Raw genomic sequence first — 133,211 nt, 5'->3', positions numbered from 1 at the left:
AAACTCAAGTTTAACATATTCCCACCAATCAGAGACTGTTTGGAAGCTACCCTTGTAGGACTGCCACATTGCGTAGGCTGCTCTCAGCTCCTCCACGACTTCATCCTGAGCCAGCAGAGCACAATTCAGCTTCCAGGAGCCGGGGCCGGACGGAAAACCGTCGCCGAGGACACCTTGTAAGTGAATGGCTCTGTGGTCGGAGAAGAAGCAGGGGACCATCGAGTGCCTACTCTGCCTGACTGCCCGAGAGGTGAACACAAAGTCAATCCTGGAGCGGAGTGAGCCATCGGGTCGGCTCCACGAATAGTTCGTGGAGCCTCTCCCCATGGAGCCCACCACGTCCTGAAGAGAGGCCTCGGTTACCATCTCGATGAGCAGCTTGGACGTGATGTCCAACTTGGCAGATGTGCCAGAACTACGACCATCCTCCTCGATGGGGCAGTTGAAATCCCCGGCCATCACTAAGGTCCTGGTGGTGGCAAGCTGAAGCCGCAGGGTCTGGAAAAGCTCCAAACGCTCATTCTTCAGTGGGGACGCATACATGTTGATGAACCTGACAGGTTCTCCCGCCCAGTTGCCATCTACAACAAGAGCCCTGCCGCAGATGAGCTCCTGGACGGACTCAAGCGTGAATGCGCCCCCCCTGATCAGAATTGCGACCCCCGCAGACTTGCAGTCACCCCCACCGGACCAGTAGGATGGACCGTGGGACCACTCCCTGGCCAGATGTTTGAAGGACCTAGAGGAGGGAAGGGAACATTCCTGCAACATATAAACATCACACAACTGGGAAGTAAGGAAGGCATAAATAGTCTGACGTCTGAACTTGTCCTTGATGCTCCTGACATTAATGGAAAATAAGTTAATATTAGCCATCATGTAGGGAAAAAAGAAAAAGTTAGCGCAGGCAATACACCTTAGTTAGCACTCCGGTCGGGTGGTCCCTCGTCGGTGTTGACTGCTGGTGGCGGGATCACCAGCAGGCCCTCTTCCTCCATCTGGTCAAGCAGCGCGGCCTCGATCTCGGCGACCACCAGTTCCTCCTCTTCTGGCTCGGCCACCAGGATCTCAACCATGTGCTCCATCTCTTCTGGCTCAGGGAGGGTATCCTCCTTTTCGCCTACGAAATCCAGAATCTTCTTTTTGGAGGATTCAGTAGCAGGGCTGTCCTCCACCTTCCTCTTTCCCCGGGTTGGAACTGGGGAGACAAGAAGGGGAAAATCCTCCTCGGAATAGATAGCGGCCGGTGGAGGAAAGGTTAATTCCACCGCTACCATGGTCTGGGGAGGTAGACTGGCTGCCGGGGCAGGGGAAAGGACACCTGCTGAGGAGTAGGGGAAGGAGGAAGAGGAAGTGGAATCCTCAGCAGGGGTGGCCGGGGTGGGGGGGGATTGGACGGGGGTGGCAAGGGGAGGGATCGAGAGAGGGGTGACAGAACTCTTACCCTCCTTTGACTTTTTCTTCTGCTTCGGAGCTGCTGGGACCATTGCTGGGGCTTTGGCCACCGACTCCTTGACCGCTTTGGCCTTGGTCGTCTCGGCCTTGGCCGCTGGGGCCTTGGTCGTCGCGCCCTTGACCTTCACAGGCCTGGTCGTCGGGGCCTTGTCCTCCGGAGCTGGGGTCGTCGCAACCACCGTTGCCCAGGATCTCTCACGCTTGGGACAATCCTTGTACAGATGAGCCGCCAGCCCACACAGGTTGCAGGACGTCTTCTTCGGGCAGTCCTTCGAGCTGTGTCCCGTCACTCGACAAATCCTGCAGGCATCCTCCTTGCAGTCCTTCATCTCGTGGCCGTTCTTGCCGCATCTCCTGCAGTTCCGTGGCATGTCCGGGTAATAGATGAGGCCATAGGAGTTGCCCAGGGAGAATGTCGGGGGCAGGTGCCGAAGTCCGTCTGAGTACGCCAGGTCCCTGTGAAGTCTAACGGTCACCGACCACTTACCTGTCCAGAAGCCGAGTCCATTCAGGATGTGAGAGGGTTACTTCACAACCAAACAGAAGCATCTCAGGAAGGTACAGATGTCTTGGCCTGGGGTGTGCGGGTTGCGCATGGAGACCGTGATCCTCCTTTCGTCCCTCTGGATAGGGCAGCTACCTGTAAAGGCAGAGAAAGAATTATCCGGTCCTTTTGCGCTTACCATTTCCCAGAACCTCGTGCAGGTGTTCACAGTGGCGAAGGTGACGAAGAAGATCCCCGTCAAGAAGGTCTGGATGCTGAGGGTGTCCGACCTGGAGAAGCCTCGATCCAGCAGCATCTTCTGGCAGAACACGTCCGAGGACATGTCCGGCACCCTCCCATCCACTTCCTTCAGCTTCAGGGCCACCGTCTGCCGCATCCAGGGCTCCAGGGCTGGAGCTTCGTGGCAGGGCTTCTGGGGTCCCTTCTGCTGGCCAGTCGTGGAGGCAGAGTCCTTGGGGTCAGAATCGGCTCCTGGCTGGGCCCTCCTGGCTGTCCCCTGCTCCAGGCTCTTCTTTTCGGCCTTCCTCGCAGCGCTTGCCATGGCTTTCCTCCTGCAGTTACTTCTTGGAGCTGGATCTGGAACTCTTCCCAGAATGGGTGGAGCTATGCAGATTCTTCTCCCGTCGTGTTCTGGACAAATTCCCCGAAAGGTCTTTGTCTCGATGATTTTCTTCCTCGAAGATTCCACAGGACAGCCCGATTCTTCTCCGAGTCTTCGTCTTCTTCTGGATTCTTTAGAGCTTCTTCCTCCCACCGATATCCGCCTTCCTTCTCCGATGTCAGCTGGGCTCCGAAGCTCTTCTCCTTCCGAGTTCGATCGCTCTCGTCAAGTGTAGATCGTAGCTCTTGTGTTCTTAAAAGAACAGATACTACACTTGATCTTAGCCAAAAGGCCGAGAAGCGATAACCAGAATTGGTTTCGGACTACGGTGCCACCCAAGGATCCTGAAAAGTCCATTTGTGGAGATGGGCTCCTGGACTCCCGTTAAGAAGACATGTTGTCAACCTCTAGATCCCTTACATGCCTGCACTTTTCGGCTTGCTGCTGCTGCAATCCACGCGTTTTAGATCTGCATAACTCCACCTCTTTAAACACAGCACCCTCACCCCCTGCTGTTCCCACCCGCCTCAACACCGTTGGAAGGGAGGAGAACCAATTAAGGCGGGGTGGGGTGGAACGAGCAGCTGTCTACCCTTAGCAGGAGGGCTGCTGATTACTTACCTTTCCTGCTGCTGCTGGCTGTCCAGCAGCAGACTGAAGGTGGCTGCTGCTGTGCGCAGGTATATAAAGGCTCAGAGCCTATTATGACACGCGCAGCCAGCGTTCCATTGCCACATTCCATCTACTGCAGGCAGGATACCTGGCTGGCTGAATGTCACTGAGAAGCTCACAGAGACCGCCATAAGCAACAGTTTAAAAGAATGCCACAGACTAATCAACCAAACTTTTTGGGTTGGGTTCTCTTTTATAGTCTGCAGGCATTAAATGAAAGAAGTCAGTGTTCCAGCAGAGGGAGACAACGTTTCAGAAAAGGCATTGTAGCAAACCAAAAAAGAAATTTTAAGCGCAGCAGAGTAACCAGCGCACATACCTGTTAGATCAGGTGAGTTTAAAAGGCTGCTGTTGATAACAAGGGCATTTGCTAAATAGATGGTGTGTGTGCAACAATATACTGAAAGGTCAATTATATTGTGCAGCTTATCTCACCACCTGTAGTTATTTAGGTGAAAGCTCCAAAATGCTTGCCTAATATGTCTGTTTATCCAAAAGGAAGTAAAGAGGGAGAGCTAGATAGATAGCATTGCATTACATTACATGGCAATGCAATGCACAGTTGCTGAAGTTGAACCAAAATGAGCTTGTCATCTGGCTTCTGCAACTTTGAACATGAAAAATCCAATGAGGAGAAGAAAAGCAAAGCCAAAGAGTCCATCCCAAAATCCGACAAACAAGCAAAATGAACAAAAAACATTGAATTCAATTCTTTCTGAATTTAGAAACTGCATTAAAGAAGGGGTGCACCGGTCCTGGAGATACTGCAATACCAGGTCAATGCGTGGAGTGGACAGAGCAAGCTCTTTTTCCATCTCCCTGTTCTAAAAATCCATTTAATATATGGTCCCCAGATAGGGGACGTATCAGATATTAAACTGATAAGAACTGATTTTTTTTTTTTTTTTCTTTTTTTACCAAATCAGATAGGCCGGAGCATAAGCTCAATCAAATCGACTTACAAAAGCCTTTCATTGACACTTAGCCTTTCATCACACTTGGTATATAATCAAAATTAAAACCAAACCTTATCATCAGGTACATTATACACTACTAATTAAACTTTACCAGAAACCTTCACTTTTTAAACTTCCAGATCCCTTCAGCATCTATAATACTTCCACGTTCCTGATCCCAGAGGTATATTACATACATACGTGACAGAATCAATCTCAAACATTCATTAACTGACATTTTCTTCCTTTTAAAAACTAACAAATTCCTTGCATCCCACAAACTTTCAATTACACACACCACCAACAACCATAAAATCCTATCCTTAATTCTACTACATGCACCCATTCCAAACATAGCAAGTTTCCAATTAACATACTTTACACCCACCAATTCCTTACAAAGTCCCCCTATACCCTTCCATACATCATATGCAAAATCACAATCCCATACCATATGTCTAACATGCTCTCTCAAACCACATCCATACCTCGGGCATACCTCAGATTTAACTAAATCCCTCTTCTTTTGCACATCCCTAACAGGCAAAATGTCATGCAATATCATCCAAGCGATATCTCTCTGTCTGTTAGTCACACCATCTATACTTAATTTTCTCCACATCTCGGTTACTTCCTCCCCTCTCAACCCGTTGATATTACATACCACCTCACGCTCACGCACCATCCTAATGACTTTCTTCTTTTGCCTAAAATCACTCATGTTAACGGACAACAAATCATACTTCCTTACAAATTTCTCAACACAACCATACCATACAGGACACCTAAAAGCAACAGGCACTCTAGCATCCATTTTGGCCCACCTTAAGCCATAAAGCATCCATCCAGCCAAATACTTCATCATATAAGCACACTTATTACTTTTCCCTAGAACCACCACCACCATTTTCACGTAACTAATCCCTAAAAAGAAATCAATATTTGGAAAATCCAAACCACCATTTACACATAACTTATAGACATATTCCCGTTTCAATTTCTCCATGCGACTTCCCCAAAGAAAATTAAAGATGAATTTCTCAGTTTTCCTAATTTTCTTAAAAGCAGCTGGATATACATTCGCAACAAACAACAAAATAGGCAAAATAACCGCCTTAATAATCAGAACTTTCCCAGTCAGAGTTAATTCTCTCATTCGCCAAAAATTCAACTTGCGCACCACTCTCACCCCGCAATCTTCCCAACTCTCATTTCCTTTCAAATCATCATTAAACTTAATCCCAAGCACCTTTATTGCACCATCCTCACACCTCACACCATCCATCCGTACATTCCTCTCACCAAAACATTTAAAGGAACTCTTAGTCCAATTGACCTTAAAAGCTGAGACACTACAAAACAAACTTAATATCAACCTTGCCCTACTCATCGCAGCCATATTCCCACTCACAATCACTACATCATCCATGTAACCTAGAATTCTCACATCCTTTCCATTACTCCCAGGAATCATCACACCTCTCATAACCTTATCCTTCCTAACCATACACATCAACACTTCAATCACACTAATAAACAAAAAAGGGGACATAGGGCACCCCTGACGCACTCCTGATTTAATTCTCACTTTCTCACTCAACCACCCATTCACCAAAAATTCACTTGAAACATTACAATACAAACTCCTAACACAGTTTTCAAAATTCCTGGAATAACCCATCTTAGACAAAACCTTAAACATAAAGCTATGTGACACACGGTCAAAAGCTTTTTCAAAATCAACCGAAAACAACAAACATTTCTGCTTACGACTCATACAATCCCCAATCACATCACGCAACAACACCAAATTTTCAGTCATACTTCTCCCAGGCACTGCACACACTTGATCTTCATCCACCACACCGCCAATCACTTCCCGCATCCGGCTAGCCAACAATTTACTAAACACCTTATAGTCTGCATTCAAAAGGGTGATTGGCCTCCAATTCCCCAAATCCTTTTTATCACCTTTCTTATGAACCAAAACCACCACCCCATCTCTCATAGATTCACTCAACATATTCTCCGTGAACATATACTGGCACACCTCCAATAAGTCCTTTCCCATCGTGTCCCATTCCTTAACATATAACTCCACAGGCAGTCCATCCTTCCCAGGTGTTTTATTCTTACTCGCAGACATCACCACTTTTTTAACTTCATCCAACACAATTACATCATCCAATATTTCACGTTCATCCTCACCCAAACAACCTTCTAAACACCCCAAAGCATCAGTCAACATCCTATCATCAACCCATTTTTCCCCATACAACTCCTTATAAAATAACACCACCTCCTGCATCACATCCTTCCCACTCACACACACCCCATCACCATTCACCACCTCATCCATATCCACTTTCTTCCCAAAAACTTTTTTGAAAAAAAACCTTGTGCATTTCTCATTTTTCTCCAAATGTTCAATCTTAGAACGGTAAATAATTTCTTTCCCTTTACCCTCAATATATTTCTTAATCTCTTCTTTCACTTGACACATCAAAACATCCACATCCACTCCAATCATCCTTAACTTCCTCAGCCACTCCAGTCTAGAGCTTAAATCATTAAATTTTGCTCTATTCATTGCTGCTTTCCTCCTGCCCCTTTTTCTAAAGAAAAAAACCAATCTCACTCTTCATCCAGTCCCACCACTCAAGCACATTCCTGAAATCACTTTTTTTATCCCTCCACCTAACATACATTCGCCTAAAATCACGCATGATCCTATTATCTTCCAGCAAACGCACATTAAGTTTCCACACGCCACCACCATATACAAAGGAAATCTTACCTTCTAGACGTGCCCTCAAACACACATGGTCAGAGAAGGGAACATCTTCCTGCTGGAAATTCCTACAAATAACATTTTGTGAAGAAAAGAAGATACGGTCTATTCTAGACTCTATGCCTCCCCTGTCGGCCTTATAGGTCGCAGGAGGTGGATTACCTAAAAAAACTTCCGCAGCATCCTGTAAGGAAAAATCCGCCACAAGACTCTCGAGTCTTTTACCTGTAACATCCATCTTATCCCCCTCCGTCACACAATTGAAATCTCCAACAAAAATTATTGGCATTTTGCCAGATAAAAAAAAACATAATTTCTCAAAAATTTCCAGCCTCTCCCCTTTATCTATTGGTGCATACATATTTACCACCCTAACCCTCCACCCCCTACAATTTAACTCACATATTACACACCTCCCCGCCTCCACCACCATGTAACTTTCTATCTTAACACTATAACCCTTCACCAAAACACCTACCCCACAATTTTTATTACATACAGAACCAGACCACACACTTTGACCTAAAGGCCATGCATTTTCACTTAAGGGATCGGATATCCCACACTCCTGGACACAGTATACGTCCGCATCCAAGTTGCTCAAGTAGTCCAAAATTGCCACTCTTCTCGACTCAGATTTAATCAGCCGAACATTTAGCGACAAGATGCTGAGAGCAACTTGGGCACCCATCTATTAATTTGATGTGGCAGGTCACGACAACATGCCCACCTGTACATCATCCTAACCCTTCTGGGGGTAGGACGCTGGACGTGCAGATATCGTAGTTTGTGCCTTCCCCCAAAAAAGACACATCTTGGGGATCGGATGCAGTAGGGTACACCTGGGCTGGACTCACACTGCAGTCACTTAAAGGGGAAAATAATGGTTCAGTTTTCTTCTTTTTCTTCACTGAAGCGCCTCCATCTTCATCTGAACTATAATCCCGCCGCTGGGGGTCAAAGTCTCCCTGACCTCCCTCCTCCTCAAGGTCAGAAACGACATCTCTCCAGGCCACATGCGGTGTTCTGGTCAGATCAGACTCCTCTTCCCCTTGCAATGTAACCATCATGTCTGGAATTTCAGCCTCCAGATCCTCCACCGGGGCCACTTCCATGCCTATACGATCATCAGTTATCGTCTCAGACTCACTGACATCTGAAGCCACAGACGCAGCCCTCTGCACCGGTGGCTCAGGTGCCAGCTCCATATTTCCTCTTACATTCACACGAACCAGTTCTGGAAAAGCAACCCGAGCCTCCTCCTCATCCAGGAAAGCCAGAGTAGATATCGGAGCAGTCGGAGTTGCAGCAGTCGGAGTTGTAGCTGTGGGTGCAGGAGATTCATTTCTTCTCCTTCCCCTTCCCGCTGCCCCCGCATATGAACCAGGATGGAATATACAGTCTCTGAAGGCATGCCCCTTCTCTCCGCAGAGGTTACAGACTATTTCATTTTTGCAATTATTGGAAGAATGACCCACCTCATTGCACTTCCTGCAAATAATCTGTCTGATGTCGCATGCTTCCTGAGTATGGCCATACCTCCTACAATGACGACAAAACCTGGGCGCATTGGGGAAGAACAGGTAACCCCGCTCACTCCCAATGGAAAAATTTGATGGAGGATAATGTATACCCCCTGGTTCATCAGGACTTTCCCGGAACTTGACCATGAAACGATATTTACCGGTCCATAGTTCCTCCTCATTCATGACTTTTACTGCCACCTTGGTAATATAGCAGTGCCTATTTAGAAAGGCATAAATCAAAGCCAAGTCCACATGTGGGTTGTACATGAAAGCAGTCAGAGGTACCTCTTTGGAGCAATACAAGATGACAAAAGTCAGCCCATCCAAATATTGATTGTCCAGATTCTTTTTCAAACAATCATAGAAATTGTTGCAAACAGCCATAGAAGTAAATACAAGATTATACTTGCTTTTGAATTGCTGGAGGCACAAGATTTCTTCCTTCTTCACTTCAAGGAGTCCAAACAAAATCTCCTTCACCACGAAGCTGAGGGTAAAGATTCCTTCTTTGCCTTCTTCCACATCAATCTGGATTCCAAACTTCAATGGAGCCTCACCGGGCCCAGCGTATCGAATGCGTCCCATTATCGCTAGTCGTGTCTACTGGCCAACTCCTTATAGCAGCAAGTGGCTTAAGCCATAAAATGGCGATGCCACAGGGCCAAGAGTTAACGCACAGACAGCCAAATGACTAGACCCATTACAGATCTGAGCCAAAAGGCCGAGAAGCGATAACCAGAATTGGTTTCGGACTACGGTGCCACCCAAGGATCCTGAAAAGTCCATTTGTGGAGATGGACTCCTGGACTCCCGTTAAGAAGACATGTTGTCAACCTCTAGATCCCTTACATGCCTGCACTTTTCGGCTTGCTGCTTCTGCAATCCACGCGTTTTAGATCTGCATAACTCCACCTCTTTAAACACAGCACCCTCACCCCCTGCTGTTCCCACCCGCCTCAACACCGTTGGAAGGGAGGAGAACCAATTAAGGCGGGGGGGGTGGAACGAGCAGCTGTCTACCCTTAGCAAGAGGGCTGCTGATTACTTACCTTTCCTGCTGCTGCTGGCTGTCCAGCAGCAGACTGAAGGTGGCTGCTGCTGTGCGCAGGTATATAAAGGCTCAGAGCCTATTATGACACGCGCAGCCAGCGTTCCATTGCCACATTCCATCTACTGCAGGCAGGATACCTGGCTGGCTGAATGTCACTGAGAAGCTCACAGAGACCGCCAAAAGCAACAGTTTAAAAGAATGCCACAGACTAATCAACCAAACTTTTTGGGTTGGGTTCTCTTTTATAGTCTGCAGGCATTAAATGAAAGAAGTCAGTGTTCCAGCAGAGGGAGACAACATTTCAGAAAGGGCATTGTAGCAAACCAAAAAAGAAATTTTAAGCGCAGCAGAGTAACCAGCGCACATACCTGTTAGCTCAGGTGAGTTTAAAAGGCTGCTGTTGATAACAAGGGCATTTGCTAAATAGATGGTGTGTGTGCAACAATATACTGAAAGGTCAATTATATTGTGCAGCTTATCTCACCACCTGTAGTTATTTAGGTGAAAGCTCCAAAATGCTTGCCTAATATGTCTGTTTATCCAAAAGGAAGTAAAGAGGGAGAGCTAGATAGATAGCATTGCATTACATTACATGGCAATGCAATGCACAGTTGCTGAAGTTGAACCAAAATGAGCTTGTCATCTGGCTTCTGCAACTTTGAACATGAAAAATCCAATGAGGAGAAGAAAAGCAAAGCCAAAGAGTCCATCCCAAAATCCGACAAACAAGCAAAATGAACAAAAAACATTGAATTCAATTCTTTCTGATTTTAGAAACTGCATTAAAGAAGGGGTGCACCGGTCCTGGAGATACTGCAATACCAGGTCAATGCGTGGAGTGGACAGAGCAAGCTCTTTTTCCATCTCCCTGTTCTAAAAATCCATTTAATATATGGTCCCCAGATAGGGGACGTATCAGATATTAAACTGATAAGAACAGATCAGGTTTCAACATATTTTATTAAGTGCGTAAAAGATGGTTTACAATCAAAAACAACAACACAAACAGTACATTATTAAAACACAGAATTCCACCCATAAAAACCCCATATACGATTAGCATCCCTCCTCCCAATACATTTGACATCCCTCAAGTAATAAATATACATCTGGCTAAAAGCAATTTTAAGACAATCCTTCACAGAAATAGCATCACGTTTAAAAAGTAAAATATTGCGTGCCTTCCAAAGGGCGTCTTTAAAACAGTTAATCATACACCAACATATACAATACTGTTGAGGGGTCGGACATTTAAAAAGGCCATATAAAACATATTCATGGTTAAAATCTCTTAAACCGCAAGTCCATTTTAAAAGAATCCCAACTTTGTGCCAAAGTTCCTGTGCAAATGGGCAATTCCACATAAGGTGCAAGGTGGTTTCGTCATTAACACATGAGTCTCTGGGGCATTTGGCTCTGGCCACCAGGCCTCTCCTGTGTTGAAACTCTCTGGTGGGGAGGCACTGGTGGACCACCATCCATGCGATGTCCTTATGTCCATTTGCTAAGAATTTCCCGAAGACATTCTTCCAAACTTGCTTCGATCTCTCTTCTGAGAAATTTACTATGGGGGTCACATCTTCATTCCTCCTCAGAAAAGATAAAAGCTTCTTGCGGTCTTTAAAAATGTCCATATTAAAATCACCAAGGCTATAAAATCGAACAGTCTTTTCTAAGATTGCTTGGTGTTTGGGGGGGCATAGTAAAACAGGGGAATTCAACGACAACTTAAACCATCTTTTAAAAATCATCCCACAAGTATATTTTAAAAAATAACTTAGCGCACTATTACCATTAAAATGTTTGAAACAAAAGCAGAAATAATTTAAATACAAATAAATATGTAAGTCGGGGACATCCCTTCCGCCGTTCATTTTATTCTTCCTCATTATTTCTCGCCTTAATTTTTCCATTTTGGAGTTCCATAAAAACATAAAGATCATCCTAGTCATTTTTTTAATTAAAACATCAGAGGGGGGGTACACCATAGCTATATACAGTATGAGGGGTAACAACACTGATTTTATAATTAAAATTTTCCCCTCCATTATTAGGGACCTCAAACCCCAAAACGATATTTTCTTTGACATTTTTTCTATGACATTCTCCCAGCTTTGAGTTCCCACATTCTCCTTGTTAAAAACAACTCCAAGAATTTTTACATTGTCTCGTTTTATAGTGAGCTGCGGGAGTTGGGCGGTGTCCCAGGATCCCAAAGTCAGACATTCTGATTTATTTAAATTAAGTTTAAAACCGGATGCCTGGGAAAAAAAATCAATGCGCAACACCGCCCTCCGGAGGGAAGCAGGGTCCACGCACACAACCGTCACGTCATCCATGTAGCCAAAGACTCTCACATCACTGCCACCTCCGCCAGGAACAGGAACCCCTCTAATCACTTTGTCTTTCCTTATTGCGCTCAGCAGGGGCTCCATGGCGCAGATGAACAGGATGGGCGACAAGGGGCATCCCTGCTTCACTCCGGACTCAAGGGGAACTCCATCTGTTAAAAAGCCATTAAGAGAAATTTGACTAAAACAATTTTTATATAAAATCTTAATACAATTTAAAAGCATATTAGGGATACCCATTCTTTTTAAAACTCTAAAAAGAAATCTATGAGAGACTATCGAAAGCTTTTTCAAAATCTAGGGCTAAAAGAGCTACATTTTGACCCCGGTCTCTGGAATACCAAATTACATCCCTTAATACGTTTAAAACCTCTGAAATACTTCTGCCTGGTACACTACACACCTGCTCAGGCCGGATCAATTTGGCAATGACACTCCTGAGCCGGTCTGCAACCACCTTAGCAAGTACCTTGTAATCAACATTTAGGAGAGTTATGGGTCTCCAATTCGCTAGAGCACTGCGGTCACCTTTTTTATATATCAAAGACACCACTCCTCTCCTCCACGAAAATGGCAACTGTTCACAAATAAAAACTTCTTTAAAAAGCATAAAAAGGTCCTCTTTTAAAATGTCCCAAAAAGTAAGGTAAAATTCTACAGGTAGTCCGTCACACCCAGGTGCTTTACCCTTAGAGAAACTTTTAAAAACATAAAATAATTCCTCTAAAACAATATCGCGTTCTAAAAACTCCTGGTCTGTAAAATTTAACTTAAAATCGAGATCATTAAGAGCATCAGATAAAAAGGACTCATCTATACACTTTTTACTAAAAAGATGCTTATAAAAGTTAAAAGTAGCATTCAACATACCCTGCATAGATGTTTCACCCTCTAGATTTGTGATCACTTCTCTTTTATCCATGACTTTTTTGAAGAAGAAGCGAGAGCACTTCTCCCCCTCCTCCAAGTGCTGCACTCTAGAGTTAAAAATAATCTCTTTCCCCTTTGTGTCTATGCAGTTCTGGATTTCAGTTTTTAGTCCAGCAATATCATCTCCCACCTCCAACCCTAGCTCTTTGAATTTAAAAAGTGTTTGTAGTTTGGTGTTAAGATCACTAAAACATCTTTTTTTCTCTCTAGCTTTACGTCTCCCTGCTTTTATAAAAAACATTCTGACTTTTTTTTTCAAATTTTCCCACCAGGTTACCATAGGGGCATCAGAAGGTTTTTGTCGCCGCCAGGCTTGATAGGCTTTACCAAAGTCTTGTGGAATCAGAGGGTCCTCCAGCAGGTAAGTACTTAGACGCCAGAGGCCCCTGTTGACCCTCTGTTCATCCCGGTATTCTAGGTGCACCTCCAAGCCCTTATGGTCAGAAAATATATTTGATGTTAAAACACATTTTACAGGGTTAAAATCATCTGATAGGAAAATAAAATCGATCCTGGAAGACACCCCTCTTCCGGACCACGTATAACCAGGGTCCGTCGGCAGAAGTGACCTCCACGCATCGCATAATTTAAAATCAGTTATAAAATCTTTCAATAGATGACATGACTTATCCAATTTGCGTAAAGGGTCACCCGCCGCTCGTTGTTCACTAGCACAAAGACAATTAAAATCACCCCCTACGATCAGGGGAGATGACCCAGTACAGTACAATGGCAATATCCCAAATAAATTAATTCTCTCTTGCTTATCAGGGGAAGCATAAACATTCATTACACGTAGGGTAAAACCATTAAATTTAAAATGCACTAAAACCACTCTGCCTGGTACTATTTCTGTGACAGTATTTATAGTAATATTTCTCCCACGACAAAGGAAGCCCACCCCCGCTGACTTGTTGTCATTGGAGCCAGACCAGATGGAGGGCCCCAGTCTCCAATCTGTCTTGATGTCATTATAATTTAGTGCATGTTGTATCCCGCATTCCTGTAATAAACATATGTCAAAGTCAGTGGTTTCTAAGTACTTAAATAGAGCAGCCCTACGAACTGGGCTCTTCAATGACCTCACATTCAGTGAGACAAGTCTTAATGTGGGCATTCATAGGTCAGGGTGGTGGATCTTCCATGAGGACACCTGACTCAAAGCCCTGTATGTCAAATTGCTCCAGGACATCCGGGCTAGAGGACCCAAACGACTCGATATTCTGTGAGCCGGCGGTTGCCCCCTCGTAGGTCACGGTTCCCAGCCACATTCCAGGAGACGCTGGGGCTTCGACATTCCGTCTCTTTTTCGGGGCAGACTCCACTAGGTCACTGGTGCAGTCCTCCTCTTCCTCCACCTCCTCCAGGGGGAGAGACTGGTCCATCAGGATAAGATCACCAACACAGATTCCCTGATGTTCGCCACCTAGAAGCAAAGCCCCCTCATCTGGCTGGCTAATCGCCCTGGAAGATCCTGAGGCCATCGCTGCGTGGTCCCCTGTAGCCAACCGCACAGGGGCACCACCCTCCAGCCCAACAGGATCGGTATCGGGAACCATCGACACGGAGGATACCCTCCCAGAAGGAGGACCCCTCCGCTCCGGTCCATGCGAGGTCCGCCCATCGTTAAGGGACTTCGATGCAGGGGCCGCCCCAGAGGGGCCTCCGGCTCCCTGCTCCATCCCAGCCTTCTCGCCCTTCGAACCGCTCTCCGACGCCGGCCCGCCAGTGAAGACCGGCGGGCGCATCGGCTCAGCTGCAGAAGATGCATCTTCTGCGTAGGTCCTGGTCCTGGTCCTGTTGGGGAATCCTCGGAACATGTGCCCCGCCTCACCACAAAGATTGCATTTCCTCCCAGCGGGACAGTCCTTCATTAAATGTCCGTAACAGCTGCAATTATTGCAGCGGTCTACTTTCCTGCCCGTGCAGGACGTTTGGGTATGACCCATTTGTCCACAGTTCCTGCAACATACCGGCATTCCAGGGTAAAATAAGTAGCCTCTGCTCTTACCGATCACAAATGTTGAGGGAGGGTGTAGCATTCCTCCCACTCCCCTTGGGTCCCTCTTTAGACGGGCCATGTACCTCCTCTTGCCGCACCAGAAGCCTACCGCGTTCTTCACAGTGCCCAGGTATCTCAGATCGTCACAATAACGGATAAGGTAGGTCGAGATGTCTGCAGCTTCCACAAAGGGGTTCGGGAAATGCACCACGATAGGGATCTCGTCATAGGCATACAAGAGACAAAAGGTTAGTCCATCCAATTCATCTAAGTAGTTTTTCTCATTTACCTTTTGTACGAGTTGGTGACAGCATCCCTGTCTCTTGAAGGTGATGGTGTAAGTCCCCTTGTACTCATTGTCCTGGAAGCAGAATATGTCTTCCCGCCGAAACTCCAGAACTCCAAGCAGAATCCTATGGCAGATGTAGTCCAAATTCTTCTCCGTCCTCGATCCTGCTCCAACTTCAATCCTCACGGTGTTCCGCATCCGGGCATCACCCGATGAATATGTGAGCGTTGCCGGCATCCTTCACTCAGGAACGTACCGACTCTTCTCTCTGAAAGGCGCAAGCCTTCATGGGATCCCTTCCCGCTGCTCCCGGACTAATCCTTCCTCCCAATAGCAGCAGGGGGGTTAAGTCCCTCCGAAGAGGAACGATCCCCCCAGGCCGAGAGAAAGGGTACCAAGAGCACCTCACAGGCAAGACCACACAGGTAAACCTGATAGATCGTGCCAAAAGGCCGAGAAGCGATAACCAGAATTGGTTTCGGACTACGGTGCCACCCAAGGATCCTGAAAAGTCCATTTGTGGAGATGGGCTCCTGGACTCCCGTTAAGAAGACATGTTGTCAACCTCTAGATCCCTTACATGCCTGCACTTTTCGGCTTGCTGCTGCTGCAATCCACGCGTTTTAGATCTGCATAACTCCACCTCTTTAAACACAGCACCCTCACCCCCTGCTGTTCCCACCCGCCTCAACACCGTTGGAAGGGAGGAGAACCAATTAAGGCGGGGGGGGTGGAACGAGCAGCTGTCTACCCTTAGCAGGAGGGCTGCTGATTACTTACCTTTCCTGCTGCTGCTGGCTGTCCAGCAGCAGACTGAAGGTGGCTGCTGCTGTGCGCAGGTATATAAAGGCTCAGAGCCTATTATGACACGCGCAGCCAGCGTTCCATTGCCACATTCCATCTACTGCAGGCAGGATACCTGGCTGGCTGAATGTCACTGAGAAGCTCACAGAGACCGCCATAAGCAACAGTTTAAAAGAATGCCACAGACTAATCAACCAAACTTTTTGGGTTGGGTTCTCTTTTACAGTCTGCAGGCATTAAATGAAAGAAGTCAGTGTTCCAGCAGAGGGAGACAACGTTTCAGAAAAGGCATTGTAGCAAACCAAAAAAGAAATTTTAAGCGCAGCAGAGTAACCAGCGCACATACCTGTTAGCTCAGGTGAGTTTAAAAGGCTGCTGTTGATAACAAGGGCATTTGCTAAATAGATGGTGTGTGTGCAACAATATACTGAAAGGTCAATTATATTGTGCAGCTTATCTCACCACCTGTAGTTATTTAGGTGAAAGCTCCAAAATGCTTGCCTAATATGTCTGTTTATCCAAAAGGAAGTAAAGAGGGAGAGCTAGATAGATAGCATTGCATTACATTACATGGCAATGCAATGCACAGTTGCTGAAGTTGAACCAAAATGAGCTTGTCATCTGGCTTCTGCAACTTTGAACATGAAAAATCCAATGAGGAGAAGAAAAGCAAAGCCAAAGAGTCCATCCCAAAATCCGACAAACAAGCAAAATGAACAAAAAACATTGAATTCAATTCTTTCTGATTTTAGAAACTGCATTAAAGAAGGGGTGCACCGGTCCTGGAGATACTGCAATACCAGGTCAATGCGTGGAGTGGACAGAGCAAGCTCTTTTTCCATCTCCCTGTTCTAAAAATCCATTTAATATATGGTCCCCAGATAGGGGACGTATCAGATATTAAACTGATAAGAACAGATACTACACTTGATCTTAGCCAAAAGGCCGAGAAGCGATAACCAGAATTGGTTTCGGACTACGGTGCCACCCAAGGATCCTGAAAAGTCCATTTATGGAGATGGGCTCCTGGACTCCCGTTAAGAAGACATGTTGTCAACTTCTAGATCCCTTACATGCCTGCACTTTTCGGCTTGCTGCTGCTGCAATCCACGCATTTTAGATCTGCATAACTCCACCTCTTTAAACACAGCACCCTCACCCCCTGCTGTTCCCACCCGCCTCAACACCGTTGGAAGGGAGGAGAACCAAGTAAGGCGGGGGGGGTGGAACGAGCAGCTGTCTACCCTTAGCAGGAGGGCTGCTGATTACTTACCTTTCCTGCTGCTGCTGGCTGTCCAGCAGCAGACTGAAGGTGGCTGCTGCTGTGCGCAGGTATATAAAGGCTCAGAGCCTATTATGACACGCGCAGCCAGCGTTCCATTGCCACATTCCATCTACTGCAGGCAGGATACCTGGCTGGCTGAATGTCACTGAGAAGCTCACAGAGACCGCCATAAGCAACAGTTTAAAAGAATGCCACAGACTAATCAACCAAACTTTTTGGGTTGGGTTCTCTTTTATAGTCTGCAGGCATTAAATGAAAGAAGTCAGTGTTCCAGCAGAGGGAGACAACGTTTCAGAAAAGGCATTGTAGCAAACCAAAAAAGAAATTTTAAGCGCAGCAGAGTAACCAGCGCACATACCTGTTAGCTCAGGTGAGTTTAAAAGGTTGCTGTTGATAACAAGGGCATTTGCTAAATAGATGGTGTGTGTGCAACAATATACTGAAAGGTCAATTATATTGTGCAGCTTATCTTACCACCTGTAGTTATTTAGGTGAAAGCTCCAAAATGCTTGCCTAATATGTCTGTTTATCCAAAAGGAAGTAAAGAGGGAGAGCTAGATAGATAGCATTGCATTACATTACATGGCAATGCAATGCACAGTTGCTGAAGTTGAACCAAAATGAGCTTGTCATCTGGCTTCTGCAACTTTGAACATGAAAAATCCAATGAGGAGAAGAAAAGCAAAGCCAAAGAGTCCATCCCAAAATCCGACAAACAAGCAAAATGAACAAAAAACATTGAATTCAATTCTTTCTGATTTTAGAAACTGCATTAAAGAAGGGGTGCACCGGTCCTGGAGATACTGCAATACCAGGTCAATGCGTGGAGTGGACAGAGCAAGCTCTTTTTCCATCTCCCTGTTCTAAAAATCCATTTAATATATGGTCCCCAGATAGGGGACGTATCAGATATTAAACTGATAAGAACAGATACTACACTTGATCTTAGCCAAAAGGCCGAGAAGCGATAACCAGAATTGGTTTCGGACTACGGTGCCACCCAAGGATCCTGAAAAGTCCATTTGTGGAGATGGGCTCCTGGACTCCCGTTAAGAAGACATGTTGTCAACCTCTAGATCCCTTACATGCCTGCACTTTTCGGCTTGCTGCTGCTGCAATCCACGCGTTTTAGATCTGCATAACTCCACCTCTTTAAACACAGCACCCTCACCCCCTGCTGTTCCCACCCGCCTCAACACCATTGGAAGGGAGGAGAACCAACTAAGGCGGGGGCGGGGGGGGGGTGGAACGAGCAGCTGTCTACCCTTAGCAGGAGGGTTGCTGAGTACTTACCTTTCCTGCTGCTGTTGCTGGCTGTCCAGCAGCAGACTGAAGGTGGCTGCTGCTGTGCGCAGGTATATAAAGGCTCAGAGCCTATTATGACACGCGCAGCCAGCGTTCCATTGCCACATTCCATCTACTGCAGGCAGGATACCTGGATGGCTGAATGTCACTGAGAAGCTCACAGAGACCGCCATAAGCAACAGTTTAAAAGAATGCCACAGACTAATCAACCAAACTTTTTGGGTTGGGTTCTCTTTTATAGTCTGCAGGCATTAAATGAAAGAAGTCAATGTTCCAGCAGAGGGAGACAATGTTTCAGAAAAGGCATTGTAGCAAACCAAAAAAGAAATTTTAAGCGCAGCAGAGTAACCAGCGCACATACCTGTTAGCTCAGGTGAGTTTAAAAGGCTGCTGTTGATAACAAGGGCATTTGCTAAATAGATGGTGTGTGTGCAACAATATACTGAAAGGTCAATTATATTGTGCAGCTTATCTCACCACCTGTAGTTATTTAGGTGAAAGCTCCAAAATGCTTGCCTAATATGTCTGTTTATCCAAAAGGAAGTAAAGAGGGAGAGCTAGATATATAGCATTGCATTACATTACATGGCAATGCAATGCACAGTTGCTGAAGTTGAACCAAAATGAGCTTGTCATCTGGCTTCTGCAACTTTGAACATGAAAAATCCAATGAGGAGAAGAAAAGCAAAGCCAAAGAGTCCATCCCAAACTCCGACAAACAAGCAAAATGAACAAAAAACATTGAATTCAATACTTTCTGATTTTAGAAACTGCATTAAAGAAGGGGTGCACCGGTCCTGGAGATACTGCAATACCAGGTCAATGCGTGGAGTGGACAGAGCAAGCTCTTTTTCCATCTCCCTGTTCTAAAAATCCATTTAATATATGGTCCCCAGATAGGGGACGTATCAGATATTAAACTGATAAGAACAGATTTTTAATTTGGCTATCCCCCACATGGGGAGAAAAACCGTTTATTTAAAATTTAACAAATTACAGAAATAAAACCATTACATCCACATTACACTTTCGGGACTTCTAAGAAAAATAAAAATTCCATCACAGCAAATTTTACAAGACTTCAAATATTCCATAGGTTAAAAAGCCATTTGCCTGCCAACGTTACATTCTTTTTCCTGTCCAATAAATAGTATATGTACATTTCACTTTTACAAAAGGCTAAAACATCATCTACTGGTAACATTTCATGTTTAAAAACAGCAATATTTCTAGCATTCCAGAGCGCTATCTTGGCACATTTCACTATCTTCCACGCCATTATTTTTTGGTCCATTGTTGGGCATTCCAGAAGACCATATAACACTGATGCAAAATTAAAGTCCTTGAGGTCCACCATTTTCTCCAGCAGGGGGATTAGTCTTCTCCAGAACTCTTTAGCAAAAGCACAAGTCCATAAAAGATGCTTCACTGTCTCTTCTTCTTGACAACCTTCTCTTGGGCAGATGGCAGACCTCACAAAACCTCTTCTGTACTGGAATGCCCGGCAAGGAAGACAGTGGTGTGCGCAGCTCCAAGACATGTCTTTCTGTACATTAAAAAGATAAGGGGCGTTAATCATTTTCCATATGTGTACAGTTTTGTCATCATCATAACGTTCAATATCACACAACGTCACATCAGTACTAATTTGTTTGAGTAGTGTCTTGCTGTTACATAGATCCCCTGTCTGTTTCTTATTCAAATTAAAATCAAGAATAATTTTCTTTAAAATCTCATAATGTGCAGGTAGGTTAAAAGCATAAGGAGAGGATAAAACTGTTTCAAACCAACCAAACCTTCTCATGAGAAAACCAGTGTTAAAACGCATAAAATAGGAAAGGTAATTATCTTTAAAAAGGGTTTTAAAACAGAAACAGAAAAAATGTATTAAAAGAAACTTATCTAAAACAGGGAAATCTTTCCCACCTTTAACCTTTGGCTTTGTCACAATTTCTCTTTTGAGTTTCTCCATTTTTGAGCCCCAAAAAAAGGTAAAACATACTTTTGTAATTCGTTTCAACAAATTTGTAGGAGGGGGGAACACCAAACTAAGATATAACAGGATAGGTAATATCACCATTTTTACAATCAGAACTTTACCTTCCATTGACAGCTTTCTCATATTCCACATGCAGATTTTCTGATTAATTTTCTGTGCTGCCGCATCCCAGCTATTAAAACCATTATTAGATTCATTAAAAGAAACACCTAAAATAGTAATGGAATCTGTAACTGCAATTGGTACATCATGTAAACTCATCCCCCCGACATTAAAATATTACATTTAGTAAGATTAATTTTAAAACCGGAAACTGTACAAAAAGACTGAATTTGGCTTATCGTTTTTTGTATTGAAGGTACATCACATCCAAACACTGCTACATCATCCGTATAGCTTACAACTTTAACTTGTAGACCGTTCCCTCCGGGTAAGGGTTCTCCACATATTTGCTTATCCCGGCGTATTGTACATAAAAGGGGTTCTATAGCACATATAAAAAGCAGGGGGGACAAAGGGCAACCCTGCTTCACCCCTGATTTTAAAACTACCTCTTTTGTTTTAAAACCATTAACTAAAATCTTACTCGTACAATCATTATAAAAAGCTTTAAGAGACAATAAAAACCCACCCGGAATGCCCATTTTTTCTAAAACTTTAAAAAGATAAAAATGAGACACGCGGTCAAAAGCTTTCTCAAAATCCACCGCTAGGATTGACATCTTTGTCTTTCTGGTTTTTACATCTTCAATACAATCTTTCACCAGGTTTAAATTGTCCCAGATACTACGCCCAGGTACCCCGCATACCTGATTTGCATGAATTACTTTATGTATCACCTTGTTCAACCGATTTGCACAGATCTTAGCCATAATTTTGTAATCACTATTTAAAAGAGTTATCGGCCTCCAGTTTTTAAGATCCGTTTTGTCACCTTTTTTGTATAGTAGTGATACCTCACCTTTCTTCCATGAGTTGAGTAAAACCTTATTATTAAAAACTTCGGAAAACAAATTAAACAAATCATCTTTTAAAATATCATAAAAACTTATATAAAACTCTATGGGGATACCATCAGGGCCGGGCACTTTACCATTTTTAAAACTCTTCATGGTTTCTAAAATCTCTTCCTCACATAGAGGTTGGGATAAAAAACTTTGGGCATCAGCATCTAGGGTGGACTTGATCTCCCCCAGGAAAGTGTGTATTAAATCATGGTCTACAGTTTTTACATTAAAAAGATCATTAAAATAGACATTTACCTTATCCAATATAACGTTGATATTATTATCTCCATCTATGTTATCAATTATTGTTTTCGCCTGTTTGTTTTTCTTAAAAAAATACCTGGAACAAGTCTCATCCTCTTCTACGTGTTTTACCTTTGAACGAAAAATCAGTTCTTTTCCTTTTTGTTCCAACCACTTTGAAATTTCTCCTTTAAGACTCAATATATCATTACCTACATCCAGACCATTGTCTTTGAATTTGTACAATGTCTGTAACCTGATATTAAGAAAATTATAGATCTCAAACTTTTCTTTACCTTTTTGTATGCTTTTCTTAATAAAGAAATCTTTAATGCTTATTTTCATTCTATCCCACCAGGAGCTAAAAGAAATATTGGGGTTTTTCCTTTTTCTACACTTTACATAAAACTCAATAAAATCCGATAAAATTTGTGGATCTTTTAAAAGGGACACATTCAATTTCCAAGATTTCTTACCACATTTCTTCTTTCCATTAATCCTCACTCTAAAAGATAAAACCTTGTGATCTGAGAGAATATTAGTTAAAACTTCACATTTCACTGGCAGTATTTTTTCTGAACCTAAAACAAAATCTATCCTGGAGCTACATGTAGAATTGCTCCAGGTGAAACCAGCGTCTATAGGGCTATCCTTGTTACATTCTTTATACACATCAGTTAATTTACAATCATTTATAATATTGCTTAACATTCCAGACGTTTTGTCATAATTTCTACTCACGGAACCGGAGCGTCGGCTTTCGCCTTTTAAAATACAATTAAAATCACCTGCCAGGATAAAAGGTTCAGAAATGTTAATAAATAAAGGTAAAATTTCCAGCATATCAGCCCTTTCATTTTTATCAGGTGACCCATAAAAATTTAAAAACTGCCATCTTGTCCCATCAATAAAAGCCTTAACTAAAAGAATACGACCCGGTAAAATATCTTGGATAAAATCAATAGACACATTTCCCTTAAAAAGTATAGCTACCCCGGCTGATCCGATTGCATTTGATCCAGACCAGACCGATGGACCATGTTTCCACTCTTCCTTATATTTTTTGTAAGAAATCTTATGAGGGATATGACATTCTTGTAAAAAGAAAACAGAAGCTGTAAAACAGGTTAAAAAATGTAAAACAGTAGCTCTTCTGGTCTTGGATCCTATGCCTCTCACATTGAGGGAAACACCACTAATGTCAGCCATCATAACAAATGGTTAGGAAGAAACAAAAACTGGACTTTACCTATCCGATGGACGGATCAGACCACTTGGACTTTCACCAACGCCCTCTTCTGAATCCACCGTTATCAAAGAGTCTTCATCATCGGAGAAGGAACATTCACTTAAATTAAGACCCAACGCTACTGGGGTGTAGCTCGGAAGGATATTGAGAGAAAGGTTACACTGGGTCTCCATAGGCTGACCATTTAGGTCCTCGTCAGGTGGGTCTCCGAGAGGCTCCGCACTCCCCTGCTGACCCGCAGAGGGTCGTAACACAGGGGCAGGCTGCGCACATGGTGGAGCCTCAGAGTCCCCGGAGGCAGCCAGGTTCGGGGCCCCACCTGGGGCAGCAGAGCCCCGGGACCTCGGGATTCCAGAGTCTACACCCCCGTGAGGGGATGTATCCATCTCCTCCCTATTAGCCACCTCCACGGAACCATTCTTTTTCTTATTATGAGACCTCACCAAATGCCACGTACCGCCCTCGCTCTCGTGAGACCCAGTGGGAATTTTGGGCTCGGTGTCAGCCTTTTGGCGCTCTTTTTTGGCCTTACCGACCGCCCCTTTATGATCTTTCTCAGCCTTCGTTTTAGCCTCCTTATGGTCTTTCAGCCAGCTCCTGGGCTCCTGTGAGTTACCTGTCATTGACTCGGAGGGATTGTTACTAGTCGAAGCGCCCTTATCACCTCCCGAGGCTCCAGGTTGCTGTTCCTCCTCCTGAGGGGTGGTCTGATTGGCCCGTCCATTCCCGGATGTCTTGGACTTCTCCTTTTGTTTTTGTTCATCCTCTCTGAACCTGTGAGGGCAAGAAAAATAGAAATGACCAGGTGTCCGACAAAAAGAGCATTTTTTTTCATTTGGGCACTCCTTTGTGTCATGTTCAGTACTGGCACAATTTCTACAAGTGGCACCACAACTATCCTTAGAGTGCCCATAGAGACCACAATACCTACAGAAAAGTGGCATTCCTGAGAAAAAAAAATCCCCATTAGTTTGCCCTATTTTAAATCGAGCTGGAGGAAGTCTCACACCTCCAGGGAATTTAGGGTCTCTTTCACATTTTACTAAAAACTTTCATTTTGAGGTCCAGATGTTAAACTCATTCAACACTTTCCCAATCAATTTCACACTTTTAAAATAAACTGACAAAAAGGAAATAACCTCTGGTGCCGTTATGAAGGGTGAGAAGATTTTCACAACCACCATCTTTACCTCATCCAGGACGTGCTCGATGATCTGAATCCCTTTTAGACCAGGGCTATTTTCTACCGACTTAACTCTGGACAAAACATCTTTGAAAATACCTTCGCCAGTAAAGGTTACATCATAGTCTCCACGTCGAGGATAATCCTGGATAGAAAGGATTTCGTTGGTTCTGACGTGGAGCAGTTTCTCAAGCACGTCCTGAACTACATATCCCAGATTCCGCATATCGGAACCACCAGCCGTAAAGCGGACCCTTATGGTGTTCTTGAGCCTCGCATATAGAGGCACGAGGTTGGGGTCAACCTCCATTGTATGGCGCAACAAAATGCAAATTGCAACCGCCTGCAATCTGCGCCTTCAGAGCTTTGTGATAAAGCACCTGAAGGCTGGGGGATCGCTGCCCGTTACCCTAGGACTAATCCCTCTCCCTAATAGCAGCAGGCAGGTGAAGCCCACCGAAGTGGACGATCCTGCCAGGCCAAGGAGAGGGGTACCTGAGTGCCCTTCAACTGAAACCTCCTGCTGTGAAGCACTTGGTCTCAGCCAAAAGGCCGAGAAGCGATAACCAGAATTGGTTTCGGACTACGGTGCCACCCAAGGATCCTGAAAAGTCCATTTGTGGAGATGGGCTCCTGGACTCCCGTTAAGAAGACATGTTGTCAACCTCTAGATCCCTTACATGGCTGCACTTTTCGGCTTGCTGCTGCTGCAATCCACGCGTTTTAGATCTGCATAACTCCACCTCTTTAAACACAGCACCCTCACCCCCTGCTGTTCCCACCTGCCTCAACACCGTTGGAAGGGAGGAGAACCAATTAAGGCGGGGGGGGTGGAACGAGCAGCTGTCTACCCTTAGCAGGAGGGCTGCTGATTACTTACCTTTCCTGCTGCTGCTGGCTGTCCAGCAGCAGACTGAAGGTGGCTGCTGCTGTGCGCAGGTATATAAAGGCTCAGAGCCTATTATGACTAGTGTTGAGCCACCCCCGTAGTGTTCGAGTTCGGTTCGGTTCGTCGAACACCCGTGTGTTCGCCGAACTGTTCGTCGAACTGTTCGTCGAACACCTTCGAACACCGTTAAAACCAATGGCAGGCAAACAAAAACACATAGAAACACATAGAAAACACCTTCAAAGGTGTCCAAAAGCTGACAAACTGCTCAGAAGACATAACTAACACATGGAAAAGTGACAAGTACATATAGTCATGCGAAAATAAAAGAGGTGGAGGAGTAAAAGGAGGGGGAGACACAGATATAGGCATGTCATGCCCTTCTAAAATCCAAAAAGTGAGAAGCCGACACGGCCAGTCTGCTCCTGCCCGTGCCACCTCCGTGTCGCCGGGTTTGTGCCAGAGCCGCGGTGAACCCTGATGGCCAGCCCCCCTCTCCCAATACTGGTGCCTGTCCACTGGTGGGTCGAGCGAGCCCCCCTGTGGTGGAGGCAGCTCTAAGCTTTTTAATTTAAATTGTCTCTCTAATTTGAATGAATACACTTTAAATCCATTTACAAGGATCTATTGGAGGGCAAGTCTCATGCCAGCAGCCGCGTAATTCCAGCTCCAGTAGCGTCCACTAAAGCTGCTGCAGTTAAAAAGCTTTTATAAGGATCGAGCTTGGCTGTCCACCGCAAGGCATCCTACTGCCAGTCCCAGCCCCTATGCATTGGGGTGCCTCCTGATGCTCTTCACTGAGTATCCCGTGGTCCCGAAGCATTTCCTTTGAAAAAATGAAGTGTCCAAACTACAGGTGGTGTAGCTTGCTTAACAGCCGGGATAATCCGCTGACTAGCAGACCCTGCTACTAGGCACAAAGTATTTCCTGGGCTAGATGCAGTTAAAAATTTGTAATTAGATACTCTCGTTGGATGCTGAGAAAGCATTCCATAGAGTCTCCTGGCACGCCATATATGATTCTCTTAAAAAGCTTGGGGTAGGGGTCTAGGGGACCCTTTTATAGCCAAAATCACGGCCCTGTATCGCAATACGTCACCTAGGCTGAAGATAAATGGAACTGTAGCACCCTGAGGGCTCGGTTGCTACAGAGGTATTGCACCTCACCCAGAGGTGTGATATCTCACTCTCAGGTAAGGATGTAGTGTGGATCAGGACCCGACACCTGCATGCATTACACCACATTGCCGTGGGGCAGGGCGACCAATATGCCCCTGAGATGGGCACGACAGTCCCTGTCCCTGGCTGGAGTGGGGGGAGGGAACACTGAGGAAGGGGAACCCTGTAGTGCAGGAGCAGGGAGGAAGCAGTTCCTGGGTGCATTGAGAAGGGAGTATAAAAGGTGGGCACCATCTTAGTTCAGTGCAGAGAAGTCTGAGCAGAAGTGGCAGGGAGCAGGGGCTCTGCATGAGCTCTGCTCCGGAGGCGGGCCTAGTAACAGAGGCCCAGGCCTGGAAGAGGGAGAAGGAAGGAAGAGGAGCGGAGAAGGCTCCAGGAACGAGGAACGAAGGGATCTCAGGGGTGCGGACGGGCGAGTCGCCACCGCACGCCAGAATCCACCTGCGTGGAGGGGTCAGGCCAAAGTGGGAGACCGGTCCCCGAAACTAGTGGAGGCAGGAAATGACCCTCAGCTAGAAACAGGAGGCTGTGACATTTTATGTGGCGCAGCCCCTCGCTACACCCGCTAGGAAGGCACCACATAGGGTCAGGGAAACTGGCGCCAAGTTTACCAAGAGGAGGCCCGAGGCAGCCGGACAGAAGGGTTGGTAAGAAAGGCCAGACAAAGGACACACAAAGGGGGTCCTGTGAAGCGCTCCAAAGTTATCTGGGATTTGTCTGAGCCCCTCACCTGGTGAGCACAGTACGACGTGGGCAGCCGTTACCTGCAGACGTGGTCTGGATAATAAGAACTGTGAGTAAAGGCCCTGGACTGCATCACTGACTCCGTGTCATTACTGCTGCTGCCCTGCACCATCACCCCCATCCTCCGCATACACTGCCCTGAGGCTATACTCCTCCCGTGGGGAGTTATGCTACGCTCTGCTGCACCCACAACACCAGCCTCAGCGGTCTGCCCTGGAGCGGCGGTTCACTCTGACCGCAATCCACGGGTGGCGTAGTCGGACATTTAAACATCAAAACCACATAAATAGTTCCGCCACTGGTTTGACCGCCCTGAGCCACGGAACCGGGTTGCCGCCACGGAGACTACAACCACCAGCATCCACCAAAAAGGGTCCGGCACCGGGTGTCCCAAGGCCCAGGGGGCGCGTCAGAACATTTTCATCACCTTTCACAATCACCAATGGGACAAGGCAGGGATGTTCTCTGTCCCCTCTCTTATACATCCTAGTGACGGAGCACCTGCTCTCATCAATTCGCCATAACCCCAATATTAGGTGGATTGAGGTGGGAGGCACCGAGTACAAGTGCTCTCTATTTGCTGATGATGTCCTAGTATATATCACTCAATCACATATATCCATCCATGCTGTTATGGCTGAAATAGATCACTTTGTTACATGGTCAAATTTTAAAATCACTGCAGCGAAGTCTGAGGCCCTCGATGTCTCCCTCCCCAAATCCATATAGGATTCCATCCAGTCCAACTTTCCCTTTGCCTGGCCCTCACAGGGTATCAAATACTTAGGAATTCCTATTCATAGAGACCTCTCCCATCTATGTTATCTTAATTTTGGGCCCTTTATTGAACAACTCCATACAGACCACGGTTGGCAAGTTAGAACTTTAAGATTCACTACGTGAACCGCTGGTGTTTTGTGGAAAAGCACATGTACACTGTGTTCCAAATTATTATGCAAAAAGTGTTTAGGAGTGATAAGGGAAGAATTTGTTTGTTTGTCAGTTAAACTCATTGATGGTGATGTGTGTCAGTGCTCTTTATATCACTGTAAGCAATTGCAGACACCAGTGCTAATTAGTTTGGCAGGTGTGTCCAAAGAAAGGCAAGACTACTTAAGAAGGCTCTCTCACATTATTCAGCAGCCTACATTTTCTGCCAAAATGGGAAAGAAAAAGGATGTGTCGGCTGCTGAGAAGCAACAAATTGTGGAGTGTTTAGGTCAAGGCATGACTACAATCAACATTGTGCGATGATCAGGATGAAGTGTCTTGGCAATCAAGAAGTATGTAGCTGATTCACAGTACACACGTGTGCGTGCTGATAAGGGCAAATTGAGGACTCTTTCCTACAGGCAATTACGTCAGGTTGAAAGAGCAGCGGCAAAAAAGCCTTGTCATAGCAGCAGACAAGTTTTTGAAGCTGCTTGTGCCTCCAACGTCCCCCGAACAACAAGATGCAGGGTCCTTCAGAGGTTTGCAGCTGTGCATACGCCATCCTGTCGACCTCCTCTATCCACTTCACACAAGCAGAAACGGCTCCAGTGGGCCAAACATTACATGAAGACTGATTTCAAAACTGTTTCGTTCACGGATGAGTGCCGTGCAGCGCTCGATGGTCCAGATGGATGGAGTGGAGGATGGCTGGTTGATGGACACCCCACGCAAACACGGCTACAGCGCCAACAAGGAGGAGGTGGAGTAATGTTTTGGGCTGGAATCATGGGGAGAGAGATTGTCGGCCCCTTTAGGATCCCTGAAGGCGCTAAAGATGAACTCCATAATGTATGTGGATTTTCTCAAACAGCACTTCCTGCCATGGTTCAAGAAGAAGAACCGTGTATTTCACAGCAAGATCATTTTTCTGCATGATAATGCACCATCTCATGCTGCACATAAAACATCTGCATCTCTGGCTGATATGGGCATAAAAGGGGACAAACTTATGGTGTGACCCCCATGCTCCCCTGACCTCTACCCCATTCAGAACCTTTGGAGCATCATTAAAAGGAGTGTCTATGATGGCGGGAGGCAGTTCACATCTAAGCAACAGCTCTGGGAGGGTATTCTGTCCTCATGCAAAACAATTGAAGCAGAAACCATCCAAAACCTGACAAATTCAATGGACGAGAGAGTTCAGAAGCTCCTTTCGAACAAGGGGTCCTATGTGAAAATGTAACATCACCTAGAATAAAGTTTTGAGTTGAAAACTGATTGATTTCAGTTTCTAACAACCTGCTAATGCTTATAATTTCAAAAATGACCATTTTTTTGGTCTTTATTAAAATGAAAAGGTTGATCGAAAAGTTTGGGGGATCTAAGAGTGTGGCAACCCAGTAGTCATGATTACTTCGAATTCTGACAATATGAGGGTCATGCTGCAGGTAGTGCAGCAAGAAGGCACTTATGTGTCTTGCGCATCTCGGAGCCCCAAAATTATTTTCCGGGCTAGATGCAGCTAAAAATTATTTTTAATTTTAAATCTGGTGGAGCTTATTATAGATGGCCTAATAGGATCAGTGCTGCACACTGCTACAAAGCCCAAATTATTTTCCAGTCAAGATACAGATAAACATGATTAGTAATTTGAAAGCTTAAAACGGTTGGTAGGGTGATTTTAAACAATCATCAAGCTTTTACTCTCCCCAGGATGACACAGGGGTAGAAAAGTCGTTTCGGATCCATGATTTGTTCATCTTTATGAACGTGAGTCTGTCTACATTATCAGTGGAGAGCCGCGTGCGCTTATCTGTCAGCACACCACCAGCAGCGCTGAACACACGTTCAGACAGAACGCTGGCTGCGGGGCATGACAAGATCTCCAAGGCGTAAGTGGCTAGCTCCGGCCATTTATCCAGATTGGAAGCCCAAAAAGAGCAAGGGTCCAGTGACACAGTCGTGGCTTCAATGTTTACTTGGAGATACTCCTGTACCATCGTCTCTAGGCGTTGACTATGTGTCAGACTTCTTGTCTCCTGTGGCCTTGCAAAGGATGGGCTAAAAAAGTGGTGAAATGATTCCGCAAAATTGATGTTACCACCAGATACTGTGGTTCTGTTACGGTTTGAGTGCTGAACACTTGACGGTCCCACGGTTGGCAAGTTGGAACTGTGAGATTCACTACGTGCACCACTGGTATTTTGTGGAAAAGCACATGTAAGATTCTGCAACAGTCTCTGCTGATACTCCTGCATGCGTGCATCCCTTTCTATGGCAGGAATAATTTCTGCAAATTTACTTTTGTACCGGGGATCTAACAGTGTGGCAACCCAGTAGTCAGGATTATTTCTAATTCTCACAATTCGAGGGTCATGTTGCAGGTAGTGCAGCAAGAAGGCACTCATGTGTGTTGCGCATCCAGGAGCACCAAGTCCCTGTTGTGTTGGTGGCGAGGTAACAATCATGCTTCCTTCCTCTGTCCTCTCCCCCCAACCTCGCACAACAGAAATGTGATCAAGGTCTCCCTCATCTGATGAGTCTTCCATCAGTTCGTCCTCCACTTCTTCCTGGGCTCCTGCACCTTCCTCACTAGTTTGGCTGCTACCATGCGCCCTGGTAAAACCATCTCCCCCACCCTCACATGCCTGCCGCCTTGGTGCTGCCGACCGTCTGGACCTTGCAGATGTTAGCCCTTCCGCATACAACTCCTCCTCCTCTACTTCCTCCACCTCCTCTTGTGCCACCACCTGACTCCGAATTCTGTTTAACATGTGCTCCAGCATGTAAATCACCGGAATAGTCATGCTGATAATGGCATCGTCAGCACTAAACATCTTCGTCGCCATTTCAAAACTGTGCAGAAGGGTGCATAGGTCCCTGATCTGAGACCACTCCTCCAGCGTGATTTGCCCCACCTCTGAATCTCGTTGGCCAAGGCTATACGTCAGAACGTATTGCACCAGGGCTTGTCGGTGCTGCCACAGTCGCTGCAACATGTGCAGAGTTGAATTCCACCGGGTAGGCGCATCGCATTTTAGCCGGTGAAGTGGCAGGCCCAACGACTTCTGTAGAGATGTAAGTCGCTGAGCTGCGGGATGCGAACGGCGGAAGTGAGCACACAGCGACCGTGCCCTCTGCAGAAGGCCATCTAGTCTGGGATAGTGGGCTAAAAATTGCTGGACAACCAGGTTCAACACGTGAGCCATACAAGGCACGTGTGTGACATTGCCCCGGTGAAGGGCCGCACCCAGGTTTGCAGTATTGTCGCACACGGCCTTCCCTGGTTTCAGGTCCAGTGGAGACAACCATTCATGAAATTGATTCTCCAGAGCTGACCACAACTCCTCAGCTGTGTGACTCACATTTCCCAGACATTTCAATGTAAAAACCGCCTGATGACGTTGAGCCCTACTGCCAGCATAGTAAGGAGGTGTGCAGGATCCCTTCTGCGCAGTTAGAAAGCTTGTGGCATGACCAGACAGGCTTTGGGTGCAGGTGGAAGACCGAGAAGAGGTTGAGGAGGCAGAAGCAGTGGAGGAACTTTGACATAAAGAGGATTGACGCACAACTCGTGGGGACGGCAAGACTTGGACAGCAGCCCCTTGTCCTGCTGTCACCATAGTTACCCAGTGCCCAGTCAGCGACATGTAACGCCCCTGTCCATGCCTACTCGTCCAAGTGTCTGTGGTGAAATGCACCCTGTCACACACAGAGTTTCTCAAAGAAGCGGTGATGTTGTGTGCGACATGCTGGTGGAGCGCAGGCACACCTTTCTTTGAGAAGTAGTGCCGACTGGGCATCTGGTACTGGGGCACTGCGACGGACATAAGGTCTCGAAAATCTTCTGTGTCCACCAGGCGGAAAGGCAGCATTTCTGTAGCCAAGAGCTTGCAGATGGTGAAATTCAACCTCTTAGCTTTCTCATGGCTAGGAGGAAATGGTCTTTTACTTGTCCACATCTGAGGGACCGAGGGCTGGCTATTGTGCTTAGACGGGGTTGATAAGGGTGTCCCCGGCAAACTGCCGGTCTGTGAGGAAGATGCAGGCGGACATGTTAGGTTGCCTTGATCCAAAGGTGGTGCTATCGATGTCGGACAGCGCTCAACACCAGCTGCTGTTACCACCTCCAAAGAAAATGATGACCTGCCAATCACGCTGACTGTTGCGGGTAAAGAGGTGGCAGGTCTGCGCCCCAAAACAGGTGTGACTGCTGTCCCCCCAGTCACAGAGGATGAAGAGGCCGCGGATGCACAAGATATGGCAGACGGTGGTTGGCCCGGCCGGCTAGGCCGCATTGTAGCACACTGAGCTTCCCACTGCAACTTATGCTTCATGTCCATGTGCCGGTTCATGCATGAAGTACTGAAACTATGTATTTTTTGGCCTCTACTTTGCTTTTGCTGACAAATGTTACAGATAACACGAGTTGGGTCATCTTTATCGATCTGAAAAAATGCCCAGGCTATGCAAGGCTTAGCACCCATGCGACCTGAAGAGCCACCACGACTTGTGGTGAGAGGCAGAGTTGTGTTTGAGGATGCAGTTGTTGACGTGCTTCCAGTACTACGTCTCTGTCCAGGAAGGCGCAACCTGACCTCGTCGTCACTAGCATCTTCCTCCACCTCCTCTGCTGACCTCATCTCTTGGCTGACTGTGGGTTGACAGTAAGTGGGATCTCCAACCTCATCATCATCACCCTGTGTGTTATCACACCCGTCGTCCTCAGAGCCAACCTGTTCCTGCCCTGACAAAAAACTAAAGTTGTCGCTCCAATCAGGTATTTGAGTCTTATCATCGTCTTCCTCATTGTCTCCACCAACAGGAGTTACAGTTTGGGAATGAGGGTCTACATTATGGTCAGAACCTTCTGCGTCTGGTCCTGGATCCGACTCATAAAGATTCTGGGCATCAGTGCAGATCATTTCCTCGTCTGGATTCACAGAAGCGCTGTAGTCGACCTCTGATTCCCAGGCTATAGTATGAGTAAACAGCTCTGCAGACTCAACCATCTGTTCTACCTCATACTCAGACGGGCAGCTGGAGATTTGGGAGCTCTGAGGAAGCAAGTGCGATTTGGGTGACACCTTTGAGGACTGGAGTATTTGTGATGTTGAAGTTGATGTGGAGGAGAGCCCACTTAAAGGAGCACTTGATATCCGTTGAAGCACCTGCTGTTTTTGTGCCTCATCTGGAATTTGTAGCGATTGGCGTGGCCGTAAGAAAGGGATCTTATCACATTGTCCGCTAAAAGAAGTAGACATTTTAGTTTGGCTGGAAGATGGTCTTTCTTCTGCAGATGTTACTGTTGCTTTAACACCTACCCCACGGACACAACCTTTTTTCCCCTTCCCAACATGCCTATTCCCCTTTCCACCAGCAGCAGGCCTTTTTCCACTCATTTTGGTGGTTAACTAATTCACAACTCTGGAGTTGTTTGCACAAAAAAACAATGGATGGTAACCGAGCAGAGCTGAGTGGCCAAACTGTGGTATTAGGCCAAAACTATTGGCTGGGTTAGATGCGGAAAAAAATATATTCAGTTTGCAACCTGATGGAGGTCAGTATAGATGGACTAATAGAGAAAGTCCGGCACACTGCTACAAGGCCAAATATTTTTTCAGAGGTAGATGCAGAAAAAAATTATATTCAGTTTGCAACCTGATGGAGGTCTGTATAGATGGATTAATAGAACAAGACCCACTCACAGCTAGAAGCCCAATATTTTTTCAGAGGTAGATGCAGAAAAAAATATATTCAGTTTGCAACCTGATGGAGGTCAGTATAGATGGACTAATACAACAAGTCCCACACACAGCTAGAAGCCCAATATTTTTTCAGAGGTAGATGCAGAAAAAAATATATTCAGTTTGCAACCTGATGGAGGTCAGTATAGATGGACTAATACAACAAGTCCCACACACAGCTAGAAGCCCAAATATTTTTTCAGAGGTACTGTAGATGCAGATAAAAATTATTTTTAATTTGCAACCTGATGGAGGTCAGTATAGATGGACTAATACAACAAGTCCCACACACAGCTAGAAGCCCAAATATTTTTTCAGAGGTACTGTAGATGCAGATAAAAATTATTTTTAATTTGCAACCTGATGGAGGTCAGTATAGATGGACTAATAGAGAAAGTCCGACACACTGCTACAAGGCCAAATATTTTTTCAGAGGTAGATGCAGAAAAAAATTATATTCAGTTTGCAACCTGATGGAGGTCTGTATAGATGGATTAATAGAACAAGACCCACACACAGCTAGAAGCCCAATATTTTTTCAGAGGTAGATACAGAAAAAAATATATTCAGTTTGCAACCTGATGGAGGTCAGTATAGATGGACTAATACAACAAGTCCCACACACAGCTAGAAGCCCAATATTTTTTCAGAGGTAGATGCAGAAAAAAATATATTCAGTTTGCAACCTGATGGAGGTCAGTATAGATGGACTAATACAACAAGTCCCACACACAGCTAGAAGCCCAAATATTTTTTCAGAGGTACTGTAGATGCAGATAAAAATTATTTTTAATTTGCAACCTGATGGAGGTCAGTATAGATGGACTAATAGAGAAAGTACGACACACTGCTAGAAGGCCAAATATTTTTTCAGAGCTAGATGCAGAAAAAAATTATATTCAGTTTGCAACCTGATGGAGGTCAGTATAGATGGATTAATAGAACAAGACCCACACACAGCTAGAAGCCCAATATTTTTTCAGAGGTAGATACAGAAAAAAATATATTTAGTTTGCAACCTGATGGAGGTCAGTATAGATGGACTAATACAACAAGTCCCGCACACAGCTAGAAGCCCAAATATTTTTTCAGAGGTAGATGCAGAAAAAAATATATTCAGTTTGCAACCTGATGGAGGTCAGTATAGATGGACTAATACAACAAGTCCCACACACAGCTAGAAGCCCAAATATTTTTTCAGAGGTACTGTAGATGCAGATACAAATTATTTTTAATTTGCAACCTGATGGAGGTCAGTATAGATGGACTAATACAACAAGTCCCACACACAGCTAGAAGCCCAAATATTTTTTCAGAGGTACTGTAGTTGCAGATAAAAATTATTTTTAATTTGCAACCTGATGGAGGTCAGTATAGATGGACTAATAGAGAAAGTCCGACACACTGCTAGAAGGCCAAATATTTTTTCAGAGCTAGATGCAGAAAAAAATTATATTCAGTTTGCAACCTGATGGAGGTCAGTATAGATGGATTAATAGAACAAGACCCACACACAGCTAGAAGCCCAATATTTTTTCAGAGGTAGATGCAGAAAAAAATATATTCAGTTTGCAACCTGATGGAGGTCAGTATAGATGGACTAATACAACAAGTCCCACACACAGCTAGAAGCCCAAATATTTTTTCAGAGGTACTGTAGATGCAGATACAAATTATTTTTAATTTGCAACCTGATGGAGGTCAGTATAGATGGACTAATACAACAAGTCCCACACACAGCTAGAAGCCCAAATATTTTTTCAGAGGTAGATGCAGAAAAAAATATATTCAGTTTGCAACCTGATGGAGGTCAGTATAGATGGACTAATACAACAAGTCCCACACACAGCTAGAAGCCCAAATATTTTTTCAGAGGTACTGTAGATGCAGATAAAAATTATTTTTAATTTGCAACCTGATGGAGGTCAGTATAGATGGACTAATACAACAAGTCCCACACACAGCTAGAAGCCCAAATATTTTTTCAGAGGTACTGTAGATGCAGATACAAATTATTTTTAATTTGCAACCTGATGGAGGTCAGTATAGATAGACTATTAGAGAAAGTCCGACACACTGCTAGAAGGCCAAATATTTTTTCAGAGCTAGATGCAGAAAAAAATTATATTCAGTTTGCAACCTGATGGAGGTCAGTATAGATGGATTAATAGAACAAGACCCACACACAGCTAGAAGCCCAAATATTTTTTCAGAGGTAGATGCAGAAAAAAATATATTCAGTTTGCAACCTGATGGAGGTCAGTATAGATGGACTAATACAACAAGTCCCACACACAGCTAGAAGCCCAAATATTTTTTCAGAGGTACTGTAGATGCAGATAAAAATTAGTTTTAATTTGCAACCTGATGGAGGTCAATATAGATGGTCTAATAGAATGATGCTATGCCCAAAAGATTTTACTTCACTAGGTGCAGTAAAATAATTGGTATTCTATACACAGGTGGTATATCTTGCAGCACAGATAGGCTACTCCACTGACTAACACACTCTGCAATAGGCCAAAAAGGATTAGCTTTGCTAGATTCAGCCAAATGCTGTGAAAAAAACTTGCACAGCACTGGCACAGACCTGCCTGGCAAAAACTGATAGGAACTGATGTAACCTAGTCCTGAAAAGGACTCCAATTACAATTAGTCTTTACTCCCACAACCTATCTATTTAAGAGCACAGACCTCCCTGATAAAAGTCGTAGGAAATGCTGTAACCTAGTCCTTAAAAGGACTGCAATCACAACTATTCCCTACTCCCAAGCTATCTGTATATTTGTGCGAAAATTGGCTTGAAATTAACAAGGTATAGCGCACACAGCAACAGCGGTGCCGTCTAACACGCAGCTGCAGCAGTGAGAAAATGGTGGCGACGGGGAAAATGGCTTGGTCTTATAGGGCAAGGACATGTGACATACACTGCCAATGACACATGCCCTTGCTTGTGTGAAAAAAAGCACTTCGCTCCGTGTGTGCGCTGCTGATAGGCTGACAGATTGCACCTCCCCACTGCAAATGCGGGAAAGAGAAAAAAAAATGGAGATCTTCATTGTTCCTGCAGAGATCCATCCCCTGCCCCTCCCCCCACCCCGCTGTACACTCAAACTGCGTATTAACATTAATTTTCATCATTACTGAGAAAAAATCCAGTTATGATTTTGGTTCACGAACAGTTATCGAACATAACCTCGAACAGCCGAATTTTTATCAAATTGTTCGTGTTGCCGAACGGCTCGAACACCGCCCAAAAGAGCTCGAATTTGAGATTGGCGAACAGTTCGAGTAGAACAACGCTTATCTCTAATTATGACACGCGCAGCCAGCGTTCCATTGCCACATTCCATCTACTGCAGGCAGGATACCTGGCTGGCTGAATGTCACTGAGAAGCTCACAGAGACCGCCATAAGCAACAGTTTAAAAGAATGCCACAGACTAATCAACCAAACTTTTTGGGTTGGGTTCTCTTTTATAGTCTGCAGGCATTAAATGAAAGAAGTCAGTGTTCCAGCAGAGGGAGACAACGTTTCAGAAAAGGCATTGTAGCAAACCAAAAAAGAAATTTTAAGCGCAGCAGAGTAACCAGCGCACATACCTGTTAGCTCAGGTGAGTTTAAAAGGCTGCTGTTGATAACAAGGGCATTTGCTAAATAGATGGTGTGTGTGCAACAATATACTGAAAGGTCAATTATATTGTGCAGCTTATCTCACCACCTGTAGTTATTTAGGTGAAAGCTCCAAAATGCTTGCCTAATATGTCTGTTTATCCAAAAGGAAGTAAAGAGGGAGAGCTAGATAGATAGCATTGCATTACATTACATGGCAATGCAATGCACAGTTGCTGAAGTTGAACCAAAATGAGCTTGTCATCTGGCTTCTGCAACTTTGAACATGAAAAATCCAATGAGAAGAAGAAAAGCAAAGCCAAAGAGTCCATCCCAAAATCCGACAAACAAGCAAAATGAACAAAAAACATTGAATTCAATTCTTTCTGATTTTAGAAACTGCATTAAAGAAGGGGTGCACCGGTCTTGGAGATACTGCAATACCAGGTCAATGCGTGGAGTGGACAGAGCAAGCTCTTTTTCCATCTCCCTGTTCTAAAAATCCATTTAATATATGGTCCCCAGATAGGGGACGTATCAGATATTAAACTGATAAGAACAGATTTTTTTTAATTTGGCTATCCCCCACATGGGGATAAAAAACGTTTATTTAAAATTTAACAAATTACAGAAATAAAACCATTACATCCACATTACACTTTCGGGACTTCAAAGAAAAATAAAAATTCCATCACAGCAAATTTTACAAGACTTCAAATATTCCATAGGTTAAAAAGCCATTTGCCTGCCAACGTTACATTCTTTTTCCTGTCCAATAAATAGTATATGTACATTTCACTTTTACAAAAGGTTAAAACATCATCTACTGGTAACATTTCATGTTTAAAAACAGCAATATTTCTAGCATTCCAGAGCGCTATCTTGGCACAATTCACTATCTTCCACGCCATTATTTTTTGGTCCATTGTTGGGCATTCCAGAAGACCATATAACACTGATGCAAAATTAAAGTCCTTGAGGTCCACCATTTTCTCCAGCAGGGGGATTAGTCTTCTCCAGAACTCTTTAGCAAAAGCACAAGTCCATAAAAGATGCTTCACTGTCTCTTCTTCTTGACAACTTTCTCTTGGGCAGATGGCAGACCTCACAAAACCTCTTCTGTACTGGAATGCCCGGCAAGGAAGACAGTGGTGTGCGCAGCTCCAAGACATGTCTTTCTGTACATTAAAAAGATAAGGGGCGTTAATCATTTTCCATATGTGTACAGTTTTGTCATCATCATAACGTTCAATATCACACAACGTCACATCAGTACTAATTTGTTTGAGTAGTGTCTTGCTGTTACATAGATCCCCTGTCTGTTTTTTATTCAAATTAAAATCAAGAATAATTTTCTTTAAAATCTCATAATGTGCAGGTAGGTTAAAAGCATAAGGAAAAGATAAAACTGTTTCAAACCAACCAAACCTTCTCATGAGAAAACCAGTGTTAAAACGCATAAAATAGGAAAGGTAATTATCTTTAAAAAGGGTTTTAAAACAGAAACAGAAAAAATGTATTAAAAGAAACTTATCTAAAACAGGGAAATCTTTCCCACCTTTAACCTTTGGCTTTGTCACAATTTCTCTTTTGAGTTTCTCCATTTTTGAGCCCCAAAAAAAGGTAAAACATACTTTTGTAATTCGTTTCAACAAATTTGTAGGAGGGGGGAACACCAAACTAAGATATAACAGGATAGGTAATATCACCATTTTTACAATCAGAACTTTACCTTCCATTGACAGCTTTCTCATATTCCACATGCAGATTTTCTGATTAATTTTCTGTGCTGCCGCATCCCAGCTATTAAAACCATTATTAGATTCATTAAAAGAAACACCTAAAATAGTAATGGAATCTGTAACTGCAATTGATACATCATGTAAACTCACCCCCCCGACATTTAAAATATTACATTTAGTAAGATTAATTTTAAAACCGGAAACTGTACAAAAAGACTGAATTTGGCTTATCGTTTTTTGTATTGAAGGTACATCACATCCAAACACTGCTACATCATCCATATAGCTTACAACTTTAACTTGTAGACCGTTCCCTCCGGGTAAGGGTACTCCACATATTTGCTTATCCCGGCGTATTGTACATAAAAGGGGTTCTATAGCACATATAAAAAGCAGGGGGGACAAAGGGCAACCCTGCTTCACCCCTGATTTTAAAACTACCTCTTTTGTTTTAAAACCATTAACTAAAATCTTACTCGTACAATCATTATAAAAAGCTTTAAGAGACAATAAAAACTCACCCGGAATGCCCCTTTTTTCTAAAACTTTAAAAAGATAAAAGTGAGACACGCGGTCAAAAGCTTTCTCAAAATTCACCGCTAGGATTGACATCTTTGTCTTTCTGGTTTTTACATCTTCAATACAATCTTTCACCAGGTTTAAATTGTCCCAGATACTACGCCCAGGTACCCCGCATACCTGATTTGCATGAATTACTTTATGTATCACCTTTTTCAACTGATTTGCACAGATCTTAGCCATAATTTTGTAATCACTATTTAAAAGAGTTATCGGCCTCCAGTTTTTAAGATCCGTTTTGTCACCTTTTTTGTATAGTAGTGATACCTCACCTTTCTTCCATGAGTTGAGTAAAACCTTATTTTTAAAAACTTCGGAAAACAAATTAAACAAATCATCTTTTAAAATATCATAAAAACTTATATAAAACTCTATGGGGATACCATCAGGGCCGGGCACTTTACCATTTTTAAAACTCTTCATGGTTTCTAAAATCTCTTCCTCACATAGAGGTTGGGATAAAAAACTTTGGGCATCAGCATCTAGGGTGGACTTGATCTCCCCCAGGAAAGTGTGTATTAAATCATGGTCTACAGTTTTTACATTAAAAAGATCATTAAAATAGACATTTACCTTATCCAATATAACGTTGATATTATTATCTCCATCTATGTTATCAATTATTGTTTTCGCCTGTTTGTTTTTCTTAAAAAAATACCTGGAACAAGTCTCATCCTCTTCTACGTGTTTTACCTTTGAACGAAAAATCAGTTCTTTTCCTTTTTGTTCCAACCACTTTGAAATTTCTCCTTTAAGACTCAATATATCATTACCAACATCCAGACCATTGTCTTTGAATTTGTACAATGTCTGTAACCTGCTATTAAGAAAATTATAGATCTCAAACTTTTCTTTAGCTTTTTGTATGCTTTTCTTAATAAAGAAATCTTTAATGCCTATTTTCATTCTATCCCACCAGGAGCTAAAAGAAATATTGGGGTTTTTCCTTTTTCTACACTTTACATAAAACTCAATAAAATCCGATAAAATTTGTGGATATTTTAAAAGGGACACATTCAATTTCCAAGATTTCTTACCACATTTCTTCTTTCCATTAATCCTCACTCTAAAAGATAAAACCTTGTGATCTGAGAGAATATTAGTTAAAACTTCACATTTCACTAGCAGTATTTTTTCTGAACCTAAAACAAAATCTATCCTGGAGCTACATGTAGAATTGCTCCAGGTGAAACCAGCGTCTATAGGGCTATCCTTGTTACATTCTTTATACACATCAGTTAATTTACAATCATTTATAATATTGCTTAACATTCCAGACGTTTTGTCATAATTTCTACTCACGGAACCGGAGCGTCGGCTTTCGCCTTTTAAAATACAATTAAAATCACCTGCCAGGATAAAAGGTTCAGAAATGTTAATAAATAAAGGTAAAATTTCCAGCATATCAGCCCTTTCATTTTTATCAGGTGACCCATAAAAATTTAAAAACTGCCATCTTGTCCCATCAATAAAAGCCTTAACTAAAAGAATACGACCCGGTAAAATATCTTGGATAAAATCAATAGACACATTTCCCTTAAAAAGTATAGCTACCCCGGCTGATCCGGTTGCATTTGATCCAGACCAGACCGATGGACCATGTTTCCACTCTTCCTTATATTTTTTGTAAGAAATCTTATGAGGGATATGACATTCTTGTAAAAAGAAAACAGAAGCTGTAAAACAGGTTAAAAAATGTAAAACAGTAGCTCTTCTGGTCTTGGATCCTATGCCTCTCACATTGAGGGAAACACCACTAATGTCAGCCATCATAACAAATGGTTAGGAAGAAACAAAAACTGGACTTTACCTATCCGATGGACGGATCAGACCACTTGGACTTTCACCAACGCCCTCTTCTGAGTCCACCGTTATCAAAGAGTCTTCATCATCGGAGAAGGAACATTCACTTAAATTAAGACCCAACGCTACTGGGGTGTAGCTCGGAAGGATATTGAGAGAAAGGTTACACTGGGTCTCCATAGGCTGACCATTTAGGTCCTCGTCAGGTGGGTCTCCGAGAGGCTCCGCACTCCCCTGCTGACCCGCAGAGGGTCATAACACAGGGGCAGGCTGCGCACATGGCAGAGCCTCAGAGTCCCCGGAGGCAGCCAGGTTCGGGGCCCCACCTGGGGCAGCAGAGCCCCGGGACCTCGGGATTCCAGAGTCTACACCCCCGTGAGGGGATGTATCCATCTCCTCCCTATTAGCCACCTCCACGGAACCATTCTTTTTCTTATTATGAGACCTCACCAAATGCCACGTACCGCCCTCGCTCTCGTGAGACCCAGTGGGAATTTTGGGCTCGGTGTCAGCCTTTTGGCGCTCTTTTTTGGCCTTACCGACCGCCCCTTTATGATCTTTCTCGGCCTTCCTTTTAGCCTCCTTATGGTCTTTCAGCCAGCTCCTGGGCTCCTGTGAGTTACCTGTCATTGACTCGGAGGGATTGTTACTAGTCGAAGCGCCCTTATCACCTCCCGAGGCTCCAGGTTGCTGTTCCTCCTCCTGAGGGGTGGTCTGATTGGCCCGTCCATTCCCGGATGTCTTGGACTTCTCCTTTTGTTTTTGTTCCAAAACAGATGTAAAACCGTCTCATCACTTCCACACGAGTCTCTTGGACATTTTGCCCGCGCTACCAGGCCTCTCCTGTGCTGAAAGTCTCTAGTTGGGAGGCACTGGTGGACGGACATCCAGGCAAGGTCTTTATGAATATTTGCGAGAAACTTTCCAAACACATTCCTCCAGACTCGCTTGGATCTGCTCCAGGAAAAGTTGATTACTTCAGATACTCTTTCTTCCCTTCTCAGATGAGTTATCAATTTCCTTCGGTCTTGAAGAATATCAGTATCCAAGTCTCTTAATTTATAATTTCTACATACTTTCTCTAAGATGATAAGATGTTTTGGGGGACATAATAAAACAGGCGAAGATAAGGATGGCCGTAGCCATCTCTTAAAAACATAACCACAAGTATATTTTAAAAACAGACTAAAAACACTGTTAGAATTAAGAAGCTTAAAACAGAAACAGAAGAAATTTATATACAAAAACATGCTCAAATCCGGGACATCCTTTCCACCATTTTGATGCCTTTTATACATTTCTGTGCGTTTTACTTTTTCCATCTTCGAGCCCCAAATAAATATAAACATGCAGCGAGTCAGCTTTTTGAGCATTAAGTCGGAGGGAGGGTACACAATTGCAACATATAACATCATTGGCAATAATACAGACTTAATAATTAGAACTTTCCCTTCGATTGACAAACTACGCAAATTCCAAAAGGATAGTTTCTTCACCATTTTCTCCTGGACCTCCCCCCAACTCACAACCCCGTCATTTTCTTTATTAAAAGTAATGCCCAAAATTTTAACTTTATCACACTTCATTTTGACTGCTGGTAGGTCCACTGTATCCCAGGAACCAATTGTCAAACACTCAGTTTTATTAAAATTCAACTTAAAACCTGAAGCCTGACTAAAAAAACTGGTACACCTCATGACCCTCCGGAGGGAAGCAGGATCCGTGCAGATGGCAGTAACATTGTACATATACCCGAAGACTTTAATTTGGGCCCCCCCTCCACCCGGAACAGGGACCCCACGGATCACTTTATCTTTCCTAATTTGGCATAATAAAGGCTCCATAGCACAAATAAACAGGATCGGGGACAAAGGGCAGCCCTGCTTCACTCCGGATTCCAGCAGTATTTCACCTGTTAAGAAGCCATTAACAGAGATTTGACAATATGAATCTTTATACAAAATCTTAATTAGAGACATGATAAAATCCGGAATCGCCATCTTCTTTAAAACACTAAAAAGATACTTGTGCGATACCCTGTCGAACGCCTTCTCAAAGTCCAGCGCCAACAGGGCTAAATTCTGACCACGATCCCTAGTATACCATATTGCATCTCTTATGACATTTAACACCTCCGCAATACTCCTTCCCGGTACACCACAAACTTGTTCTGGTTGTATCAACTTATCAATTATCATTTTAAGCCGGCATGCAATAAATTTGGCTAATACTTTATAATCCATATTGAGGAGGGTGATAGGCCTCCAATTTGCAAGGTCCTCAAGAGCCCCTTTCTTTTTAAAGATCAAGGACACTATTCCCCTCCTCCATCCCTTGGGCAACCGTTTACACTTAAAAACCTCCTTAAAAAGTGCTAAAAGATCATCCTTTAAAATATCCCAGAAAGTCAGATAAAATTCGACGGGGAGACCGTCTGCTCCCGGAGGCTTGCCCTTTGAAAAACTTTTAAAAATGTTAAAAAGTTCCTCTAAGCTAAAATCCCGTATTAAAAACTCCTGATCTGACTGATTCAACTTAAAATCTAGGACATTAAGAGCATCTTGTAAAAAGGAATCATCCACACTTTTCTCACTAAAAAGGAGTCGGTAAAAATCAAAAGCCACGTTCCTCATTCCCTGTATAGTGGATTCTTCACCTAAACAAGTAATCGCATCTTTCCTCTCCATTGCTTTTTTAAAAAAGAAGCGTGTACATTTTTCATCTTCTACTAACTGCTTTACCTTTGAATTAAAAATAACCTCTCTCCCCTTCTGCTCCAAAAGTGTATGTATTTCTGCTTTTAGGCTGACAATGTCTTCCTCCACCTCCAACCCAATCTCTTTAAATTTATAAAGTGTCTGCAGCCTAGTATTTAGATTTGAGAAAAATTGTTTTTTCTGTCTTGATTTCTTCCTCCCTGCCGTGATAAAAAAAAGCCTAATTTTATTTTTAATCTTTTCCCACCAAGACAACATTTTTATATAAGGAGGCCTATGTTGTCTCCATTCCTGGTAGGCTGTACAAAAATCCGACCTTATCTGAGGATCCTCCAGCAGATGTGTCCCCAAACGCCACAGTCCTTTGTTTATTCTCTGCTCTCCTTGGTATTCTAACTGTAATTTTAACATTTTGTGATCGGAAAATAAATTAGACATTAGATCAAACATCACCGGCTTAAAATCCACAGATAAAAACATAAAATCGATCCTAGAGGCCACTCCCCGACCGGACCATGTAAATCCAGGGTCCGTCGGTGAAAGAGACCTCCAGGCATCGCATAGCTTAAAATCAGTTTGAAAATTTTTTAGCAGAAAACATGACTTATCCAACTTATGGAGAGGGTCCCCTCCTACTCGTTGTTCGCCGACACTAAGGCAGTTGAAATCCCCACCTATCAGGAGGGGAGAAGACCCAACACAAAATACAGGCAAAATTTCAAACAATTGGATGCGCTCTTGCTTGTCGGGAGGAGCATGCACATTAATTATGCGAAAACTAAAATTATTAATATGCAAATGTACTAACATTGCCCTGCCTGGTGTAATCTCTGTAACAGAGGAAAACACGATGTTATTACCACGACAGAGCAAACCCACTCCAGCAGACCTATTCACATTTGAGCCGGACCACACTGACGGTCCCGACTTCCAATCCTTTTTAATTAATTGAGTGTTGTAGTCCACATTCCTGCAATAAACACACGTCAAAGTCTAAAGTCTCTAAATATTGAAAAAGAGCAGCCCTGCGAACAGGGCTCTTTAAAGATCTCACATTCAGTGAGAGGCATTTTATGGACGGCATTTAAGTCAAGGTGGGAGGGAGTCATCCAGAATCATCTTGACCTGTTCAGGACTATGATCCAACAGTGCCTCCAAGATCCCTGACTCCGGGGAAAAGGAAATGTTCATTGGATCCGAGGCAGTGACCGGATATCCAGCTCCTGCTCCCTGCAGCCACAAATCACCGACACCCAAGGAAACATCCGGTGAATCTGGACAGACATCCGCACGCATCTTTTTCCCGCTGGGTTCAGGTAGGTCACTAGTGCAATCTTCTCCCACTACTGCCTCATGGTCTCTCTTCTCGAGGTCGTCACCTAGGGAAAAACACACTGCGTCCTGCTGGCTCGACACTTGAATAGCATCTGGGGCCTTCGCAGCAGGGCCCACCAGTGCCAACATACTGGGGGCACCCTGCTCCAGCACACCAGAAACACACACATCTTCAGGGGCCATCGACACAGAGACACCCTCCCGAACAGAAGAGCGTCCCTGCTCCGGTCCCTGGACGGACCGCCCATAGTCCCCTTTTTGCGGGGGCTTCTTCTTTGCCACCTCCACTACAGAGGGGCCAGTAGAGCTTAGCTCAGTCCTGTCAAGGGGATCCTCCCCGACGGACACTGAGGGGCGAGCTAGAGATTGTCTTCGCCAGGGTCCCCCAGTTGCCTCTGCATATGTCCGTACCTTGGTTCTCTGGGGGCAACTCCGGAATACATGTCCATCCTCCCCGCACAGATTACACTGTTTCTTGTGAGGACAGTCTTTCGTCAAGTGTCCATACTGGCTGCAATTATTACAACGGGCAGCCCTCCTCTCCTGGAAAGTGTCTTGGGTATGCCCCATTGTGCCACAATTCCTACAATACAAGGGCATACCTTGATAGAAGAGGTATCCTCGGCTCTTCCCGATTGTGAAGGTGGAGGGAGGGTGCTGTGTTCCTCCGACTCCCGTTGGATCCTTCTTTAATTGTGCCAGGAACCTCCGCTTCCCACACCAAAAATTAACTGCATTTTTAATGTTTCCTAAAAAGGACACGTCATCGCAATAGCGACGCAAGAAAATCAAAATATCCAGCACTTCCACAAAAGGGTTAGGGAAGTGAACCACAATCTGGAATTCTTCATAAGCAAATAATAAGGAAAAAATCAAACCTTCCATTTCGTCCATGTGGCTATTTTCGTTCACTTTCTGGACCAGTTGCTGGCAGCACCCTTGACTCCTAAAAGTGATGGTGTAGGTACCTTTCGATTCGTTGTCCTGGAAGCAGAAGATGTCCTCTCTACTAAATCCCAGAAGTCCAAGCAGGATGATGTTGCAAACATACTGGATGTTTTTCTCACAGCGAAACTTCTCCAAAACGTCAATTCGCACTGTATTTCTCATCCGGGGTTCACCCGATGCATATGACAGCACAGCCGGCATCTCTTCCAAAAAAGGTACGCCAACTACGGAAAGAAAAAAAAAGGCATATGCCTTTTTAGGGGATCACTTCCCGTTGCTCCCGGACTAAGCCTCTCTCCCTATAGCAGCAGGGGGGTGAAGTCCCTCCGAAAAGGAACGATCCCCCCAGGCCGAGAGAGAGGGTACCGGAAGCACCCAGATAGACAACAACCAAACAGACAAGCTGTAAGATCGAAGCCAAAAGGCCGAGAAGCGATAACCAGAATTGGTTTCGGGCTACGGTGCCACCCAAGGATCCTGAAAAGTCCATTTGTGGAGATGGGCTCCTGGACTCCCGTTAAGAAGACATGTTGTCAACCTCTAGATCCCTTACATGCCTGCACTTTTCGGCTTGCTGCTGCTGCAATCCACGCGTTTTAGATCTGCATAACTCCACCTCTTTAAACACAGCACCCTCACCCCCTGCTGTTCCCACCCGCCTCAACACCGTTGGAAGGGAGGAGAACCAATTAAGGCGGGGGGGGTGGAACGAGCAGCTGTCTACCCTTAGCAGGAGGGCTGCTGATTACTTACCTTTCCTGCTGCTGCTGGCTGTCCAGCAGCAGACTGAAGGTGGCTGCTGCTGTGCGCAGGTATATAAAGGCTCAGAGCCTATTATGACACGCAGAGCCAGCGTTCCATTGCCACATTCCATCTACTGCAGGCAGGATACCTAGCTGGCTGAATGTCACTGAGAAGCTCACAGAGACCGCCATAAGCAACAGTTTAAAAGAATGCCACAGACTAATCAACCAAACTTTTTGGGTTGGGTTCTCTTTTATAGTCTGCAGGCATTAAATGAAAGAAGTCAGTGTTCCAGCAGAGGGAGACAACGTTTCAGAAAAGGCATTGTAGCAAACCAAAAAAGAAATTTTAAGCGCAGCAGAGTAACCAGCGCACATACCTGTTAGCTCAGGTGAGTTTAAAAGGCTGCTGTTGATAACAAGGGCATTTGCTAAATAGATGGTGTGTGTGCAACAATATACTGAAAGGTCAATTATATTGTGCAGCTTATCTCACCACCTGTAGTTATTTAGGTGAAAGCTCCAAAATGCTTGCCTAATATGTCTGTTTATCCAAAAGGAAGTAAAGAGGGAGAGCTAGATAGATAGCATTGCATTACATTACATGGCAATGCAATGCACAGTTGCTGAAGTTGAACCAAAATGAGCTTGTCATCTGGCTTCTGCAACTTTGAACATGAAAAATCCAATGAGGAGAAGAAAAGCAAAGCCAAAGAGTCCATCCCAAAATCCGACAAACAAGCAAAATGAACAAAAAACATTGAATTCAATTCTTTCTGATTTTAGAAACTGCATTAAAGAAGGGGTGCACCGGTCCTGGAGATACTGCAATACCAGGTCAATGCGTGGAGTGGACAGAGCAAGCTCTTTTTCCATCTCCCTGTTCTAAAAATCCATTTAATATATGGTCCCCAGATAGGGGACGTATCAGATATTAAACTGATAAGAACAGATTTTTTTTTTTTTTTTTTTTTTCTCCTCAGACGAGGAAATTCCACAGTCTATGGAAACCAGACAAAGGAAAATTCCATCAAAACAGCTGCGTCAAATCCAATACGCAATTTGCTGTCCCCATCATCATCGGAAATATTTATTTCATATTTCAAAACAACAATAACAAAAATCAAGAAGTACTAACAATATATCTCCACTTTTTAACTTTCCATATTCCCTCTGCATCCACTTCCCCTCTCCTCTTTTTGTCCCATAGGAAACACACATACATCTTCCCCAAAATCACCTTCACACTATCCTTTACAGCAATTTCCTTCCTTTTAAACACATACACATTCCTCACATCCCATAACACTTCCTTTATACATGCAAGCATCAACCACAAGACTCTTTCCTTCGTCCCATCACATATTCCCAAACCAAACATAAACAACTCAAAAGACAACAAATTCACACCACACAATTCTTTACACAAAGGCCCCATTCTCCCAATCACATCTCTAGCATACTGGCAATTCCAAAAAACATGCAACACACTTTCCCTTCCACCACAGCCATTTCTTGGACACATTTCACTTCTCACCAAACCTCTATTCCTCTGAAACTCTCTCACAGGTAATACTCCATGTAAAGACTGCCACACAACTTCACTCTGTTTGTTGGTCATACCACTCATCCGCACTTTCTTCCAAACCTTCTGCACATCACCACCCCTAACCATATTTATTCCACATTCTACCTCTCTACATTCAATCATCCTATACACAGCCTTCTTATTCTCCAGCAATCTCACATCTGCATCACACAGTTCATACCTCACCAAATACTTATAAACCCACACATACCATACAGGCACCTCAAAAGCAATCGGACATCGCAAATCCCTTTCTCGCCACTTTAAACGAAACAAATACGCTCCAAATAAATACCTACACATAGATGAAAACTTTCCATCCGCCCTAATCACTTTCAAAACAAACACAACGATATTCACACCAAAAAACACGTCCAAATTCGGAAAACCCAAACCACCTTTTTCCACTCTTTTAACCAAAATTTCTCTCCTAGCTCTCTCCATTTTCGAGTTCCACAAAAAAACAAATAAAATTCTATTCAAGCTTCTCATACACATATATCCTGGTGGAAATACTACCGCAATATATAAAAATATTGGCAACACCACACTCTTAACAATTAAAATCTTCCCAAAAAAGGATAAACTCCTCAATTTCCAAAAATTCAACTTCTGCTCAACTTTTCCTTTCGCATCATCCCAACTTTCTTTCCCATCCAAACTCTCTGAAAACTTCACACCCAACACTTTAATAGGTCCATTCACTACATTCACACCTACATCCCTACTTAAACTTCCGCCTCCAAAACCCTTACACTCACTCTTTTCCCAATTCACTTTAAACGCAGATGCACCACAAAAAATAGACACTAACAACTTCACCCGCCTCACCGAACATTCAGAATCACATAATACACACACGTCATCCATATAACCACTCACCTTCCATTCTTTTCCTCCACCTCCCGGCACTTGCACACCACGAATTACCTTATCTTTCCTCAGCATACACAACAATGGCTCAATTGCACAAATAAATGCTACAGGGGACAAAGGACACCCCTGTCGCACACCCGAAAGCACATTCACTTTCCTACCCACATACCCATTCATTAAAACACAGCTATAAACACCCGCATACAAACTTCTCACTCGCCCAATAAAATCAGCCGGAAAACCCATTTTTAACAACACTCTGAACAAAAAACCATGCGACAACCTATCATACGCCTTTTCAAAATTAAAACTTAACAAAAATACACTCTTCTTACGACCCATGCAATCCCATAGACAATCTCTTAACATACACACACACTCATGAATCCGCCTCCCAGGTACCGTACAACACTGCTCATCCCCAATCACACTCTCTATAACATCACGCATCCTATTAGCCATAAGTTTTGCATAGATTTTATAATCACAATTAAGTAAAGTTATTGGCCTCCAATTCCTCAGACTTTTCAAATCCCCTTTCTTAGGAATCAACACAACCATACCTGCGCGCATACTCTCAGTCACCTCCATGTTTCCCCACATATACTTACATACATCCACAAAGTCCTTACCAATCACACCCCACATCACACGATAAAATTCTACTGGGAGGCCATCCTCCCCCGGCGTCTTATTCAAAGCCATACTACACATAACCTTCCATACCTCATCACCAGTCACCTCACCCATCACTCTCTCTCTTTCTGCTTCACTCAACTTACTCTCTAACACACTCAAAACATCATTCTCCAAACATTCATCCCTCTGTTTCATACAGATCCTCATAAAACTTTGCCACCTCTTCACACATATCCTCTCCACTCACCTCACTTCCATCTGCTCCATACACCACGCTCATACTCTGTTTCTTTCCAAAAACTTTTTTAAAGAAAAACCGAGAACATTTCTCATCCTGCTCCATCTTATCAATCTTTGCCCTAAACACTATGCTTCTCCCTCTCTCCAACAAAAACTCACTAATCTCCTTTTTTACCTCTAAAATATCCTCCTCCACCTCAACTCCTCCTTCCCTTAACTTATACCGCGCGTTCAGTTTACCAAAACTCTCTCTTTTAATTGCTGCATACTTGTATCCTAAATTTTTAAAGAACATTTTTGTTTGTTTCTTCACCCAGCCCCACCACTCACAAACATTCCCGAACTCATTTTTATGCTTACACCATTCTTCATACCGCCTTTCATACTCCTTTCTCACATCTTCATTCTCTAACAGTTTAACATTTAACTTCCACAATCCTCTCCCAAACACTCCATCAACTTTTATATCCAACTCACACAACATACACACATGATCTGAAAAAAGAACGTTTTCCTGCCTATAATTAACAGAAACCATATTTTTAGAAATAAAATAATAATCCAATCTGGATTGTACCCTACCACTCTCAGAAAAGAAAGTGTTCAACAAAGGATTCATGTTACACACCCGCTGCATATCACACAACCCAAAATCATTCACTAACTCCAATAATGCTTTCCCAGACACATCCACATTCACTCTCCCCACATCACAGTTCATATCACCCACAATTACCACAGGTATTCTTCCTGGAACAAAAAGCTTAATTTTTTCAAATAAATTTTTGCGCTCATTTTTTTCAACTGGCGCATAAACATTAATAACACAAAATTTTACATTCTTGTATACAAAATTAGCAAGGATACATCTCCCCACCTCAATAACCAAATAATCACTCAAAACAACCTCCCTTCCTTTAACCAAAATACCCACACCATCATTCTTATTACATGCACTCCCCGACCACACAGACGCTCCATAAGACCATTCATCCCCTTTCACACCATCCACTACCCCACATTCTTGTAAACAAAAAATAGATGCATTTTGCATAGCTAAAAACTCAAAAATAGCAGCTCTTCTTACTTTACTTTTAAACACTCTTACGTTTTGGGACACTATGGTAAATCCCATAATACTTCTACTCCTTCACCAATTACACAAAGAAATAGCCTTTGGCCTAAACCAAAGCTCACAAGAGGACAAAAAGAAAAAACATTTACAATATTATATGGTGACACTATCCAGCACCACCACTATCCTCCTCCGCCATCAGAACAGAACAGCTGGTTTCCGACCCGCTGGCTTCACCAGCCACACTCCTCATTCTGGCAGTTCTGATCTTCCTCTGAGGCTCACTAAAATCTGCATCATCACTGCCCCCACCATCCTCCCTACGACTCTTCTTTGCACCCCTATCATCCTCCGAAGAAAAATCTTCAATGTTTTCAGGACCCGAAGGGTGTTCAGGACCGTCGGGTTCCGAGATTTGCACTTCACATCCTGTTGCGTCCATTGCCTCTCCAAAAGTCATCATCTCAGGCAGCTCTGCCTCCACCACTTTCCTAGATATTCTCGCAGACACTGCCTTTTTCTCCACCTTTGCCACTTCCCTCCAGAACTCCTTTTCTTCCCTCCGCTTCTTCCTCATTTCTTCAGCAGAAGAAGAACATGGTCTCAGGGACACCTCCTCTGGCGCCGTAGAGGGAGAGGCTCTACCAGTTTCCCGCCTCCTTCCCTCTCTCTCCTCCCTCTCCAATCTTTCCAGCACTTTCAGTGCTCTTGCCATCTGCCTCCTCTCCAGCTCCTCCTCCTTCTGTTCTTTATCAGAACGTCTAGGTGCACTCCTAGGACAGTCCATATACATGTGATCACTACTCCCACAGACATCACAGGACTTGGCCTCTGGACACTGGTTGGCCATATGCCCCTCCTTTCTTCAATTTCGGCAACACTGCCCTTTAAGGCATGTTACCATGGTATGTCCGAAAGAAAAGCATCTACGGCAAAACATGGGCTGGCCTGGGTAAAAGAGGAAACCTCTATGGCCTGCAACGGAAAAATTTGATGGAGGGTGTCTAAAGCCCCCCACACTGTCAGGATCCCTTTTCAATTTCACACGGAATTTATACTGACAGTTAAAGATTCCTAGACAATTGACTTGCTTCACTCCCTTCCGCACATATTCACAGTAGCGAGAGAGGAAGCACTCCAGCAGCTCAGGGTCTGTAAAAGGGTTATAGACAGTCACAGTCACCTCCTTTTCTTGCAGACCAAACAAAGGTTCCCATCTAACTCCTTCCAAGCAGGGGTCACTAGAGTGACCACGGAGCCATTCAAAGACATTAAGGCAAACATCCTGGTCCATAAAGGTAACATCATAATTACCTTGACGTGAAAATTCGTTGACACTGAAGAACTCAGAACGTCTTGCTCCAGCTTTGCCTTCAACGATGTCTTGGACAATGAAAACCACGTTGTTCTTGTTCTGGTCCGATGGATCCACGGACAAACGGATGGTGTTCTTCACAAAAGACATCTTGGATTCTGTCGGTATGAAATACCACAGGAAAAAGCAGAAAATCCTCCACAAAAGGGTCCGGATTCCTCCAGGACACTCGCACCAATCAAGGTACAGTCATACGATCGCAGCCAAAAGGCCGAGAAGCGATAACCAGAATTGGTTTCGAACTACGGTGCCACCCAAGGATCCTGAAAAGTCCATTTGTGGAGATGGGCTCCTGGACTCCCGTTAAGAAGACATGTTGTCAACCTCTAGATCCCTTACATGCCTGCACTTTTCGGCTTGCTGCTGCTGCAATCCACGCGTTTTAGATCTGCATAACTCCACCTCTTTAAACACAGCACCCTCACCCCCTGCTGTTCCCACCCGCCTCAACACCGTTGGAAGGGAGGAGAACCAATTAAGGCGGGGGGGGTGGAACGAGCAGCTGTCTACCCTTAGCAGGAGGGCTGCTGATTACTTACATTTCCTGCTGCTGCTGGCTGTCCAGCAGCAGACTGAAGGTGGCTGCTGCTGTGCGCAGGTATATAAAGGCTCAGAGCCTATTATGACACGCGCAGCCAGCGTTCCATTGCCACATTCCATCTACTGCAGTCAGGATACCTGGCTGGCTGAATGTCACTGAGAAGCTCACAGAGACCGCCATAAGCAACAGTTTAACAGAATGCCACAGACTAATCAACCAAACTTTTTGGGTTGGGTTCTCTTTTATAGTCTGCAGGCATTAAATGAAAGAAGTCAGTGTTCCAGCAGAGGGAGACAACGTTTCAGAAAAGGCATTGTAGCAAACCAAAAAAGAAATTTTAAGCGCAGCAGAGTAACCAGCGCACATACCTGTTAGCTCAGGTGAGTTTAAAAGGCTGCTGTTGATAACAAGGGCATTTGCTTTAGCAATAGATGGTGTGTGTGCAACAATATACTGAAAGGTCAATTATATTGTGCAGCTTATCTCACCACCTGTAGTTATTTAGGTGAAAGCTCCAAAATGCTTGCCTAATATGTCTGTTTATCCAAAAGGAAGTAAAGAGGGAGAGCTAGATAGATAGCATTGCATTACATTACATGGCAATGCAATGCACAGTTGCTGAAGTTGAACCAAAATGAGCTTGTCATCTGGCTTCTGCAACTTTGAACATGAAAAATCCAATGAGGAGAAGAAAAGCAAAGCCAAAGAGTCCATCCCAAAATCCGACAAACAAGCAAAATGAGCAAAAAACATTGAATTTAATTCTTTCTGATTTTAGAAACTGCATTAAAGAAGGGGTGCACCGGTCCTGGAGATACTGCAATACCAGGTCAATGCGTGGAGTGGACAGAGCAAGCTCTTTTTCCATCTCCCTGTTCTAAAAATCCATTTAATATATGGTCCCCAGATAGGGGACGTATCAGATATTAAACTGATAAGAACAGATACTACACTTGATCTTAGCCAAAAGGCCGAGAAGCGATAACCAGAATTGGTTTCGAACTACGGTGTCACCCAAAGATCCTGAAAAGTCCATTTGTGGAGATGGGCTCCTGGACTCCCGTTAAGAAGACATGTTGTCAACCTCTAGATCCCTTACATGCCTGCACTTTTCGGCTTGCTGCTGCTGCAATCCACGCGTTTTAGATCTGCATAACTCCACCTCTTTAAACACAGCACCCTCACCCCCTGCTGTTCCCACCCGCCTCAACACCGTTGGAAGGGAGGAGAACCAATTAAGGCGGGGGGGGTGGAACGAGCAGCTGTCTACCCTTAGCAGGAGGGCTGCTGATTACTTACTTTTCCTGCTGCTGCTGGCTGTCCAGCAGCAGACTGAAGGTGGCTGCTGCTGTGCGCAGGTATATAAAGGCTCAGAGCCTATTATGACACGCGCAGCCAGCGTTCCATTGCCACATTCCATCTACTGCAGGCAGGATACCTGGCTGGCTGAATGTCACTGAGAAGCTCACAGAGACCGCCATAAGCAACAGTTTAACAGAATGCCACAGACTAATCAACCAAACTTTTTGGGTTGGGTTCTCTTTTATAGTCTGCAGGCATTAAATGAAAGAAGTCAGTGTTCCAGCAGAGGGAGACAACGTTTCAGAAAAGGCATTGTAGCAAACCAAAAAAGAAATTTTAAGCGCAGCAGAGTAACCAGCGCACATACCTGTTAGCTCAGGTGAGTTTAAAAGGCTGCTGTTGATAACAAGGGCATTTGCTAAATAGATGGTGTGTGTGCAACAATATACTGAAAGGTCAATTATATTGTGCAGCTTATCTCACCACCTGTAGTTATTTAGGTGAAAGCTCCAAAATGCTTGCCTAATATGTCTGTTTATCCAAAAGGAAGTAAAGAGGGAGAGCTAGAAAGATAGCATTGCATTACATTACATGGCAATGCAATGCACAGTTGCTGAAGTTGAACAAAAATGAGCTTGTCATCTGGCTTCTGCAACTTTGAACATGAAAAATCCAATGAGGAGAAGAAAAGCAAAGCCAAAGAGTCCATCCCAAAATCCGACAAACAAGCAAAATGAACAAAAAACATTGAATTCAATTTTTTCTGATTTTAGAAACTGCATTAAAGAAGGGGTGCACCGGTCCTGGAGATACTGCAATACCAAGTCAATGCGTGGAGTGGACAGAGCAAGCTCTTTTTCCATCTCCCTGTTCTAAAAATCCATTTAATATATGGTCCCCAGATAGGGGACGTATCAGATATTAAACTGATAAGAACAGATTTTTTTTTTTTTTTTTTTTAAAACCACTCAGGTTTAGGTAAAAGCAAACAGTCAACCAGACTTCGTCATAAGTTATACTGCTACTTCATAAACATCATTGTGGTTTCTTTATTAAAGTATTATTCAACAAAAATACATCCATGTAATCTTAAGCCAGAGAAAATTCCAGAAAAAAAAGAATCAACGGTATTTAACCATATCCTGCCACTTAAGGTATTTCCACACACCTTCAGAATCTGTTCCACCACCACCACCTTCTCTTGTATCCCACAAATAGATTACATATAGTCTTGCTAAGATCAACCTAATACAATCATTTACTGTTAAATTTACTCTTTTAAACACACACAAATTTCTCACATCCCACAAGCTCTCCTGCACACACACCATAATAAACCACATCATCCTTTCTAGGCCACGACGACTAGCACCAAATCCAAACATAGCCACTCTCCAATCAATAAACTTCACACCAGCAACCCCTTTACACAGTCCACCCACACCTTTCCACACATCATACGCAAAATTACAATCCCACATAAGGTGCCTCACCGTCTCATTCGCTCCACAACCATCCCTTGGACATACTGCAGATCTTATGAGATCTCTTTTCTTCTGAAAATCCCTCACTGGCAAAATATTATGAAGGTCCATCCAAACTATATCTCGCTGTCTATTCGACACACCTTGAATGCTTAACTTCTTCCATACCCGCGCAACTTCCATAGAACGCAATCCCACCACATTACTCTCACACTCATTCACACACATCTTCTCCATCACCTTCTTAACAAACGTAAAGTCTTTCATTGCAACTGCTAACAAATCATTCTTCCTCACAAACTTCTCAATCAAACCATACCACTCAGGACACTTAAACGCAAGAGGCACATTCTTATCACGCTTCACCCAATTCAGACCATACAGCATCCATCCAGCCAAATACTTACACATAAATGCCCCTTTATTATTCTTCCCAATCAAAATGACCGTAGTCTTAATAAAATGCAATGTTAGAAACACTTCAATATTCGGGAACTTCAGTCCCCCATGCAAATATTGCTTAAACAAAATCTCCCTCTTAAGTCTTTCCATCCTACTGCCCCAAAAAAACAAAAAAATTAGTTTCTCCACCTTTTTAATTTTCCTATAGGGCACTGGAAAGATACAAGAAACGTAAAGCAAAATAGGGAGAATAACAGCCTTAATAATAAAAACCTTCCCTACCAAAGACAAAGAACGTAACTTCCAAAAATTCATCTTTCGCACAATCCGCTCACCACATTCATCCCAACTCTCATAACCTTTCAAATCATCATTAAAAAAAACTCCCAACACTTTAATTGCACCATCCACACCAGCCACACCATCCATCTTAATCCTATTGTCACCAAAACATTTAAACATGCATTTATTCCAATTCACACGAAACGCTGACGCGCCACAAAAAAAATTCAACAACAATTTTACTCTCTCCATAGAGGTCACACTCTCACTCACCACTACCACATCATCCATATATCCTAAGACTTTCACAGTCATTCCACCACTCCCCGGCACTAACAAACCACGCACCACTTTCTCTTTCCGAATCATGCACAGCAGTGGCTCAATCACACACACAAATAATACCGGTGACATGGGGCAACCTTGCCTCACACCAGACCTAATACACACTTTCTCACTCAAAAACCCATTCACCAGAAATTCACTCACCACCTCCCCATACAATCCTCTCACGGCACGTACAAATTTCTCCGGAAAACCCATTCTGCGCAAAACCTCAAATAGAAACACATGAGACACACGATCAAACGCCTTTTCAAAGTCAACAGCCATCACCATACACTTCTGCTTTCTTACTTTACAATCCCACAACACATCTCTTAAAAGACACAGCTTATCTGTCATACATCTACCAGGCACTGCACACACTTGATCTTTACCAATCACATCAGCTATAACCACACGCATCCGACACGCCAAAATTTTACTGAATACCTTATAATCGGCGTTCAGAAGCGTAATTGGCCTCCAATTACTCAAACACCTTTTATCCCCTTTCTTATGGATTAAGACCACCACTCCCTCCTTCATTGAACCCGCAAGCATCCCATTCTCCAACATAAACTGACACACTTCCACTAAATCCATACCCATCACTTCCCACATCATAACATATAGCTCCACAGGCAAACCATCCTTCCCAGGCGTCACATTTTTCCTTGCACCAAACAACGCTTTCTTATCTTCTTCCTCAATCACAGCCTCACATAGACCAGAACATCCATCCTCACCCACCCTACAATCCAAAATCTTAAGCACTTCTTCTTTCAAACTCTCATCCACCCACTTCCTGCCAAACAACTCAGCATAAAACCTGACCACTTCCTTCATTACATCCTTCCCACTCACACAAACACCATCCACATCAAAAATCTCCTCCATACCCTCCTTCTTACCATTTATTTTTTTAAAGAAATATCTTGAACACTTTTCATCTTTATCAAGATGGACCACCTTAGACCTAAAAATTATTTCCCTTCCCTTCCTCTCCAAAGTCCTCTTCAAATCCTCTCTCGCACTTCTTAATAAATCATCCACATCCACACCACACATCCTCATTTTTCCAGTCATTCCACCCTCATCATTAAATCTTTATATTGACTCCTTACCATGGCAGCCTTTTTATAGCCCCATCGACGAAAAAACTTTTGCACTTCATGCTTCATCCAATCCCACCACACCAACACACTTTCAAACTTACTCTTTTGAGATTTACACCAACTATATTTTTTCTTAAAATCATTCACAATTCTCTCATCCTCAAGCAAACTCACATTCAATTTCCATACACCTCTCCCATGCACCCGCCTTAAATCCCCTCTAAACTCACCTTTCAGGCACACATGGTCCGAAAAAGGAACTGGAAATTGAGAAAAACCATCACATATTATATTTTTAGAAAAAAACATCCTATCAATCCTAGATGTTATCCCACCCCTGTCCGCTTTATAGGTTGGTGGTGGTGGCTTCCCCAAAAAAACCTCAGCAGCATCAAAAAAGAAAAAATCTGAAATAATGTTTGCCAATTTTTTCCTGAGGTATCAACTTTCCCATCAGTTACACAGTTAAAATCACCTGTTACTATCACAGGGATCCTACCAGGTAATTCTAAACATAATTTATCTAATAAACTTAACCTGTCTTCTTTTTTTGTAGGACCATAAATATTTATAATTTTAACTTTCCACCCCCTCCCACACACAACTGCAGAAATGCAACGACCCACTTCTATTACCTTATAACATTCAAAAACAAAATTTCTATTATTTAATACTATCCCAACTCCATCATTTTTATTCCCACTAGAGCCAGACCAGATATGCTGGCCATATGGCCAATCAGCGTCTTCCAGGGGTTCTTCTATACCACACTCCTGTAGACACATAATATCAAAAGAATGGTTATGTAAGAAGTCCAGAATCACAGATCTTCTAACTCTAGACTTTAAAAGTCTTACATTAAGGGACGCAATGTCCCAATTTGGTTTAGAGACCATTCTTTGGCTCAAAAACCACAAACACCAGTCTCAGGAAAAAAAAAAACACGCCTTCCTTATCCTTTGTCATCTGGCGAACTCCCGCCTAGCTGAAAGATAGTGGACTCCAAATTCTCCTCCAGGTAAGCCGTTGACGCAGGAGAAAGAGAACCCGCTGGGTAATCCCGCTCACTCACCGGACTTGCCACGCATTGGCTACTTGATGATTCAGACAACCGGGCCCTTTTATTCTTAGCGCGGTCCGGTTCCTCAGAAGACCTCACCCCAGTCTCAGTGAAGTCTCCTTGACCTCCAACTCCCTCTTCATCCATACTTTCAGCGCTCCAACTGAGAGCCGGGTCCCCTGGGGTTTCCAAGGCTCCCTCACGTTCCTCACAAAAGGAGTCGATGAAACCCCCCTGATAGGAAGAAATGTCCATCTCAGCTGCCAGAACCTCTTCCACTCTCCCGGGCTCCATCAGTAGGTCAGCAGACGCCCTCACTGGAGCAGTCTCCACACGCTGTTCCACTACCTTCACCCTGGAAGAAACTGCGGCCTCAGGTGCCACACTCCTAGGCCTCGGAGAGTTCGCGACCACCTCAGAGTATGCCCTTGCCTTGCCCTCGTTCGCACGACGAGTACAATCCTTAAAGGCATGCCCCTCCATACCACAAGCATTGCAAACAATCGGATTGGTACAGTCCTTAGCAACATGCCCACTTTGGTTGCACTTGGAGCAAACAGGCACAGCAGTACAAACCTCTTGTAAGTGGCCGTACTTCTTACATTTCCTGCAAAAAACTGGGGCTTCAGGAAAGAAGAGAATACCCCTATCTCTCCCGATGGAGAAACTTTGGGGAGGGTAATGAACACCTCCAGGCTCCGAAGAACTTTCCCCAAATCTGACAAAATATCTGTATTTGCCAGTCCATAAGTTCTCCTCGTTCATTATTTTGTGACTGTTGCTCACAAAGTCACAATGCCTCTTAAGAAAAGCCGCAATGTCATGTTCTTGCACAAAGGGATTATACATAAAAATGACTAGGGGAACATCACCTTTGGAGTACAAGACTGTAAAGGTCAAACCATCCAAGGTTGGATTCTTCTCCTGCTCCCTCAACTTCTTGTATAGGTTCCGGCAAGCCGCCATAGATTGCAGCACCAAGACATACCGTCCTTCTTTCCGGGATTCCTGCAGGCAGACGATGTTTTCTCTTGTTACTTCCAGGATTTTGAAGATCACCTCGTGCACCATATACGACAGATTGAAACGCTCTCTGACAGCAGCATCAACTTCAATGCGGAATGCATTGCGAACCCGATTGTCATCGGTCCCAGCATAGCGTATCTTCACGCCCATTATGATCACTCTCTCGTTCCTCCTCGTTCTCCCCCTAAAGCAGCAACCGGCTTAAGCCATCAAGATGGCGATGCCGGAAGGCCAAGGGAAAACACTCAAGGACCCCAGACAAGACACTTGGTCTTAGCCAAAAGGCCGAGAAGCGATAACCAGAATTGGTTTCGAACTACGGTGCCACCCAAGGATCCTGAAAAGTCCATTTGTGGAGATGGGCTCCTGGACTCCCGTTAAGAAGACATGTTGTCAACCTCTAGATCCCTTACATGCCTGCACTTTTCGGCTTGCTGCTGCTGCAATCCACGCGTTTTAGATCTGCATAACTCCACCTCTTTAAACACAGCACCCTCACCCCTGCTGTTCCCACCCGCCTCAACACCGTTGGAAGGGAGGAGAACCAATTAAGGCGGGGGGGGTGGAACGAGCAGCTGTCTACCCTTAGCAGGAGGGCTGCTGATTACTTACCTTTCCTGCTGCTGCTGGCTGTACAGCAGCAGACTGAAGGTGGATGCTGCTGTGCGCAGGTATATAAAGGCTCAGAGCCTATTATGACACGCGCAGCCAGCGTTCCATTGCCACATTCCATCTACTGCAGGCAGGATACCTGGCTGGCTGAATGTCACTGAGAAGCTCACAGAGACCGCCATAAGCAACAGTTTAATAGAATGCCACAGACTAATCAACCAAAGTTTTTGGGCTGGGTTCTCTTTTATAGTCTGCAGGCATTAAATGAAAGAAGTCAGTGTTCCAGCAGAGGGAGACAACGTTTCAGAAAAGGCATTGTAGCAAACCAAAAAAGAAATTTTAAGCGCAGCAGAGTAACCAGCGCACATACCTGTTAGCTCAGGTGAGTTTAAAAGGCTGCTGTTGATAACAAGGGCATTTGCTAAATAGATGGTGTGTGTGCAACAATATACTGAAAGGTCAATTATATTGTGCAGCTTATCTCACCACCTGTAGTTATTTAGGTGAAAGCTCCAAAATGCTTGCCTAATATGTCTGTTTATCCAAAAGGAAGTAAAGAGGGAGAGCTAGATAGATAGCATTGCATTACATTACATGGCAATGCAATGCACAGTTGCTGAAGGTGAACCAAAATGAGCTTGTCATCTGGCTTCTGCAACTTTGAACATGAAAAATCCAATGAGGAGAAGAAAAGCAAAGCCAAAGAGTCCATCCCAAAATCCGACAAACAAGCAAAATGAACAAAAAACATTGAATTCAATTCTTTCTGATTTTAGAAACTGCATTAAAGAAGGGGTGCACCGGTCCTGGAGATACTGCAATACCAGGTCAATGCGTGGAGTGGACAGAGCAAGCTCTTTTTTCATCTCCCTGTTCTAAAAATCCATTTAATATATGGTCCCCAGATAGGGGACGTATCAGATATTAAACTGATAAGAACAGATACTACACTTGATCTTAGCCAAAAGGCCGAGAAGCGATAACCAGAATTGGTTTCGAACTACGGTGCCACCCAAGGATCCTGAAAAGTCCATTTGTGGAGATGGGCTCCTGGACTCCCGTTAAGAAGACATGTTGTCAACCTCTACATCCCTTACATGCCTGCACTTTTCGGCTTGCTGCTGCTGCAATCCACGCGTTTTAGATCTGCATAACTCCACCTCTTTAAACACAGCACCCTCACCCCCTGCTGTTCCCACCCGCCTCAACACCGTTGGAAGGGAGGAGAACCAATTAAGGCGGGGGGGGGGGTGGAACGAGCAGCTGTCTACCCTTAGCAGGAGGGCTGATGATTACTTACCTTTCCTGCTGCTGCTGGCTGTCCAGCAGCAGACTGAAGGTGGCTGCTGCTGTGCGCAGGTATATAAAGGCTCAGAGCCTATTATGACACGCGCAGCCAGCGTTCCATTGCCACATTCCATCTACTGCAGGCAGGATACCTGGCTGGCTGAATGTCACTCAGAAGCTCACAGAGACCGCCATAAGCAACAGTTTAACAGAATGCCACAGACTAATCAACCAAACTTTTTGGGTTGGGTTCTCTTTTATAGTCTGCAGGCATTAAATGAAAGAAGTCAGTGTTCCAGCAGAGGGAGACAACGTTTCAGAAAAGGCATTGTAGCAAACCAAAAAAGAAATTTTAAGCACAGCAGAGTAACCAGCGCACATACCTGTTAGCTCAGGTGAGTTTAAAAGGCTGCTGTTGATAACAAGGGCATTTGCTAAATAGATGGTGTGTGTGCAACAATATACTGAAAGGTCAATTATATTTTGCAGCTTATCTCACCACCTGTAGTTATTTAGGTGAAAGTTCCAAAATGCTTGCCTAATATGTCTGTTTATCCAAAAGAAAGTAAAGAGGGAGAGCTAGATAAATAGCATTGCATTACATTACATGGCAATGCAATGCACAGTTGCTGAAGTTGAACCAAAATGAGCTTGTCATCTGGCTTCTGCAACTTTGAACATGAAAAATCCAATGAGGAGAAGAAAAGCAAAGCCAAAGAGTCCATCCCAAAATCCGACAAACAAGCAAAATGAACAAAAAACATTGAATTCAATTCTTTCTGATTTTAGAAACTGCATTAAAAAAGGGGTGCACCGGTCCTGGAGATACTGCAATACCAGGTCAATGCGTGGAGTGGACAGAGCAAGCTCTTTTTCCATCTCCCTGTTCTAAAAATCCATTTAATATATGGTCCCCAGATAGGGGACGTATCAGATATTAAACTGATAAGAACAGATGCTACACTTGATCTTAGCCAAAAGGCCGAGAAGCGATAACCAGAATTGGTTTCGAACTACGGTGCCACCCAAGGATCCTGAAAAGTCCATTTGTGGAGATGGGCTCCTGGACTCCCGTTAAGAAGACATGTTGTCAACCTCTAGATCCCTTACATGCCTGCACTTTTCGGCTTGCTGCTGCTGCAATCCACGTGTTTTAGATCTGCATTACTCCACCTCTTTAAACACAGCACCCTCACCCCCTGCTGTTCCCACCCGCCTCAACACCGTTGGAAGGGAGGAGAACCAATTAAGGCGGGGGGGTGGAACGAGCAGCTGTCTACCCTTAGCAGGAGGGCTGCTGATTACTTACCTTTCCTGCTGCTGCTGGCTGTCCAGCAGCAGACTGAAGGTGGCTGCTGCTGTGCGCAGGTATATAAAGGCTCAGAGCCTATTATGACACGCGCAGCCAGCGTTCCATTGCCACATTCCATCTACTGCAGGCAGGATACCTGGCTGGCTGAATGTCACTGAGAAGCTCACAGAGACCGCCATAAGCAACAGTTTAACAGAATGCCACAGACTAATCAACCAAACTTTTTGGGTTGGGTTCTCTTTTATAGTCTGCAGGCATTAAATGAAAGAAGTCAGTGTTCCAGCAGAGGGAGACAACGTTTCAGAAAAGGCATTGTAGCAAACCAAAAAAGAAATTTTAAGCGCAGCAGAGTAACCAGCGCACATACCTGTTAGCTCAGGTGAGTTTAAAAGGCTGCTGTTGATAACAAGGGCATTTGCTAAATAGATGGTGTGTGTGCAACAATACACTGAAAGGTCAATTATATTGTGCAGCTTATCTCACCACCTGTAGTTATTTAGGTGAAAGCTCCAAAATGCTTGCCTAATATGTCTGTTTATCCAAAAGGAAGTAAAGAGGGAGAGCTAGATAGATAGCATTGCATTACATTACATGGCAATGCAATGCACAGTTGCTGAAGTTGAACCAAAATGAGCTTGTCATCTGGCTTCTGCAACTTTGAACATGAAAAATCCAATGAGGAGAAGAAAAGCAAAGCCAAAGAGTCCATCCCAAAATCCGACAAACAAGCAAAATGAACAAAAAACATTGAATTAAATTCTTTCTGATTTTAGAAACTGCATTAAAGAAGGGGTGCACCGGTCCTGGAGATACTGCAATACCAGGTCAATGCGTGGAGTGGACAGAGCAAGCTCTTTTTCCATCTCCCTGTTCTAAAAATCCATTTAATATATGGTCCCCAGATAGGGGACGTATCAGATAGTAAACTGATAAGAACAGATTTTTTTTTTTTTTTTTTTTTAAACCATTCAGGTTTAGTTTTTATATAGCAAAACCGAATATATTCTTCGAATAATTGCCAAAAACTACTCATCATCATGGTTTTCTCCTCTTTTTAATTTAAAAAAATATAAATGCTTCATACTGAAGTACATCAAATTATAAGAGACAACATCTCACTCATGTAAAATATCTGAACCCATTATCGTAGGCGATAATCCCAATTATATCCAAAGTCCTATGACTAACCTTGTTTAGTCTTAACTCTTCACTTATCCTTTTCCTATGACCTAACTGCATTTGATATTGCTCAAGAAATCCGTCTTTATCATCTTTTAAACGACACATAACATTTTCCCTAAGATGCCCCAAACGTTTTTCCCTCTCAAAAGTACGATACAAAGCCTCATAATGAGCATCACTCATCTTCCTAACTCAGGCCTCACCTGTTTTACTCTTTAACACACCATCCTTCTGAACCCCACAAATACTACTGGACGTGAACTGCTCAACAGTACCTGTAGATCCTGCCTGACATATACTTTCTTCCATCTCCACCTCCACTTTTTTTCCCCCAACCTCACAGCCCCCCATGATCTCCTCCACATCCACTTCTACTTTCCCATCTTCTGTCTTCTGTATCTTCAATTCACTACCATCTCCTTTCTTCTTACTCACCAACTCTTTCACTTCCTCTTTCCCAACAGAAACCCCTCCCCCATCAACTTTCCCCTCCTTTACCCCAGATTTTATCATCTTCTCTCGAGGTTCTACACCAAAAGCTTTTACCTTACTTCCTCTTTCCCTTTTTCTCTCCGGGCAACTTTCATACAAATGATCATCTTTCCCACACAAATTACATAGTTTCTTGTTCTCACAGTCCTCTTGAGTATGACCTCTCTTCTCACATCTGGAACACCAAAAAAAAAGAACATTCCTCCTTCCTGTGACCATACTGTTTGCACTATCTGCAAAAATCAGGCATCCCAGAAAAAAACATGTCCTCATTCACAGACCCAATCTTAAAGCGACTGGGTGGAAGCATCATCTCACCATTCCGATCCAATTTGACTTTCACTACAAACTTCCATTTTGTTGTCCAAAAACCATAGTCATTAAAGATTTTCCCTGCTGCAGAGACTTCATCAAAATAACGGGACAAAAAATAAATAATCTCCTCCTCTGGAACCACTGGACTGTACATTCTCACAATGACCAACCTTTCCCTTCTTGGAAAATGTGGCACTATCTTCACTCCCTCCAGAATTTGGTCTCCCTTCACCAAGTCCATTCTTCTCCAAAAATCCGAATACTTCTCTTCCGAACAGAAAATAAAATAAAAAAAAACTCTTTTTGGAAACTCCAACATAGACAGAATATGCTCCTTCTGTACTCCCAAAAGTCCAAAAATCTTCTCCACCAGGAAACTTAAACCAATTTCTCTCTTTCCTGGATCTTCAAACAGAAAGCGAACTCCATTCTTCACCCTTGCATAAGGTGGCACTTCATGCAAATTCTGTTCCTCCATCTTCAACTCCACGAAGACCGAAATAAAGCTCGCCCACTCAGAACCCTGAGGGCAGGTTGATCGCCTCCCGTTGCCCGGGGACTAATCCAACTCCCTAATAGCAGCAGGGGGGTGAAGCCCTGCTGAAAGACAGAGCGATCCCCCCAGGCCAAGGAGCCGGGTACCCCGAGCACCTCTCAGCCAAGACCAAGGCAGCAACCACTAGATCACTACACTTGATCTTAGCCAAAAGGCCGAGAAGCGATAACCAGAATTGGTTTCGAACTACGGTGCCACCCAAGGATCCTGAAAAGTCCATTTGTGGAGATGGGCTCCTGGACTCCCGTTAAGAAGACATGTTGTCAACCTCTAGATCCCTTACATGCCTGCACTTTTCGGCTTGCTGCTGCAATCCACGCGTTTTAGATCTGCATAACTCCACCTCTTTAAACACAGCACCCTCACCCCCTGCTGTTCCCACCCGCCTCAACACCGTTGGAAGGGAGGAGAAACAATTAAGGCGGGGGGGGGGTGGAACGAGCAGCTGTCTACCCTTAGCAGGAGGGCTGCTGATTACTTACCTTTCCTGCTGCTGCTGGCTGTCCAGCAGCAGACTGAAGGTGGCTGCTGCTGTGCGCAGGTATATAAAGGCTCAGAGCCTATTATGACACACGCAGCCAGCGTTCCATTGCCACATTCCATCTACTGCAGGCAGGATACCTGGCTGGCTGTATGTCACTGAGAAGCTCACAGAGACCGCCATAAGCAACAGTTTAACAGAATGCCACAGACTAATCAACCAAACTTTTTGGGTTGGGTTCTCTTTTATAGTCTGCAGGCATTAAATGAAAGAAGTCAGTGTTCCAGCAGAGGGAGACAACGTTTCAGAAAAGGCATTGTAGCAAACCAAAAAAGAAATTTTAAGCGCAGCAGAGTAACCAGCACACATACCTGTTAGCTCAGGTGAGTTTAAAAGGCTGCTGTTGATAACAAGGGCATTTGCTAAATAGATGGTGTGTGTGCAACAATATACTGAAAGGTCAATTATATTGTGCAGCTTATCTCACCACCTGTAGTTATTTAGGTGAAAGCTCCAAAATGCTTGCCTAATATGTCTGTTTATCCAAAAGGAAGTAAAGAGGGAGAGCTAGATAGATAGCATTGCATTACATTACATGGCAATGCAATGCACAGTTGCTGAAGTTGAACCAAAATGAGCTTGTCATCTGGCTTCTGCAACTTTGAACATGAAAAATCCAATGAGGAGAAGAAAAGCAAAGCCAAAGAGTACATCCCAAAATCCGACAAACAAGCAAAATGAACAAAAAACATTGAATTCAATTCTTTCTGATTTTAGAAACTGCATTAAAGAAGGGGTGCATCGGTCCTGGAGATACTGCAATACCAGGTCAATGCGTGGAGTGGACAGAGCAAGCTCTTTTTCCATCTCCCTGTTCTAAAAATCCATTTAATATATGGTCCCCAGATAGGGGACGTATCAGATATTAAACTGATAAGAACAGATACTACACTTGATCTTAGCCAAAAGGCCGAGAAGCGATAACCAGAATTGGTTTCGAACTACGGTGCCACCCAAGGATCCTGAAAAGTCCATTTGTGGAGATGGGCTCCTAGACTCCCGTTAAGAAGACATGTTGTCAACCTCTAGATCCCTTACATGCCTGCACTTTTCGGCTTGCTGCTGCTGCAATCCACGCGTTTTAGATCTGCATAACTCCACCTCTTTAAACACAGCACCCTCACCCCCTGCTGCTCCCACCCGCCTCAACACCGTTGGAAGGGAGGAGAACCAATTAAGGCGGGGGGGGGGTGGAACGAGCAGCTGTCTACCCTTAGCAGGAGGGCTGCTGATTACTTACCTTTCCTGCTGCTGCTGGCTGTCCAGCAGCAGACTGAAGGTGGCTGCTGCTGTGCGCAGGTATATAAAGGCTCAGAGCCTATTATGACACGCGCAGCCAGCGTTCCATTGCCACATTCCATCTACTGCAGGCAGGATACCTGGCTGGCTGTATGTCACTGAGAAGCTCACAGAGACCGCCATAAGCAACAGTTTAACAGAATGCCACAGACTAATCAACCAAACTTTTTGGGTTGGGTTCTCTTTTATAGTCTGCAGGCATTAAATGAAAGAAGTCAGTGTTCCAGCAGAGGGAGACAACGTTTCAGAAAAGGCATTGTAGCAAACCAAAAAAGAAATTTTAAGCGCAGCAGAGTAACCAGCACACATACCTGTTAGCTCAGGTGAGTTTAAAAGGCTGCTGTTGATAACAAGGGCATTTGCTAAATAGATGGTGTGTGTGCAACAATATACTGAAAGGTCAATTATATTGTGCAGCTTATCTCACCACCTGTAGTTATTTAGGTGAAAGCTCCAAAATGCTTGCCTAATATGTCTGTTTATCCAAAAGGAAGTAAAGAGGGAGAGCTAGATAGATAGCATTGCATTACATTACATGGCAATGCAATGCACAGTTGCTGAAGTTGAACCAAAATGAGCTTGTCATCTGGCTTCTGCAACTTTGAACATGAAAAATCCAATGAGGAGAAGAAAAGCAAAGCCAAAGAGTACATCCCAAAATCCGACAAACAAGCAAAATGAACAAAAAACATTGAATTCAATTCTTTCTGATTTTAGAAACTGCATTAAAGAAGGGGTGCATCGGTCCTGGAGATACTGCAATACCAGGTCAATGCGTGGAGTGGACAGAGCAAGCTCTTTTTCCATCTCCCTGTTCTAAAAATCCATTTAATATATGGTCCCCAGATAGGGGACGTATCAGATATTAAACTGATAAGAACAGATACTACACTTGATCTTAGCCAAAAGGCCGAGAAGCGATAACCAGAATTGGTTTCGAACTACGGTGCCACCCAAGGATCCTGAAAAGTCCATTTGTGGAGATGGGCTCCTAGACTCCCGTTAAGAAGACATGTTGTCAACCTCTAGATCCCTTACATGCCTGCACTTTTCGGCTTGCTGCTGCTGCAATCCACGCGTTTTAGATCTGCATAACTCCACCTCTTTAAACACAGCACCCTCACCCCCTGCTGCTCCCACCCGCCTCAACACCGTTGGAAGGGAGGAGAACCAATTAAGGCGGGGGGGGGGTGGAACGAGCAGCTGTCTACCCTTAGCAGGAGGGCTGCTGATTACTTACCTTTCCTGCTGCTGCTGGCTGTCCAGCAGCAGACTGAAGGTGGCTGCTGCTGTGCGCAGGTATATAAAGGCTCAGAGCCTATTATGACACGCGCAGCCAGCGTTCCATTGCCACATTCCATCTACTGCAGGCAGGATACCTGGCTGGCTGAATGTCACTGAGAAGCTCACAGAGACCACCATAAGCAACAGTTTAACAGAATGCCACAGACTAATCAACCAAAATTTTTGGGTTGGATTCTCTTTTATAGTCTGCAGGCATTAAATGAAAGAAGTCAGTGTTCCAGCAGAGGGAGACAACGTTTCAGAAAAGGCATTGTAGCAAACCAAAAAAGAAATTTTAAGCGCAGCTGAGTAACCAGCGCACATACCTGTTAGCTCAGGTGAGTTTAAAAGGCTGCTGTTGATAACAAGGGCATTTGCTAAATAGATGGTGTGTGTGCAACAATATACTGAAAGGTCAATTATATTGTGCAGCTTATCTCACCACCTGTAGTTATTTAGGTGAAAGCTCCAAAATGCTTGCCTAAGATGTCTGTTTATCCAAAAGGAAGTAAAGAGGGAGAGCTAGATAGATAGCATTGCATTACATTACATGGCAATGCAATGCACAGTTGCTGAAGTTGAACCAAAATGAGCTTGTCATCTGGCTTCTGCAACTTTGAGCATGAAAAATCCAATGAGGAGAAGAAAAGCAAAGCCAAAGAGTACATCCCAAAATCCGACAAACAAGCAAAATGAACAAAAAACATTGAATTCAATTCTTTCTGATTTTAGAAACTGCATTAAAGAAGGGGTGCACCGGTCCTGGAGATACTGCAATACCAGGTCAATGTGTGGAGTGGACAGAGCAAGCTCTTTTTCCGTCTCCCTGTTCTAAAAATCCATTTAATATATGGTCCCCAGATAGGGGACGTATCAGATATTAAACTGATAAGAACAGATTTTTTTAACTTGGCTATCCCCCACATGGGGATAAAAACCGTTTATTTAAAATTTAACAAATTACAGAAATAAAACCATTACATCCACATTACACTTTCGGGACTTCAAAGAAAAATAAAAATTCCATCACAGCAAATTTTACAAGACTTCAAATATTCCATAGGTTAAAAAGCCATTTGCCTGCCAACGTTACATTCTTTTTCCTGTCCAATAAATAGTATATGTACATTTCACTTTTACAAAAGGCTAAAACATCATCTACTGGTAACATTTCATGTTTAAAAACAGCAATATTTCTAGCATTCCAGAGCGCTATCTTGGCACAATTCACTATCTTCCACGCCATTATTTTTTGGTCCATTGTTGGGCATTCCAGAAGACCATATAACACTGATGCAAAATTAAAGTCCTTGAGGTCCACCATTTTCTCCAGCAGGGGAATTAGTCTTCTCCAGAACTCTTTAGCAAAATCACAAGTCCATAAAAGATGCTTCACTGTCTCTTCTTCTTGACAACCTTCTCTTGGGCAGATGGCAGACCTCACAAAACCTCTTCTGTACTGGAATGCCCGGCAAGGAAGACAGTGGTGTGCGCAGCTCCAAGACATGTCTTTCTGTACATTAAAAAGATAAGGGGCATTAATCATTTTCCATATGTGTACAGTTTTGTCATCATCATAACGTTCAATATCACACAACGTCACATCAGTACTAATTTGTTTGAGTAGTGTCTTGCTGTTACATAGATCCCCTGTCTGTTTCTTATTCAAATTAAAATCAAGAATAATTTTCTTTAAAATCTCATAATGTGCAGGTAGGTTAAAAGCATAAGGAGAGGATAAAACTGTTTCAAACCAACCAAACCTTCTCATGAGAAAACCAGTGTTAAAACGCATAAAATAGGAAAGGTAATTATCTTTAAAAAGGGTTTTAAAACAGAAACAGAAAAAATGTATTAAAAGAAACTTATCTAAAACAGGGAAATCTTTCCCACCTTTAACCTTTGGCTTTGTCACAATTTCTCTTTTGAGTTTCTCCATTTTTGAGCCCCAAAAAAAGGTAAAACATACTTTTGTAATTCGTTTCAACAAATTTGTAGGAGGGGGGAACACCAAACTAAGATATAACAGGATAGGTAATATCACCATTTTTACAATCAGAACTTTACCTTCCATTGACAGCTTTCTCATATTCCACATGCAGATTTTCTGATTAATTTTCTGTGCTGCCGCATCCCAGCTATTAAAACCATTATTAGATTCATTAAAAGAAACACCTAAAATAGTAATGGAATCTGTAACTGCAATTGGTACATCATGTAAACTCATCCCCCCGACATTTAAAATATTACATTTAGTAAGATTAATTTTAAAACCGGAAACTGTACAAAAAGACTGAATTTGGCTTATCGTTTTTTGTATTGAAGGTACATCACATCCAAACACTGCTACATCATCCATATAGCTTACAACTTTAACTTGTAGACCGTTCCCTCCGGGTAAGGGTACTCCACATATTTGCTTATCCCGGCGTATTGTACATAAAAGGGGTTCTATAGCACATGTAAAAAGCAGGGGGGACAAAGGGCAACCCTGCTTCACCCCTGATTTTAAAACTACCTCTTTTGTTTTAAAACCATTAACTAAAATCTTACTCGTACAATCATTATAAAAAGCTTTAAGAGACAATAAAAACCCACCCGGAATGCCCATTTTTTCTAAAACTTTAAAAAGATAAAAATGAGACATGCGGTCAAAAGCTTTCTCAAAATCCACCGCTAGGATTGACATCTTTGTCTTTCTGGTTTTTACATCTTCAATACAATCTTTCACCAGGTTTAAATTGTCCCAGATACTACACCCAGGTACCCCGCATACCTGATTTGCATGAATTACTTTATGTATCACCTTTTTCAACTGATTTGCACAGATCTTAGCCATAATTTTGTAATCACTATTTAAAAGAGTTATCGGCCTCCAGTTTTTAAGATCCGTTTTGTCACCTTTTTTGTATAGTAGTGATACCTCACCTTTCTTCCATGAGTTGAGTAAAACCTTATTATTAAAAACTTCGGAAAACAAATTAAACAAATCATCTTTTAAAATATCATAAAAACTTATATAAAACTCTATGGGGATACCATCAGGGCCAGGCACTTTACCATTTTTAAAACTCTTCATGGTTTCTAAAATCTCTTCCTCACATAGAGGTTGGGATAAAAAACTTTGGGCATCAGCATCTAGGGTGGACTTGATCTCCCCCAGGAAAGTGTGTATTAAATCATGGTCTACAGTTTTTACATTAAAAAGATCATTAAAATAGACATTTACCTTATCCAATATAACGTTGATATTATTATCTCCATCTATGTTATCAATTATTGTTTTCGCCTGTTTGTTTTTCTTAAAAAAATACCTGGAACAAGTCTCATCCTCTTCTACGTGTTTTACCTTTGAACGAAAAATCAGTTCTTTTCCTTTTTGTTCCAACCACTTTGAAATTTCTCCTTTAAGACTCAATATATCATTACCTACATCCAGACCATTGTCTTTGAATTTGTACAATGTCTGTAACCTGATATTAAGAAAATTATAGATCTCAAACTTTTCTTTAGCTTTTTGTATGCTTTTCTTAATAAAGAAATCTTTAATGCTTATTTTCATTCTATCAAACCAGGAGCTAAAAGAAATATTGGGGTTTTTCCTTTTTCTACAGTTTACATAAAACTCAATAAAATCCGATAAAATTTGTGGATCTTTTAAAAGGGACACATTAAATTTCCAAGATTTCTTACCACATTTCTTCTTTCCATTAATCCTCACTCTAAAAGATAAAACCTTGTGATCTGAGAGAATATTAGTTAAAACTTCACATTTCACTGGCAGTATTTCTTCTGAACCTAAAACAAAATCTATCCTGGAGCTACATGTAGAATTGCTCCAGGTGAAACCAGCGTCTATCGGGCTATCCTTGTTACATTCTTTATACACATCAGTTAATTTACAATCATTTATAATATTGCTTAACATTCCAGACGTTTTGTCATAATTTCTACTCACGGAACCGGAGCGTCGGCTTTCGCCTTTTAAACTACAATTAAAATCACCTGCCAGGATAAAAGGTTCAGAAATGTTAATAAATAAAGGTAAAATTTCCAGCATATCAGCCCTTTCATTTTTATCAGGTGACCCATAAAAATTTAAAAACTGCCATCTTGTCCCATCAATAAAAGCCTTAACTAAAAGAATACGACCCGGTAAAATATCTTGGATAAAATCAATAGACACATTTCCCTTAAAAAGTATAGCTACCCCGGCTGATCCGGTTGCATTTGATCCAGACCAGACCGATGGACCATGTTTCCACTCTTCCTTATATTTTTTGTAAGAAATCTTATGAGGGCTATGACATTCTTGTAAAAAGAAAACAGAAGCTGTAAAACAGGTTAAAAAATGTAAAACAGTAGCTCTTCTGGTCTTGGATCCTATGCCTCTCACATTGAGGGAAACACCACTAATGTCAGCCATCATAACAAATGGTTAGGAAGAAACAAAAACTGGACTTTACCTATCCGATGGACGGATCAGACCACTTGGACTTTCACCAACGCCCTCTTCTGAATCCACCGTTATCAAAGAGTCTTCATCATCGGAGAAGGAACATTCACTTAAATTAAGACCCGACGCTACTGGGGTGTAGCTCGGAAGGATATTGAGAGAAAGGTTACACTGGGTCTCCATAGGCTGACCATTTAGGTCCTCGTCAGGTGGGTCTCCGAGAGGCTCCGCACTCCCCTGCTGACCCGCAGAGGGTCGTAACACAGGTGCAGGCTGCGCACATGGCGGAGCCTCAGAGTCCCCGGAGGCAGCCAGGTTCAGGGCCCCACCTGGGGCAGCAGAGCCCCGGGACCTCGGGATTCCAGAGTCTACACCCCCGTGAGGGGATGTATCCATCTCCTCCCTATTAGCCACCTCCATGGAACCATTCTTTTTCTTATTATGAGACCTCACCAAATGCCACGTACCGCCCTCGCTCTCGTGAGACCCAGTGGGAATTTTGGGCTCGGTGTCAGCCTTTTGGCGCTCTTTTTTGGCCTTACCGACCGCCCCTTTATGATCTTTCTCAGCCTTCCTTTCAGCCTCCTTATGGTCTTTCAGCCAGCTCCTGGGCTCCTGTGAGTTACCTGTCATTGACTCGGAGGGATTGTTACTAGTCGAAGCGCCCTTATCACCTCCCGAGGCTCCAGGTTGCTGTTCCTCCTCCTGAGGGGTGGTCTGATTGGCCCGTCCATTCCCGGATGTCTTGGACTTCTCCTTTTGTTTTTGTTCATCCTCTCTGAACCTGTGAGGGCAAGAAAAATAGAAATGACCAGGTGTCCGACAAAAAGAGCATTTTTTTTCATTTGGGCACTCCTTTGTGTCATGTTCAGTACTGGCACAATTTCTACAAGTGGCACCACAACTATCCTTAGAGTGCCCATAGAGACCACAATACCTACAGAAAAGTGTCATTCCTGAGAAAAAAAAATCCCCATTAGTTTGCCCTATTTTAAATCGAGCTGGAGGAAGTCTCACACCTCCAGGGAATTTAGGGTCTCTTTCACATTTTACTAAAAACTTCCATTTTGAGGTCAAGATGTTAAACTCATTCAACACTTTCCCAATCAATTTCACACTTTTAAAATAAACTGACAAAAAGGAAATAACCTCTGGTGCCGTTATGAAGGGTGAGAAGATTTTCACAACCACCATCTTTACCTCATCCAGGACGTGCTCGATGATCTGAATCCCTTTTAGACCAGGGCTATTTTCTACCAACTTAACTCTGGACAAAACATCTTTGAAAATACCTTCGCCAGTAAAGGTTACATCATAGTCTCCACGTCGAGGATAATCCTGGATAGAAAGGATTTCGTTGGTTCTGACGTGGAGCAGTTTCTCAAGCACGTCCTGGACTACATATCCCAGATTCCGCATATCGGAACCACCAGCCGTAAAGCGGACCCTTATGGTGTTCTTGAGCCTCGCATATAGAGGCACGAGGTTGGGGTCAACCTCCATGGTATGGCGCAACAAAATGCAAATTGCAACCGCCTGCAATCTGCGCCTTCAGAGCTTTGTGATAAAGCACCTGAAGGCTGGGGGATCCCTGCCCGTTACCCTAGGACTAATCCATCTCCCTAATAGCAGCAGGCAGGTGAAGCCCACCGAAGTGGACGATCCTGCCAGGCCAAGGAGAGGGGTACCTGAGTGCCCTTCAACTGAAACCTCGTGCTGTGAAGCACTTGGTCTCAGCCAAAAGGCCGAGAAGCGATAACCAGAATTGGTTTCCAACTACGGTGCCACCCAAGGATCCTGAAAAGTCCATTTGTGGAGATGGGCTCCTGGACTCCCGTTAAGAAGACATGTTGTCAACCTCTAGATCCCTTACATGCCTGCACTTTTCGGCTTGCTGCTGCTGCAATCCACGCGTTTTAGATCTGCATAACTCCACCTCTTTAAACACAGCACCCTCACCCCCTGCTGTTCCCACCCGCCTCAACACCGTTGGAAGGTAGGAGAACCAATTAAGACGGGGGGGTGGAAAGAGCAGCTGTCTACCCTTAGCAGGAGGGCTGCTGATTACTTACCTTTCCTGCTGCTGCTGGCTGTCCAGCAGCAGACTGAAGGTGGCTGCTGCTGTGCGCAGGTATATAAAGGCTCAGAGCCTATTATGACACGCGCAGCCAGCGTTCCATTGCCACATTCCATCTACTGCAGGCAGGATACCTGGCTGGCTGAATGTCACTGAGAAGCTCACAGAGACCGCCATAAGCAACAGTTTAGCAGAATGCCACAGACTAATCAACCAAACTTTTTGGGTTGGGTTCTCTTTTATAGTCTGCAGGCATTAAATGAAAGAAGTCAGTGTTCCAGCAGAGGGAGACAACGTTTCAGAAAAGGCATTGTAGCAAACCAAAAAAGAAATTTTAAGCGCAGCAGAGTAACCAGCGCACATACCTGTTAGCTCAGGTGAGTTTAAAAGGCTGCTGTTGATAACAAGGGCATTTGCTAAATAGATGGTGTGTGTGCAACAATTTACTGAAAGGTCAATTATATTGTGCAGCTTATCTCACCACCTGTAGTTATTTAGGTGAAAGCTCCAAAATGCTTGCCTAATATGTCTGTTTATCCAAAAGGAAGTAAAGAGGGAGAGCTAGATAGATAGCATTGCATTACATTACATGGCAATGCAATGCACAGTTGCTGAAGTTGAACCAAAATGAGCTTGACATCTGGCTTCTGCAACTTTGAACATGAAAAATCCAATGAGGAGAAGAAAAGCAAAGCCAAAGAGTCCATCCCAAAATCCGACAAACAAGCAAAATGAACAAAAAACATTGAATTCAATTCTTTCTGATTTTAGAAACTGCATTAAAGAAGGGGTGCACCGGTCCTGGAGATACTGCAATACCAGGTCAATGCGTGGAGTGGACAGAGCAAGCTCTTTTTCCATCTCCCTGTTCTAAAAATCCATTTAATATATGGTCCCCAGATAGGGGACGTATCAGATATTAAACTGATAAGAACAGATTTTTTTTTTTTTTTTTTTTTTCCATGTCAGATTGGCTGTGCTTTATCAAATTAGCTCATGCAAGCTTGTATGATAGGCAACCTCTCATCATATCATGGATTTTTTTATTTTTTTATTAAAATTTTTAAAGGATTTTGAATTGAACCAAAAAGGGACTACAGCAAAATTACTTATTCTATTTGTACTTTACAAGGAATCTCCATTTCTTGAACTTCCATATTCCTTCTGCATCAATAATATTTCCACACTTTTTATCCCATAGATAGATCACATACATCCGTGACAGAATCAACTTTAAACACTCATTTACCGACATTGTTTTCCTTTTAAACACTAACAAGTTTCTTGCATCCCATAAACTTTCTATCACACACACTGTCAAAAGCCACAGAACTCTGTCTTTGAACCTGCTACAAGCACCCATACCGAACATTGCAACCTTCCAATTTACATATGTCACTCCTGCCAGTTCATTACATAGACTTCCCATACCTTTCCACACATCATATGCAAAATCACAATCCCATACCAAGTGTCTAATATACTCTTTTGCACCACATCCATCTCTCGGACACACTTCTGTCCTGATCAAATCACGCCTCTTTTGTACCTCCCTCACAGGCAAAATGTCATGCAACACCATCCATGCAATGTCTTTCTGTCTATTTGACATACCTTGTGTTCCTAATTTCTTCCACATATCAGATACATCCTCACCTCTCAACCCAACAATGTTGCAAACAATCTCTCTATCTCGCACCTTCGTGATCACTTTTTTCTTATTCCTGAACTCATTCATACCTACAGACAGCAAATCAAACTTTCTGATGAATTTCTCTACAATTTCATACCATACAGGACAATTAAAAGCAACCGGCACTGTGGCATCTCTCTGAAACCAATTCAAACCATAAAACATCCAACCAGCAGAATACTTCATCATGCAAGCACATTTATTACCCTTCCCCAAACATACCACAATCATTTTCACGTAACTCACACCTAAAAAGAACTCAACATTTGGAAAATCTAGGCCACCATTCACACACATCTTATAAACATGCTCTCTCTTCAACTTCTCCATACGACTTCCCCAAAAGAAGTTAAAGATTATTTTCTCTGTTTTTCTGATCTTCCTAGATGCAGCGGGGTACACATTTGCCACAAACAACAGGATCGGCAATACTACTGCTTTGATGATTAACACTTTACCTGTCAAAGTTAGTTCCCTCATCCTCCAAAAGTTCAACTTCTGCTCCACTCTCTTCCCACAATCATCCCAGCTTTCATTTCCCTTTAGATTTTCATTAAATGTAATCCCTAATACCTTAATTGCCCCTTCCTCACACGTTACCTCATCCATCTTGATGTTGTTATCTCCAAAGCATTTAAAGGAGCATTTTCCCCAATTTACTCTAAACGCTGAGGCACTACAAAACATGCTTAACATTAATCTGGCCCTATTCATTGCAGCCATGTTTTCATTCACTATCACCACATCATCCATATATCCCAAAATTCTCACATCTTTTCCTCCACTCCCAGGAATCAGCACACCTCTCATGACCTTATCTTTCCTTACCATACACAAAAAAACCTCAATCACACTTATAAACAGAATAGGGGACATGGGACACCCCTGCCGCACTCCAGACTTAACCCACACCTTATCACTCAACCACCCATTCACCAGAAACTCACTTGACACACCACAGTACAGACTTCTCACACAACTCACAAAATTTCTAGAAAACCCCATCCTTGCCAAAACATTGAACATGAAAAAATGCGACACTCTGTCAAAAGCCTTCTCAAAATCTACTGAAAACAACATACATTTCTGTTTGCGACTCAAACAATCACCAATCACATCCCTCAACAAAACCAAGTTGTCATTCATACTCCTACCAGGTATTGAACACACTTGATCCTCTCCGATCACACGATCAATTACATTACGCATCCTATTTGCTAGTAATTTGCTGAAAACTTTATAATCCACATTCAAAAGGGTAATAGGCCTCCAATTTCCCAAATCCTTTCGATCACCCTTCTTGTGAATCAGAACAACTACCCCTTCTCTCATAGATTCACTCAAAACATTATTCTGAAAAATATACCGACATACCTCAAGTAAGTCTTTACCCAAAGTATCCCATTCTTTCATATACAACTCTACAGGCAAACCATCTTTTCCAGGAGTCTTATTTTTACTTGCAGACATCACCACCATCTTCACTTCATCTAGTACAATCTCATCATCCAGCAGCTCACCCTCATCCTCACTCAAATGTCCTTCCAATTTTCCCAACACATCATTCATCATCCCCTCATCAATCCATTTTGACCCATACAACTCCTTGTAAAACAATTCAACCTCTTTCATCACCTCCTTCCCCTTCACATACACACCATTCACATTCTTCACCTCATCCATATCCACTTTCTTCCCAAACACTTTTTTGAAAAAGAACCTAGTACATTTTTCATTTTTTTCCAAATGCTCAATTTTGGACCTGTAAATGATTTCTTTGCCCTTCTCATTAATAAAGTGTTTAATATCATTTCTCACCTGACACATCAAATCATCCACTTCAATTCCAATCATTCTTAGTTTCCTCAGCCACTCTAACTTCATACTTAACTCATTAAATTTCTTCCTGTTATTGGCTCCTTTCCTCCTTCCCCATTTCTTGAAGAAAAAACTTATTTCCTTCTTCATCCAGTCCCACCATTCCAGCACATTCCCAAAATCCCTCTTCCGATTCTTCCACTTCACATACATCCTTCTGAGATCTTTCATAATCCTGTGATCCTCTAACAACCGCACATTTAGCTTCCACACACCTCTTCCATATGCAAAGGAAACTGTATCTTCCAAAAGTGCTCTCATACACACATGATCTGAAAAAATAACGTCATCCTGCTGGAACTTTTTACAAACAATATGATTAGAGAAAAGAATACGATCAATCCTCGATTCAATGCCCCCCCTATCTGCTTTATATGTGGCAGGAGGAGGTTTTCCCAATATTATCTCAGCAGCATCAACAAAAGAGAAATCCTCTATTAGATTTTTTAACTTTTTCCCAGTGACATCCACCTTTTCTCCTTCCGTCACACAATTAAAATCCCCAACACAAACAATGGGTATTTTCCCAGAAAGAAAAAAACACATCTTTTCAAAAGCTCCAGCCTTTCTTCTTTTCCTACTGGGGCATACATATTAAGTATTTTAAATCTCCACCCTCTACAGTTTATTTCACATACCAAACACCTCCCAGCCTCCACAACTGTGTAAGATTCTATTTCCAACCCCCTATTCCCCAATAAAATCCCAACCCCACTGTTTTTATTTTCAACAGACCCTGACCAAACACATTGGCCTTGCGGCCACACGTTGTCGTCCAGAGATTCAGAAATCCCACATTCCTGTAAGCAATAAATATCTGCATGTAAATTTTTGAGAAAATCTAAAATCACAGTTCTTCTTGGTACTGATTTAATTTGTCTAACATTTAGTGACAGGATTGCCACTTGAGCAGCTTGGGAACCCATCTCTCAATTTGGTGAGGCAGGTCACGACAGCATGCCCATTTGTTCTTCATCCTAGCCCTTCTGGAGGGGGTACGCCGGATATGCAGACGGTGTAGCCCACTCCTTCCCCTAAAAAAGGTTCATTTTGGGGATCAAGGGCTGTAGGGTACACTCTCATGGGGCTAATGCTTCCTACACTTAAAGGGGAAGGATTCCTCCTTTGTTTTTTTGGTGTGGATAACTCTTCCTCTTCTGAGTCCTCCTGCCTTCTGGATGTATGGTCTCCCTGACCACATTCACTCTCTGGGTCTGATGGACTCTCATCCCACTTTATAATTGGTGTTTTGGATAAGCTGGATTCCACATCTTCTTCACCTCCCATAGTAACTGCCATATTTGGCACATCAGCCTCTGCCTCCTGCACGGAGCTCACTTCCATACAGTCAGTTACTTCAGTCTGATGTTTATTTACGGCATGAACTCTACTGCTTCCCTGAGTGTTTTGTGTGACTCTCAACCTAGTTGCCTCTGCTATAACCTCTGCACGCTGTCTGCGTTTATCATCTTCTGCAAGTCTCCTCCTCTCCTCCACCTCCTCACTGGTCATCTCATCCAGCTCATCCTGTATAAACTCCGGCTGGGGAAGATCCACATTTCTCTGTGCAACACCAGCATAAGTTTTAGGTCTCAAATTACAGTCTTTGAAAGCGTGACCTTTCTCTCCACAGAGATTGCAGACTATCACATTTGTGCACTGGTTACTAGAGTGGCCGACTTGGTTACATTTCCTGCACACATGCTCTGCAATAGAGGTACAGTCTGTTTGAGTATGTCCGTATCTCCAGCAGAATCTGGGTGCATTGGGAAAAAAGAGGTAGCCTCTCTCCCTGCCTATGGAGAAATTTGATGGAGGGTAATGAATTCCTCCAGGCTCATCCAGGCTCTCATGAAACTTCACCACAAACTTATATTTGCCTGACCAGAGCCCTGCTTCATTCAGTACTTTCACAGCAGGTTTGATAACTGTACAGTGCTTCCTCAAGAATATGTAAATCAGCTCCAGGGGCACATGGGGATTATACATAAACAGAGTAAGAGGCAACTCACCAGCAGAGTGTAGGATAGTGAAAGTGAGTCCAGACAGCTCCTCCATCTCATTATTCATCTTCAGACAGGCATAGAAGTTGTTACAGGAAAACATTGTAGAAAAAACCAGGGTGAATTTGCATCTTGACTGCTGCAGGCAGAGGATTTCTTCTTTCTTCACCTCCAGTATTCCAAAAAGGACATCATTAACCACATGTCTCAGTGTGAATTTATCTTCATCCACGGCATCAAAATCGATCCGGATTCCATATTTTACCCGGGCTTCTCCGGGCTCCGCGAAGCGAATAACCGCCATGATCGCAGCTCGTTTCCTCTCACCTCCCTCCCAAAAGCAGCAAGCAGCATAAGCTGCTAGGCTAAGAGGGAGACACACAAGGATCCTCTCAGGCAAGACACTTGATCTTAGCCAAAAGGCCGAGAAGCGATAACCAGAATTGGTTTCGAACTACGGTGCCACCCAAGGATCCTGAAAAGTCCTTTGTGGAGATGGGCTCCTGGACTCCCGTTAAGAAGACATGTTGTCAACCTCTAGATCCCTTACATGCCTGCACTTTTTGGCTTGCTGCTGCTGCAATCCACGCGTTTTAGATCTGCATAACTCCACCTCTTTAAACACAGCACCCTCACCCCCTGCTGTTCCCACCCGCCTCAACACCGTTGGAAGGGAGGAGAACCAATTAAGGCGGGGGGGTGGAACGAGCAGCTGTCTACCCTTAGCAGGAGGGCTGCTGATTACTTACCTTTCCTGCTGCTGCTGGCTGTCCAGCAGCAGACTGAAGGTGGCTGCTGCTGTGCGCAGGTATATAAAGGCTCAGAGCCTATTATGACACGCGCAGCCAGCGTTCCATTGCCACATTCCATCTACTGCAGGCAGGATACCTGGCTGGCTGAATGTCACTGAGAAGCTCACAGAGACCGCCATAAGCAACAGTTTAAAAGAATGCCACAGACTAATCAACCAAACTTTTTGGGTTGGGTTCTCTTTTATAGTCTGCAGGCATTAAATGAAAGAAGTCAGTGTTCCAGCAGAGGGAGACAACGTTTCAGAAAAGGCATTGTAGCAAACCAAAAAAGAAATTTTAAGCGCAGCAGAGTAACCAGCGCACATACCTGTTAGCTCAGGTGAGTTTAAAAGGCTGCTGTTGATAACAAGGGCATTTGCTAAATAGATGGTGTGTGTGCAACAATATACTGAAAGGTCAATTATATTGTGCAGCTTATCTCACCACCTGTAGTTATTTAGGTGAAAGCTCCAAAATGCTTGCCTAATATGTCTGTTTATCCAAAAGGAAGTAAAGAGGGAGAGCTAGATAGATAGCATTGCATTACATTACATGGCAATGCAATGCACAGTTGCTGAAGTTGAACCAAAATGAGCTTGTCATCTGGCTTCTGCAACTTTGAACATGAAAAATCCAATGAGGAGAAGAAAAGCAAAGCCAAAGAGTCCATCCCAAAATCCGACAAACAAGCAAAATGAACAAAAAACATTGAATTCAATTCTTTCTGATTTTAGAAACTGCATTAAAGAAGGGGTGCACCGGTCCTGGAGATACTGCAATACCAGGTCAATGCGTGGAGTGGACAGAGCAAGCTCTTTTTCCATCTCCCTGTTCTAAAAATCCATTTAATATATGGTCCCCAGATAGGGGACGTATCAGATATTAAACTGATAAGAACAGATACTACACTTGATCTTAGCCAAAAGGCCGAGAAGCGATAACCAGAATTGGTTTCGAACTACGGTGCCACCCAAGGATCCTGAAAAGTCCATTTGTGGAGATGGGCTCCTGGACTCCCGTTAAGAAGACATGTTGTCAACCTCTAGATCCCTTACATGCCTGCACTTTTCGGCTTGCTGCTGCTGCAATCCACGCGTTTTAGATCTGCATAACTCCACCTCTTTAAACACAGCACCCTCAATCCCTGCTGTTCCCACCGCCTCAACACCGTTGGAAGGGAGGAGAACCAATTAAGGCGGGGGGGTGGAACGAGCAGCTGTCTACCCTTAGCAGGAGGGCTGCTGATTACTTACCTTTCCTGCTGCTGCTGGCTGTCCAGCAGCAGACTGAAGGTGGCTGCTGCTGTGCGCAGGTATATAAAGGCTCAGAGCCTATTATGACACGCGCAGCCAGCGTTCCATTGCCACATTCCATCTACTGCAGGCAGGATACCTGGCTGGCTGAATGTCACTGAGAAGCTCACAGAGACCGCCATAAGCAACAGTTTAACAGAATTCCACAGACTAATCAACCAAACTTTTTGGGTTGGGTTCTCTTTTATAGTCTGCAGGCATTAAATGAAAGAAGTCAGTGTTCCAGCAGAGGGAGACAACGTTTCAGAAAAGGCATTGTAGCAAACCAAAAAAGAAATTTTAAGCGCAGCAGAGTAACCAGCGCACATACCTGTTAGCTCAGGTGAGTTTAAAAGGCTGCTGTTGATAACAAGGGCATTTGCTAAATAGATGGTGTGTGTGCAACAATATACTGAAAGGTCAATTATATTGTGCAGCTTATCTCACCACCTGTAGTTATTTAGGTGAAAGCTCCAAAATGCTTGCCTAATATGTCTGTTTATCCAAAAGGAAGTAAAGAGGGAGAGCTAGATAGATAGCATTGCATTACATTACATGGCAATGCAATGCACAGTTGCTGAAGTTGAACCAAAATGAGCTTGTCATCTGGCTTCTGCAACTTTGAACATGAAAAATCCAATGAGGAGAAGAAAAGCAAAGCCAAAGAGTCCATCCCAAAATCCGACAAACAAGCAAAATGAACAAAAAACATTGAATTCAATTCTTTCTGATTTTAGAAACTGCATTAAAGAAGGGGTGCACCGGTCCTGGAGATACTGCAATACCAGGTCAATGCGTGGAGTGGACAGAGCAAGCTCTTTTTCCATCTCCCTGTTCTAAAAATCCATTTAATATATAGTCCCCAGATAGGGGACGTATCAGATATTAAACTGATAAGAACAGATACTACACTTGATCTTAGCCAAAAGGCCGAGAAGCGATAACCAGAATTGGTTTCGAACTACGGTGCCACCCAAGGATCCTGAAAAGTCCATTTGTGGAGATGGGCTCCTGGACTCCCGTTAAGAAGACATGTTGTCAACCTCTAGATCCCTTACATGCCTGCACTTTTCGGCTTGCTGCTGCTGCAATCCACGCGTTTTAGATCTGCATAACTCCACCTCTTTAAAAACAGCACCCTCACCCCCTGCTGTTCCCACCCGCCTCAACACCGTTGGAAGGGAGGAGAACCAATTAAGGCGGGGGGGTGGAACGAGCAGCTGTCTACCCTTAGCAGGAGGGCTGCTGATTACTTACCTTTCCTGCTGCTGCTGGCTGTCCAGCAGCAGACTGAAGGTGGCTGCTGCTGTGCGCAGGTATATAAAGGCTCAGAGCCTATTATGACACGCGCAGCCAGCGTTCCATTGCCACATTCCATCTACTGCAGGCAGGATACCTGGCTGGCTGAATGTCACTGAGAAGCTCACAGAGACCGCCATAAGCAACAGTTTAACAGAATGCCACAGACTAATCAACCAAACTTTTTGGGTTGGGTTCTCTTTTATAGTCTGCAGGCATTAAATGAAAGAAGTCAGTGTTCCAGCAGAGGGAGACAACGTTTCAGAAAAGGCATTGTAGCAAACCAAAAAAGAAATTTTAAGCGCAGCAGAGTAACCAGCGCACATACCTGTTAGCTCAGGTGAGTTTAAAAGGCTGCTGTTGATAACAAGGGCATTTGCTAAATAGATGGTGTGTGTGCAACAATATACTGAAAGGTCAATTATATTGTGCAGCTTATCTCACCACCTGTAGTTATTTAGGTGAAAGCTCCAAAATGCTTGCCTAATATGTCTGTTTATCCAAAAGGAAGTAAAGAGGGAGAGCTAGATAGATAGCATTGCATTACATTACATGGCAATGCAATGCACAGTTGCTGAAGTTGAACCAAAATGAGCTTGTCATCTGGCTTCTGCAACTTTGAACATGAAAAATCCAATGAGGAGAAGAAAAGCAAAGCCAAAGAGTCCATCCCAAAATCCGACAAACAAGCAAAATGAACAAAAAACATTGAATTCAATTCTTTCTGATTTTAGAAACTGCATTAAAGAAGGGGTGCACCGGTCCTGGAGATACTGCAATACCAGGTCAATGCGTGGAGTGGACAGAGCAAGCTCTTTTTCCATCTCCCTGTTCTAAAAATCCATTTAATATATAGTCCCCAGATAGGGGACGTATCAGATATTAAACTGATAAGAACAGATACTACACTTGATCTTAGCCAAAAGGCCGAGAAGCGATAACCAGAATTGGTTTCGAACTACGGTGCCACCCAAGGATCCTGAAAAGTCCATTTGTGGAGATGGGCTCCTGGACTCCCGTTAAGAAGACATGTTGTCAACCTCTAGATCCCTTACATGCCTGCACTTTTCGGCTTGCTGCTGCTGCAATCCACGCGTTTTAGATCTGCATAACTCCACCTCTTTAAAAACAGCACCCTCACCCCCTGCTGTTCCCACCCGCCTCAACACCGTTGGAAGGGAGGAGAACCAATTAAGGCGGGGGGGTGGAACGAGCAGCTGTCTACCCTTAGCAGGAGGGCTGCTGATTACTTACCTTTCCTGCTGCTGCTGGCTGTCCAGCAGCAGACTGAAGGTGGCTGCTGCTGTGCGCAGGTATATAAAGGCTCAGAGCCTATTATGACACGCGCAGCCAGCGTTCCATTGCCACATTCCATCTACTGCAGGCAGGATACCTGGCTGGCTGAATGTCACTGAGAAGCTCACAGAGACCGCCATAAGCAACAGTTTAACAGAATGCCACAGACTAATCAACCAAACTTTTTGGGTTGGGTTCTCTTTTATAGTCTGCAGGCATTAAATGAAAGAAGTCAGTGTTCCAGCAGAGGGAGACAACGTTTCAGAAAAGGCATTGTAGCAAACCAAAAAAGAAATTTTAAGCGCAGCAGAGTAACCAGCGCACATACCTGTTAGCTCAGGTGAGTTTAAAAGGCTGCTGTTGATAACAAGGGCATTTGCTAAATAGATGGTGTGTGTGCAACAATATACTGAAAGGTCAATTATATTGTGCAGCTTATCTCACCACCTGTAGTTATTTAGGTGAAAGCTCCAAAATGCTTGCCTAATATGTCTGTTTATCCAAAAGGAAGTAAAGAGGGAGAGCTAGATAGATAGCATTGCATTACATTACATGGCAATGCAATGCACAGTTGCTGAAGTTGAACCAAAATGAGCTTGTCATCTGGCTTCTGCAACTTTGAACATGAAAAATCCAATGAGGAGAAGAAAAGCAAAGCCAAAGAGTCCATCCCAAAATCCGACAAACAAGCAAAATGAACAAAAAACATTGAATTCAATTCTTTCTGATTTTAGAAACTGCATTAAAGAAGGGGTGCACCGGTCCTGGAGATACTGCAATACCAGGTCAATGCGTGGAGTGGACAGAGCAAGCTCTTTTTCCATCTCCCTGTTCTAAAAATCCATTTAATATATGGTCCCCAGATAGGGGACGTATCAGATATTAAACTGATAAGAACAGATACTACACTTGATCTTAGCCAAAAGGCCGAGAAGCGATAACCAGAATTGGTTTCGAACTACGGTGCCACCCAAGGATCCTGAAAAGTCCATTTGTGGAGATGGGCTCCTGGACTCCCGTTAAGAAGACATGTTGTCAACCTCTAGATCCCTTACATGCCTGCACTTTTCGGCTTGCTGCTGCTGCAATCCACGCGTTTTAGATCTGCATAACTCCACCTCTTTAAACACAGCACCCTCACCCCCTGCTGTTCCCACCCGCCTCAACACCGTTGGAAGGGAGGAGAACCAATTAAGGCGGGGGGGTGGAACGAGCAGCTGTCTACCCTTAGCACGAGGACTGCTGATTACTTACCTTTCCTGCTGCTGCTGGCTGTCCAGCAGCAGACTGAAGGTGGCTGCTGCTGTGCGCAGGTATATAAAGGCTCAGAGCCTATTATGACACGCGCAGCCAGCGTTCCATTGCCACATTCCATCTACTGCAGGCAGGATACCTGGCTGGCTGAATGTCACTGAGAAACTCACAGAGACCGCCATAAGCAACAGTTTAACAGAATGACACAGACTAATCAACCAAACTTTTTGGGTTGGGTTCTCTTTTATAGTCTGCAGGCATTAAATGAAAGAAGTCAGTGTTCCAGCAGAGGGAGACAACGTTTCAGAAAAGGCATTGTAGCAAACCAAAAAAGAAACTTTAAGCGCAGCAGAGTAACCAGCGCACATACCTGTTAGCTCAGGTGAGTTTAAAAGGCTGCTGTTGATAACAAGGGCATTTGCTAAATAGATGGTGTGTGTGCAACAATATACTGAAAGGTCAATTATATTGTGCAGCTTATCTCACCACCTGTAGTTATTTAGGTGAAAGCTCCAAAATGCTTGCCTAATATGTCTGTTTATCCAAAAGGAAGTAAAGAGGGAGAGCTAGATAGGTAGCATTGCATTACATTACATGGCAATGCAATGCACAGTTGCTGAAGTTGAACCAAAATGAGCTTGTCATCTGGCTTCTGCAACTTTGAACATGAAAAATCCAATGAGGAGAAGAAAAGCAAAGCCAAAGAGTCCATCCCAAAATCCGACAAACAAGCAAAATGAACAAAAAACATTGAATTCAATTCTTTCTGATTTTAGAAACTGCATTAAAGAAGGGGTGCACCGGTCCTGGAGATACTGCAATACCAGGTCAATGCGTGGAGTGGACAGAGCAAGCTCTTTTTCCATCTCCCTGTTCTAAAAATCCATTTAATACATGGTCCCCAGATAGGGGACGTATCAGATATTAAACTGATAAGAACAGATACTACACTTGATCTTAGCCAAAAGGCCGAGAAGCGATAACCAGAATTGGTTTCGAACTACGGTGCCACCCAAGGATCCTGAAAAGTCCATTTGTGGAGATGGGCTCCTGGACTCCCGTTAAGAAGACATGTTGTCAACCTCTAGATCCCTTACATGCCTGCACTTTTCGGCTTGCTGCTGCTGCAATCCACGCGTTTTAGATCTGCATAACTCCACCTCTTTAAACACAGCACCCTCACCCCCTGCTGTTCCCACCCGCCTCAACACCGTTGGAAGGGAGGAGAACCAATTAAGGCGGGGGGGGGGTGGAACGAGCAGCTGTCTACCCTTAGCAGGAGGGCTGCTGATTACTTACCTTTCCTGCTGCTGCTGGCTGTCCAGCAGCAGACTGAAGGTGGCTGCTGCTGTGCGCAGGTATATAAAGGCTCAGAGCCTATTATGACACGCGCAGCCAGCGTTCCATTGCCACATTCCATCTACTGCAGGCAGGATACCTGGCTGGCTGAATGTCACTGAGAAGCTCACAGAGACCGCCATAAGCAACAGTTTAACAGAATGCCACAGACTAATCAACCAAACTTTTTGGGTTGGGTTCTCTTTTATAGTCTGCAGGCATTAAATGAAAGAAGTCAGTGTTCCAGCAGAGGGAGACAACGTTTCAGAAAAGGCATTGTAGCAAACCAAAAAAGAAATTTTAAGCGCAGCAGAGTAACCAGCGCACATACCTGTTAGCTCAGGTGAGTTTAAAAGGCTGCTGTTGATAACAAGGGCATTTGCTAAATAGATGGTGTGTGTGCAACAATATACTGAAAGGTCAATTATATTGTGCAGCTTATCTCACCACCTGTAGTTATTTAGGTGAAAGCTCCAAAATGCTTGCCTAATATGTCTGTTTATCCAAAAAGAAGTAAAGAGGGAGAGCTAGATAGATAGCATTGCATTACATTACATGGCAATGCAATGCACAGTTGCTGAAGTTGAACCAAAATGAGCTTGTCATCTGGCTTCTGCAACTTTGAGCATGAAAAATCCAATGAGGAGAAGAAAAGCAAAGCCAAAGAGTCCATCCCAAAATCCGACAAACAAGCAAAATGAACAAAAAACATTGAATTCAATTCTTTCTGATTTTAGAAACTGCATTAAAGAAGGGGTGCACCGGTCCTGGAGATACTGCAATACCAGGTCAATGCGTGGAGTGGACAGAGCAAGCTCTTTTTCCATCTCCCTGTTCTAAAAATCCATTTAATATATGGTCCCCAGATAGGGGACGTATCAGATATTAAACTGATAAGAACAGATTTTTTTTTTTTTAATTTGGCTATCCCCTGCAGAGGGATAAAACTGTTTATTAAAACTTTAACAAATTACAAGTATAATTAAACAAATACCAAACGTTAAAAGACAAATGAAATTTACAAAACAAAAAATACAAAGATTTTAAATAATTAGGTTCCATTGGTTAACAAGCCATTTTTTGGAAATATGTACATTCTTCTTTTTGTCAATTAAATAATAAGTATACATTTCACATAAACATAAACTTAAAACATCATTCACTGATAAAACATTTTGTTTAAAAATAGCAATGTTGCGCGCTTTCCAGAGAGATGACTTGGCGCAGTTCACTGTCTTCCAAGCCATTGTGTACTGGTCCATTGTGGGGCATTCCATAAGTCCGTATAGCACAGTTTTATATGTAAAGTCCTTGAGGTCTGCCACCCTTTCCAGTAGGGGGAGCAGTCTTCTCCAGAAATCCCTTGCAAAATTACATGTCCATAATAGATGTTCCACCGTTTCCTCTTCTTGGCATCCGGCTCTTGGGCAGATGGCAGACCTCACAAATCCTCTTCTGTATTGGAATGCCCGGCAAGGAAGACAGCGGTGCATGCAACTCCAAGCCAGATCTCTCTGTTCATTAAAAAGATAAAAAACGTTAATCATTTTCCAGATAGACATAGATTTGTCATCATCATATCTGTCAACATTACATATTTCCTCACTTTTACGTATTTCTTTAATTAGTTTCTTACTATTTCTTAATTCCTCTATTTTCTTAGTCCCTAAATTAAAATCAGACACTATTTTCCTTAAAATCTCATAATGCGTCGACAAATTAAAAGCATGGGGCACAGATATATTAACTTCATACCATCCAAACTTTCTCATAAAAAATCCTGTATTAAAACGCATAAAAAAGGACCAATAGTGATTCTTAAAAAGGGCATTAAAACAGTAAACGAACAGATGGATTAAAAGAAACCTATTAAAATCTGGAAAATCTTTACCACCTTTTACTTTTGATTTCATCACGATTTCTCTTTTCAGCTTTTCCATTTTTGAGTTCCAAAAGAAGGTAAAACAGGTTTTGGTTATCTTTTTTAAAACATTAACAGGCGGGGGGAAAACCATGCTAAGATACAATAAAAGAGGTAAAATCACCATCTTTAAAACCAATACTTTACCCTCCATTGTAAGTCTCCTCATGTTCCACATACATATCTTCGTATTTACTTTCTGTGTAACTGTTTCCCAACTATTATAACCATCATTATTTTCAGTGAATGATATACCTAAAATGGAAATGGATTCGGAGACATTAATTGGTACATCACGTAAAATCATCCCCCCAACACTTAAAATGTTACACTTATTAAAATTGATTTTAAAACCAGAAGCTAGACAAAAGGATTGCACTTGATGGAGAGTGGCCGTAAGTGATGGTGCATCTGTACACAAGACCGCCACGTCATCCATGTAGCCTACAACCTTGGCCTCCAAACCACCGCTTCCAGGCAGAGGGACACCGCATATCTGTTTATTTTGGCGTATTGCACATAACATTGGTTCCAGTGCACAGATAAACAGTAGGGGGGACAGAGGGCATCCCTGTTTCACCCCTGACCGTAAAAATACCTCTTGTGTCTTAAAACCATTCACTAAAATCTTACTTGTACAATCCTTGTAAAATGCTTTAAGCGATAGTAAAAACCCTTCTGGTATGCCCATTTTCTCTAAAACTTTAAAAAGATAAAAGTGTGAGACACGGTCAAATGCTTTTTCAAAATCAATAGATAAAATCGCCATTTTCCCCTTTCTGTCTTTCACATCCTCAATACAGTCTTTCACTAAATTCAGATTGTCCCATATACTGCGCCCCGGCACCCCACACACTTGATTAGAATGAATAACTTTGCTGATGACTTCTTTTAGACGATTTGCACAAATTTTAGCCATTATTTTATAGTCACAATTTAAAAGTGTTATTGGTCTCCAGTTTTCTAAATTTGATTTATCACCTTTTTTGTATAGGAGGGAGACTTCACCTTTCTTCCAGGAATTTAATAAAACCTTATTATTAAAAACCTCAGTAAACAAATAAAACAAATCATCTTTTAAAATATCATAAAAACATACATAAAATTCTATTGGGATGCCATCAGGACCAGGGATCTTTCCAGTTTTAAAACTTTTAATAGTTTTTAACACTTCTTGTTCCGTTAAAACTTGGGATAAAAACTCTTGGGATGCGGGATCTAAAACAGCTGTTAGTCCTTGCAGCGAATCATCCATTAATTTATTATCTATATTTTTTCCATTAAAAAGATTAGAAAAAAAAACCTCAACTTTACCCAGCATATTTTTTATATTATTCTCACCATCTATATGGTCAATTATCACTTTTTCTTTTTTATTTTTCCTAAAAAAATATCTGGAACACTTTTCATTTTCTTCTATATGTTGTACTCTAGAACGAAAAATTATCTATTTTCCTTTTTGTTCTAGCCATTTTGAAATCTCTTCTTTTAAGTTTGAAATATCAAGTTGTACATCTATCCCATTGTCTCTGAGCTTAAATAATGTTTGTAGGCGGGTATTTAAAATTCTATATTCTTCATATTTTTCTTTGGCTCTACATATACTCTTTTTAATAAAAAAGTCTTTTATTTTTACTTTCATTCTATCCCACCATACACTCATAGTCTCATTTGTTTTTTTCCCTTTTCTACATTTCCTATAAAACTCAATAAAATCTGATAAAATCTGCGGGTCGGTTAAAAGGGATATGTTCATTTTCCAGCTTTTCTTACCACATTTTTTGTTGTCATTTACTTTTATGGTAAAGGATAAAAGTTTATGGTCTGAAAATATATTAGTTAAAACTTCACATTTGGCAGGTATTGTTTTATCTGAACCAAAAATAAAATCAATCCTAGAGCTACAATTAGCATTGCTCCAAGTGAAACCGGCATCCTCTGGGCTGTCACTATGACACTCTTTATATATGTCTATCAATTTAGCATCTTTGACTATATCATGTAGCATACCTGAGGTTTTATCGTAGTTCCTGCTTACAGAGCTGGAGCGCCGGTTTTCACCTTTTAAAACACAATTAAAATCCCCTGCTAAGATAAAAGGTTCAGAGTTATTAATAAATAATGGTAAAAGATCAAGCATTTCGGCTCTTTCATTTTTCTCTGGGGATCCATAAAAATTTAAAAACTGCCATCTAATACCATCAATAAAAGCTTTCACTAATAAAATACGACCTGGTAAAATTTCCTTAATAAAATCAATTAAAACGTTCCCTTTAAAAAGTATGGCTACACCCGCTGATCCTGCAGCATTCGATCCAGACCAGACAGATGGCCCACACTACTACTCATCTTTAAATTTTTGATATGACATTTCATGTGGGATATTACATTCTTGCAGAAAAAATACAGATGCAGTAAAACACGTAAAAAAATTAAAAAGAGCAGTTCTTCTCGTGTTAGATTTTATGCCTCTCACGTTGAGGGAAATACCTTTGAGTTCAGCCATCATTAGAAAATGTAAAAATTTTACTTAGGTAACTAAGAGCAACGGATTTACCTGTTCGATGAACCTGATCAGACCACTGGGCTTGCGCCTCCCTCCTCATCTGATAGTATCGTCACGAGAGTCTCCGTGGAGGAGGAAAGATTACCACATTTATATAAACCCGACGCTACACTGGCATAGCTCGGAGGGCTGGCTGGCAGAACCCGCTGGGTCTCCATTGGCTGGCCATGCAGTTCCTCATCAGGTGGGTCCCCGAGGGGTTCCGCCGCCCCTGTTTGACCTGTAGAAGGTCGTCCTATAGGAGGAGGTTGCGCACAAGGCAGAGCCTCTGACTCTTCAGAGGCAGCAAGATCCCGGTCCCCACCTGTAGCAGCGGAGACCGAAACCCCTGAGGGTCCAGCGTCCACGTCCCCTTCTGGAGAAGTGTCCATCTGTTCACCTCCTGCTGCCTCCTCCGAACCACCCTTTTTCTTTTTCTTAGGACCCACCTTTATCCACTCAGCGCCCTCAGCCCTAGGAGACCCAGACTGGGCATGGGCTTCTGTGTCGGCCTTTTGCCGGTCCCTTTTGACCTTACCAGTAGTGCCCTTCTGCTCCTTCTCAGCCCTCCTTTTGGACTCCCGCAGGTCCTGCAGCCAGGTTTTGGGATTTGGTATTTTACCTGTCATAGACTCTGGAGACACTTCACTATTTGGTACGCCCTTATTGTCTCCAGAGGCTCCAGGTTGTTGTTCCTCCTCCTGAGGGGTGGTCTGATCTTTTGGTCCTTGGTCGGACGTCTTGGACTTCCCCTTTTGCTCATCTTCCCGAAATCTGTGAGGGCAAGAAAAATAAAAGTGACCTGGAGTCTGGCAAAAACTGCATTTCTTTTCCTTAGGGCATTCTTTTGTCTCATGTTCTTCACTAGCACAATTTCTACATGATACATGACAGTTTTCTTTTGAATGACCATAGCGCCCACAATTTCTGCAATATACTGGCATCCCAGAAAAGAAGAAATCCCCATTTGTTTGCCCAATTTTGAAACGGGCAGGGGGGAGCCGTATACCACCTGGTGTATTTGGATCTCTTGTACACTTCACAAGGAATTTCCACTTAGATGTCCATATGTTATATTCGTTTAATATCTTCCCAATACATTTAACACTTTTAAAATAAATTGCTAGAAATGACATTACTTCTGGAGCAGAAACAAAGGGCGAAAATACTTTTACAATAACCAGTCTTACCTCATCCAGGACGTGCTCAACAATTTGTATCCCTTTCAAAACAGGACTATTTTCAACTTTTTTTTAACTTTTCTAGTACATCTCTAAAAATACCTTCTCCGGTGAATGTGATGTCATAGTCACCTCTTCTGGGATAATCCTGGATGGAGAGAATTTCATTCCTTTGTACGCCAAGAAGGTTCCTGAGCACGTCCTGGACTACATACCCTAATTTCCTCATATCCGAGCCACCCGCCGTGAAGTGAACTTGGATAGAGTTTTTTAGCCTCGCATAAAGAGGCACGAGGTTAGGGTCAACCTCCATGGAAAAACGCAACAAGGTTGCAAATTGCAGCCGCTTGCAATCTGCGCTCCCAGTGTTCTTGCAGCGAAAAACACCTGGAAGCTGGGGGATCGCAACTCGTTACCCTGGGACTAAGCCCTCTCCCTAATAGCAGCAAGCAGGTTAAGTCCACCAAAGTGGACGATCCTGCCAGGCCAAGGAGAGGGGTACCCGAGTGCCCTTCAACCACAATCTCCTGCAATAAAGCACTTGATCGTAGCCAAAAGGCCGAGAAGCGATAACCAGAATTGGTTTCGAACTACGGTGCCACCCAAGGATCCTGAAAAGTCCATTTGTGGAGATGGGCTCCTGGACTCCCGTTAAGAAGACATGTTGTCAACCTCTAGATCCCTTACATGCCTGCACTTTTCGGCTTGCTGCTGCTGCAATCCACGCGTTTTAGATCTGCATAACTCCACCTCTTTAAACACAGCACCCTCACCCCCTGCTGTTCCCACCCGCCTCAACACCGTTGGAAGGGAGGAGAACCAATTAAGGCGGGGGGGTGGAACGAGCAGCTGTCTACCCTTAGCAGGAGGGCTGCTGATTACTTACCTTTCCTGCTGCTGCTGGCTGTCCAGCAGCAGACTGAAGGTGGCTGCTGCTGTGCGCAGGTATATAAAGGCTCAGAGCCTATTATGACACGCGCAGCCAGCGTTCCATTGCCACATTCCATCTACTGCAGGCAGGATACCTGGCTGGCTGAATGTCACTGAGAAGCTCACAGAGACCGCCATAAGCAACAGTTTAACAGAATGCCACAGACTAATCAACCAAACTTTTTGGGTTGGGTTCTCTTTTATAGTCTGCAGGCATTAAATGAAAGAAGTCAGTGTTCCAGCAGAGGGAGACAACGTTTCAGAAAAGGCATTGTAGCAAACCAAAAAAGAAATTTTAAGCGCAGCAGAGTAACCAGCGCACATACCTGTTAGCTCAGGTGAGTTTAAAAGGCTGCTGTTGATAACAAGGGCATTTGCTAAATAGATGGTGTGTGTGCAACAATATACTGAAAGGTCAATTATATTGTGCAGCTTATCTCACCACCTGTAGTTATTTAGGTGAAAGCTCCAAAATGCTTGCCTAATATGTCTGTTTATCCAAAAGGAAGTAAAGAGGGAGAGCTAGATAGATAGCATTGCATTACATTACATGGCAATGCAATGCACAGTTGCTGAAGTTGAACCAAAATGAGCTTGTCATCTGGCTTCTGCAACTTTGAACATGAAAAATCCAATGAGGAGAAGAAAAGCAAAGCCAAAGAGTCCATCCCAAAATCCGACAAACAAGCAAAATGAACAAAAAACATTGAATTCAATTCTTTCTGATTTTAGAAACTGCATTAAAGAAGGGGTGCACCGGTCCTGGAGATACTGCAATACCAGGTCAATGCGTGGAGTGGACAGAGCAAGCTCTTTTTCCATCTCCCTGTTCTAAAAATCCATTTAATATATGGTCCCCAGATAGGGGACGTATCAGATATTAAACTGATAAGAACAGATACTACACTTGATCTTAGCCATAAGGCCGAGAAGCGATAACCAGAATTGGTTTCGAACTACGGTGCCACCCAAGGATCCTGAAAAGTCCATTTGTGGAGATGGGCTCCTGGACTCCCGTTAAGAAGACATGTTGTCAACCTCTAGATCCCTTACATGCCTGCACTTTTCGGCTTGCTGCTGCTGCAATCCACGCGTTTTAGATCTGCATAACTCCACCTCTTTAAACACAGCACCCTCACCCCCTGCTGTTCCCACCCGCCTCAACACCGTTGGAAGGGAGGAGAACCAATTAAGGCGGGGGGGTGGAACGAGCAGCTGTCTACCCTTAGCAGAAGGGCTGCTGATTACTTACCTTTCCTGCTGCTGCTGGCTGTCCAGCAGCAGACTGAAGGTGGCTGCTGCTGTGCGCAGGTATATAAAGGCTCAGAGCCTATTATGACACGCGCAGCCAGCGTTCCATTGCCACATTCCATCTACTGCAGGCAGGATACCTGGCTGGCTGAATGTCACTGAGAAGCTCACAGAGACCGCCATAAGCAACAGTTTAACAGAATGCCACAGACTAATCAACCAAACTTTTTGGGTTGGGTTCTCTTTTATAGTCTGCAGGCATTAAATGAAAGAAGTCAGTGTTCCAGCAGAGGGAGACAACGTTTCAGAAAAGGCATTGTAGCAAACCAAAAAAGAAATTTTAAGCGCAGCAGAGTAACCAGCGCACATACCTGTTAGCTCAGGTGAGTTTAAAAGGCTGCTGTTGATAACAAGGGCATTTGCTAAATAGATGGTGTGTGTGCAACAATATACTGAAAGGTCAATTATATTGTGCAGCTTATCTCACCACCTGTAGTTATTTAGGTGAAAGCTCCAAAATGCTTGCCTAATATGTCTGTTTATCCAAAAGGAAGTAAAGAGGGAGAGCTAGATAGATAGCATTGCATTACATTACATGGCAATGCAATGCACAGTTGCTGAAGTTGAACCAAAATGAGCTTGTCATCTGGCTTCTGCAACTTTGAACATGAAAAATCCAATGAGGAGAAGAAAAGCAAAGCCAAAGAGTCCATCCCAAAATCCGACAAACAAGCAAAATGACCAAAAAACATTGAATTCAATTCTTTCTGATTTTAGAAACTGCATTAAAGAAGGGGTGCACCGGTCCTGGAGATACTGCAATACCAGGTCAATGCGTGGAGTGGACAGAGCAAGCTCTTTTTCCGTCTCCCTGTTCTAAAAATCCATTTAATATATGGTCCCCAGATAGGGGACGTATCAGATATTAAACTGATAAGAACAGATTTTTGCGTTTATATTTAAAATATCGTAGTCTTTATCTTTTCTTCAGAGCTTTAAAATAACATCTTCCATAGGTGATAGTTCCATATACTCAGGGCTCTTTTCTTTCCAAGCTTCTTCATATCCATTAGGTAGCACATATAAATTTCACTTAATGCCAGTCTTATACAATCCTTGACTTTTATATAGTCTCTTTTAAACAACAATATGTTTCTGGTCTTCCATAGAGCATTTTTAACACAACTCAAAGTGCACCATAAAACTCTCTCTTTTTCTTTCGTCATGTTTGGTAAAATCCCATATAAAACCACTTCATGGCTTAAAAAATTAAGACCAGATAAAAATTTTAAAAGCTCACCACAGTCTTTCTACACTTTTTGTGCAAAATCACAATTCCAAATAAGGTGCATAGTAGTCTCATCATTATTGCACTGATGCCTCGGGCAGGTTTGTATAGTGCTAAGTCTTCTTTTATACTGGAAATCACGAGTCGGTAAACATTCCTGCACAATCATCCAAGCTAAGTCTTTATGTTGATTCATCAGGTAAGGTGCATTTGTTAAATTCCATATTTTAGTGACTCTGCTATATGAATAATGGCTTATGGGCGTCAAAGTTTCTTTCTTTTTTAATTGCTGCAGCAGCTTCCTTGCATTCTTAAATGTCTCCATCTCAAAAGAATCTAGGCCATATAATCTGATAACTTTCTCCAGGATGGCATATTGTTGTGGAGGTGATAACAACACTGGGCTTGTTAAAGAAATGGATATCCACTTTCGCCTTCTAAAAATGTGGCCAGCTGCATATCTTAAAAAATGTGCCCAAGGGCTTGAAGCAAACATATATTTAAAACAGAGGCTAAAAAACTTGGAGTATAAAAACAGTTTGACGTTGGGAACATCCTTCCCACCAAGGTGGTGCATCTTGTACATTGTTTCTCTCTTCACCTTTTCGAACTTAGAGTTCCACACAAATTCAAACAACATTCTCTGTAATCTTCTCGCTGTAAGGTCACTTGGTGGATAAACATAACTGAGATATAGCATGACAGGAAGCAGAAGGGCCTTAATAATTAAAACTTTACCTTCGATTGTTAATTTTCTTAATTTCCAAAAGTCAATCTTCTTTTGTATTTTGTCCCTTACTCCATCCCAGCTCTTCATTCCATTATTCTGTCGATCAAAAATCACGCCCAGAATTTTAATCTTCTCTGACTGCATCGGGAGATCAGGGATGGACACATCCGCCCAATTGCCACGGACAAAACAATCACATTTCTCAATGTTTAACTTAAAACCTGAGGCTTCACAAAAAAAATTGGTCGTTCTTATAGCTCTCCTGAGAGCGGCAGGTGATGAACAAAAAATAGTAATATCATCCATGTAGCCCATTACCTTCACATCTCTTCCATGTCCTCCAGGGATAGGGACACCTTTAATCACTTTATCATCTCGTAACATAGATAAAAGAGGCTCTATTGCACATATAAATAGCACTGGGGACAAAGGGCAGCCTTGCTTCACACCTGAATGCAAAAACACTTCATTAGACAAAAATCCATTGATTAAAATTTTACTAAAAGAGTTCTTATATAAAAGTGCCACTTGCTTGATAAAAATTTCAGGGAAGCCCATTTTTTTTAAAACCAACCATAAAAAACAATGAGAGACACGATCAAAAGCCTTTTGAAAATCCAACGATAAAATTGCTAAGTCTTGCTTCCTGGATTGCTGGTACCATATGACATCGCGGATGGTAATGAGATGCTCCGCAACTTCTCTTCCTGGCACCCCACATACCTGGTCTTCATAAATAACTTTGGATAAAACTTTTTTAAAACGGTTCACTAAAATTTTGGACATCAACTTGTAATCAACATTCAACAGTGTGATTGGTCTCCAGTTTGCCAGATGGGATTTGGCTCATTTTTTAAAAATCAGGGAGACCAGACCACTTCTCCAAGATATAGGCAGGATATCACACTTAAAAGCTTCTTTGATTACTAAAAACAAGTCGGGTTTTAAAAAATTCCAAAATTCACGATAAAATTCAACAGGCAAACCGTCAGAACCAGGGGTTTTCCCATAGGAAAAACTTTTGATAGCAGCATCTACTTCCGACAAGGTGACTTCAGTGCATAACAATTCTTGGTCTTCGCGGCTCAGACTATTTTTTAATGAATTAAGGGCATCTTCAGTAAAAGACTGGTCTATAGTTTTCTCATTAAAAAGCTGCTGATAAAACTGGTGAGCTTGGTTGAGCATACCTTCAGTTGTAGTTTCACCCTCTAATTCTGTTATCATTTCCTTAGCAGCAACTACTTTTTTAAAAAAAAATCTTGAGCACTTTTCATTTTTCTCCATCACTTCAATTTTTGAGTTATAAATTATTTCCTTACCCTTCGACTCTATACTCTTTTTAATTTCTTTTTTTGTTGCTTCAATTAAATCATCTATTTCAAGTCCCACATCTCTTAGTTGATAACAGGTCTGCAATTTAGTAATAAGCCTCTTATGCCAAGCGGACTTTTCTCTTGCATTGGCTATGCTGACCTTGATAAAAAAACTTTTTATCTTCATCTTGCTGTATTCCCACCATTCTAGCAGAGTTAAAAATTTTTGTTGTTTTGTTCTTAAATAATTAAAAAACGCTTTAAAATCTGTTCTTACCTTAGGATCTTGTAACAATGTTGTATTTAGCCTCCAAACTCCTCTTGCCTTGACAAGCCCAGGTAATTCTAACTCTGATAGCAGCATCTTATGATCTGAAAAAATGTTTGGGATTAAGACAACAGATTTGACATTCACATATTGGGACATGAAAATAAAATCAATACGAGATTTAGAAGAAGAGTTCTCCCAAGTATAACCGGGATCATTACTATGGATCTCTTTCCAGGAGTCTCTAAGAAAAAAATCAGTTAACAAATCCTTTAGTTGTTTCTCTGTTTTGTCTTTTTTAGGAACGGTGGAACTCCCGCTTCTCCCTTCACCAGGCAAGACACAATTGAAATCCCCACAGAACATCAGAGGCGATGAACCAGGTAGGTAATATTGCACATCTTCAAACAACTGATGTCTCTCTTCCTTCACCGGAGAAGCATAAATGTTCAAAAGTCTAAAGTCCACACCTTTAAAACTATTATTTAAGAAAAGAGCACGCCCAGAAGAATTGTCCACAAAAGAGTTGATTTTAAAGTCATGCGACCTAAACAGCACTCCAATGCCAGAGGAACGATTTTCATTATCTCCGGACCAGATAGAGAGCCCATGAGGCCAATCTTTTCTTAAATCTGCATAATTCATATCAAAGTCAATGTTACATTCTTGCAAACAAAAGACATCACAGTCCACTGTTGACAGGTAGGAAAACAAAGCAGCCCTTCTTGTAGGGCCCCTTATACTCCTCACATTGAGCGAGGCTACTTTAATTGACGAGGTCATGATAGGATAGTTCAGGTCACACTACTGTCAGAATCAGACATAAAGCCCACCGATGTTAACGGGCTCTGCACTTCTGAGTCCGAAAAAGAAATGTTTATAGGGTCTGAAGGCCTTGGCTCCTCAGGAGGGGCTGCGGGAGCCATTGGCTTGTATTGCAGAAGACTTGGTTTTAATGGACACTTCTTGGAAGTCTCCCTGGCCACATTCTCATCAGACCTATCATCTGTTTTCCTTTTCCTACGAGTTTCCAGCTCCATTGCTTCTTCCTCCGAGCTAAATGTCCTGATTTCAGCAGAGGGACTCCCCTCCACCACCATATCACCCGGATCAGAATCAGCAGCCCAGTCCTTAGATGAAGCTTCCCTCTTCTCAGGAGGGACAGGTTTCTCAGCTGGAGGTTTCTGCACAGACGTGGGCTTATGCGCAGCAGGAATAGGAGAACTGGCAGGTTTTCCCTGTGCAGCAACCACTGAAGTGCTTGTGGACCCGCCTACAGGGGGTTGTGTTCGCACAGTAGATACAGGAGCACCGGTGGGACCCCCCTTAGCAGCAGGAGCAGGAGGGTTGGTTGGCTTCCTCTGTGCAGCAGGTGCAGACGTACCACCTGATGTACTAGCAGGCTTGGTCTGTGGAGCAGGTACTGGAAAGATAGAAGACTGCCCCCGCGCTGTAGACGCACCCGCAGGAGCAGGAACAGCAAAGGGCTGCCTCTGCCCCCCGGGAGCAGATGGAGGCACACGGGCAGGTTGCTTTGCCAGCGTTTCAGCATAGGTTTCCACCTTTTTCTTCAAAGGACACTCCCGGAAGGAATGACCTGGGACCCGGCAGATGTTGCACACCATCTCATTGGTACAGTCCATTGTGGCATGTCCATGCTTGTAGCACTTCTTACAGATTGCCACCTCCTCCTTGCAGTTCTCATAAGTGTGACCGAAACACATGCATTTCCGGCAGAAGAGGGGCATGTCCGGGTAGAAGAAGCGCCCCCGCTCCCTACCGATCAGGAAACTTGACAGAGGATGACGCTGACCACCAATGCCATTTGGATCTTCACAAAATTTAACAAAAAATTTATGCTTTCCCGTCCAGAGGTTTTCCTCATTCATGACCTTGTGGGAATACCGCAGTTCTGGGAAATAGTTTTGAAGAAAGCAAATAATATTAACAAAGGGAACATGAGGGTTGCTCATCTGAACCACGAGCGGCTTCTCTCCACCGGAGTAAAGGATGACAAAGGTGAGTCCTTTAAGGTCCTCATCTGAAAGGTGCAGGTGAATCTGGCGGAAGAGGTTCTGGCACGCATACTCCGACTCCAGAGTCAAAGTGAAGGAACCGGGGCGATCTTGAAGGGCCAGGATGTCTTCCCTCTTTACTCCTAGGATCTCCAGCAGCACTCTCCTCACGAAAAATTTCAAGGTCATCTTCTCCTTGGATGCATCGTCCACTTCGATCTTGAAAGAGTTCTTGATGCGAAGGTCACCAGCTCTGGCATAGCGCACTGCGGCCGCTACTGCTGATGCCATCTTCAAAAGGTAGATAGGGTCGATCGCCTTCTTGGTTTCTTTGCGTATCTGCCCCCTAAAGCAGCATGAGGCTTAAGACGGCTTTTACACCGCCGATGCCTCAAGGCCAAGGGCACGATTGGCTTAGAATCCTTCTGGCAAGATGTGGTATCTTAGCCAAAAGGCCGAGAAGCGATAACCAGAATTGGTTTCCAACTACGGTGCCACCCAAGGATCCTGAAAGGTCCATTTGTGGAGATGGGCTCCTGGACTCCCGTGAAGAAGACATGTTGTCAACCTCTAGATCCCTTACATGCCTGCACTTTTCGGCTTGCTGCTGCTGCAATCCACGCGTTTTAGATCTGCATAACTCCACCTCTTTAAACACAGCACCCTCACCCCCTGCTGTTCCCACCTGCCTCAACACCGTTGGAAGGGAGGAGAACCAATTAAGGCGGGGGGGTGGAACGAGCAGCTGTCTACCCTTAGCAGACGGGCTGTTGATTACTTACCTTTCCTGCTGCTGCTGGCTGTCCAGCAGCAGACTGAAGGTGGCTGCTGCTGTGCGCAGGTATATAAAGGCTCAGAGCCTATTATGACACGCGCAGCCAGCGTTCCATTGCCACATTCCATCTACTGCAGGCAGGATACCTGGCTGGCTGAATGTCACTGAGAAGCTCACAGAGACCGCCATAAGCAACAGTTTAACAGAATGCCACAGACTAATCAACCAAACTTTTTGGGTTGGGTTCTCTTTTATAGTCTGCAGGCATTAAATGAAAGAAGTCAGTGTTCCAGCAGAGGGAGACAACGTTTCAGAAAAGGCATTGTAGCAAACCAAAAAAGAAATTTTAAGCGCAGCAGAGTAACCAGCGCACATACCTGTTAGCTCAGGTGAGTTTAAAAGGCTGCTGTTGATAACAAGGGCATTTGCTAAATAGATGGTGTGTGTGCAACAATATACTGAAAGGTCAATTATATTGTGCAGCTTATCTCACCACCTGTAGTTATTTAGGTGAAAGCTCCAAAATGCTTGCCTAATATGTCTGTTTATCCAAAAGGAAGTAAAGAGGGAGAGCCTGATAGATAGCATTGCATTACATTACATGGCAATGCAATGCACAGTTGCTGAAGTTGAACCAAAATGAGCTTGTCATCTGGCTTCTGCAACTTTGAACATGAAAAATCCAATGAGGAGAAGAAAAGCAAAGCCAAAGAGTCCATCCCAAAATCCGACAAACAAGCAAAATGAACAAAAAACCTTGAATTCAATTCTTTCTGATTTTAGAAACTGCATTAAAGAAGGGGTGCACCGGTCCTGGAGATACTGCAATACCAGGTCAATGCGTGGAGTGGACAGAGCAAGCTCTTTTTCCATCTCCCTGTTCTAAAAATCCATTTAATATATGGTCCCCAGATAGGGGACGTATCAGATATTAAACTGATAAGAACAGATCAGGTTTCAACATATTTTATTAAGTGCGTAAAAGATGGTTTACAATCAAAAACAACAACACAAACAGTACATTATTAAAACACAGAATTCCACCCATAAAAACCCCATATACGATTGGCATCCCTTCTCCCAATACATTTGACATCCCTCAAGTAATAAATATACATCTGGCTAAAAGCAATTTTAAGACAATCCTTCACAGAAATAGCATCACGTTTAAAAAGTAAAATATTGCGTGCCTTCCAAAGGGCGTCTTTAAAACAGTTAATCATACACCAACATATACAATACTGTTGAGGGGTCGGACATTTAAAAAGGCCATATAAAACATATTCATGGTTAAAATCTCTTAAACCGCAAGTCCATTTTAAAAGAATCCCAACTTTGTGCCAAAGTTCCTGTGCAAATGGGCAATTCCACATAAGGTGCAAGGTGGTTTCGTCATAAACACATGAGTCTCTGGGGCATTTTGCTCTGGCCACCAGGCCTCTCCTGTGTTGAAACTCTCTGGTGGGGAGGTACTGGTGGACCACCATCCATGCAATATCCTTATGTCCATTTGCTAAGAATTTCCCGAAGACATTCTTCCAAACTTGCTTCGATCTCTCTTCTGAGAAATTTACTATGAGGGTCACATCTTCATTCCTCCTCAGAAAAGATAAAAGCTTCTTGCGGTCTTTAAAAATGTCCATATTAAAATCACCAAGGCTATAAAATCGAACAGTCTTTTCTAAGATTGCTTGGTGTTTGGGGGGGCATAGTAAAACAGGGGAATTCAACGACAACTTAAACCATCTTTTAAAAATCATCCCACAAGTATATTTTAAAAAATAACTTAGTGCACTATTACCATTAAAATGTTTGAAACAAAAGCAGAAATAATTTAAATACAAATAAATATGTAAGTCGGGGACATCCCTTCCGCCGTTCATTTTATTCTTCCTCATTATTTCTCGCCTTAATTTTTCCATTTTGGAGTTCCATAAAAACATAAAGATCATCCTAGTCATTTTTTTAATTAAAACATCAGAGGGGGGGTACACCATAGCTATATACAGTATGAGGGGTAACAACACTGATTTTATAATTAAAATTTTCCCCTCCATTGTTAGGGACCTCAAACCCCAAAATGATATTTTCTTTGACATTTTTTCTATGACATTCTCCCAGCTTTGAGTTCCCACATTCTCCTCGTTAAAAACAACTCCAAGAATTTTTACATTGTTTCGTTTTATAGTGAGCTGCGGGAGTTGGGCGGTGTCCCAGGATCCCAAAGTCAGACATTCAGATTTATTTAAATTAAGTTTAAAACCGGATGCCTGGGAAAAAAAATCAATGCGCAACACCGCCCTCCGGAGGGAAGCAGGGTCCACGCACACAACCGTCACGTCATCCATGTAGCCAAAGACTCTCACATCACTGCCACCTCCGCCAGGAACAGGAACCCCTCTAATCACTTTGTCTTTTCTTATTGCGCTCAGCAGGGGCTCCATGGCGCAGATGAACAGGATGGGCGACAAGGGGCATCCCTGCTTCACTCCGGACTCAAGGGGAACTCCATCTGTTAAAAAGCCATTAAGAGAAATTTGACTAAAACAATTTTTATATAAAATCTTAATACAATTTAAAAGCATATTAGGGATACCCATTCTTTTTAAAACTCTAAAAAGAAATCTATGAGAGACTCTATCGAAAGCTTTTTCAAAATCTAGGGCTAAAAGAGCTACATTTTGACCCCGGTCTCTGGAATACCAAATTACATCCCTTAGTACGTTTAAAACCTCTGAAATACTTCTGCCTGGTACACTACATACCTGCTCAGGCCGGATCAGTTTGGCAATGACACTCCTGAGCCGGTCAGCAACCACCTTAGCAAGTACCTTGTAATCAACATTTAGGAGAGTTATGGGTCTCCAATTCGCTAGAGTACTGCGGTCACCTTTTTTATATATCAAAGACACCACTCCTCTCCTCCACGAAAATGGCAACTGTTCAGAAATAAAAACTTCTTTAAAAAGCATAAAAAGGTCCTCTTTTAAAATGTCCCAAAAAGTAAGGTAAAATTCTACAGGTAGTCCGTCACACCCAGGTGCTTTACCCTTAGAGAAACTTTTAAAAACATAAAATAATTCCTCTAAAACAATATCGCATTCTAAAAACTCCTGGTCTGTAAAATTTAACTTAAAATCGAGATCATTAAGAGCATCAGATAAAAAGGACTCATCTATACACTTTTTACTAAAAAGATGCTTATAAAAGTTAAAAGTAGCATTCAACATTCCCTGCATAGATGTTTCACCCTCTAGATTTGTGATCACTTCTCTTTTATCCATGACTTTTTTGAAGAAGAAGCGAGAGCACTTCTCCCCCTCCTCCAAGTGCTGCACTCTAGAGTTAAAAATAATCTCTTTCCCCTTTGTGTCTATGCAGTTCTGGATTTCAGTTTTTAGGCTAGCAATATCATCTCCCACCTCCACCCCTAGCTCTTTGAATTTAAAAAGTGTTTGCAGTTTGGTGTTAAGATCACTAAAACATCTTTTTTTCTCTCTAGCTTTACGTTTCCCTGCTTTTATAAAAAACATTCTGACTTTTTTTTTCAAATTTTCCCACCAGGTTACCATAGGGGCATCAGAAGGTTTTTGTCGCCGCCAGGCTTGATAGGCTTTACCAAAGTCTTGTCGAATCAGAGGGTCCTCCAGCAGGTAAGTACTTAGATGCCAGAGGCCCCTGTTGACCCTCTGTTCATCCCGGTATTCTAGGTGCACCTCCAAGCCCTTATGGTCAGAAAATATATTTGATGTTAAAACACATTTTACAGGGTTAAAATCATCTGATAGGAAAATAAAATCGATCCTGGAAGACACCCCTCTTCCGGACCACGTATAACCAGGGTCCGTCGGCAGAAGTGACCTCCACGCATCGTATAATTTAAAATCAGTTATAAAATCTTTCAATAGATGACATGACTTATCCAATTTGCGTAAAGGGTCACCCGCCGCTCGTTGTTCACTAGCACAAAGACAATTAAAATCACCCCCTACGATCAGGGGAGATGACCCAGTACAGTACAATGGCAATATCCCAAATAAATTAATTCTCTCTTGCTTATCAGGGGAAGCATAAACATTCATTACACGTAGGGTAAAACCATTAAATTTAAAATGCACTAAAACCACTCTGCCTGGTACTATTTCTGTGACAGTATTTATAGTAATATTTCTCCCACGACAGAGGAATCCCACCCCCGCTGACTTGTTGTCATTGGAGCCAGACCAGATGGAGGGCCCCAGTCTCCAATCTGTCTTGATGTCATTATAATTTAGTGCATGTTGTATCCCGCATTCCTGTAATAAACATATGTCAAAGTCAGTGGTTTCTAAGTACTTAAATAGAGCAGCCCTACGAACTGGGCTCTTTAATGACCTCACATTCAGTGAGACAAGTCTTAATGTGGGCATTCATAGGTCAGGGTGGTGGATCTTCCATGAGGACACCTGACTCAAAGCCCTGTATGTCAAATTGCTCCAGGACATCCGGGCTAGAGGACCCAAACGACTCGATATTCTGTGAGCCGGCGGTTGCCCCCTCGTAGGTCACGGTTCCCAGCCACATTCCAGGAGACGCTGGGGCTTCGACATTCCGTCTCTTTTTCGGGGCAGACTCCACCAGGTCACTGGTGCAGTCCTCCTCTTCCTCCACCTCCTCCAGGGGGAGAGACTGGTCCATCAGGATAAGATTACCAACACAGATTCCCTGATGTTCGCCACCTAGAAGCAAAGCCCCCTCATCTGGCTGGCTAATCTCCCTGGAAGATCCTGAGGCCATCGCTGCGTGGTCCCCTGTAGCCAACCGCACAGGGGCACCACCCTCCAGCCCAACAGGATCGGTATCGGGAACCATCGACACGGAGGATACCCTCCCAGAAGGAGGACCCCTCCGCTCCGGTCCATGCGAGGTCCGCCCATCGTTAAGGGACTTCGATGCAGGGGCCGCCCCAGAGGGGCCTCCGGCTCCCTGCTCCATCCCAGCCTTCTCGCCCTTCGAACCGCCCTCCGACGCCGGCCCGCCAGTGAAGACCGGCGGGCGCATCGGCTCAGCTGCAGAAGATGCAGCTTCTGCGTAGGTCCTGGTCCTGGTCCTGTTGGGGCATCCTCGGAACATGTGCCCCGCCTCACCACAAAGATTGCATTTCCTCCCAGCGGGACAGTCCTTCATTAAATGTCCGTAACAGCTGCAATTATTGCAGCGGTCTACTTTCCTGCCCGTGCAGGACGTTTGGGTATGACCCATTTGTCCACAGTTCCTGCAACATACCGGCATTCCAGGGTAAAATAAGTAGCCTCTGCTCTTACCGATCACAAATGTTGAGGGAGGGTGTAGCATTCCTCCCACTCCGCTTGGGTCCCTCTTTAGACGGGCCATGTACCTCCTCTTGCCGCACCAGAAGCCTACCGCGTTCTTCACAGTGCCCAGGTATCTCAGATCATCACAATAACGGATAAGGTAGGTCGAGATGTCTGCAGCTTCCACAAAGGGGTTCGGGAAATGCACCACGATAGGGATCTCGTCATAGGCATACAAGAGACAAAAGGTTAGTCCATCCAATTCATCTAAGTAGTTTTTCTCATTTACCTTTTGTACGAGTTGGTGACAGCATCCCTGGCTCTTGAAGGTGATGGTGTAAGTCCCCTTGTACTCATTGTCCTGGAAGCAGAATATGTCTTCCCGCCGAAACTCCAGAACTCCAAGCAGAATCCTATGGCAGATGTAGTCCAAGTTCTTCTCCGTCCTCGATCCTGCTCCAACTTCAATCCTCACGGTGTTCCGCATCCGGGCATCACCCGATGAATATGTGAGCGTTGCCGGCATCCTTCACTCAGGAACGTACCGACTCTTCTCTCTGAAAGGCGCAAGCCTTCATGGGATCCCTTCCCATTGCTCCCGGACTAATCCTTCCTCCCAATAGCAGGAGGGGGATTAAGTCCCTCCGAAGAGGAACGATCCCCCCAGGCCGAGAGAAAGGGTACCAAGAGCACCTCACAGGCAAGACCACACAGGTAAACCTGATAGATCGTGCCAAAAGGCCGAGAAGCGATAACCAGAATTGGTTTCCAACTACGGTGCCACCCAAGGATCCTGAAAGGTCCATTTGTGGAGATGGGCTCCTGGACTCCCGTTAAGAAGACATGTTGTCAACCTCTAGATCCCTTACATGCCTGCACTTTTCGGCTTGCTGCTGCTGCAATCCACGCGTTTTAGATCTGCATAACTCCACCTCTTTAAACACAGCACCCTCACCCCCTGCTGTTCCCACCCGCCTCAACACCATTGGAAGGGAGGAGAACCAATTAAGGCGGGGGGGTGGAACGACCAGCTGTCTACCCTTAGCAGAAGGGCTGCTGATTACTTACCTTTCCTGCTGCTGCTGGCTGTCCAGCAGCAGACTGAAGGTGGCTGCTGCTGTGCGCAGGTATATAAAGGCTCAGAGCCTATTATGACACGCGCAGCCAGCGTTCCATTGCCACATTCCATCTACTGCAGGCAGGATACCTGGCTGGCTGAATGTCACTGAGAAGCTCACAGAGACCGCCATAAGCAACAGTTTAACAGAATGCCACAGACTAATCAACCAAACTTTTTGGGTTGGGTTCTCTTTTATAGTCTGCAGGCATTAAATGAAAGAAGTCAGTGTTCCAGCAGAGGGAGACAACGTTTCAGAAAAGGCATTGTAGCAAACCAAAAAAGAAATTTTAAGTGCAGCAGAGTAACCAGCGCACATACCTGTTAGCTCAGGTGAGTTTAAAAGGCTGCTGTTGATAACAAGGGCATTTGCTAAATAGATGGTGTGTGTGCAACAATATACTGAAAGGTCAATTATATTGTGCAGCTTATCTCACCACCTGTAGTTATTTAGGTGAAAGCTCCAAAATGCTTGCCTAATATGTCTGTTTATCCAAAAGGAAGTAAAGAGGGAGAGCTAGATAGATAGCATTGCATTACATTACATGGCAATGCAATGCACAGTTGCTGAAGTTGAACCAAAATGAGCTTGTCATCTGGCTTCTGCAACTTTGAACATGAAAAATCCAATGAGGAGAAGAAAAGCAAAGCCAAAGAGTCCATCCCAAAATCCGACAAACAAGCAAAATGAACAAAAAACATTGAATTCAATTCTTTCTGATTTTAGAAACTGCATTAAAGAAGGGGTGCACCGGTCCTGGAGATACTGCAATACCAGGTCAATGCGTGGAGTGGACAGAGCAAGTTCTTTTTCCATCTCCCTGTTCTAAAAATCCATTTAATATATGGTCCCCAGATAGGGGACGTATCAGATATTAAACTGATAAGAACAGATACTACACTTGATCTTAGCCAAAAGGCCGAGAAGCGATAACCAGAATTGGTTTCCAACTACGGTGCCACCCAAGGATCCTGAAAGGTCCATTTGTGGAGATGGGCTCCTGGACTCCCGTTAAGAAGACATGTTGTCAACCTCTAGATCCCTTACATGCCTGCACTTTTCGGCTTGCTGCTGCTGCAATCCACGCGTTTTAGATCTGCATAACTCCACCTCTTTAAACACAGCACCCTCACCCCCTGCTGTTCCCACCCGCCTCAACACCGTTGGAAGGGAGGAGAACCAATTAAGGCGGGGGGGTGGAACGAGCAGCTGTCTACCCTTAGCAGAAGAGCTGCTGATTACTTACCTTTCCTGCTGCTGCTGGCTGTCCAGCAGCAGACTGAAGGTGGCTGCTGCTGTGCGCAGGTATATAAAGGCTCAGAGCCTATTATGACACGCGCAGCCAGCGTTCCATTGCCACATTCCATCTACTGCAGGCAGGATACCTGGCTGGCTGAATGTCACTGAGAAGCTCACAGAGACCGCCATAAGCAACAGTTTAACAGAATGCCACAGACTAATCAACCAAACTTTTTGGGTTGGGTTCTCTTTTATAGTCTGCAGGCATTAAATGAAAGAAGTCAGTGTTCCAGCAGAGGGAGACAATGTTTCAGAAAAGGCATTGTAGCAAACCAAAAAAGAAATTTTAAGCGCAGCAGAGTAACCAGCGCACATACCTGTTAGCTCAGGTGAGTTTAAAAGGCTGCTGTTGATAACAAGGGCATTTGCTAAATAGATGGTGTGTGTGCAACAATATACTGAAAGGTCAATTATATTGTGCAGCTTATCTCACCACCTGTAGTTATTTAGGTGAAAGCTCCAAAATGCTTGCCTAATATGTCTGTTTATCCAAAAGGAAGTAAAGAGGGAGAGCTAGATAGATAGCATTGCATTACATTACATGGCAATGCAATGCACAGTTGCTGAAGTTGAACCAAAATGAGCTTGTCATCTGGCTTCTGCAACTTTGAACATGAAAAATCCAATGAGGAGAAGAAAAGCAAAGCCAAAGAGTCCATCCCAAAATCCGACAAACAAGCAAAATGAACAAAAAACATTGAATTCAATTCTTTCTGATTTTAGAAACTGCATTAAAGAAGGGGTGCACCGGTCCTAGAGATACTGCAATACCAGGTCAATGCGTGGAGTGGACAGAGCAAGCTCTTTTTCCATCTCCCTGTTCTAAAAATCCATTTAATATATGGTCCCCAGATAGGGGACGTATCAGATATTAAACTGATAAGAACAGATTTTTTTTAAAATTGAATGCGTCAGAAGACGCGACATAAATTAAATTCCATATGCATGGACAACAAAAATGTCGCCTACGCCTTCATCATCCGAATTCAACTTTTTTTTTTATAAGAAAATTTAATAATAATACTTAATAAATTTAACAAACATAAAACAACCTTACATCAGCAAAAAACCTTCCTACAAGACATTAACAATTAACTCAAAACTTTTTTCCTTCCACGTCTTTTCCTACTCCAAGACCTGTCCCACATATCCCAGTCACTATCCAAAAAACCTTCCAACAAAATCTTTTCACCTTCAGCACTATCACATGTTACTTTCTCTTCTTTCTTGTCCTCCGACTTACGTCTCTTTTCTTTATCTTTTTCCTTTAGTTCTCTCCTTACAAATATCTGCTTTACTTGTATCTTCTCTTCTCCCACAGCACAATCTTCAATCTTTACTCCTTCAAACAATGAGTCTTTACTTCTCACCAAATCTTGCTTCTTTTTCACAATTTCTTCTTTCTCTTTAACTATTTGCAACTCTCTCTGCTCCTCTTTACATTCTTCAAAACTCTTCTTGTCTTTTTCCATATAACAGAAACCAGTCCTGCCATTTATCACAATTTTTCCCATAACCAACTCTTCTTCTCTCTTCATCCATACTACAAATCGTCTTTTTCCGTTCCATACTCCAACTTTGTTCAGATAGTCCTTCTGGAACTTTACCAACACACATTTCTTCTTTAAATACTCCAGCACTTCCTCCATTATCACAAAAGGATCGTCCATACTTACTACCACAGTCCTTGGTTTTCCCAAAAAAAGTGGCTTCACTCCAACCTTCCCTCCTTTCCAACACTTCAAGAAATGAAGACATTGCTCCTCCAAGCGTAAAGTCACATCATACATCTTCTTGTACCTTAGCTCTTGCATGCACAAGATATCCTTCTTTTCTACTGCTCCATATTCCTCCAGCAAATCCAGAACTTCTTCTTCCTCCAACAAACAGTCCATCTTCGCAGAAAAGCGTAAGCAATTCCACTTCATTACGTCCTCCATCTTCAAGTCCTTCCACAATGTTGTCCGCACAGCTATGTGTGGGAACAGTTGCCCCCTACCGAAGTAGTGACAAGGGTGATCGCCTCTCGTTGCCTGGGGACTAATCCGACCTGCCAATAGCAGCAAGGGGGTGAAGCTTCCTCCGTTAAGAGAGAGCGATCCCCCAAGGCCAACAAGCCGGGTACCCCAGGCACCTCCTAGCCGAGACCAAGGCAACAACCGTTAGATCACTGCACTTGATCTTAGCCAAAAGGCCGAGAAGCGATAACCAGAATTGGTTTCCAACTACAGTGCCACCCAAGGATCCTGAAAGGTCCATTTGTGGAGATGGGCTCCTGGACTCCCGTTAAGAAGACATGTTGTCAACCTCTAGATCCCTTACATGCCTGCACTTTTCGGCTTGCTGCTGCTGCAATCCACGCGTTTTAGATCTGCATAACTCCACCTCTTTAAACACAGCACCCTCACCCCCTGCTGTTCCCACCCGCCTCAACACCGTTGGAAGGGAGGAGAACCAATTAAGGCGGGGGGGTGGAACGAGCAGCTGTCTACCCTTAGCAGAAGGGCTGCTGATTACTTACCTTTCCTGCTGCTGCTGGCTGTCCAGCAGCAGACTGAAGGTGGCTGCTGCTGTGCGCAGGTATATAAAGGCTCAGAGCCTATTATGACACGCGCAGCCAGCGTTCCATTGCCACATTCCATCTACTGCAGGCAGGATACCTGGCTGGCTGAATGTCACTGGGAAGCTCACAGAGACCGCCATAAGCAACAGTTTAACAGAATGCCACAGACTAATCAACCAAACTTTTTGGGTTGGGTTCTCTTTTATAGTCTGCAGGCATTAAATGAAAGAAGTCAGTGTTCCAGCAGAAGGAGACAACGTTTCAGAAAAGGCATTGTAGCAAACCAAAAAAGAAATTTTAAGCGCAGCAGAGTAACCAGCGCACATACCTGTTAGCTCAGGTGAGTTTAAAAGGCTGCTGTTGATAACAAGGGCATTTGCTAAATAGATGGTGTGTGTGCAACAATATACTGAAAGGTCAATTATATTGTGCAGCTTATCTCACCACCTGTAGTTATTTAGGTGAAAGCTCCAAAATGCTTGCCTAATATGTCTGTTTATCCAAAAGGAAGTAAAGAGGGAGAGCTAGATAGATAGCATTGCATTACATTACATGGCAATGCAATGCACAGTTGCTGAAGTTGAACCAAAATGAGCTTGTCATCTGGCTTCTGCAACTTTGAACATGAAAAATCCAATGAGGAGAAGAAAAGCAAAGCCAAAGAGTCCATCCCAAAATCCGACAAACAAGCAAAATGAACAAAAAACATTGAATTCAATTCTTTCTGATTTTAGAAACTGCATTAAAGAAGGGGTGCACCGGTCCTGGAGATACTGCAATACCAGGTCAATGCGTGGAGTGGACAGAGCAAGCTCTTTTTCCATCTCCCTGTTCTAAAAATCCATTTAATATATGGTCCCCAGATAGGGGACGTATCAGATATTAAACTGATAAGAACAGATTTTTTTTTTTTTTTTTTTAAAACCTATTCAGGTTAAAATTAAAGTCCACTCCACAGTCCTCTTCTCCCCAAAGGGATTACAAAAATACAACAATACTTACAAAGAAAGAAATGTTTCAGAACCTGAATGGATACCAAAAAAATAAAAATTAAATTATAACTGTATTAACAACAGTAATAACATCAAGTAAAATACTTGTAACCATTATCAAAAGCATGAACCCCAACCCAACTCAGAACCTTAAGGGACAAATCTTCAACCCTTGATGCTGAAAAAACTTGTTTCGATACACCATCTGGTATTCTATATTTCACACAAAAAACATTTTTATCTCTTATTAGTTCTTTCCTAACATTCTCTATAAGATAGTCCAAACGTTTCTCATCATACAACTTACGGTACAACCGGTTAAAATATTCTGCATTCTTTATAAACATAGGTTGTTGAAAAACAACTATATTTTCTTCCATTGCCACCTCCACTTCCTGTTCCTTTCTCTTTTCTTGCTTTTCAACCTTACCACGGCCAGTTCCCTGACTTACACCTCCCATTTCACTCTCTACTCTATCCCCCCAATCTACTCTTGTTTTCTCCATCTCCCTCTGCACTCCTACAGGTTTGCTTTCTTTTCCCTTTACCACCAACACCTTTTCTACACTTTCCTCCTTTCTCTCTACCAAAACCTTTTTAACCACTACCTCCTTCTCTTTATTTCTTTTCCTCTTTGGGCAATTCTTAAAAACATGCGTATCTTCCTGACACAAGTTGCACTTCCTCCGATCTTTACAATCCTTTGACTCATGATCACCTTTTTTGCAAAAACCACATACACCACCCGAACAATTTTCCTTTCCATGCCCGTATTGACGACAAACTCGACAAAAAGTGGGTATACCACTGAAAAAAATATCACCATTTATATTACCCAACTTAAACCTAGCTGGGGGAAGCAACACAGTCCCCTGCTCATCTTCTTTGAAACGGACCAAAAATTTCCACTTCGAAGTCCAAAAACCAAATTCATTATAAATCTTCCCTTTTGGTGTTACTGACAAACAAAAAAACTCCAAAAATGTAAGAACATCCTCTTCGTCCACCAATGGAGAGTACATTTTAACAATGATCCATTTATCTCTAACTGGGAAGTGTGGCATTACACTTATCCCCTCCATTCTTTTATCCTGGCTTGCAGTCATTTTCCTTAGATATCCTTCAAAAAAAACTTTGTCAACAAAAACTATATCATAAACACCCCTCCTGGGGTAGTCCATTATCGCCAACACTTCTTCTGTCTTCAAACCAAAAAGATCCACAAGAACTTGACTCATCACATACCTAAAATCCTTTTGATCTCGAAAGTTCTCCTGAACAACCAAACGAATAGAATTCTGCACCTTAGCGAATTCAGGCACATGATCTTCCTCTCCTTCATGTGATGCTGCAGACATCTTCTTCACAAACAGGTTCTCCTCTTCTCAATAGAAACCTTCAACACCGAAGTGCCAGGTAGATGATCGCCTCCCGTTGCCCGGGGACTAATCCGACTCCCTAATAGCAGCAGGGAGGTGAAGCCCTGCTGAAAAACAGAGCGATCCCCCCAGGCCAAGGAGCCGGGTACCCCGAGCACCTCTCAGCCAAGACCAAGGCAGCAGCCGCTAGATCACTGCACTTGATCTTAGCCAAAATGCCGAGAAGCGATAACCAGAATTGGTTTCCAACTACGGTGCCACCCAAGGATCCTGAAAGGTCCATTTGTGGAGATGGGCTCCTGGACTCCCGTTAAGAAGACATGTTGTCAACCTCTAGATCCCTTACATGCCTGCACTTTTCGGCTTGCTGCTGCTGCAATCCACGCGTTTTAGATCTGCATAACTCCACCTCTTTAAACACAGCACCCTCACCCCCTGCTGTTCCCACCCGCCTCAACACCGTTGGAAGGGAGGAGAACCAATTAAGGCGGGGGGGTGGAACGAGCAGCTGTCTACCCTTAGCAGAAGGGCTGCTGATTACTTACCTTTCCTGCTGCTGCTGGCTGTCCAGCAGCAGACTGAAGGTGGCTGCTGCTGTGCACAGGTATATAAAGGCTCAGAGCCTATTATGACACGCGCAGCCAGCGTTCCATTGCCACATTCCATCTACTGCAGGCAGGATACCTGGCTGGCTGAATGTCACTGAGAAGCTCACAGAGACCGCCATAAGCAACAGTTTAACAGAATGCCACAGACTAATCAACCAAACTTTTTGGGTTGGGTTCTCTTTTATAGTCTGCAGGCATTAAATGAAAGAAGTCAGTGTTCCAGCAGAGGGAGACAACGTTTCAGAAAAGGCATTGTAGCAAACCAAAAAAGAAATTTTAAGCGCAGCAGAGTAACCAGCGCATATACCTGTTAGCTCAGGTGAGTTTAAAAGGCTGCTGTTGATAACAAGGGCATTTGCTAAATAGATGGTGTGTGTGCAACAATATACTGAAAGGTCAATTATATTGTGCAGCTTATCTCACCACCTGTAGTTATTTAGGTGAAAGCTCCAAAATGCTTGCCTAATATGTCTGTTTATCCAAAAGGAAGTAAAGAGGGAGAGCTAGATAGATAGCATTGCATTACATTACATGGCAATGCAATGCACAGTTGCTGAAGTTGAACCAAAATGAGCTTGTCATCTGGCTTCTGCAACTTTGAACATGAAAAATCCAATGAGGAGAAGAAAAGCAAAGCCAAAGAGTCCATCCCAAAATCCGACAAACAAGCAAAATGAACAAAAAACATTGAATTCAATTCTTTCTGATTTTAGAAACTGCATTAAAGAAGGGGTGCACCGGTCCTGGAGATACTGCAATACCAGGTCAATGCGTGGAGTGGACAGAGCAAGCTCTTTTTCCATCTCCCTGTTCTAAAAATCCATTTAATATATGGTCCCCAGATAGGGGACGTATCAGATATTAAACTGATAAGAACAGATACTACACTTGATCTTAGCCAAAAGGCCGAGAAGCGATAACCAGAATTGGTTTCCAACTACGGTGCCACCCAAGGATCCTGAAAGGTCCATTTGTGGAGATGGGCTCCTGGACTCCCGTTAAGAAGACATGTTGTCAACCTCTAGATCCCTTACATGCCTGCACTTTTCGGCTTGCTGCTGCTGCAATCCACGCGTTTTAGATCTGCATAACTCCACCTCTTTAAACACAGCACCCTCACCCCCTGCTGTTCCCACCCGCCTCAACACCGTTGGAAGGGAGGAGAACCAATTAAGGCGGGGGGGTGGAACGAGCAGCTGTCTACCCTTAGCAGAAGGGCTGCTGATTACTTACCTTTCCTGCTGCTGCTGGCTGTCCAGCAGCAGACTGAAGGTGGCTGCTGCTGTGCGCAGGTATATAAAGGCTCAGAGCCTATTATGACACGCGCAGCCAGCGTTCCATTGCCACATTCCATCTACTGCAGGCAGGATACCTGGCTGGCTGAATGTCACTGAGAAGCTCACAGAGACCGCCATAAGCAACAGTTTAACAGAATGCCACAGACTAATCAACCAAACTTTTTGGGTTGGGTTCTCTTTTATAGTCTGCAGGCATTAAATGAAAGAAGTCAGTGTTCCAGCAGAGGGAGACAACGTTTCAGAAAAGGCATTGTAGCAAACCAAAAAAGAAATTTTAAGCGCAGCAGAGTAACCAGCGCACATACCTGTTAGCTCAGGTGAGTTTAAAAGGCTGCTGTTGATAACAAGGGCATTTGCTAAATAGATGGTGTGTGTGCAACAATATACTGAAAGGTCAATTATATTGTGCAGCTTATCTCACCACCTGTAGTTATTTAGGTGAAAGCTCCAAAATGCTTGCCTAATACGTCTGTTTATCCAAAAGGAAGTAAAGAGGGAGAGCTAGATAGATAGCATTGCATTACATTACATGGCAATGCAATGCACAGTTGCTGAAGTTGAACCAAAATGAGCTTGTCATTAGTGTTGAGCCACCCCCGTAGTGTTCGAGTTCGGTTCGGTTCGTCGAACACCCGTGTGTTCGTCGAACTGTTCGTCGAACACCTTCGAACACCGTTAAAACCAATGGCAGGCAAACAAAAACACATAGAAACACATAGAAAACACCTTCAAAGGTGTCCAAAAGCTGACAAACTGCTCAGAAGACACAACTAACACATGGAAAATTGACAAGTACATATAGTCATGCGAAAAGAAAAGAGGTGGAGGAGTAAAAGGAGGGGGAGACACAGATATAGGCATGTCATGCCCTTCTAAAATCCAAAGAGTGAGAAGCCGACACGGCCAGTCCGCTCCTGCCCGTGCCACCTCCGTGTCGCCGGGTTTGTGCCAGAGCCGCGGTGAACCCTGACGGCCAGCCCCCCTCTCCCAATACTGGTGCCTGTCCGCTGGTGGGTCGAGAGAGCCCCCCTGTGGTGGAGGCAGCTCTAAGCTTTTTAATTTAAATTGTCCCTCTAATTTGAATGAATACACTTTAAATCCATTTACAAGGATCTATTGGAGGGCAAGTCTCATGCCAGCAGCCGCGTAATTCCAGCTCCAGTAGCGTCCACTAAAGCTGCTGCAGTTAAAAAGCTTTTATAAGGATCGAGCTCGGCTGTCCACCGCAAGGCATCCTAGTGCCAGTCCCAGCCCCTATGCCTTGGGGTGCCTCCTGATGCTCTTCACTGAGTATCCCGTGGTCCCGAAGCATTTCCTTTGAAAAAATTAAGTGTCCAAACTACAGGTGGTGTAGCTTGCTTAACAGCCGGGATAATCCGCTGACTAGCAGACACTGCTACTAGGCACAAAGTATTTCCTGGGCTAGATGCAGTTAAAAATTTGTAAGTAGATACTCTCGTTGGATGCTGAGAAAGCATTCCATAGAGTCTCCTGGCACGCCATATATGATTCTCTTAAAAAGCTTGGGGTAGGGGTCTAGGGGACCCTTTTATAGCCAAAATCACGGCCCTGTATCACAATACGTCACCTAGGCTGAAGATAAATGGAACTGTAGCACCGAGGGCTCGGTTGCTACAGACGTATTGCACCTCACCCAGAGGTGTGATATCTCACTCTCAGATAAGGATGGAGTGTGGATCAGGACCCGACACCTGCATGCATTACACCACATTGCCGTGGGGCAGGGCGACCAATATGCCCCTGAGATGGGCACGACAGTCCCTGTCCCTGGCTGGAGTGGGGGGAGGGAACACTGAGGAAGGGGAACCCTGCAGTGCAGAAGCAGGGAGGAAGCAGTTCCTGGGTGCATTGAGAAGGGAGTATAAAAGGTGGGCACCATCTTAGTTCAGTGCAGAGAAGTCTGAGCAGAAGTGGCAGGGAGCAGGGGCTCTGCATGAGCTCTGCTCCGGAGGCGGGCCTAGTAACAGAGGCCCAGGCCTGCAAGAGGGAGAAGGAAGGAAGAGGAGCGGAGAAGGCTCCAGGAACGAGGAATGAAGGGATCCCAGGGGTGCGGACGGGCGAGTCGCCACCGCATGCCCGAATCCACCTGCGTGGAGGGGTCAGGCCAAAGGGGGAGACCGGTCCCCGAACTAGTGGAGGCAGGAAACGACCCTCAGCTAGAAACCAGAGGCTCTGACATTTTATGTGGCGCAGCCCCTTGCTCCACCCGCTAGGAAGGCACCACATAGGGTCAGGGAAACTGGCGCCAAGTTTACCAAGAGGAGGCCCGAGGCAGCCGGACAGAAGTGTTGGTAAGAAAGGCCAGACAAAGGACACACAAAGGGGGTCCTGTGAAGCGCTCCAAAGTTATCTGGGAGTTGTCTGAGCCCCTCACCTGGTGAGCACAGTACGACGTGGGCAGCCGTTACCTGCAGACGTGGTCTGGATAATAAGAACTGTGAGTAAAGGCCCTGAACTGCATCACTGACTCCGTGTCGTTACTGCTGCTGCCCTGCACCATCACCCCCATCCTCCGCATACACTGCCCTGAGGCTATACTCCTCCCGTGGGGAGTTATGCTACGCTCTGCTGCACCCACAACACCAGCCTTAGCGGTCTGCCCTGTAGCGGCGGTTCACTCTGACCGCAATCCACGGGTGGCGTAGTCGGACATTTAAACATCAAAACCACATAAATAGTTCCGCCACTGGTTTGACCGCCCTGAGCCACGGAACCGGATCGCCGCCACGAAGACTACAACCACCAGCATCCACCAAAAAGGGTCCGGCTCCGGGTGTCCCAAGGCCCAGGGGGTGCGTCAGAACATTTTCATCACCTTTCACAATCACCAATGGGACAAGGCAGGGATGTCCTCTGTCCCCTCTCTTATACATCCTAGTGACGGAGCACCTGCTCTCATCAATTCGCCATAACCCCAATATTAGGTGGATTGAGGTGGGAGGCACCGAGTACAAGTGCTCTCTATTTGCTGATGATGTCCTAGTATATATCACTCAATCACATATATCCATCCCTGCTGTTATGGCTGAAATAGATCACTTTGTTACATGGTAAAATTTTAAAATCAATGCAGCGAAGTCTGAGGCCCTCGATGTCTCCCTCCCTAAATCCATATAGGATTCCATCCAGTCCAACTTTCCCTTTGCCTGGCCCTCACAGGGTATCAAATACTTAGGAACTCCTATTCATAGAGACCTCTCCCATCTATGTTATCTTAATTTTGGGCCCTTTATTGAACAATTCCATACAGACCACGGTTGGCAAGTTAGAACTGTAAGATTCACTACGTGAACCACTGGTGTTTTGTGGAAAAGCACATGTACACCGCGTTCCAAATTATTATGCAAAAAGTGTTTAGGAGTGATAAGGGAAGAATTTGTTTGTTTGTCAGTTAAACTCATTGATGGTGATGTGTGTCAGGGCTCTTTATATCACTGTAAGCAATTGCAGACACCTGTGCTAATTAGTTTGGCAGGTGTGTCCAATGAAAGGCAAGACTACTTAAGAAGGCTCTCTCACATTATTAAGCAGCCTACATTTTCTGCCAAAATGGGAAAGAAAAAGGATGTGTCGGCTGCTGAGAAGCAACAAATTGTGGAGTGTTTAGGTCAAGGCATGACTACAATCAACATTGTGCGATGATCAGGATGAAGTGTCTTGGCAATCAAGAAGTATGTAGCTGATTCACAGTACACACGTGTGCGTGCTGATAAGGGCAAATTGAGGACTCTTTCCTACAGGCAATTACGTCAGGTTGAAAGAGCAGTGGCAAAAAAGCCTTGTCATAGCAGCAGACAAGTTTTTGAAGCTGCTTGTGCCTCCAACGTCCCCCGAACAACAAGATGCAGGGTCCTTCAGAGGTTTGCAGCTGTGCATACGCCATCCTGTCGACCTCCTCTATCCACTTCACACAAGCAGAAACGGCTCCAGTGGGCCAAACATTACATGAAGACTGATTTCAAAACTGTTTTGTTCACGGATGAGTGCCGTGCAGCGCTCGATGGTCCAGATGAATGGAGTGGAGGATGGCTGGTTGATGGACACCCCACGCAAACACGGCTACAGCGCCAACAAGGAGGAGGTGGAGTAATGTTTTGGGCTGGAATCATGGGGAGAGAGATTGTCGGCCCCTTTAGGATCCCTGAAGGCGCTAAAGATGAACTCCATAATGTATGTGGATTTTCTCAAACAGCACTTCCTGCCATGGTTCAAGAAGAAGAACCGTGTATTTCACAGCAAGATCATTTTTCTGCATGATAATGCACCATCTCATGCTGCACATAAAACATCTGCATCTCTGGCTGATATGGGCATAAAAGGGGACAAACTTATGGTGTGACCCCCATGCTCCCCTGACCTCTACCCCATTCAGAACCTTTGGAGCATCATTAAAAGGAGTGTCTATGATGGCGGGAGGCAGTTCACATCTAATCAACAGCTCTGGGAGGGTATTCTGTCCTCATGCAAAACAATTGAAGCAGAAACCATCCAAAACCTGACAAATTCAATGGACGAGAGAGTTCAGAAGCTCCTTTCGAACAAGGGGTCCTATGTGAAAATGTAACATCACCTAGAATAAAGTTTTGAGTTGAAAACTGTTTGATTTCAGTTTCTAACAACCTGCTAATGCTTATAATTTCAAAAATGACCATTTTTTTGGTCTTTATTAAAATGAAAAGGTTGATCGAAAAGTTTGGGGGATCTAAGAGTGTGGCAACCCAGTAGTCATGATTACTTCGAATTCTGACAATATGAGGGTCATGCTGCAGGTAGTGCAGCAAGAAGGCACTTATGTGTCTTGCGCATCTTGGAGCCCCAAAATTATTCTCCGGGCTAGATGCAGCTAAAAATTATTTTTAATTTTAAATCTGGTGAAGCTTATTATAGATGGCCTAATAGGATCAGTGCTGCACACTGCTACAAAGCCCAAATTATTTTCCAGTCAAGATACAGATAAACATGATTAGTAATTTGAAAGCTTAAAACGGTTGGTAGGGTGATTTTAACCAATCATCAAGGTTTTACTCTCCCCAGGATGACACAGGGGTAGAAAAGTCGTTTCGGATCCATGATTTGTTCATCTTTATGAACGTGAGTCTGTCTACATTATCAGTGGAGAGCCGCGTGCGCTTATCTGTCAGCACACCACCAGCAGCGCTGAACACACGTTCAGACAGAACGCTGGCTGCGGGGCATGACAAGATCTCCAAGGCGTAAGTGGCTAGCTCCGGCCATTTATCCAGATTGGAAGCCCAAAAAGAGCAAGGGTCCAGTGACACAGTCGTGGCTTCAATGTTTACTTGGAGATACTCCTGTACCATCGTCTCTAGGCGTTGACTATGTGTCAGACTTCTTGTCTCCTGTGGCCTTGCAAAGGATGGGCTAAAAAAGTGGTGAAATGATTCCGCAAAATTGATGTTACCAGCAGATACTGTGGTTCTGTTACGGTTTGAGTGCTGAACACTTGACGGTCCCACGGTTGGCAAGTTGGAACTGTGAGATTCACTACGTGCACCACTGGTATTTTGTGGAAAAGCACATGTAAGATTCTGCAACAGTCTCTGCTGATACTCCTGCATGCGTGCATCCCTTTCTATGGCAGGAATAATTTCTGCAAATTTACTTTTGTACCGGGGATCTAACAGTGTGGCAACCCAGTAGTCAGGATTATTTCTAATTCTCACAATTCGAGGGTCATGTTGCAGGTAGTGCAGCAAGAAGGCACTCATGTGTGTTGGGCATCCAGGAGCACCAAGTCCCTGTTGTGTTGGTGGCGAGGTAACAATCATGCTTCCTTCCTCTGTCCTCTCCCCCCAACCTCGCACAACAGAAATGTGATCAAGGTCTCCCTCATCTGATGAGTCTTCCATCAGTTCGTCCTCCACTTCTTCCTGGGCTCCTGCACCTTCCTCACTAGTTTGGCTGCTACCATGCGCCCTGGTAAAATCATCTCCCCCACCCTCACATGCCTGCCGCCTTGGTGCTGCCGACCGTCTGGACCTTGCAGATGTTAGCCCTTCCGCATACAACTCCTCCTCCTCTACTTCCTCCACCTCCTCTTGTGCCACCACCTGACTCCGAATTCTGTTTAACATGTGCTCCAGCATGTAAATCACCGGAATAGTCATGCTGATAATGGCATCGTCAGCACTAAACATCTTCGTCGCCATTTCAAAACTGTGCAGAAGGGTGCATAGGTCCCTGATCTGAGACCACTCCTCCAGCGTGATTTGCCCCACCTCTGAATCTCGTTGGCCCAGGCTATACGTCAGAACGTATTGCACCAGGGCTTGTCGGTGCTGCCACAGTCGCTGCAACATGTGCAGAGTTGAATTCCACCGGGTAGGCACATCGCATTTTAGCCGGTGAAGTGGCAGGCCCAACGACTTCTGTAGAGATGTAAGTCGCTGAGCTGCGGGATGCGAACGGTTGAAGTGAGCACACAGCGACCGTGCCCTCTGCAGAAGGCCATCTAGTCTGGGATAGTGGGCTAAAAATTGCTGGACAACCAGGTTCAACACGTGAGCCATACAAGGCACGTGTGTGACATTGCCCCGGTGAAGGGCCGCACCCAGGTTTGCAGCATTGTCGCACACGGCTTTCCCTGGTTTCAGGTCCAGTGGAGACAACCATTCATGAAATTGGTTCTCCAGAGCTGACCACAACTCCTCAGCTGTGTGACTCACATTTCCCAGACATTTCTATGTAAAAACCGCCTGATGACGTTGAGCCCTACTGCCAGCATAGTAAGGAGGTGTGCAGGATCCCTTCTGCGCAGTTAGAAAGCTTGTGGCATGACCAGACAGGCTTTGGGTGCAGGTGGAAGACCGAGAGGAGGTTGAGGAGGCAGAAGCAGTGGAGGAACTTTGACATAAAGAGGATTGACGCACAACTCGTGGTGACGGCAAGACTTGGACAGCAGCCCCTTGTCCTGCTGTCACCATAGTTACCCAGTGCCCAGTCAGCGACATGTAACGCCCCTGTCCATGCCTACTCGTCCAAGTGTCTGTGGTGAAATGCACCCTGTCACACACAGAGTTTCTCAAAGAAGCGGTGATGTTGTGTGCGACATGCTGGTGGAGCGCAGGCACACCTTTCTTTGAGAAGTAGTGCCGACTGGGCATCTGGTACTGGGGCACTGCGACGGACATAAGGTCTCGAAAATCCTCTGTGTCCACCAGGCGGAAAGGCAGCATTTCTGTAGCCAAGAGCTTGCAGATGGTGAAATTCAACCTCTTAGCTTTCTCATGGCTAGGAGGAAATGGTCTTTTACTTGTCCACATCTGAGGGACCGAGGGCTGGCTATTGTGCTTAGACGGGGTTGATAAGGGTGTCCCCGGCAAACTGCCGGTCTGTGAGGAAGATGCAGGCGGACATGTTAGGTTGCCTTGATCCAAAGGTGGTGCTATCGATGTCGGACAGCGCTCAAGACCAGCTGGTGTTACCACCTCCAAAGAAAATGATGACCTGCCAATCACGCTGGCTGTTGCGGGTAAAGAGGTGGCAGGTCTGCGCCCCAAAACAGGTGTGACTGCTGTCCCCCCAGTCACAGAGGATGAAGAGGCCGCGGATGCACAAGATATGGCAGACGGTGATTGGCCCGGCCGGCTAGGCCGCATTGTAGCACACTGAGCTTCCCACTGCAACTTATGCTTCATGTCCATGTGCCGGTTCATGCATGAAGTACTCAAACTATGTATTTTTTGGCCTCTACTTAGCTTTTGCTGACAAATGTTACAGATAACACGAGTTGGGTCATCTTTATCGATCTGAAAAAATGCCCAGGCTATGCAAGGCTTAGCACCCATGCGACCTGAAGAGCCACCACGACTTGTGGTGAGAGGCAGAGTTGTGTTTGAGGATGCAGTTGTTGACGTGCTTCCAGTACTACGTCTCTGTCCAGGAAGGCGCAACCTGACCTCGTCGTCACTAGCATCTTCCTCCACCTCCTCTGCTGACCTCATCTCTTGGCTGACTGTGGGTTGACAGTAAGTGGGATCTCCGACCTCATCATCATCACCCTGTGCGTTATCACACCCGTCGTCCTCAGAGCCAACCTGTTCCTGCCCTGACAAAAAACTAAAGTTGTCGCTCCAATCAGGTATTTGAGTCTTATCATCGTCTTCCTCATTGTCTCCACCAACAGGAGTTACAGTTTGGGAATGAGGGTCTACATTATGGTCAGAACCTTCTGCGTCTGGTCCTGGATCCGACTCATAAAGATTCTGGGCATCAGTGCAGATCATTTCCTCGTCTGGATTCACAGAAGCGCTGGAGTCGACCTCTGATTCCCAGGCTATAGTATGAGTAAACAGCTCTGCAGACTCAACCATCTGTTCTACCTCATACTCAGACGGGCAGCTGGAGATTTGGGAGCTGTGAGGAAGCAAGTGCGATTTGGGTGACACCTTTGAGGACTGGAGTATTTGTGATGTTGAAGTTGATGTGGAGGAGAGCCCACTTAAAGGAGCACTTGATATCCGTTGAAGCACCTGCTGTTTTTGTTCCTCATCTGGAATTTGTAGCGATTGGCGTGGCCGTAAGAAAGGGATCTTATCACATTGTCCGCTAAAAGAAGTAGACATTTTAGTTTGGCTGGAAGATGGTCTTTCTTCTGCACCTACCCCACGGACACAACCTTTTTTCCCCTTCCCAACACGCCTATTCCCCTTTCCACCAGCAGCAGGCCTTTTTCCACTCATTTTGGTGGTTAACTAATTCACAACTCTGGAGTTGTTTGCACAAAAAAACAATGGATGGTAACCGAGCAGAGCTGAGTGGCTAAACTGTGGTATTAGGCCAAAACTATTGGCTGGGTTAGATGCAGAAAAAAATTATTTTTAATTTTCAACCTGATGGAGGTCAGTATAGATGGACTAATAGAACAAGTCCCACACGCTGCTAGAAGCCCAAATATTTTTTCAGAGATAAATGAAGAAAAAAATTATTTTTAATTTGCAACCTGATGGAGGTCAGTATAGATGGACTAATAGACCAAGTCCCACACACTGCTAGAAGCCCAAATATTTTTTCAGAGCTAGATGCAGAAAAAAATTATTTTTAATTTGCAACCTGATGGAGGTCAGTATAGATGGACTAATAGACCAAGTCCCACACACCGCTAGAAGCCCAAATATTTTTTCAGAGCTAGATGCAGAAAAAAATTATATTCAATTTGCAACCTGCTGGAGGTCAGTATAGAAGGACTAATAGAACAAGTCCCACACACTGCTAGAAGCCCAAATATTTTTTCAGAGCTAAATGAAGAAAAAAATTATTTTTAATTTGCAACCTGATGGAGGTCAGTATAGATGGACTAATAGACCAAGTCCCACACACTGCTAGAAGCCCAAATATTTTTTCAAAGCTAGATGCAGAAAAAAATTATATTCAGTTTGCAACCTGATGGAGGTCAGTATAGATGGACTAATAGAATGATGCTATGCCCAAAAGATTTTACTTCACTAGGTGCAGTAAAAAAATTGGTATTCTATACACAGGTGGTATATCTTGCAACACAGATAGGCTACTCCACTGACTAACACACTCTGCAATAGGCCAAAAAGGATTAGCTTTGCTAGATTCAGCCAAATGCTGTGAAAAAAACTTGCACAGCACTGGCACAGACCTGCCTGGCAAAAACTGATAGGAACTGATGTAACCTAGTCCTGAAAAGGACTCCAATTACAATTAGTCTTTACTCCCACAATCTATCTATTTAAGAGCACAGACCTGCTTGATAAAAGTCGTAGGAAATGCTGTAACCTAGTCCTTAAAAGGACTGCAATCACAACTATTCCCTACTCCCAAGCTATCTGTATATTTGTGCGAAAATTGGCTTGAAATGAACAAGGTATAGCGCACACAGCAACAGCGGTGCCGTCTAACACGCAGCTGCAGCAGTGAGAAAATGGTGGCGACGGGGAAAATGGCTTGGTCTTATAGGGCAAGGACATGTGACATACACTGCCAATCACACATGCCCTTGCTTGTGTGAAAAAAAGCACTTCGCTCCGTGTGTGCGCTGCTGATAGGCTGACAGATTGCACCTCCACACTGCAAATGCGGGAAAGAGAAAAAAAAATGGAGATCTTCATTGTTCCTGCAGAGATCCATCCCCTGCCCCTCCCCCCGCCCCGCTGTACACTCAAACTGCGTATTAACATTAATTTTCATCATTACTGAGAAAAAATCCAGTTATGATTTTGGTGCACGAACAGTTATCGAACATAACCTCGAACAGCCGAATTTTTCTCAAATTGTTCGTGTTCGCCGACCGGCTCGAACACCGCCCAAAACAGCTCGAATTTGAGATTGGCGAACAGTTCGAGTAGAACAACGCTCATCTCTACTTGTCATCTGGCTTCTGCAACTTTGAACATGAAAAATCCAATGAGGAAAAGAAAAGCAAAGCCAAAGAGTCCATCCCAAAATCCGACAAACAAGCAAAATGAACAAAAAACATTGAATTCAATTCTTTCTGATTTTAGAAACTGCATTAAAGAAGGGGTGCACCTGTCCTGGAGATACTGCAATACCAGGTCAATGCGTGGAGTGGACAGAGCAAACTCTTTTTCCATCTCCCTGTTCTAAAAATCCATTTAATATATGGTCCCCAGATAGGGGACGTATCAGATATTAAACTGATAAGAACAGATACTACACTTGATCTTAGCCAAAAGGCCGAGAAGCGATAACCAGAATTGGTTTCCAACTACGGTGCCACCCAAGGATCCTGAAAGGTCCATTTGTGGAGATGGGCTCCTGGACTCCCGTTAAGAAGACATGTTGTCAACCTCTAGATCCCTTACATGCCTGCACTTTTCGGCTTGCTGCTGCTGCAATCCACGCGTTTTAGATCTGCATAACTCCACCTCTTTAAACACAGCACCCTCACCCCCTGCTTTTCCCACCCGCCTCAACACCGTTGGAAGGGAGGAGAACCAATTAAGGCGGGGGGGTGGAACGAGCAGCTGTCTACCCTTAGCAGAAGGGCTGCTGATTACTTACCTTTCCTGCTGCTGCTGGCTGTCCAGCAGCAGACTGAAGGTGGCTGCTGCTGTGCGCAGGTATATAAAGGCTCAGAGCCTATTATGACACGCGCAGCCAGCGTTCCATTGCCACATTCCATCTACTGCAGGCAGGATACCTGGCTGGCTGAATGTCACTGAGAAGCTCACAGAGACCGCCATAAGCAACAGTTTAACAGAATGCCACAGACTAATCAACCAAACTTTTTGGGTTGGGTTCTCTTTTATAGTCTGCAGGCATTAAATGAAAGAAGTCAGTGTTCCAGCAGAGGGAGACAACGTTTCAGAAAAGGCATTGTAGCAAACCAAAAAAGAAATTTTAAGCGCAGCAGAGTAACCAGCGCACATACCTGTTAGCTCAGGTGAGTTTAAAAGGCTGCTGTTGATAACAAGGGCATTTGCTAAATAGATGGTGTGTGTGCAACAATATACTGAAAGGTCAATTATATTGTGCAGCTTATCTCACCACCTGTAGTTATTTAGGTGAAAGCTCCAAAATGCTTGCCTAATATGTCTGTTTATCCAAAAGGAAGTAAAGAGGGAGAGCTAGATAGATAGCATTGCATTACATTACATGGCAATGCAATGCACAGTTGCTGAAGTTGAACCAAAATGAGCTTGTCATCTGGCTTCTGCAACTTTGAACATGAAAAATCCAATGAGGAGAAGAAAAGCAAAGCCAAAGAGTCCATCCCAAAATCCGACAAACAAGCAAAATGAACAAAAAACATTGAATTCAATTCTTTCTGATTTTAGAAACTGCATTAAAGAAGGGGTGCACCGGTCCTGGAGATACTGCAATACCAGGTCAATGCGTGGAGTGGACAGAGCAAGCTCTTTTTCCATCTCCCTGTTCTAAAAATCCATTTAATATATGGTCCCCAGATAGGGGACGTATCAGATATTAAACTGATAAGAACAGATTTTTTTTTTTTTTTTTTTTAAACCATTCAGTTTAGTTTTTTAGCAAACAGTATGAATTTCTCCAAAATTTGCTACTTAAAACTTCTCATCATCATGGTTCTATTTATTTAGCAGTAGTATAAGACGAAATATAATCACAAGGGAACATCCTTTACATAACACAAATGCAGAAACTTCAAGGAATTACAAAGAAAAAAATCACTGGTATTTGATAAGGTAATGCCACTTTTTAAATTTCCAAATCCCTTCGGCATCTGTGCCACCACCGCCTCTGCTGTCCAACTTATATATCAGGTATAGTCTTGAAAGAATAAGTCTAACACATTCATTCACTGATAAAGATTTCCTCTTGAAAAGTCCAAGGTTCCTTGCATCCCACAAACTCTCCATCACACAAGCCATTATCAACCATAAAATTCTATCTTTAGACTGACTACAAGCACCAATTCCAAACATCGCCACACGCCAATCCACAAAATTCACGCCTGCTAAACCCTTACACAATCCACCTACACACTTCCACACACTGTACGCGTACTCACAATCCCACATAACATGCCTCACAGTCTCACAACCACCACATCCCACTCTCGGACACACATCTGTTCTTATCAACTCTCTTTTCTTCTGCACTTCTCTCACAGGTAAAATATTATGTAAAGTCATCCACACCACATCCTTCTGTTTGTTTGACATCCCATACGTATCTAACTTCTTCCATGCATCTGAAACCTCATTCCCTCTCAGCCCAACAATATTACACTCTACCTCATTTGCACTCATTCTTTTCACCACATTCTTGGTCATTCTAAAATCATTCATTCCCACACTCAACAAATCATGCTTTCTCACAAATTTCTCAATCACCTCATACCAAACAGGACACTTAAAGGCCACAGGCACACTCGCATCTCTCTTCCTCCAGCATAACCCATACAACATCCATCCAGCAGAATAATTAGCCATAAAAGCACCTTTATTGCCTTTACCCAGCAAAATAACCACAGTCTTAATATAATTAAGACCTAAAAAAACTTCAATATTGGGAAAGGCCAGCCCACCATGCTGACAAGCCTTAAAAAGGCTCTCCCGCTTCAACTTCTCCATCTTACTACACCACAGGAATGTGAATACCAACTTCTCTATTCTCTTAATTTTCCTGTAAGGAGAAGGAAAAACAGTCGCCACATAAAGCAGGATAGGGAGAATCACTGCTTTGATAATTAATACCTTACCACGCAGTCAATTCTCTCATTCGCCAAAAATTCAATTTACGTTCAACCCGCATACCACACTCTTCCCAACTTTCATTCCCTTTTAAGTCATCATTAAATAATACGCCCAAAATCTTGATTGCACCCTCTTCACACTTTACACCATCCATACGAATACTACTATCTCCAAAACATTTAAAACTACATTTATTCCAATTTACCCTAAAACCAGACGCACCAACAAAAAAATCCAAAAGCAATTTAATTCTACTCAAAGAAGCCATACTTTCACTCACAACCACAACATCATCCATATAACCTAACACTTTCACATGCTTACCACCACTACCAGGCACCAACAAACCTCTCATCATTTTATCCCGTCTAATCAAACATAACAATGGTTCTATTACACATACAAATAAGACGGGGGACATAGGACAACCCTGCCTTACTCCTGACCTAATCTTCACTTTGTCACACAGCCACCCATTAACCAAGAACTCACTTGACACACAATCATACAATGATTTTACACAATTCACAAATTCTCTAGGAAACCCCATTCTTTCCAGTACTTTAAACAAAAACACATGCGAAACCCTGTCAAACGCCTTCTCAAAATCAATAGCTAAAGTCATACATTTCTGCTTTCTATCCTTGCAATCCCCAATCATATCTCTCAACAATAACAAGTTATCACTCATACTTCTTCTAGGCACTGCACATACTTGGTCCTCCTCCACAACACTACCAATCACTTCACGCATACGATTTGCCAGTAACTTACTGTAGACCTTATAATCCGAATTCAGCAGTGTTATTGGTCTCCAGTTTTCCAAACGTTTCCTCTCACCCTTTTTATACACAAGCACAACCACTCCTTCTTTCATTGATTCACACAACCTACCATTCACCCAGATATACTTACATACCTCAGTCAAATCTGTTCCCAAAACTTCCCATGCTTTCACATACAACTCTACAGGTATACGATCTTTCCCAGGAGTCTTACTCTTTTTAGCACTCCACACCACATTCTTCACTTCATCCAGAACTACATCCTCACACAACAGATCACGCTCCTCAGAATCAAGTTTTTTCTCCACACCATTCAGAACATATGACACAAGCCCAGAGTCAATCCATTTCTCATCATACAACTTGCTATAAAACCTATTCACTTCTTTCAGCACATCCTCACCCATACAGTTGGTTCCACTTTCATTCACAACTTCATTCATATCAGTCTTCCTACCATTCATTTTTTTAAAAAAGAACCTCGTACACTTCTCATTTTTCTCCAGGTGCTCAATTTTAGTACGATATATAATTTCCTTTCCTTTCTCATCCAACACACGCTTCAATTCATTCTTAGCCTCAGTAAGTTGATCAGACATCTCCAAACCACTTGCAACACACTTTCTCAACCAGTCAATCCGTCTATTAAGGTCATTAAACCTATTCCTATATCTGGCAGCTTTTCTATAGCCCCACTTTTTGAAGAAAGTTTTAAATTGCACTTTCACCCAGTCCCACCAGTCAAGAACACACACAAAATCCTTCTTACGCATTCTCCATCTTTCATACTTTACATTAAACTCATTCATCACCTCATCATCCTCTAACAGCCTTGCATTCAACTTCCATACCCCACCGCCATACACTTGGTCACCATTCGCACAAAACACGCCTCTCAAACATTCATGGTCCGAAAAAGGTACCTTTTGTTGAGAAAAATCCAAACATACCATATTTTTAGAAAATAACATTAAATCAATTCTGGAATGAATCTCACCACGGTCAGCATGGTATGTCGGCGGTGGTGGCATGCCAAGAACAACAACTGCTGCATCTAAAAAGGAAAAATCACAAATTAAATGGGACAATTTCTTTCCTGTTATGTCACACTTTCCTTCTGTGACACAATTAACGTCCCCAACAAAAATAGTGGGAGATTTCCCTGGAAGAAAAAAACTTAATTTTTCAAGAAGAGCAAGCCGCTCTTCCTTCCCTGTAGGGCAATATAAATTAATAATTCTGACCCGCCACCCTCTATAACTCAAAAATGCAATTAAACATCGGCCCACCTCCACCACAATATAACTATCAATAGAGATTTCTTTATTCCCAACTAATATCCCCACCCCATCATTTTTATTATGATTAGACCCTGACCAGATATGCTGTCCGTAAGGCCAGTCTTTGTCACAAGGAGCATCCTGAATCCCACACTCCTGAAGGCAAAAAACATCAGCACCTAAATGTTTCAGGTAGTCCAGAACAGTTGTTCTTCTGATTTTAGATCTGATCTGCCTTACATTTAGGGACACTACATCCCAACCAGATTGGCAAGACATTAATTAATGAAAAGAAATACATGACTCAATGTTGATCACACCATACTCAACCATTATCATCAGACTGGGAAAGCACTCCAAAGGTGTTGATGCTCTCAGGGATGCCAAGGTAAGGAGCATCAGGGGAGAA

The 133,211-nt window shown here is 43.6% G+C and overlaps 26 non-coding genes and 6 pseudogenes across 26 annotated transcripts; all 32 read right to left on the bottom strand.

Moving 5' to 3' along the window:
- Positions 1-2,787: 2,787 nt before the first annotated feature.
- On the bottom strand, positions 2,788-2,865 carry LOC141151021 (U2 spliceosomal RNA; annotated as a pseudogene).
- Positions 2,866-3,972: 1,107 nt separating this feature from the next.
- On the bottom strand, positions 3,973-4,161 carry LOC141150756 (U2 spliceosomal RNA). Its single transcript, XR_012246876.1, has one exon. It is a non-coding gene; the product is annotated as a U2 spliceosomal RNA (small nuclear RNA).
- Positions 4,162-10,345: 6,184 nt separating this feature from the next.
- LOC141150507 (U2 spliceosomal RNA) lies at positions 10,346-10,535 on the bottom strand. Its single transcript, XR_012246695.1, has one exon. It is a non-coding gene; the product is annotated as a U2 spliceosomal RNA (small nuclear RNA).
- Positions 10,536-16,699: 6,164 nt separating this feature from the next.
- On the bottom strand, positions 16,700-16,890 carry LOC141274514 (U2 spliceosomal RNA). The gene has a single exon (XR_012322788.1). It is a non-coding gene; the product is annotated as a U2 spliceosomal RNA (small nuclear RNA).
- A 1,106-nt stretch (positions 16,891-17,996) lies between these two features.
- LOC141274513 (U2 spliceosomal RNA) lies at positions 17,997-18,187 on the bottom strand. The gene has a single exon (XR_012322787.1). It is a non-coding gene; the product is annotated as a U2 spliceosomal RNA (small nuclear RNA).
- A 1,117-nt stretch (positions 18,188-19,304) lies between these two features.
- LOC141150234 (U2 spliceosomal RNA) lies at positions 19,305-19,497 on the bottom strand. The gene has a single exon (XR_012246492.1). It is a non-coding gene; the product is annotated as a U2 spliceosomal RNA (small nuclear RNA).
- An 18,221-nt stretch (positions 19,498-37,718) lies between these two features.
- Positions 37,719-37,915, bottom strand: LOC141150570 (U2 spliceosomal RNA). Its single transcript, XR_012246734.1, has one exon. It is a non-coding gene; the product is annotated as a U2 spliceosomal RNA (small nuclear RNA).
- Positions 37,916-47,975: 10,060 nt separating this feature from the next.
- Positions 47,976-48,168, bottom strand: LOC141150643 (U2 spliceosomal RNA). The gene has a single exon (XR_012246788.1). It is a non-coding gene; the product is annotated as a U2 spliceosomal RNA (small nuclear RNA).
- A 6,133-nt stretch (positions 48,169-54,301) lies between these two features.
- Positions 54,302-54,492, bottom strand: LOC141274512 (U2 spliceosomal RNA). The gene has a single exon (XR_012322786.1). It is a non-coding gene; the product is annotated as a U2 spliceosomal RNA (small nuclear RNA).
- Positions 54,493-55,598: 1,106 nt separating this feature from the next.
- LOC141150525 (U2 spliceosomal RNA) lies at positions 55,599-55,800 on the bottom strand (annotated as a pseudogene).
- Positions 55,801-61,906: 6,106 nt separating this feature from the next.
- LOC141273935 (U2 spliceosomal RNA) lies at positions 61,907-62,097 on the bottom strand. The gene has a single exon (XR_012322235.1). It is a non-coding gene; the product is annotated as a U2 spliceosomal RNA (small nuclear RNA).
- Positions 62,098-63,206: 1,109 nt separating this feature from the next.
- Positions 63,207-63,397, bottom strand: LOC141149741 (U2 spliceosomal RNA). The gene has a single exon (XR_012246027.1). It is a non-coding gene; the product is annotated as a U2 spliceosomal RNA (small nuclear RNA).
- A 1,105-nt stretch (positions 63,398-64,502) lies between these two features.
- Positions 64,503-64,683, bottom strand: LOC141150792 (U2 spliceosomal RNA; annotated as a pseudogene).
- Positions 64,684-67,532: 2,849 nt separating this feature from the next.
- LOC141149443 (U2 spliceosomal RNA) lies at positions 67,533-67,723 on the bottom strand. The gene has a single exon (XR_012245740.1). It is a non-coding gene; the product is annotated as a U2 spliceosomal RNA (small nuclear RNA).
- Positions 67,724-68,831: 1,108 nt separating this feature from the next.
- LOC141149442 (U2 spliceosomal RNA) lies at positions 68,832-69,022 on the bottom strand. The gene has a single exon (XR_012245739.1). It is a non-coding gene; the product is annotated as a U2 spliceosomal RNA (small nuclear RNA).
- Positions 69,023-70,130: 1,108 nt separating this feature from the next.
- On the bottom strand, positions 70,131-70,325 carry LOC141150522 (U2 spliceosomal RNA). The gene has a single exon (XR_012246704.1). It is a non-coding gene; the product is annotated as a U2 spliceosomal RNA (small nuclear RNA).
- A 6,377-nt stretch (positions 70,326-76,702) lies between these two features.
- On the bottom strand, positions 76,703-76,888 carry LOC141150743 (U2 spliceosomal RNA). The gene has a single exon (XR_012246866.1). It is a non-coding gene; the product is annotated as a U2 spliceosomal RNA (small nuclear RNA).
- Positions 76,889-83,030: 6,142 nt separating this feature from the next.
- LOC141274511 (U2 spliceosomal RNA) lies at positions 83,031-83,221 on the bottom strand. Its single transcript, XR_012322785.1, has one exon. It is a non-coding gene; the product is annotated as a U2 spliceosomal RNA (small nuclear RNA).
- Positions 83,222-84,325: 1,104 nt separating this feature from the next.
- Positions 84,326-84,516, bottom strand: LOC141151386 (U2 spliceosomal RNA). Its single transcript, XR_012247070.1, has one exon. It is a non-coding gene; the product is annotated as a U2 spliceosomal RNA (small nuclear RNA).
- Positions 84,517-85,621: 1,105 nt separating this feature from the next.
- Positions 85,622-85,812, bottom strand: LOC141151375 (U2 spliceosomal RNA). Its single transcript, XR_012247059.1, has one exon. It is a non-coding gene; the product is annotated as a U2 spliceosomal RNA (small nuclear RNA).
- A 1,105-nt stretch (positions 85,813-86,917) lies between these two features.
- LOC141274510 (U2 spliceosomal RNA) lies at positions 86,918-87,108 on the bottom strand. The gene has a single exon (XR_012322784.1). It is a non-coding gene; the product is annotated as a U2 spliceosomal RNA (small nuclear RNA).
- Positions 87,109-88,213: 1,105 nt separating this feature from the next.
- On the bottom strand, positions 88,214-88,404 carry LOC141149582 (U2 spliceosomal RNA). Its single transcript, XR_012245874.1, has one exon. It is a non-coding gene; the product is annotated as a U2 spliceosomal RNA (small nuclear RNA).
- Positions 88,405-89,512: 1,108 nt separating this feature from the next.
- On the bottom strand, positions 89,513-89,704 carry LOC141150540 (U2 spliceosomal RNA). The gene has a single exon (XR_012246716.1). It is a non-coding gene; the product is annotated as a U2 spliceosomal RNA (small nuclear RNA).
- Positions 89,705-96,084: 6,380 nt separating this feature from the next.
- LOC141149622 (U2 spliceosomal RNA) lies at positions 96,085-96,275 on the bottom strand. Its single transcript, XR_012245914.1, has one exon. It is a non-coding gene; the product is annotated as a U2 spliceosomal RNA (small nuclear RNA).
- A 1,105-nt stretch (positions 96,276-97,380) lies between these two features.
- On the bottom strand, positions 97,381-97,557 carry LOC141150523 (U2 spliceosomal RNA; annotated as a pseudogene).
- Positions 97,558-103,778: 6,221 nt separating this feature from the next.
- On the bottom strand, positions 103,779-103,968 carry LOC141150506 (U2 spliceosomal RNA). Its single transcript, XR_012246694.1, has one exon. It is a non-coding gene; the product is annotated as a U2 spliceosomal RNA (small nuclear RNA).
- A 6,165-nt stretch (positions 103,969-110,133) lies between these two features.
- On the bottom strand, positions 110,134-110,324 carry LOC141149964 (U2 spliceosomal RNA). Its single transcript, XR_012246240.1, has one exon. It is a non-coding gene; the product is annotated as a U2 spliceosomal RNA (small nuclear RNA).
- A 1,105-nt stretch (positions 110,325-111,429) lies between these two features.
- On the bottom strand, positions 111,430-111,619 carry LOC141150366 (U2 spliceosomal RNA). Its single transcript, XR_012246585.1, has one exon. It is a non-coding gene; the product is annotated as a U2 spliceosomal RNA (small nuclear RNA).
- Positions 111,620-114,003: 2,384 nt separating this feature from the next.
- Positions 114,004-114,184, bottom strand: LOC141150360 (U2 spliceosomal RNA; annotated as a pseudogene).
- Positions 114,185-116,961: 2,777 nt separating this feature from the next.
- Positions 116,962-117,152, bottom strand: LOC141274509 (U2 spliceosomal RNA). Its single transcript, XR_012322783.1, has one exon. It is a non-coding gene; the product is annotated as a U2 spliceosomal RNA (small nuclear RNA).
- Positions 117,153-128,057: 10,905 nt separating this feature from the next.
- LOC141150082 (U2 spliceosomal RNA) lies at positions 128,058-128,248 on the bottom strand. Its single transcript, XR_012246352.1, has one exon. It is a non-coding gene; the product is annotated as a U2 spliceosomal RNA (small nuclear RNA).
- Positions 128,249-129,353: 1,105 nt separating this feature from the next.
- LOC141150581 (U2 spliceosomal RNA) lies at positions 129,354-129,560 on the bottom strand (annotated as a pseudogene).
- Between the last annotated feature and the right edge of the window lie 3,651 nt (positions 129,561-133,211).

The sequence above is a fragment of the Phyllobates terribilis genome, unplaced genomic scaffold (assembly GCF_046119375.1).
Source record: "Phyllobates terribilis strain yellow unplaced genomic scaffold, ASM4611937v1 Scaffold_5__5_contigs__length_657084704, whole genome shotgun sequence".
NCBI classification, from domain to species: domain Eukaryota; kingdom Metazoa; phylum Chordata; class Amphibia; order Anura; family Dendrobatidae; genus Phyllobates; species Phyllobates terribilis.
This window is presented reverse-complemented; position numbering and strand designations above follow the sequence as displayed.